This window comes from Diceros bicornis, chromosome 8 (assembly GCF_020826845.1).
Source record: "Diceros bicornis minor isolate mBicDic1 chromosome 8, mDicBic1.mat.cur, whole genome shotgun sequence".
NCBI lineage: Eukaryota > Metazoa > Chordata > Mammalia > Perissodactyla > Rhinocerotidae > Diceros > Diceros bicornis.
In genome coordinates, this window is record NC_080747.1 from 43,468,688 (window position 1) to 43,612,866 (window position 144,179).

General features: G+C 37.8%; 2 protein-coding genes across 5 annotated transcripts; both read left to right on the top strand.

The window, feature by feature from the left end:
• Window positions 1-26,741: 26,741 nt before the first annotated feature.
• On the top strand, window positions 26,742-42,531 carry EXOC1L (exocyst complex component 1 like). The gene is made up of 3 exons (XM_058546385.1): window positions 26,742-26,862; window positions 36,155-36,285; window positions 42,265-42,531. Exons 1-3 carry the CDS (start codon window positions 26,742-26,744, stop codon window positions 42,529-42,531), a joined length of 519 nt encoding a protein of 172 aa, XP_058402368.1.
• Window positions 42,532-61,392: 18,861 nt separating this feature from the next.
• On the top strand, window positions 61,393-116,983 carry EXOC1 (exocyst complex component 1). 4 transcript variants are annotated; one of them, XM_058547114.1, is made up of 20 exons: window positions 61,393-61,544; window positions 66,417-66,550; window positions 71,636-71,766; window positions 74,524-74,683; window positions 79,116-79,303; window positions 81,369-81,596; window positions 81,801-81,933; window positions 82,568-82,677; window positions 90,574-90,723; window positions 96,305-96,410; window positions 97,336-97,359; window positions 101,213-101,257; window positions 102,542-102,705; window positions 103,294-103,401; window positions 105,128-105,204; window positions 105,734-105,962; window positions 109,822-110,005; window positions 111,868-112,067; window positions 114,450-114,644; window positions 116,296-116,983. In XM_058547114.1, exons 2-20 carry the CDS (start codon window positions 66,427-66,429, stop codon window positions 116,446-116,448), a joined length of 2,709 nt encoding a protein of 902 aa, XP_058403097.1. In that variant the 5' UTR covers window positions 61,393-61,544; window positions 66,417-66,426; the 3' UTR covers window positions 116,449-116,983. The 4 variants fall into 4 exon arrangements, with proteins under 4 accessions (XP_058403097.1, XP_058403101.1, XP_058403100.1 ...); XM_058547118.1 differs by lacking the exons at window positions 114,450-114,644; window positions 116,296-116,983 and adding an exon at window positions 112,178-112,294; XM_058547115.1 differs by lacking the exon at window positions 97,336-97,359 and having other exon boundaries at window positions 61,394-61,544.
• The last annotated feature ends 27,196 nt before the right edge of the window (window positions 116,984-144,179 follow it).

Consider the following 144,179-nt stretch of genomic DNA (forward strand, 5'->3'; position numbering starts at 1 on the left):
CTGAATTGCCACACGCTATGGAATCTGTGCCTTGGATGCTCAAGTTATTATCAGAGTCCAGCTTTGTATCCATCTCCTTTCCCAAGAGCAGATGGCAGCCTGGTCCCAGTTACCTCAACTTCCCTCATGGTCTTATCCCACAGAAATCCGCACATGCCTGTGCTCTGGCATGCTCAACTACTCAGTGACTGAAGCTCATGATCTCTAAGGTCTTTTTCAACCTTATGTTAAATGTACACTAACAACGAAGTAGCAGAAAGAGAAATTAAGAATACCATCCCATTTACGATTGCAACAAAAAGAATAAAATACCTAGGAATAAACTTAACCAAAGAGGTGAAAGATCTGTACACCGAAAACTATAAAACATTTCTGAAAGAAATTGAAGAAGACACAAAGAAATGGAAAGATATTCCGTGCTCTTGGATTGGAAGAATTAACATAGTTAAGATGTCCATACTTCCTAAAGCCATCTATAGATTCAATGCAATCCCTATCAAAGTTCCAACAACATTTTTCACAGAAATAGAACAAAGAATCCTAAAATTTATATGGAACAACAAAAGACCCCGAATAGCTAAAGGAATCCTGAGAAAAAAGAACAAAGCTGGAGGTATCACACTCCCTGATTTCAAAATATACTACAAAGCTGTAGTAACCAAAACAGCATGGTACTGGCACAAAAACAGACACACAGATCAATGGAATAGAATCGAAAGCCCAGAAATAAACCCACACATCTATGGACAGCTAATCTTTGACAAAGGAGCCAAGAACATACAATGCGGAAAAGAAAGTCTCTTCAACAAATGGTGTTGGGAAAACTGGATAGCCATATGCAAAAAAATGAAAGTAGATCCTTACCTTACACCATACACAAAAATTAACTCCAAATGGATTAAAGACTTGAATGTAAGACCTGAAACTGTGAAACTTCTAGAAGAAAATATAGGCAGTACGCTCTTCGACATCGGTCTTAGCAACATCTTCTCAAACACCACGTCTGACTGGGCAAGAGAAACAATAGAAAAAATAAACAAATGGGACTACATCAAACTAAAAAGCTTCTGCACAGCAAAGGAAACCATCAACAAAACGAAAAGACAACCTAACAATTGGGAGAAGATATTTGCAAACCATACTTCTGATAAGGGCTTAATCTCCAAAATATATAAAGAACTCATGCATCTTACCAACAAAAAAACTACCAACCCAATTAAAAAATGGGCAAAGGACCTGAACAGACATTTCTCCAAAGAAGATATACAGATGGCCAACAGACACATGAAAAGATGTTCAAAATCATTAACTATCAGGGAAATGCAAATCAAAACTACAATGAGATATCACCTCACGCCCGTCAGAATGGCTATAATTAACACGACAGGAAACAACATGTGTTGGAGAGGATGTGGAGAGAAGGGAACTCTCATACACTGCTGGTGGGAGTGCAAACTGGTGCAGCCACTATGGAAAACAGTATGGAGATTCCTCAAAAAATCAAGGCTAGAACTACCATATGATCCAGCCATCCCACTGCTGGGTATTTATCCAAAGAACTTGAAAACACCAATTTGTAAAGGTACATGCACCCATGTGTTCATTGCAGCGTTATTCACAATAGCCAAGACTTGGAAGCAACCTAAGTGCCCATCAAGGGAAGAATGGATAAAGAAGCTGTGGTATATATACACAATGGAATACTACTCAGCCATAAGAAACGATGAAATCCAGCCATTTGTGACATCATGGATGGACACTGAGGATATAATGCAAAGTGAAATAAGTCAGAGAGAGAAGGTCAAATACCGCATGATTTCCTTCATTAAGTAGTAGATAATAACAACAATAAATAAACACATAGGGACAGAGATTGGATTGGTGGTTACCAGAGGGGAAGGGGGGAGGGAGGAGGGTGAAAGGGATAATTCGGTACATGTGTGTGATGATGGGTTGTAATTAGTATTTTGGTGGTGAACATGATGTAATCTATGCAGAAATAGAAGTACAATGATGTACACCTGAAATTTTTACAATGTTATAAACCAATGTTACTGCAATAAGCAAAAAATTAAAAAAAAAAATGCAAATGAGCGGTTGCCTGGGGCCAGGGTGGGAGGTATTACAAAGTGGCTGAGGAAACTTTTGGGAGTAATGGATATTTTCATTATTTCGATTGTGGTGATGGTTTATGGGTGTATATATATATGTATATACAAATCAACTAACTGAAATGTACACTTTCACTATGTCAATTATACCTCCATAAAGCTGTTAAAAAGAGTATTAACATGTTTCCTTCTCATAATCAGTTTCATCAATCAAGAAATCAATGATTAAATACTTATCTATCATCCACTCTGGCTATCTGCATCCCCAGTAGTCACCGAGTTTTCTTGGCCAAACAGCATCTCAGGGAAGCCATTCTATTATTTCCTTTACACACATAAAGCAGTATTTTAGCAGCATAGCTTCCATGATATATTTCATTACGTTAATCAGAAGAGAAAGTCATCTGATATATGTTTGAAACCAGTAGGTTGTCTGTCTTGCCATAGAAAGAAATATCTCTAGTGGTAAAGAATAACTCTGAAAACTTCACAACCCAGTATAGCAGAGTAGTGTTAGGTTGTGTTTCACAGAAGCAGAACCTGAGATGAAGATTCTTTTCCAAGTGATTTGAGGCTCTCAGGTGAAAACTAAGGAAGTGGGGGAGCAGGACAGGGAGAGGGAAGCAACAAGGCAAAGATGTGGGTCCACCTGCAGTCCACTCCAGCCTGATGCCACAGGGAGCTGTGGAGCATGAATGACACTGCAGCAGTGTTCCCCTTTAAGGCAGAGAGGTACACTCATATCAGCCATCCTTTAGCTACAGGCCACACCTAACAGTCTTTCTGTGTAACTGGGCATTTCCTGGCAGGGCAGCTTCCATCAGCAAGGGCAATTCTTGAGAGAAGGTGCGGCTGTGAGCTGTTGGCAGCCTATACTCATAGCAGCTGGAGAATGGGGGTGCCTACCCACCTGAAAAACTGTTTCAGTTTCCTCATCTGTAAAATGGGACTAATGATAGCAGCTACTTCATATGCTTATGAAAAATAAAAATGCATTAAAGCACTTAGAATAGTACTTTATATTAAATAGTATATGTAATTCTCTTAGAATAGTAAATGCTCAAATATTATGTTATTACTGTTGCTGTTACTGTGTCCTCAGAGGTGCCCACACCAGGTGTCACACTGCCCAAGTGTTATCCAGGTGCCAACATAGCTGGACACCCAGGAGTGAGATATTTGCCCCAACATCGCTTAAGGGCAATCTAAAGAGTCCATATCTAGGTGACTGCCTGGATAAACACACATATCAATGTTATCTCACATTTTCCCCAAGTTCAAAATCAAGCAAGGATAATCTTTTCTGTGTTTCTCCTTAAAGAGTGGGAATGGGTCATATCCCAACACTGGCTGCTTTTTACTTCTCTGGGAGACCCTCAATAGATGGAATCCTCATCTAGCTCATGACAGGAAAACCTTAATAAAAAATAAAACCCCTCTCTCACCTATGCTGTGTGACCCCCAATCATGAAACCCGAGTCTTCCTCAAGCAACAGAGTTCCCACAAATTTACACCCCACACTTGGAGCGACACTTAAAATCAAAGTCCCAGGGACCAATTCTGCAATTCTTGCATTCTCCAGAGGCAAATATACAAAATTTAGACTCTTCCTCCAGTTCTGTCTCCTAGTTTTGGAAACCAAATGGACATCTCTTACTCACAGCTGACTAAAGAAGGCGGGATGGGTCAATGGCGACTAGACACGGCTCCCAGGAAAAGGAAGGCAGAGATTTTCCTCCCCAAAGAATGCCAGCAAATTCGAGGAGGCGGCGGGCTTTGCTGCAAAGGCAGGTTCACGTTCGGTCCTGCGAAGGAGCTCCGGGGCCCGGCTGGTTTTCGGAACCTGCACCCCAAGAGTAGCCCGCGTGGGGAAGGCGGGCTGGCCGCTGCGAGGGGCACCTGGGCGGCCGTTACCTTTTCCTGCACAGGGTCAGTCCGCAGACGTGCGCCAGGATGCCGACAGCTCGGTGCCTGGGTACCCGCCGTCCCCAGGGACGCGGCGGGCGGTGCTACCTCTCGGGAGATGGGTGGAGGGAGGGCGGGGTCCCGGGATGACACCCCTCTGGCCCCGCCTCTGGGTTTCCTCCGCTCTGGGTTCCTCAAAACGGGAGCCCTCCCACAACTCCCCGCAGTGAGCCCAGGATGGGGAGGGGGGCGCAAGCCTGGCGCTGCAGCTGGAACGGAAAATGCGTGCGTGGAGGTGGGGGATTTGAACTTCTATTTTTATATTGAAACTAATCAGGATAAGCTGTGGAGGTAGATGTAACGTTTACATTCGTTCTTAAAATAATACATCACTCTAAAATAAATTGAGCAGGGATGCGGAACCTTCAGGTTGGCGACCGGCATGCAGGCGCCCTTGGCTGCAAGTCTGAGAAGCGCTGTTATGTACTCGGAGGCTTCTTTCTAGAGACGAGTTCCTGCCCCTCGACCGCGCCGCGCGCCCTGGGTCTGGATCTAGGACACGCCCTCGGCGTGGATTTCCCCCTCCTCGAGCCCAGGTGGGAAGGCGCCCGCAGACCCCCAACCCGAGTCAAACTCATTTATCAAGAAAGCGCGTGACTTGCATCCGAGATCTCACGGAGAAAACTGAAAGGACGGGGGATAAAAGCCATAAGCAGAAGTTGAAGGAACTGGGCAGTGAAAGCTGACGTCTGTACTTCGGTTATTAGGCTAGAAGGTACTGATGCCTCAAAGGGCCTTGGAAGTTCTTTTACTACGCTGATTTGTAAGATGTTGCCATTTTGGTGGGGCAACATAACAACTAGCCCTGTTTGCTTTAAATTTTCTGTGAAACGAACTTAAATACATTTTAGTTGTTTTTGAGTATTTACAATGTCATCAACACGCCCATAAGAAACTGGTCCTCTGCAGTTTTGACAGGTTCGTTCCATTGGAAGGTCTCAAAATGCAATTATGCCAGAAACATATAGCATCTCGATGGCAGTATGCACAGTTGGGAGAAAATACAAATGTAGAAGGAGGTTGCCTTTTTATGTTCTCTTGGAGAGAAAAGAGGAACAAGTTTAAAGGTTTATGAAGAGTTACATTGTCTTCTGGAAGACGCTCAAATGTGAAGGGCCCTAAGAGAGAAACAATGAATTGGAAAAACCTATGGTTTCTCCTCCTGTGTGTTTCCCCTGTGCTTCTCCTTTACCACTCACACAAAACACTTGTGGTTACCAAATGTATGGAGGTTTTCCTCATACCAAACAATTCTCTGCAACACCAGCTGGGTGTCCTACAATTTAACTCAATTCTGACACTATATCTGGAGATACTGTCAGATCCCACAGGTTGAGTGCTCAGTCCCACAAGACTGCTCCCACCCTACCTCACTTGCCAATTGAAGTAGTAGGTCCCCAGGTTACCTACAACTTCTGTCTGATTTGGCTACAAATTAGAGGTTCCCACCACCTCCTTCCCCTTGGATTCGATTATTTGCTAGAACAGCTCACAGAACTCAGGGAAAAACTTAGTTACACTTACCAGTTTATTAGAGGATATGATAAAGGATAGAGATGAACAGCCAGATGAAGAGATAAACAGGACGAGGTCTGGAAGGCTGCTGACCACAGAGCTGGGGTGTGTCATCCTCCCAGTGCTTGGATGTGTTCACCCAGCTGGAAGCTCTCTGAACCCCGTGCTATTGGGATTTTTATAGAGGCTTCCTCACGTGGGCATGATCAATTATTAACTCCATTTCCAACCCCTTTCCCCTCTCTGGAAAAGTGGAGAGCAGGCCTGAAAATTCAAAGCTTCTAATCATGGCTTGGTCTTTCCGGTGACCAGCCCTCATCCAGGAGCCCATGCAGAGTCGCCTCAAGAGAACAAAAGATGCTTCTAGTGCTCTTATTTCTTAGGAATTTATAAGGGTTTTAGCAGCCCTGTGTCAGCAACCAGGGGCAGAGACCAATACATATATTTTCTATTATCTCACACACAGACTATAACCTATACCATATATGATGCATCTGATACACTATTACATTGCCTTTATTAAGGAATGTCTACAGTGTTTTATTATTTCCAATAGTGAAGAATTAAATGTTTAATTTGCAAGTTTTATGTTGTCTCAAATCAGTCGCTGAACATGTTAGAAACAACATGTTTTATCAGGCAGGATTATTTGAATAAATTTTTTCACCTACTTTTTTTTTGCTCTGGATAAAACTGTAAGTTATTCTCTTCTTTTGCCATAACAGTAGTATAGACTGTTTAGAATGTACAATGTTGTTAAATGTATATGAAATACATAGCTCTTAAAGGTGCTTTATATTTTATTAAATTTCAACATGAAATTTGATCATTAGAAAGTGTGAAAATTGTGGTTATGCAAATGACAGATATTTTGCAAACACTAAGTTCTACTAATGTTTAACGGTAACAATTTCTTTTACACACTATGACCTTTTTTAATTGGTTTCCATTTTAATATTCTACAAGCCAATATCTTATATACATATATGCTATTGGCACCGTTAACGTGAAGTTAATCCACATAATTGTTTTCCTAAACCAACTGCAGAGAAGTTTCGTTCCATCTAAAAATAAACGTTAAGACCCGGTGATGTATTTAAGAGACAATACAAGTCCTCCCCACAAAACTGTATTATTTTTCCACTTTCTGTTATATTAAAAGGACATGAAGATTGAAGTTGCCGGTTTCCTTGCATGTAATAGTATGCAGTGTCCAAGGACACAGTAGTGACTTTGTATTTTAGAAGGGACTTCCTGAAGCCCAGTTTCCTCAGCTGTAACATGAGAGCCTTGAATTATCTAAACTTTTTTCCAGCTCTATAATTTTATTATTTTTAATATTGTATATTCTACAGAATGCCCAGAACAACAGTAACATTTTCTAAAGATCATAAATATTAGAGGAAGAAATCAATAAGCAAATATATTACATTGGGCAACATTTTCTTTATCATGCAGCCACACTCATTTTGAAAAGAGGTACTGTGTAATTCCACTACTCCTTAGGTTTTGTACATTTTTAGTAATTATCAGTACCTAGAAAAATTGCAGATCTGACAATATTAATACATATTTTTAAAATCTCATGTTGGTATTTCCTTTTTATAAGGAAACTCATCTAAAACAGTGAATCTATGAAAGCCACTGTTGCTTGTATAATTCAATTTAATTTTTTTAAAAAGTCATGTACACAGTCAAGATTTTTTTTAACTAAGGAAGGATACAGGGATGAGTACAAGGATACCCAAATCTCTTAAGATTTAAGCTGATTCTGAATCTGATATAGATAAAGCTCTTGAACATAAGGTCTATCCAGTTAGTTCTAAACATAGACTTTCTTGTGCAAAATCAGCTCTAATTAATCCAATCGCTCTTCTAGATACTGTAATAGACTTTTTTCTGAGGCTGTTCCCTGTCTCAGTGAATAGCCCCACCTTGTCCACTTGTACAAGACAGAGATCTGAGAATCATTCTTGACTCCTCCCCTATTCCAGCCCATCTCAAATCCATTCTCGGTGCAGCGACCAAAATGATCTTTATAAAATGCAAAATTTTATATGTATCACTCCCTTGCTAAAAACTCTTAAATGATTCCCCATTGGCCTGAGGATAAATTCCTAACTCCCTCATTAGATTTTAAAGGCTCTTTCTAGTTGGCTTCCCCGCCTACTTTCTTCTTTAGCCTCACCTCTTTTTACCCTCCCCACCTCTCCATCTCCTGCCACACCTCCTTTCCAGTGGCACTTGTTAAATTACTCTGATTTCCCCTAAGTATGGGAAGGTCTCTGATCACTCAGCCTGAAATACTCTTTGGCCCTCTCTTCGCTGGCTACCCCTACTGTTCCATCAAGTCTCTGATTAGATGATTTCCTCCAAGGGCTTCCGAGATGCCCCTCCCGCAGGTTCTCATAACACTACTCTGGAACCCCACCACAGCCCATACCACACAGTATTGTAATTGCCCATTTCCCTCTATTTCACCATGAGACTGAGCTATTAACTATGCCCAAAAGAAAGCTGCCTGTGGAAAGAGCCTGAGCTTTTAAGTCAGAGAGACCTGAGTTCCAAACCCAGTTCCTGCATTTATAAGTGGTGTGCACTTCAGCAAGATTCTTAACCTGTCTAGGTCTCAGTTTCCTATCTGTAAAGAAAGAGGATCATTATAAAGATTAATGAGACAATGCACGGAAAGCATTTGCACATAGCCAGGCACTTAGTAGATGCTCAGTAAATAATAGTTACAAAGGGTAACAGTTCTGCCCCCAAATCTCCTGCCTAGACTAGACTCCTCTGAAGAGAGCGGATATCTTCTTATCACCACCAAGAAGAGAGAGATGAAGAAGAAAACTATGATTTTCCTGATCTCAAAAAGATCCTCATTAGCTGTATATACTTAAGGAGGTTATTTGACTGGGCTTTCGTGCCTCAGTTTCTTTATTTGAACATGCCACATGTAATTCATATAATCATAGGACAGGCATGAAAGTATTTTGAAAAAATCAAGCATTTTGAAATCATACATTCCTTTGCTTATTATTTGTTGAAAGAAATGTGATTTTAAACATTAAAATATTGAAACTAATTGAGGGCTAAGAGCCCACAAATAACATAAAAGAGCAAAGCCTCACTTTTAGCCATGCCCCTTAACATTTTCCTCTCTCCATCCTCTTTACCAGAAAGACAAGCTGTAAAACAAGTTGTAAGGAATTTCACCACACTTTCTTCCCCCATCTGCTAAGACAGTAGTGTAACTAAGCAAGTGAGCAGCTGGTATAAGAAGTCCCAGTAGTCAGGAAAATCTATATCCTGTACAACACAGCCTTGGATAATTGAGATTAGGTTTTTTACAATTAGTATCCATCTTAGACTCATAGACTATTAGGACTAGAAAATACATTAGCATTCTGGAGAAAAAGAGAAGATTGAGCACATATATATCTAATTTCATTCCCTCCAAATTCTACAAAAATGATGGTAAAAAGATTGTTTTAAAACACACAAGATAAAAAAGAATGAGAGAGGAAGCATTGCAACAAAATAGTGTAAGCTGGAAAACAGTGAATGAGTGGAATTGATTCACCTGACTTAGACCTAAATCCTAAACCTGCAGAGTTGGGAAGCTAAGAAGCAATCCAGTTCCACTATAGAATTCCAAAAAGCTTTGGAATTGGCTGTACCAGTTGCCTCTAAAAGTAGGGGCAAAAGTAGGACTATTAAAGGATTGAGTTAATGTCTGTTTACAAAGCAGTTAGATCCTCAGATTACTCTCACACTCCGTGCAGCAAATCAAATGTTTCTCCATCGCCCCATCCAAACGCTGGAAGTTTACTCCCTGGAGATAGAAAACAGTTTCTGGACTAGGAGACATTAGGCGCAGTTGAGGGCAGGGATATTGTACTGAACCCAGAGGTATTAACAGAATATTTACATACCAAATGTTAAGAAGACCCTCCACCCTTCCCAAGCTCTTTTCTTGTTGAGTTCCAGAATGAAGCAAGCCAGGACTATATCTTTCAAGCCCTGGAAATTGGAAAATACTTCTCTAGGGAACATGAGTAATCCAAATTAATATATGTAAAGAACTCACAAAATTTCCCTGCCAAATCACCCTTCAGTGAATCCCATAGTCCACAAGCCTAGAGCTTCCAATCAGCTCAGAGCTCTTAAATATGAGCACATGGACAAGGGTCACCAGATATCTGAAGAAAAACCTGTAGCATAAAAGAGACTAAACAAAGGAATAGGGAAAAAAAGGCAACTTGGAGACACAGAGACCATGGAGGCAAAATAATGCCTTAGGTAACTATAATTAATGTGCTCAGACAGATAAGAAAAGTTATTTTATCCATAAAAAAAGAAGCAGACACTATCTGACTTCAACACTTATTATAAACAACAGTAATCAAGACAGTGTGGTATTGGCGAAAGAATAAACAAATGGATCAATGGAACAGAATAAAGAGCCCGGAAGTAGACCCCATCAATAATAGTGAACTGATCTTTGACAAAGGAGTAAAGACAATACAGTGGAGCAGAGATAGTCTCTCCAACAAATGGTGCTGGAACAACTGGACACTCACATGCAAAAAAATGAATCTAGACACAGACCTTACACTCTTCACAAAAATTCACTCAAAATAAATCATAGGCCTAAATGTAAAACACAAAACTTTAAAACTCCTAGAAGATAACATAGGAGAAAACCTAGACGACCTTGGGTATGGTGATGTCTTTTTAGATACAACACCAAAGACACAATCCATGATAGAAAGAATTGATAAGCTGAATTTCATTAAAATTAAAACTTCTGCTCTGTGCAGGATAATATGAAGAGAATGAGAAGACAAGCCACATACTGGGAGAAAATATTTGCAAAAGATACATCTGATAAAGGACTGTTATCCAAAATATACAAAAACTCGTAAAACTCAACAATAAGAAAACAAACAATTCAATTAAAAAATGGGTCCCCATGTACACTGCTGGTAGGAATGGAAAATGGTGGAGCCACTATGAAAAACAGAGGGGCAGGTCCTCAAAAAATTAAACATAGAGTTACTATATAGTCCAGCAATTCCTCTTCCAGGTATGTACCCAAAAGAATTGAAAGCAGGGACTCAAACGGAGATTTGTACATCCAAGCTCATAGCAGCTTTATTCACAATAGCCAAAAGGTGGAAGCAACCCAAATGTTCATTGACAGATGAATGGACAAATAAAATGTGGTATATACATACAATGGAATATTGTTCAGCCATAAAAAGGAAGGGAATTCTGACACATGCTATAATGTGGATGAATCTTGAGGACACTATGCTAAGTGAAATAAGCTAGACACAAAAAGACAAATACTGTATGATTCTGCTTATATGAAATACCTAAAGCAGTCAAATACATACAGATAGAAAGCAGAGTAGAGGTTACCAAGGCCTGGGGGTAGGAGGTAGAAGAGAGTTATTGTTTAATGGGTACAGAGTTAGAGTTTAGGATGATGAAAAAATTCTGGAGATGGATAGTGGTGCACAACAATGTGAATGTACTTAATTCCACTTAAGTGTACACTTAAAATGGTTAAAATGGTAAATCTTATGTATATTTTACCACAATTTTAAAAACTAGCAATTTAAGCATGTAATGTAGAAATACAAGGCAAATACTAAAAGGAACACCTCTAAGAGTTGGAAGTGTTTTCCTCTGAGGCTGGGAAAATGGTGGGGGAAGGGATGCTGTTTTTCAAACAAGCTTTGTAAAATGATTTATCACTTTAAATAATGTGTATGTAAAATTTTGATAATACTATAAACAATCCTAATAAATTTGAAATAATTTTGTTTAAGTCCTTCAATTTTTTAGATAACCAAATCATGGAGAAGGTAGAACCCTTGGCCAAGTAACAGATTAAGGAGTGTTCTGAACCAACATATTCTAAATCAAATTTCAGCTTCTTGTCACCACAACACATTGCACCCTATAATAGCATCTTCCTGAACATCCTTAAACATCCTGCCTTAAGCCTTCTTAAATTACTTTTCTTCATGTTTTATTAAATGCCTAATAATACTACAAATTTTTCCAGTTTGCCTAGCATCACTTGTTAAAAATGAACTCTTTTCTAATCCAAACACACTTTTGAAGTAACACACTTTTCCTAATTTTCTTCTGTCTTCATAATTCTAAGTGAACGGAATTTTTGAGTCCTGCATTCAATGTTGCTCCCCAAATGGTTGGAGAGTCCTTGCTATTGATGAAAAAGACATTGTCCTTTATCTCCTGTGTAGAATATTTGTACTGAATTTAAAAACCTAACCGTGGTAACCTTTATGGCAACAGAAAGCATTTCCATTTCAATTCAACTCAAGTCAACAGTTTAATATTTATTTTAATGTTAATTTTTCCATTAGAAATATGATAACATTATGAAGAGCCGTTAGACTAAGCAATGATATATAATTTACCACGCTTCAGACTTTAGAATAAAACCCTTTGTGGAAGCTTCTTCCAACCAATACTCCATTAGTTATCAGTTGAACATATACTAATAGACATCTATAAAATAATTTTTTAAAGAACTGTAAGGACCTGTCGTAAGCCTATCCTCCAACACTGACAAAGTGCCTTTTCCCAGAATAATGTGCTTGATAAGTCATCAGTCTTAGAATGCTAAGTAAGATTTATTATGCTTTTAAGGTATCACTCCTTGTCACAACAGTGTAGATTACTGTGTAATGTTTCTAATCTTATGTGACTGTCTCAACCAGCTGGTGTGCTTCCCAAGGGCAAGGTAGCACAGGACTATATACATAATAAATGCTGCTTAAGCATTTGTAATAATTAAGTAATGAATCAGAGGATGGAATCATGCAATGCTAAAGCTGAAATGAGTCCTAGGTCTAACTACCTCTTTTTACAATTAAGGAAATACTAATGAGCATTTGAGTGTACGCTTATGTAGACATTTCACTTGCATGTGCTCACAGCAGCCCCACTAGACAGGTGCTGTTATTACCCCATATTACATGTAAAGAAAAAGAATCAAGGAGATCAGGCGACATGCTCAAGGTCACACAGCTGGTCAGTGCTATAATGCTGGGACTCCAGCCAAGGTGATTGGAGTCCACTGCTTGTGCTTTTCTGAAGCCCAGAGATAGATGTTACATGTGATCATACAGCTGGCCGCTGACAGAGTCAGGCCTAGAATTCAGATTGGCTGACTTCCCAGTACCATAGCTCATTGTCAGACCCGCTAGTCTGACAATGAGTTTCGGGGGCCGGCCCGGTGGCGTAGTGGTTAAGATTGCACGCTCTGTTTCAGCAGTCCAGGTTTCTTGGGTTTGGATCCTGGGCACGGACCTACTCACCGCTCATCAAGCCATGCTGTGGCGGCGTCCCACATACAAAATACAGGAAGATGGGCACAGATGTTACCTCAGGGCCAGTTTTCTTCACCAAAAACAAAATGAGTTTCTTTCTAATAATGCTCTTGACCATAATTTCTCATTTTTATATAGTGAAATTTGAAAAGACTGTACGTGTAAATTACTCCTGCAAAATTGTCTCTCTGAAACATATATCTTAGAACTGAAAAAAGTCAGCTTCAATTCTCTCTCATTTCTTCAATAAGGCAACAGAAGCTCAGAGAGAGAAACTAATCCAAGACCACGCTACAACTAAGGGAAGATAGGGAACCAGGGCCGTGTCTCCTGCCTCCTGAGGCAAGGCTGCCCCCACACACACACACACTCTAGTTTCGTGTGTTGACAGAGGCCTCTGTCTCCCATGCTCTATAAATCCATATTCCAGACATGTCCTTCTGGAAGTTTCCATTTCTTCAATTACTTTCATTTGTATTTACAAATATTTCCAATCTCTGATTTACTCCTTACCCATTACTATCTATATCAGATCCAATTTATGTGCCTCCTCACATTAGCTCTTTGCCATTTGCCACTCGCTCAGTGGAAAACACCAGCCACTGCCACTGGTGGATCTCCTCCTAACACTGCTAAAGTTCTCCTCCTTCCGAGAGGGAAGACTAGAGCCTGGCATGACCTCCATCATGCCCTGCATGGCAGCAGCCATGGCAGCTCCAACACCAAGTCCAGTCTTACAGACCCACAGAGGTTCTGTGCTGTGAAGCATGGGATATGGATTTCCCATCAGCTGTCCAAAGGGGTCAAATAACACACGATAAAGGGGGAAAACTTTGCCCAGTGAGAGTCCTAAGGCAGGAAGGGGCTAACAAATAAATTCATTTCATTTTGTTCCCCGCAATTAACTGCTTCAACACACAGGAGTTTCTTATAGCCTGTCTGGAGACATCCTGTGTGACCAAAGCAACAGCTGTGTTTTCTTTTGAAGCTGTAGCCAGTAGAGTAATGTTCCATCTCTCTCTCTGCCTCCCACTCCTTTCCCTTTACTCTTACCATCCTGGGATTGCACTTCCCAATAAAACATTCCCATGAAGTCTTTGTCTCGGGCTCTGTTTTCTACCCAACTCATATCATAAAAGCTTACATTTTGGAGAAATATAACTCTTACAAATTAAAAATATCCTTTCACAAACTCAGCTGGCAGTTATTGTGGATTTTTTCTGAGATCTCCTGAGTTCTGGCAATCGGGAGAAGGGACATACAGGAGGAGGCACAGAACAGGTAGAAGGTACCTGTAATGCTCATCATTGGCCTGCACTTTTCTCTCCAGTTTAAAAAGCAGTTTGACATCTCTGCTATCAGCAGATATTTGGTGTTTATTAACGAACCTAGAATCTAGAAGACAACGTCTTCAAGTGAGATGAGGAGGTGAGTGTATATTCTTCTAGGATATCTAAAATATCTAGGCAATCACTTCTAGTGTGGAATCTTTGGATTGTCATTAAGTTCAATGATTAGGGCCAGAAACTCCCTCCCCTTTGAAAGCTAGATGTTAGCTGCTGCCTCTGATCCTAGAGGAGGGAGGAGGTTTAATTTATGGGAAGAAAGCACCTGGCAGCCCTCAGAACTCAGAAACACCACCCCAGCTATATTAATCATGGTTTTTATTTTCTATATTTTATGATGCTTTGACATTGTGGGGGCCTTTCAGAACCCGGAGGGACTGCCCCTCCCAGGGTTAGCTAATTTCCAGAGATAGCAAACAACTTGCCCAGGAGCATGGCTTTATATGCAAACCAACCACTGCAGAGCCTGTACACCAACCACTTCCTTTATCAAACTCTCATGCACCAAACCAATATTCCCCATTTCCTAACTCACTCCAGGGCCAGGTACTAGATAGCTAGGGACCACTCCTATAGCCCAGAGACTGCAGAAATTATTCAAACTATGTAATCCCTAATTGTTTAATGTGCCCTTCCTTGCCTTTCCTAAAGAGATCGCAATAAAGGCTTATGCCCATGCTTTTTCCTCCTCCTTCTGCCTCCTAACCCACCCTGGTGCTTCCCCATGTGGCCCTGCTTAGAATGCTTGGCCTCCCGTTTCCAGAGATCTGTGAGTATAAACTTCTTCCTTCATGAAAATCATTTCTGTGTCTGTGTGTTTTACCATACCTGATTAAAAACAATCCCAGTTACATTTCTCAAGACACCAGCTGAACAGCATCCCTCCTCAGAGACCTGACTCTCAGCTCCATGGGGCCTCTCCTCTAAGTTTCTATGTTTTAACAATTTCAAGCTCTTTCTTTTATTTCCCCAGTCCTAGGGTGCAGTGGTTTCTTCCTGCAGTTGCTACATCCATGACATAGAATGCTGCTTTTACCTTTTAAGTTAAAGATTCTTTATACCTAGTCAACAATTCTTCATATTAAATTTTCTCTGTCAAAATAACTGTTGTATTTTCTGCCTCTTGACTAGACTCTGATAAACACACAATTTTATGGTTAATCCTGGCACTTGGGTTTGCATCAGAGCTTTATCAATAGCTCATGAGATATTGCCAAGGTAGGGGGGAGGTGTGTGTGGAATAAACCCAGCCAGTAAAAATTCTGGGAAATCAGCGAGATTCAGATCAACTTACAATGTGTCATTCTCAAGAAAATAATGCTAAATTCCTCATATCTGCCAATTCCTCATTTTATACAGCAATGATATTTTAAATGTTCACCTTTTATTAAATCAATACTGGAGACATATCCAAGAATTTGTTGTCAATAAAGGTCATGATACATTTCTAATCTTATGAAAATCGAGAGGGTTTCAAAAATATATATCTTTGTCAGTTTGGGGCCATTCTAACAAAATACCATAAACTGGGTGGCATATCAACAACATTTATTGCTCACAGTTCTACATGCTAGAAGCCCGAGATCAGGGTGCCAGCATGGTCAGGTTCTGGTGAGAGCCCTCTTCCAGGTTGTAGATGGCTGACTTCTCTTTATATCCTCTCATGGAGGAAAGTGAGTGAACTAGCTCTCTAGCTTCTTCTTATAAGGGCACTAATCCCATCATGAGGGCTCTACCCTCATGATCTAATTACCTCCCAAAGCCCCCACCTCCTAATACCATCACATTGGGGGTTAGGACTTAACATAAAAATTTGGGGGGGACATGAACATTCAGTCCACAGCAACATGTATAATAGAGAACAAGATCTTGCCCTGAGAGACTTCTCAATGACATCCTTATCTTCCTAGCATTTAAGAATCACTCAGTTATGCCAGCTATTATTGTGATGATGGGTAGCGGGAAATACTCTGGAGTAGGTGGCAAAGTACCTGGGTTCTAATCCAGCTATACCACTTCATACTAACTTGGTGACTTTGGGAAAAGCATTAACTTCTCTGAGCCTCAATTTCTTTCTTCCTTCCTTCCTTCCTTCCTTCTTTCTTTCTTTCTTTCTTTCTTTTTTGAAGAAGATTGGCCCTGTGCTAACATCTGTTGCCAATCTTCCTCTTTTTCTTTTTTCTCCCCAAAAGCCCAGTACATAGTTGTATATCAAAGTTGTAGAGTTTTAGCTCTTCTACACAGCACACTGCCTCAGCATGGCCTGATGAGTGGTGAGTAGGTCCACGCCCAGGATCCGAACCGGCAAACCCTGGGCCGCCAAAGTGGAACGCGTGAACTTAACTGGTCCACCACTGGGCGGGCCCCCTCTGAGCCTCAATTTCTTTATCTGTCAAATGGGATTATTAATCCTACTTATTGCACCTACCTTACAAGCTTACTCAATTCACTAAATATTTATAGATTGTCTGCAGGGAAGACCTTGTGGAAGGCATTCCAGGATATACAAAGAAAAGTTAAACATCGTTCCTGTGCTCAAGGAGTTTATAATCCAGTATTTTTCTATGTATTCAACAAACAGTTATGGAACATTTCCTACCAGGCATTGTGCTAGAAGCTAACAATACAGGGATGTCTAAAATACAATTCTTCCCTTCAAGAGGCTTACAATCTGGTAGAGAGATAAAACAAGGGCCCAGATAACTAGAACAAGAGATTGAGTGTGCAATTAAAGGTTGAAACAAATCAATGTGGCAGTTAAAGACATAGAAGGTCTACACCTGGTTGAGAGGGTCAGGAGAGGGTTTGGATCTGGTGCCATTTAAACCGACCGTGAACAAAAACCTGAAAGAAGCAAGGATGAAGGGAGTGACCAGAAAAGTGAGTGCAGTTAGCTGTCATAAGAGCCTGAAGTGGAGTGGAGCTGGTAGAAATCAGAAAGAAGGAATGAATAAAGTGATATTAGGTGAACAGTGATTGGAAATCCATGGGGAACAATTATGATAGTAACTGAGAGGTAGTGATAAGGATACAATGGTGAATAAGGCAGGCTTTAGATTAGTCGAGACTAGAAGAAAATTTCAAAGTTTCTCTAATATGGTCTCTCTTTTAAAATACAGCATAGAAATAGAAAATTGGAGGTTCAGTAAGGCCAACAGATCAGGAGACAACCGCCATTGAAAAGATGGTTTGTTATATCCACAGATCCCAAGAGGAGGGGAAATGCCACACCACAGGGGGCCACATGGAGAAGTGCGGGGGGGGGGGGGGGGGGGGGTGGCGTCTGGCGGGAGGCAGAAGGAGAGGCGGAAATCATGGGCAAGAGTCGTTATTGTGGTTTCCACCAGAAGGAACTGGAAAGGCAGGGTAAGCAGGTTTAGGATTGGCTAGTTCAATTAATTTCAGCGGGCTCTGGGGCTTAGGGGCTGTCCCTAAATGTTGGGTCCTTGGCCCTGGGGTGATTATGGACAGGTGGCCCAGAGTATGAGAGTCAGATAAGGAAGGTGATGGGGGTCTGACCCCTCCAGGGTCAGCAAGGCCCCAGGGGTCAAAGCATCAGAATACAGAAAATAAAGCACATAGTTAATACAATCTCCTTAAAAGTAGGAGAGTTTATTTAGTTTTGTATCCCTAGCACCTGCCACAATATTTTGTATATATGGAGAGACTCAGGGCCGGCCCCGTGGCTTAGCGGTTAAGTGTGTGCGCTCCGCTGCTGGCAGCCCAGGTTCGGATCCCGGGCGTGCACCGACACACCGCTTCTCCGGCCGTGCTGAGGCCGTGTCCCACATACAGCAACTAGAAGGATGTGCAGCTATGACATACAGCTATCTACTGGGGCTTTGGGGGCAAAAAATAAAAATAAATAAAATTATTAAAAAAAAATATGGAGAGACTCAATAAATGTTGAAGATCAGGTTAACATACCCCCCATTTGACTCTTTAACTTTGTTGGAGTTGGACAACTCTAACGCATCCTTGTGCATCAGCTTGGTGGTCACTCACTTAGGGAGGCCCTCTTCTGATTCCTCAGACTAAGTTAGGAACCCCTGGTGGACAATGCAATGCCTTGCCCCAATCACCCTTCAGTGAAGGAAGGCTGACAGCAGACAGCCTTAGGAGGTTGCCTTCGGGAGATTTGAATAAAAGTTAAATAAATAAGTGATCGTTTTAAAATTAAAGACACTATTAAAACCAAAAATGAATAGTGAATGAGTTGTTACTTCTTTTGTGGCAAAGCTCCTTTATATCATAATTAGCATTCTTTCAATTTCAAGAGACAGAAATCCAACTCAAACTTGCTTAAGAAAAAAATAGGGAATTTATTGGTAATATGACTGGAAAACTGTCTTCAGACATGGTTGGATCTAAGGGGTCGAATGATGTCATCAGAATTCTCTCCATCTTCATTTGTCTCTCACATCTATTTATCTCTATGCATGATCTCATTTTTTTTTTACCTGAAAATAGCTTCTCTGTGTTTGGGACAAGCCTCAAGCAGCTCCAGCTTATCTTATATTTACAGTTCTTGATCCAGTAAGGAGAGAGAAACCATCTTTTTTTTCCAGAATCTCTATGTAGAATTTCAGAGACCTTTATAACAGTATGGAGACAGAAACCACCCTGATTATTTGAACAGGGAACAAAACAGCAGGTACTGTCTTTAGACTAAAGATGAGTGAACAATAAAAGACTAAGGACTAAAGGAGCCCTCTCCCTATCAAGGATTCAATTCAGGCCTCTTTGAAGGGGGTATGGCTAACACAGGAATCAGAAGCCTGCTGCTGGTAAAGAAACTTGCCATAGGGCACTGGCCAGGGCCAGTCCATAGAAGCAGCTTGCCATCATGGTAGGGTATAGACAGGTTGCAACTGGTCTGTAGAAGCAGTCAACTGTTGCCAGAAGGTATGGATGGCTGCTGATAGGGAGAGTGTGGCCTGAGGGTAGAGTAGAACTCTCCTGCGCATCTGTGAGGCTCCCAACCTAAATAATAACAAAAATGGAGGACCAGAAGCTGGAAGGGAAGTATCTTCCTGCTCCTACTGCCCTGGAGGGCCACTCTATAGCTCTCTATTGATGAAGTTTAACATTCTACTAGCAGGTAAAGGAAAAATTTTACAGGGCCCAACTTCAAGATCACAAAGCAATGCAAAGAAGGGTGGATTTGGAGCTGAGAGACAATAGGTTAGGCACCATCCTGCCTGGATTATATGCACAGCCCTGAACCAATCACTGTGACCAGGGGAAGGAGGACTCATTAACTAAGACCAGGCCAGGGTCACGTGCTCATGCCTGTGGTGTGGTCAAGCAAATGGCAGGGGCAGCAGCCCCACCCCTACACATAGAAGGGCTTCTCCACAGAAAAGATGGATTCTTCTACCACAAGAAAGGAAAGAGTGGGCCGGCCCCAGCAACCTAGTGGTTAAGTTCGGCACACTCTGCTTTGGCAGCACAGTTTCAGTTCCCAGGCACAAACCTATACCACTTGTCTGTCAGTGGCCACGCTGTGGCAGTGGCTCACATACAAAAAGAGGAAAATGGCAACAGATGTTAGCTCAGGGCGAATCTTCCTCAGCAAAAAAAAAAAAAAAAGAAAAGAAAGAAAGAAAGTAAAGAGTATCAGACAAAGAAAAACAATGGATACCTTTTGTATGTTGTATATCAACCTTAAAACATCTGGTTCCATTTGGGGTTGTTAGTACAGGAAAGGGAAAATTAAAGCTTTTCTTTGTACTGCATTTTCCTTCATTTAAGAGATGTTTATTAAGCCACTACTATGAAAGGAGCTCATCCTTACTAGTCCTGAACTCCTGGCAACTTTGTGGACACAAGCAGAATTGAAAGGTCTAAAAATAAAAACACAGTTGGAAAAAAGGTTGAGACATGACAATGGTACCTTTACTTACAGATTAAAGTGTCCTAAGAAATATGTCTACAACTTTGTAGCAAAGTTTTTAAATACTACTCGGGGTCAAATTGGAACAAGGCAGTATGGCCTGGTGGTTCAGAGCACAAATTGTAGAGCAAGACCGCCTGCATTCAAATCCAGCTCCACTACAATGTGACATTGGGGGAATAACTGGTAACTTGTGCCAGAGTTTACTTCTATGTAAAATTTGCATAACAATAATACCTACCTTGCAGGATTGTCAGGAAGGTTAAATAAGCCAACATCTGTAAAGCTCTTAGAACAGCTCCTGGCACGTAGTAAGCACTATATGACTATTAGTGCTTATTATGAATTGGCTATTATCAGTTGGATATCAAGTAATGTGACTTTCTCTCCATTAACTAATTTGAAATCCTCCTATCTCCAAAATAAGAAAAAAACTTGTTTGAAAACATCTAACTGCTATATATATTTAGCACCCACAAAAGAGACCATTCTATAGAAATAATTTTATTTTCACTATATTTTGACATCGAAGTAGCTTCTTTACGAACCCAAATCATGTATTCCATGGAACCAAATAAAACAAACAAAAACTTGTTCTTGATGTTATTCTATAGCATACCAAAGAAAATACAAATCTTTTCTTCATCATCTTTCTTTAAATGTTGGTAAAATTGTATAAAAAGACAAAATATTCCCCGAAAATGGATTTGTGTATATATTTTGCCAAAAGAATATTTTTCCATAGAGTACTTTTAGAATTTATTCTTTTTCACTTTTAAAAGGAAACTGCCTCTGTATGTCTAATGTTTTAAAATGACACTAGAACATTCTGAGCAAGAAATGCACTTCATCTCTGGCTGAGTCAGAGAAACCCTTTCTTAATGAGGACTCTGGCACTGACTGTGAACCACTGAAGCCATCCAGTTGTGACACATTCTGCAATATTAGTGATAAACTGAAGTCTGGGAGATCCAGTATCTCAGCAAGTCCTCATCGGCGAATGTTAGAACATCAGGGGAGAGCAGGCACAAAAAGAAGGAACTGCATTTCTTTTCCTTTCTGGGAAAGGACTTGCACAACGGTCAGACTTATGGGACGATATGGAGTATCCACAACCAGAAGAAAAATGGAAACAAGAGGAAAACACCTCACAAAGTACATGCATTTGGAATTTATCATAAATCACCAAAGTGGGCGTGCACACACACATATACACACACTGTCTTAGTCCGTTTGGGCTGCTATAGCAGAATACCATCAACTGGATGGCTTAAACAACATTTATTTCTCATAGTTCTGGAGGCTGGGAAGTCCAAGATCAAGGCACCAGCAGATTCGGTGTCTGGTGAGGACCTGCTTCCTGGTTCTTTCCCCTGTGTCCCCCTCACGGAAGGGGCAAGGGAGTTCTCTAGGGTTTCTTTTATAAGGACACTAATCCTATTTGTGAGCTCTCCACTCTCATAACGTAATCACCTCTCAAAGGCCTCGCCTCCTAATACCATTACATTGGGGGTTAGGGTTTAAACACAAACTTGGGGGGACATAGACATTCAGTCCATTGCACACACTCACACGCATATACACACACACAAAATGTTCCTAAACTAGAATTACCAAGGAAGTACTTCGATTAAAGCACAAGTATTTCTTGGATTAAGTAAAATATGATATGATACAGTAATAGAATTTTGTGTGTGTAAAAAAGATTAAATATTTTGATACCAGCATTGTCCTGATTCCTACAGATAAAAGTTTAAGAAATACAACATAGAACTGGCATTTTTCAATCAGGTATATAATTACACATAAAAAAGTATCAAGTTCAGAATTCTATTAATGAAGAAGATTTAGTCACAGCAACACGTTATTACTAAAGACATTATTACCAAAGGTAAAAGAAATATATATGAGACAGAAATGCACTCTATTCTTTGTCGAGTTGAAGGAGGGCTACCATGTTTCCACAGAATACTCTGTTTCCTCACAGGGAAAATGGGGACAATCAGGTATCTCCCTCTTAGCTTTGTTGGAAGATTAAATTAAACAACGTATATTTCAAAAGCCAACACAGAGAGCCTGCCATTGATTAGTGCTGGTAAATAGTATTTTCCCTCCTTTCCTGGAGGCCACTCCAGGACTTAGTGATGTGAGGGCATACCCAACCACAGCCTTTTGCTTAAGGAAAAGGGCTTTGGGATGTGGGTCTGAAAGAAGACACAGAGTTGGGGCCCAGTCTCTATTTGCAGTGTCTGCCATTACCTCCTCATGAGCCTACAGAGTGGCCCTGAGAAGAGCAGAACTTTGGTTCAACAAACTCTCAACCAGGACAGCTCTGTAACTACAGAAGACCAATTAACTGCCTTAGCTCTGAGCTCTGTGTAAACCTAAAATTCTTATAATTTGTGAATGTGCAAAGGGGAGAACTTTATTATTATTTTCACAAATTATTATCCTGTTACTTATGGGCAGGTAGGACACTTCCAGATTACTTAAGCAGATAAAAATAATCCCGTGGCTGCAAAAGAATGCAAAATTTTTAAAGACTAGGTTGGGAAGTGATTAAAGCAAGATTCCAAAACTGAAAATTAGAAGAAAAATAGTTCCTCAGTCTCTGAAAAAAAAATCAGTAAGAATAAAATATATTTGGACTATTTATAGACTTAGAAATTATAGTTCACTCCTCTAGTTGTGGGTCTTTTAGAATCCAGGCTCTAGTTCCTCAGTGAACACAAAGGTTAACTAATCTATGAGTTTTATATGCAAGGAGGTCTTTTCTTCTGAGTAGTTTGCCTCACTGTATACCAGTTGGGCTATATCTACACAGGTACAAGCTTCATTACTTGACCCGGGATGGTGGACTAGCCGGGCCTTATTAGTGAAACAGTAGATGTTAAAAATTCTTTCCCTGTAGGAAAAACATTTGGGGGATGTTGAAGTTTTAAAAATAACTGTTTCCAGAAAAATGCCATTTTTTTGATGATTTCCTCATCATCTCCATTGACAATTCTATAGCATTTCAGAAAATAAATCTACAGACTAGAATAATCTTTGGCTATGAGGAAACAATGTTTTAATAGCTCTATTAAATATCATAATGAATGTTTTTTGAATCTATTTGTTATTTTTCCATAACCTCTTCTGTTAATGTTGGTTTCCAAAGGTTTAGTACTGTATTCCTCTTAATGAACAAACAAAGAAATTAGAGTCTGTAAAGATTTTTCTTACTTCCACTTTTAATGAATTGTCATTTGCACTTCTTTAAGGTTGAATCCTTTGATCCTTTATAACTTAAATAATGTTTTGATAGATTATTCTTATAGTACTAGTTTAGAACCTTAAGGAAGACATTTATTAGCATTTTAACATGACTTTTCCCCATGACTGTCAATCAAATTGATACTATAAAAATATTCAAACCAATTGGCAACTCATTTCTGAACACACTTAGCAAACATTTCATTTTGGAACCAAGAGGTCGCTATGGTAGTTACTGAGCCTCTAATTTCAATGTTACTTAAGACCATACTGGAAGACATGGCCACTCTTTTCTTAAGTACTTCCAGAGAAAGTCGTAGAATTTCCTCCAGAAGTGCATTTGAGACTCTCACAACTGAAGACCGTGCATTCATGGCAACAAAAGCAAATGGATATTGATACAGGATAAATGATTAGTAAGAATAAGAACTGTCCACTCCGGCTGGAAGGATATATAACTGCACAATCAGCTACACACAAAAATAATTTGTCATTACAAGATTCTTTGATTCACTTATTTTTTTTTTCTTTTTTGTGAGGAAGATCAGTCCTGAGCTAACATCCAATGCCAATCCTCCTCTTTTTGCCAAGGACGATTGGCCCTGGGCTAACATCCGTGCCCGTTTTCCTTTACTTTATATGGGACGCTGCCACAGCATGACTTGACAAACGGTGCGTCAGTGCGCGCCTGGGATCCGAACCTGCGAACCCAGGGCCACCACAGCTGAGTGCACACACTTAACCGCTATGCCACCCGGCCAGCCCCATGATTCACTTATTCTTTTAGTAAATATGTATGAATAAACTGAGTGAATAAATGAGTGCAAGAATGCCTAGGATGTGCTAGCTACTGCACACCATCTATCCTGGACGTATGGCAAGTAGGAAAAACATGGTTCCTGCCCTCATGATAGCTACAGTCTAGCAGAGGAGAAAAACATAATACAAAGAATCACATAAATAAATATCTAATTAAATTTCAATTATAATATTGTTGGTGAGTTGCTCTGATTGTCATAGTGGTTTTTTTTTTCTCCATGTGAAAACTAAAAAGTCCAGGAAATAATTTTTCACGTGTAAAAGCTGGAAATAGTTTCTTCTCTGAAAACCTACCTCCTGTGACATGAGCCCATTTACTCATTCTCTAGGGGGAAGCAGGAAGTACTTGTGTCATATTGACCCCACCTTTTACCTTTCACATCCAATTAGGTACCACAGCTTATTGATTTTATTATCCAAATATATCTTATTTCATCCTCTCTCCTCTATTTCCATATCCAAAAGCATAGTCCTAGATCTCTGGTCCTCTTACCCAAATTATTTTAATAGACTCCTGGAATCACACCAGAATAGCAGAATATTAAAGTAGGAAAAGAAACTGAAGATCATTCTTCAAATAAGGAAACTGAGGCTTAGAAAGGCAAATGTCTCACCCAGGACCCCACAATTCAGCCTAGCCATTTATTTTTCTGTAGAGCAGCCATGGAAGACACTATGGTTGCCTGCTTACAGTCCTTCCCATCCCCTTCTTCCTTGTTAGAAAATCCCCTTCCCATGATAGGAACCAAAAATGACCAACACTTGCTTTCCTAGGGATGGCCGAGTGACACAGTTATGGCCACCGAGATGTAAAGGGAAGTCTGGTGGCTGGTTTCTGAGAAAGAGTTTGCTTGCAACAAAAAGAGAACTCAAGAAGAGCTACCACCACTGCCCTCCTCTTTCTTTCTGTCTTTGAAACTGAACAACAGCAGCCTGAGGACAGAAAGCCAACATCTGAGGATGGAGGATCAGAAGAATGGAAAGCACTTGGGGCCCTCATCTGTAAGTCCCGAGCTAACTCTGGGACCACCTGCTTGCAGACTCTCATAACGAGAGATTGATTAAAGTCTTTCCTACTTACAACTTTATGTCATGTATTCTGTTACTTGCTGAGTGCCCCCCGAATGGACCCTGCTTTATTTGTTTCTTTATTTTCCATCTACTCCACTAAGCTCCACAAGAGCAAGGAATTGGCTTATTTTCTCCATTTCCCATATTCCCAGTTCCTAGAATACAGTCTGGCACAGAGTCAGCCCTTGAAAAATATTTGTTGAATGAATGAATGCCCCCAAATTTTCATTGGCTCTCTACTTTTACAAAATAAAGTCCACAGAATTAATCTGGCATTCAAGGCCCTTCATGATCTGGCCCCAATCCATCTTTCCAGCTTTATCTTTTACCTTCACACATGCTACAACTTAGGAAAACTGGACTATTTCCTGTCCTCTGAAACGCTCTCTGCTTTACTGAGGCAAGGCTTCAGCTCACAATGTTCCTTCCGCAGTATATGCTCCTCCTCCTCCACCTCCATACTTTTCTCTCATTCTTCAAGCCCCAGATCTTCTCCCATAGCACTTGCTCTGATACTTTCCAGTATAAATATCTTTTCTGTGTTCCCTTCTCTTTTGCGCTATTTATCACTTTTAAACATTTATGATAATTATTTGGTGTGCTCATCTCTCTTAGATTATAAGCTCCTTGAGGATAGGAAATTCACCTTCCCAAGAAACAAATATAATGCTTTGCCCCAGTAGGTACATAGTAAACTTTTCTTTGTGATGAAGAAATAAATAATACTAAAGTGAGCCCGTTTTAAAAATAATTTGGACCCAGGAATTCCTGCTGACTCTCATGGAAGCAAAGGTCTGAATGAATTGCAGGAGAGGAAAGAAAGGAGGGAAAGAGACTTGTCGGAAGTGTCAGGAGCAAGCACTGATGCTTTTTCTCCTGCCGATGACAGCAAAGTTCTTAATGGAAGATGATCCCAATCAATAGAGCCAGACAGCTGATTTATATAATGGAATCAAGCTGAAGTAGTGGTCTTCCTCCGCAGAGCGATGTGAAAGGGGAAAAGGCTACCAGACTAGAATAACCAGGGGACTCCACAAGTCTATCTGCTGATATTCATAAATATGTTCCCCATCATCAAACCACAGGAGAGCTCCAGAGAGCAGCATCCTTGAGCTTGGATGCTGAAGACTGGCGGTGGGGCTAGTGCTGCTGCTGTATTTTGGCTGCTGCTGCCGCTGCTGCCACTGGGTAGATACCGCAGTGAGGGGTCTGACCGCGCTGAGTGCTCTCTGGTGCCTGGGTCTGCCTAGGAATGAGAAGTTAAGAGAGTGAGGGCTGGGAGGAGGGTAGAACTCACCAAGCAGCTGCAAACCAGGACAAGAAATCTAGGGAGCACACGGAAAGCAAGGGTGAGCTTGAGCCCAGATATCAGGCCAAGTGGAACTGGAGGAAATGTCATCATTGGTAAAGGAGGACTTGGAGAAGAAACTGTTTAAGCCACTCTCACAGAATCTGTACGAGTTTATTGAAATAGAGTTCTCGGTCCAGGACAGGTATTACCTCTGTGTGTCAGGTAATCTGTTCTTTCTGTTATCATTTCAAAATGTAAATAACGCCGAGATGCTTGAGTGATAGAGGGACATTTTCTTGTCTTTATTTTCCTATACAATACCAGCCCGTGTATCCTCCTGCAACAGAGCTTAACTATGCTAAGTTTAAGAATTTGGCTTCTACAGATTTTTTTTTTAAGTGCTAAAATGGAGGACAGAGAAAAATATTATCTAAGAATATTTCGGTTAATTGTTCAGAAGTGAAACTGGGTACGTACTTTTCCTGGTTTGATTATTTTGTCTCCAATCTTTTATTTAATGCACTTGCATGGCATCTGATTTTATTGTGTAAAAGCTCATTTTAAAAAATTCAACAGAGAGCTCTCTGTATATTTTTAAATACATTGGAGAATTGAGTTATACGGCTCTATTTCCAGCCAGTCTCCCTTTTCACGCTAGGGAACAAAAAAGACCTTAGATTTTCTTCCCAGGGCTTATTTAGACTTCCTGGTAGTTTATTTTGAAAAGAGAAATGATCTTTTAAAAATTCTCTTATAGGAAGTATGTTCACAGAAACAAAACTTTAATGGCAAAAATTAGTTCATGAAGATGGAACTTTAAGGATAAGGGGATGCTCTTTAAACTATTGAACTAAAATAAAGATTTTCTCTCATGTTTTTAAAATTCACGAAAATTGTCTAAAGGTATGCATAGGCTTTTGCATCAGTTATGATTTGCCTAACTTGTAGTTTTTGTGCTGAATTTAGACAGAAATGCTTGTGCCATTATTGAATTTAATATACAGCATTCCCTTTTCCCAATCTATGCCTGCTAATACTTTGGAGGAAAGAGCTTAGAAACTCTAAATATTCATTGTGGACTTTCCTTTTAAGGCACACACCTCAGCATTTTCAAAAAACAACTTGTAATTCCCTTCCTGATAATTGGCTTAGAAGGACTTTCTAAAGTTGTCAAGAGGGAGTTCTATAAGGAAAGTAGAACATCTTTAAAGAAAGTGCTAAGAAATCTTTAAACTTCTATAATTCCTAAGTATAGGAATATCTACTTAATAATAAGAATACTAATATTTAATACTTTACCTAGCATATTTTGCTATGTAAATACAAAATGTGGGGACTTGGCATATCAGCAAGGCAAGAAACTTAATTGGCCTAGGAAAAAAAAAAGAAATCAAATTATGGAAAAAGGTTAAATGAAATAATTTTAGAAACTGTATTATATTCTAACCATCAAATCACTATATCTTAAAGTATTTTGACAATATATTAGAAAAAATGCTTATTTCAACATTAACATTTAATAATTTTGTACCTATTGTGAGGGCCGGCCCCATGGTGTAGCGGTTAAGTGCACGTACTCCACTGCTGGCAGCCCGGGTTCGGATCCTGGGCGCACACCAATGCACCGCTTGTTAAGCCATGCTGTGGCAGCGTCCCATATAAAGTACAGGAAGATGGGCAGGGATGTTAGCCCAGGGCCAATCTTCCTCAAGCAAAAAAAAAAGGAGGAGGGTTGGCATGGGATGTTAGCTCAGGGCTAGTCCTCCTCACAAAAAAAAAATAATAATAATTTTATACCTAATGTGATCCTACTCTATAAAACTAATTACTCATCATGTAACATTAGTATTCAAGTAATTTTAAAGAAAAACTTATCAACCACAAAATAATCACAGTAATGTATGTATCTAATTTACCAAATACATCTTAATGCCTCCCTCCCACTATATAATTAACTAAACTTGTTCTATCTGGCATGAAAAAAAAAGTCTCATAGAACTAAATTTTTGGAAATGGATATGATTTTTCTTCCGGTATCCTCAAATACCGATAAAAACACTGCGGGCTGGGGCCACCTGTTGTCTTTTTTCATAAATGACATGAACCCTTTTAACTAGGATTCATTGTTGACACGGGCAAAGTCAATTTCTTTAAGGTTCAATTTTCTTATCTGAAAAATGACCAAGTAAAGTAGGTGATCATTTTCAACAGTAAAATTCAATGATTCTATCATGTAAGAAGCAAGGAAAAAATAAGTTTCTCTCCAAGATAAGGAAGAGAAGGTAATATTGTGATATTCCAGATAAAAAAAGTTAACATTATAAGTCATATTAGTTCACTAATTTTTCACAACTCTCCTCTATATCACATCCATCGATTTGAGAGCACTTTCCCCAAATGTAACGCTTCTTTATGACCATTTTAAATACATGTAGATAGAACAGTAATTTAAAATAAAGTCAATGTGATGCTTGATGGTCCTAAATCTTTGACCATGTTTTACTCAGAAAATTTCCATTGATTGATTTGAATCAAACAGGTCATATCACAGTTGTGGAGGCAGGTAACTCCAGATTTTGCATGCTGGCCACCTTCAACTAGTAGAGAGACACATAGTTATGATTTCCTCTTTATATCCTACAATCCAGTAGTTCTAAATTTGTGAGAATCTCAGGTCTAGAATAATCAAATTCCGTCATGCATTTTTCACATTAAAGAAGATATGTTTAAATAAGTTAAACTTTCTCTTTATCTGATCAGAGTCTCTTTTGCAGGAGTCTCACAACCAGATGGTTGTGGTTTACTGTTATCTTGATGATTTACCTGGTTGATGTCAAAAATCAGATGTCATAAACACCATCTCCCTCTCTGTAGTTTGCTAGCATTTACACTGGGGATTTCCTGGCACCTCAGTCTCCTCGCACCCCAGAGTTTGCATGGTCATTTCTCCTAGGAATTAGCTTCCCCAGTCTAGAACATCATTATCAGTGGCAGTTAAAAGCAGCCTCTTCTTCTGAAGGAGGGAGGAGCTCGATTATGTGCGGGCACCAGAAAGGGATAAGTCACTTGTGCAATGATGAGAGTGCAAATGAATTAAAGAAATTCTGAAGGACTTGAAATAACATGTGAAGCATTAGCCAAAATTGAATGGGAAGTAGCAGGGCATGGTGGAACAGACTTTTGGAATGCTTGGAATCAGACAGACGGGTATGAAACCTGGCTCTGCTCTGCCTACCTGCCAGCTGTGAAATTTGGGGCAAGACAATTAACCTCTCTGGCCTCAGTATTGACACCTCTGAAATGGAAATAATAACACCTACATCTGCACATAGTGCTGTCCTGTTAAATCCTAACAAGGCAAAAACCAAACAGGATAAATTATATTCCAAATAAAATAAAAGGTAGGGTTATATTTTTAAAATATATTTACCGTGAAAACATGCCAAAATATATATGTATAAATAGAAAATATTGTAAATAAATATTTGTAATAAAAATAAAATATACAGTAAACATATATAAGTATGTATAATATATATATATATTTTGTGTGTGTGTATGTGAGGAAGATCAGCCCTGAGCTAACATCCATGCTAATCCTCCTCTTTTTGCTGAGGAAGACCGGCTCTGAGCTAACATCTATTGCCAATCCTCCTCCTTTTTTTTCCCCAAAGCCCCAGTAGATAGTTGTATGTCATAATTGCACATCCTTCTAGTTGCTGTATGTGGGACACGGCCTCAGCATGGCCGGACAAGCAGTGCGTCGGTGCGCACCCGGGATCCGAACCTGGGCCGCCAGTAGCGGAGTGCGCGCACTTAACCACTAAGCCACCGGCCAGCCCCAGTATGTATAACATATAATGAAGAATTTATACATTATATATTTTATCAATAAAAATTGTATACATTTTCAGATACAGATTATTTTTAAATATTCTCAGATATTTAGAAAAACATTTTCCATTTGTAGATATTAATTTGAAAATAAACGGCATTTGCTAGAATTACAAAAATAATATACATAAATTCTCCATGCATATTACACTTTGATGCTGGAATGGAACTTATTCTCTGTGAACCAGAGAATCGAAGTTTGTCAGATCATTTACAATAAGAATGTGAACAATGAGAGTGTTAAATAAGAGTAGGTTAACAAGAAAAAGAAACTAAATACCAGTGACTGGATGGCCTTTTAAACAACAAACATTTATTTCTCATAAGCAGTTCTGGAGGCTGAGAAGTCCAAGATCATAGCATGGCAGATTGGTGTCTGGTGAGGACCTACTTCCTCATAGACAGCCGTCTTCTCCCTGTAACCTGGCGCGGCAGGAGGGGCAAGGGATCTCTCTGGGGTCTTTTCTTTTCTTTTTTTTTTCTGGGGTCTTTTCGTGAGAGCACTAATCCCATTCACAAGGACTCTGCCCTCATGACATAATCACCTCCCAAAGGCCCCTCCTCCTAATACCATCATCTTGGGGGTTAGGATTTCAGCATATGAATTTTTGGGGGACACAAGCATTCAATCTGTAGTACCCAGTATAGGGTACCCAAAATTTGACTTTATAAAAATATTTCTAGAAAAGTATTATTTGAAAATTACTTTTTTGATGAAATCAATAATAGTCTTAACAACTCCAAGACATCGATACATTGTAACATTTTCGCTGCGGCTTCTTATCTTTGCTATCTCACGGTAATTTTTTCCTATCATTTAATCTCAATGACGAAAACAATTGTATAACACTAGGACCGTAAAGTAACAGTCGTTTATTTATTTAAAGCATTTCTGTGCAGCTTACTGGTGAGTTACTGTTTTTCCTATATTCTGCCAAATTGTATTGGTTCAATTGGCCAATCTTCTTTCCATTTAGCCTCATGAATAATAGTGACTGTTTTACCATGGTAATAGAGGCAGTTCTTAATGACAATGTTTATTTTGAAATTAAAAATGAAAATAAATGGTTGGCATGAAGTTAAGATTGTAATTCTGAAAATGCTAACTAAAATATTAAAACCGGAGCAGGTTCATTCTGAAATTCCCTGGGTCTATAGATATTACTAAATAAAAATTACATAATGGAACCTCTGATGTTACTGAAACCAACTCTCTAACATTTTGACTCTATAAACACATTTCTGTTTTAAGACAATGTGATAAGTTTCCACTTTCACTGCATTAATGTGGATATGGCCATTTAATTTTAGCTGGCAGCAGAGCTCAAGCATGGAAATCAGGGATTGGGCCCACTCCAGCCTGAGTAGACTTCTTTGGCTCTTGGCTAAAGACAGTTCTTGGAGCCTCCTTGGCTCCAGAGGAGGCTATTTCACCGAATTAAGGAGGCTGTACTGTCTCTGTGCTACATCATTGTATCAAAAAGTTAACTTTTAAAGCATGCTTTTTAATTTTCTTAGTTTGGTGTTAGTGGGACAGGGACCATTAATACAAGAAAACTTGATAACTGGTAGATCCTACCTTCTAACCATCTCTTTCTCCGTCCACCCCCAGCCCCCTAACCCCAACCAATCGTTTATGGAACTGCTCAAGCAAACTTTCTAAAAATTAAAGCTCAACCTGTCTATTCACTTAAAATCCATCAGTGACAACTCTCCCTCCCAACCCCCTTCCTCCACATAGCTTTCAGGATAACATCTGAACTCCTTAGCCTAGCATTCTAGACCCTTTTTAGCTCCTGCCTAACCTGCTTCCTATCTCACACTTCATTTCAACAGTTCCAGATATTTGTAATGACTCAGAAGTGTCAAGTATTTCATGGTTTTGTACACATGCTGTTCCAGCACTCCCTTTACTACCTTCTTCATTCTGCTAACTACCACTGCCCTGTACAACTCCTTCAGGAAGCTCTTTCCGACGCCTGGTCAGATGAAGATGTTCCCCAGTCCATGTTCCTGTTTACCCTGTCCTGCCTCATTCACTGGGCTATGATCATATGTTTTCTTTCTGAAGCCCCCTCTACCTGTAATCTCAGTGAGAGAAGGAATGGTGTCTTATGGGAATTCATTTTTTCAATGCCTAGCACAGGGCTTTATGCAAAAGGGGCACTCAAATATTTATCAAATTAATGAAATGAACCAGTGGGCCTACAGTGAATTAGCTGGTTATCATAACATGTAAATGAGGCAGTGGAATTTGGTTCAAATTACATCTTTCTACAGTACCCAGTTATTTCCATATCTCTCCATCCCCATCCTCTCCCACCCCCTAAGTAGCTAGTGAGACAGCTAACCAGAAGAAGAACATTGTCCTCTAGGGTACAGTCTTTGTCTGGACCAACACGACTGATTCCTAGTGGAAAGAACTGCCTCCAAGATCTTGTCCTTAGTAAGTATGACAGAATCAACTATGCTTCCACTTCAGCACACCAGCCTAATGGCTTCTCATCTAATCCCTTTCTCTTCCCAAAGGTAACATCTAGACCAGTGGAGATGGACATTTTTTAGGGTTGTGTACGTGGTCAGAAAGCCACCAACTTTTGCACACAATTTCAGGAGGCTCATAGACTCTGAGCCAGTTTATTGACCCCAGGTTAAGATCTTCTGCTCTAGTTCCTCCCCAGAACACACCCCTCAATCACTCCCTCTGTCCCCAAAATATGCAGTCTCTCCTCTTCCAAACTCTTGGAATATGTGGTCTAAATCACAGCCTTTAGTCTCTCTTGCTATTTCTTTTTTTAATCCTACCTGACCCAGGAACTGGCAGAGTATGCACTCAGTATTAGTTAGTGCATGAAGGAGTCCTCTACAAGCTATCTTCTGCCTTCATCATTCTAGAGAAGCTGCCCTCAGGAAAGAAATCAATGATCTTCCCCAAGTCAGATTCAGTGCCAGGACTGAACTCTGCTTTACCCAACAAAATGACTTCATGGGATTGTCTCCAAATCTTTGAAATTGTCTGTCTTCTTGATTTCTATAGCATTGCACTGTTGAACCTGTCTCTTTTCTGATGGCCCCTTCTCCGACCTCTCTGCTGGCACCTCTTTCTTCTCCACTCTGTCTCATCTCACTCCTCTTCTCTTTTCCCTATAAACCTAATCTTAGAACTGTATCCACACAGAAAAATCCCAAGTCCATATCTCCATTCCTAAACTATAACAGTCCATCTCCTTCTCTTCTGAGACAGCTTGTGGACACCTCATCTGTTGCCAAAAACTAAACTCATTATTCCACCCACCCAGCTCACCCCCCATACTTTCCTATTTTGGTTTCTATCCAGTGTTATTTCCATCCAGTGTTGTCAATGCCGCATTTGAAATCTTACTTAGATTTTCCACTTCTGTTTCCACTGCCCACATCCTATGCCTAGGTTACAGCAGCCTCTTAAACAAAATGAAGTACTTTAACAATTACTATAAACCAGGCACTATCTAAGTCATTTATATAGTTTATCTACTTTAATCTTTACACCCTATGATTTTGTTTCACTCTGATGTCCACTTTACAACATGAGAAAACTGAGGTTTAATCTCTCTAGATATTACATAATTTACTCAGACCACACTATAAGAGGTAGTCATGATTTGAATCCAGATTGTCTAATGCCAGAGCCCACTAAGCTGCACTGCCTCTTCCAGGGTCCTCCAGTTCCTCTTTCTTTTCTTCTTCAATGTATCCTGTGCATCACTGCTTCCAGAAAAATACTTCTTTAATAGGGTGCCATTTTATTAGACTCCTGTCCAAGGAGGGAGGAGACTTAATGAATATATATTTCTATATGAGCTTTCACTGAACACCTGACACAGTGCCCTGTTCTTAGATTTGTCAACCTGCTCAGACTCCCTTCTCTAGGGGACTGAACTCAGCTCCATCATCAACGTTTAAGCTTAACTGGTCGCCTTAATTTTGGCATCACCTGCACCTTCAGAGGATAATTACTCCCTTCACCAGCTCCAATTCTGTAGCCTTCACTGTCCAGGCCAGCCTCCCATCCCTCCCACCAGGAGGGGGATCCAAACATCACAAGTCCACAGCGGTGTCTGTCACTTTTCAAATCCAGAGTCTTTGAAAACATTTCACCACCTTCTCAACCTAGTTAATCCTATTGCCCACCATATCCTAACACCAACGAATCCATACAGTGTACTTTCTTTCATTCTACCTGGTGCAGTTCAGCTTCTATTGTCCATTCATTTCCTCATGCTGTCCTGCATCTAGAAATGCCTTCAGTATCATACTTGCCTTTCCAAACTGACTAATTTCAAAGCCCCATCTCAAATTCTATTTCTTCATAATTCCTTTCTTAGCTTCCAATCCTCTCTCTTCTCAGAACTCCTGTTAAACCTATAGTCTGCTCCACATTGCTTATTATTCAGTATGATTGTATTGTAATATATTGCTTATATCTTCTGGACTAGGAGGGCATGCCAAAGTGGTACTTTCCAGAACGAAAAGAGAGTCTTCCCCAAAGACAAATTCCAGTCTCACTCTTAGAAATCAGAACTAGCTTACAACACTCTAAGGGACATCACCCATCTTGAAGAAAGTTTAAGACATTCACTTGCCACCTGCCACCTCTTTATAATATACGTATATTCCTTTGTAATACATATTTTATGTGACTCGTGTGTTAGCCTATCTCCTCAACAAAACCATAAGTTTCTAGAGGGCAGGGACCATGTCTCATATTTGTACCCTGTGGCATCTATAATAGTTCTATCAGGCAAATAGTGAATATTCAGTAAATATTTCCTTATTAATTCATTGAAAATTTTCAATCCAGGAGCTCTAACATCAAATGTTGATTCTTTGGATGTGTTCATATGAGACCAAAGACAATGATTTTTAAGGCCAGGAAATTGTTTCCCTCATTTTGTTCACATAAAATAAGCAATGATTTTCCCACACCATTCAAGATATAGCACTAAAACTTTTTGTCTCAGAGGCACATTTTGAATACTAGAATTTTGCAGACACACTAGAAAGGATTAAAAATCTCAAACAATACCAAAAAGGTCAACAGTAGCTGCGATGAAAGCCCTTCTATGTCACACATCCCACAGCGACTTTAAAAGAAAGCGTACACAGTAGTATTTGCATGGTCACTCTTCAACACTGTGTTGCTGTGTGAGCAGAACTGTTTACTTTCCTGACCTCACTTTCTTATATTGTCATAAATTAAAATTCCAACTTGTTCTGGTAAACACTTTGGCACTGACTGCTTGCTAACGCTAAGCCTCTTATTTCCTGCCCCAAGTTGAACCCCATTCTCCACCACAAAGCTCGTAGCTGAAAGCACATAGCTTGATGTTCTATCTGACAGACATTACTGTAGCAATATGTAACCACAACTGTAGCAAAAATAAAGTTAACACATTGAGTAAATTTGGAGGCATCCTCATGAAGATTCAGATAGATCAGGGCTCATAATTGGGGTGCACATATAATGTAGGTTCAAGCTCATTATATGAAAAGGAGATACATAAATACTGAAAAGTATGACAATGAATAATTTATTATCTTCTAAGAGTTTATGTAAACTAAGTGTTTTTCTGTCTTACAGTGACCAAAAATGAAGAAGTAAAAATAATTATGGTGAAACACTACAGAATAGGTTTAGATGAAAAATATGAAGTAACAAAAAAGTGGTCTTTGAACGATCTGCAGATGATTGATGGAAAAGAAGCAGATACCGTAAGTGTTATGTTTTGTAAGGGAGATGTGGGATCAATATGCTGGAGATCTTTATGTTCAATATCCTACTTTGTATATTCTTGGCATGAACTGTGTTAAGATGATATATTGTTCTTAAGTGGTACGGTTTAATCTATCTGGATGATCTACTGGTTTCTTTGTTCTGTTTTTATGAGTTTAGATTTGAATTTTGTCTATTAAATTTAAAAGCATCTTTCCCAAGGGCTTCTTAACAGGTTAAACACAATCTCCCAGTCAATCCTGAAACTTTAAATAGATGATGCTTCCGCCACCATTCTCTCCCCACCCCAATTTCTTCTGTAAGTTTTGGGGATTCCTTCTCTTATCATCTTCAAATGTTACTCTCAGTTAGCCACCTGATCCTCCAGAAGGATCAATAATTCTTGGAAATCCTACAACCTTGGAGTTGAAAGGGGGGAAAGTGTGTATACTCCAATCTCTCCACTTGACCACTTGACAAGTGGTTTTCCCAGTCTCTCCTTGAATTCTTCTACTGATGGAGAACTCATTACTGCATGAGGAAGTTCATTCCATTTCTGTATTGCCATACTTTATTTTTAAATTTCCTGCTTATGTTTAACCAAAATCTGCTTCACTATAACATCCACCCATCAGCCCTGGTTTTGCCATTTGGAGCAACCCAGAACAAATCCAATCCTCCTTTTACATAGCAGCCTTTCCAATATTTGAAGACGATTATAATATTCCTTCAAGTTTTCTCTCTTCTGGGTTAAATACAGTACTTTAGAATTAGTGTGACTAGTTTGTATTTCCTTTGATATGGATTCCTTCTTTCTATTAAACACTTAACTGAAACTTCAGCTCTTTTGTGCATGAATTGCCATTGAACATGATCTGCCATACCCTCCACTTACACAGAATAAAATCTAAATAAAGGCCCTTGGTGATCTGGCTCCTTTATCTCTGGTCATTCTCCCTTAAATTTTATACATCCACAGTGCTTAACTACTGACTCTTTAGGCTTAGAATGCCCAACCACCTTCATCTCTCACCCCATTCCCAGATTCCCCATGAGGTAAAGTCCTACTCATGTCTCCTTACCCCCAAACCCCACATTGCATTGTGGATGTAAATGTGTTGTAGCCATAATCCTAAAAACTGCCACTATTGGCTTACTCTGTCTCCCCTCTGGATGGAAAGTTCCTAAAAAACTAGGGCTATGACTTTTCATCTTTTATCATAGCCTTCTGCCCGATAGATACTAGGCCCTTGGTAAATATTTGTGTTATTGTTGGATGAATTAGATTTTAAGCTCATTTATTCTTAATCCTACTAAATGCTGTAGTCAGAGTTTGGCCTATTGTTTCCATCTACCAAATCTTCTAATATTTTGATTTTTTAATATTCACTGTAGTATGATGCAGATTTAATGAGCACAACATTTAGAACTTCATTCAAGTCAATAATAAACATGATGAAATAGGCAGGGCTAAGTTCATACCTCTAGGTAATTGATAGGTTATCATTACTACGTCCAGTATTACTGCCACCTGCTACTATCTCACACGTGGTAAACTTACCAGGTAGCAGGAGCCACACAAAGTTCTTTCTTTTTTTTTTTTTTTAAAAGATTTTATTTATTTATTTTTCCCCCCAAAGCCCCAGTAGATAGTTGTATGTCATAGTTGCACATCCTTCAAGTTGCTGTATGTGGGACGCGGCCTCAGCATGGCCGGAGAAGCGGTGCATCAATGCGCGCCTGGGATCTGAACCCAGTCCGCCAGTAGCACAGTGCACGCACTTAACTGCTAAGCCACGGGGCCGGCCCTCAAAGTTCTTTCTATATATATAATTTCACACAATCATCACAAAACCCCATGAATTAAATTCTATTATTACTCTTGATTTATAGATGAAGAAAATGAGACTTAAAGAGATCAATTGGCTTGCCCAAGGTCACATAGCTATTTTGTGGTTGAGCTAGACTTTACCCAGAAATCTATTAATTTACCTTCTTTGGACTGGTTGTTTAACATTTATACAAATTCATATATTCATTCATTTATTGGGAATTTATGGTATACCAGGCCCTGCTAGGCTCTGAGGATACAGTGGAGAATTAAATAGACATAAGCACTTAATTCTGCCTTAATTAATTATCTAGTGTTAATACCTAAATTTTGCCCTTAAGGTATTTACTAAAATTAACATATGCTATCTGCTATTATCTTGACTTATCATCTAGGAATCCTATTTTAAAAATCTGGGATGTCTGGCATGACTTCTTGGTGAAAGTGTTACTGCACAAAAATGGGGTTCTTCTGCCTGATGCACATAAAAAGCCAATTATTGTGGCAATAGCTTTTGAGAAAATGGGGTTCTCCTGCCCAGTACACACAAAAAGCCAATTATTATGGCATCAGCTTTTAAGAAAAGAAAAGGCTTTATTGCGAGATTGATCTGCGAGGAGACAGGAGGCATAAGCTCTCAGATCTGTCTCCCCAATTCAGGATTTGGGGCAAAATTTAAGAGGTTAGGGAGGACGCAGAAACACTGGCAGGGGAGATTTTGATTTGGATTGGCTTTAAGTGTTTATGATAAGGTTTTAAACATTTATGGTAAGGTGTGGAAGGGGTTTTAATGCCAGATTTTCCTAGACAATGGACCCCTTGCTTCTGATAAGAGTCCATCTTTCAAGTTCTGGTCATGTCCCGGTCCTTTGGTTTCGTGCCGGGGAGAATCTTTCATTCCAGGGTCACTTCAGGTCAAGATTTTGTCCTCTGTGCATGCTCTGGCTATGTGACTTTGCAAATTTTATTGGCTTGTTGATAAGATGGAGTCAGTTTGAACTGGCCCTAGAGGGCCATGGTTACAGAAGCATGCTGGATTTCATTGCTTTCTTTCCTAAGTGCTCATATAGCATTTTTCTGACAATAAATTTTACCTGAATGTTCAACACTTAGGAAATAGTTAAATATATTATTGCATATCAATATGCTGGAATGTTACACAGCCATTAAAAAATCACGTTTCCAAAAGAATACCTCAGAACACAATTGTTTACCATTTAGTAAGTTTTTTAAATGTCAGCCAAATATAAAACCTTTCTATAATATTATCTCAAATTTGCATATTTGGTCTATCCTATTATTGAAATCTGAACCTTAAATTGTAATACAAAAAAATACATTTAGGTATATGTATGTGTGTATGTATATATGAAACAAATCAGTACTTTAACAATAATTATCTCTGTGTGATAGGATTGCTAATTGTTTAATTATTATTTCCTTCTTTATACTTTTATATACTTAGTAAAATTTCTATACTACATCAAATTTTATCAGAAATCAATATCAAGTTCACTAATCTGTAGTTTCATGAATTAATCATCCTCATCTCTTTTTCTTTTTGCCCACTTTTCTTATTTTTTTCTCAAGTTCTCAAATACTACTGATGTCGTAATTATTTTCTACAAGTTTGGTCAGTGCCTGGGGATGTATTCATCAAGGCTGTCAATTTAGATTCATTGGAAGCAGCTAGCTGTGCTCTATTTTCTCCTCACCTTTCTGGCCTTTAATTTCATTCCATCATTGACTCTTCCCTTTCCCATATGAAGATCATTATCTTTGATAGTGAACTAGATACAAAAGAGAAGTCAAGTATTTCTATTTTTCTCATCACTTTAAGACCTGAAATATTAAATGGCCAGAAGAAAAACTATAATATCCAAAGAGTAATTCTTTTAAAAATTCTTTTCTATGGTTGAAGTAAAAATATCCCAGTTGTTCTGGGAATTTCTACTTCTTCTCTCTCTTGGAATTAATCCTCAGGAGTCAGCATTTATTATATTTTTCTCAATAGCAATGATACAGTTTTAAATAGAGCAATGTCGAGCCAGAAAGTTGTCAACTTTAAAATGGAATGGAATTGAAATTGAAGTCAATTTATAAAGTAAAAATCAAAATGACTGGGTATCTGGAGACTGACGTGGTGCAACAGGAGAGAGGATGATGTAGCGAAAAATGGGGTTGGGCTGATGGAGATCTTGGTTCTTACTCTGGCTCTGCCAATACCTACCTGTGTGACCTGGGCTTCACCTCTCTGGAAAGTATTATCCCAGCTATAAACAAGAGATTGCTGAATGACCTGTGAGATCCCTTTTTAGTTCTAGGATTCTTTTGAAAGAAAGAAAGAGAGAACGAAGAGGAGAGGAAGGAAGGAAGAAAAGGAAGGAAGGAAGAAAGGGAAGGAGGGAGGGAGGAACTTGTAGTCTATGTACATGCATGCACAGGCTTCAATTATTAGGCTAAAGGAAAAAATTAATCCTCTCCAAGTATCTCAAAAGCATAGAGGATGTTTTCTACATGAGAAGGAGCAAATGTTTCAGTGAGGAAACTATATAAGGAGCATGATTAGTATCTGGTGATGGAATGGGTGTGATTTCCTTTTATTGAGATTCTCTGCAGAAGTGTCTTTCAAGCTGCAATTACAACAGCTAGGAAAAAATTTGCGAGGTGTGACTAGGGGAACACTGCACTTAAAATCTCATCACCCTTGTACATTCTTTTTCAAAAGCATTATTTTGTTTTTAAAAATTTTAATGGTATAAAGCAAGGTGGTATTAACACCAGTACCACAATCCTTGGGGGCAGATTTGGGAAAGGGAATTATCATTTATTAAGCTCCATACTAGGCAATTTATGTGATTAATCTCATGTAAACTTCATAGCAACCCTATCTAAAATGAGGAGAAAAGTGAGGGTGAGATCAGATAAGTATTTTGCCCATGGTTACATCGGGGATTCAAAATAGTTGCCAATTTCAAAACTCACGTTCTTTTTCCTGCCTCTGCTAGAATTTTCCTAATAAAAAAAGAAATTGAATCAAGCCATGCTGTGGTGGCATCCCACATACAAAATAGAGGAAGATGGGCTCAGGGCCAATCTTTCTCACCAAAAAGAAAAAAGAAAAAAAAGAAATTGCAAATACATAAGTTGTTTGTATATAATGTTTACATACTACATGATAATGAATTATTAATACTCTTGTTTGGTTGGTCTTGCTCTGCCTCCTTGTCATTTAGAGTGATGTTTACCTCCACTTCTCTTTTTATAGGACTACTTCAGATAAGTTTCACACACATTTGTTGAGAACTTAGTAGTTGCTGTAGATAAGCACTAGGAACACAAAGATAAATAATTCAAAACCTCTGCCCTCAAGGAGAGTTAGGAGTTAGGCAGAGAATGAATGTTAAAGCATTTTGTAAACTGAAAAGCACTTTATAAATGCAAGGCATTTTTGTTACTGCCATTAGTAACAGTAGCAATTATTATTATTTTTACATGTAGGACCTAGATCAGGTTTGATGTCCACTTTTTCTTGAAACATCTCCACTAGGAGTATAGCAAGAGCCTAGAGCAATCCAAAAAGAGGCAGTCTTTAGTAACTTTCTGTTTCAGTCAAATGATTTAATGATCCTTGCTGTTAACTTTGAAGATCATTCCTTGCTATTAACTTCAAAGTCAGCAAGTATTTCCCCCTTCTACCGTTGGAATAGCACAAGGGACCAACCTTCTAGTAGAGAAAAGAAGAAAGCTTTTCTTCCCTCCAGAGGTCTGTAAGTGGGTTTATTCTCTTCTTCCATCCCTACCCATCCTCTCAAATTTGCTACCCTGGGAAGACTTGGTAACTGCACATTCTGAGACATGTTTTGTTTTATAATTAGAAAATCACAGATGCTTCAAAAATAATCTTTCTTGTTGTTCTTTTTAGAAGCAATATGTTTGGAGCAGGTAGCTTTGGAAAGCTCATTTGTAGATTTTAGAAATATATTTGAGACAGGTAGCTTTGGAAAGCTCATTTGTAGATTTTAGAAATATATTTGAGACTGATACTTTATAATCAATAAGCATATGCAAGAGAATATGAGAGAATCCGGGAAATCTAGCTACTTTCCTGGCTACAAACAAAATCATGTCTCTCTTTCTCTTCTAGGACAATCCATTTTTTGATCTGCACTTCAAGAAAGTGTACAGTTTGGAAGCATATAGTTGTGCTTCTAAATACGCCTTTGCTCGAACTGTAAATAAGCTGAATCATGCATATCTTAAGAAGGACTTACAGATTGTGAATTTTGATTCTACTTACATTAATGATGATTCCATTTGGTCCTCCAACAACAAGGATTGCTTGGTTCTTATGAGAATATGCTTTTATGCTTTCAATCTAGTGTGCTTGTCCCTGTGTCCCCTGCCACTCTGAAGAGGTATAGTGTGTTCCTTCATCAGTGTTCCATGAAAATGGTTCTCTAAGCAAATATTGATAGTCCTGACTTTGTTTTTTCCCTCCATCAGTGACTATTATTTACATGAAAATAAAGTGATGCTTTGTGAATTGCAGTGAAATGTGTTTGAATGCAACCATTCAACATTTGGGACTTTTGCCTATGTTTCTTGGTAACTTTGTAAAGAGTTGGATGGTTTTTCCTAAATTAGTATTCTACTAAAGAATATCAAGAAGTGTCTTGGAAGGCCTAAATAAATGGAAAGACATCCCATGTTCATGGATAGGAAGACTTAATATTGTCAAGATGTCAATCTACTCAAAGCAATCTGCAGATTCAACACAATCCCTATCAAAATTCCAATGGCTTTTTTTTGCAGAGTTGGAAAAGTCAATCCTCAAATTCATATGGAATTGCAAGGGGCCCTGAAGAGCCAACAATCTTGAAAAAGAAGTGCAAAGTTGGAGGACTCATACCTCCTGATTTCAAAACTTACTACAACACTACAGTAATCAAAACAGTGCTGTACTGGCATAAGGATAGACATATAGACCAATGGAATAGAATTGAGAATTCAGAAATAAACCCATACATCTATGGTCAACTGATTTTTGACAAGGGTTCCACGTTCATTCAAAGGAGAAAGAATAATCTCTTCAACAAATGGTGCTGAGACAACTGGATATCCACATGCAAAAAAATGAAATTGGACCCCTATCTTATACCCTATACAAAAATCAACTTAAAGTGGATTAAAGACTTGAATGTAAGACCTGAAACCATAAAACAAACTCTGAGAAGAAGACATAAGGGTAAATCTTCAGGACCTTGGATTTGGCAATGCATTCTATGACATCAAAAGCATGAGCAACAAAAGAAAATTTCATCAAAATTACTTTTGCATCAAAGGACATTACCAAGAAAGTGAAAAACAAACCTACAGAATGCGAGAAAATACTCGCAAATCATATATCTGATAAAGGTTTAATACCCAGAATATATGAAGAACTCCTACAACCCAGTAACAAAAAGACAAACAGCCCAGTTAAAAAACGGACAAAGAACTTGAATAGACATTTCTCCAAAGAAGATATACAATAAGCACAAGAAGAGATACTCAACATCTTTAGTCACTAGGGAAATGCAAATCAAAACCACAATGAGATAACACTTCACACCTACTAGAATGGCTATTTAAAAGAAAAAAATAAAAACCAGAAAATAACAAGAGTTGGCAAAGATGTGGAGAAATTGGAACCCTCATATATTGTTTGTGGGAATGTAAAATGGTACAGCCACTGTGGAAAACAGTTTGGTGTTTCCTCAAAAAGCTAAACACAGAGGCCGGCCCGGTGGCACAAGCAGTTAAGTGTGCACACTCCGCTGTGGCGGCCCAGGGTTCACCGGTTCGGGTCCTGGGCACACACCAACGCACTGCTTGTCAAGCCATGCTGTGGTGGTGTCCCATATAAAATAGGGGATGATGGGCATGGATGTTAGCCCAGGGCCATTCTTCATCAGCAAAAAGAGGAGGATTGGCAGATGTTAGCTCAGGGCTGATCTTCCTCACAAAAAAAAAAAAAATTAAAAAAAAAAAAAGCTAAACACAGAATTACCAAATGACCCAGCAATTCCACTCCTAGGTATATACCCAGAGGAATTGAAAACAGGGACTTGAATAGATGTTTGTACACCAGTGTTTATTGCAGCATTACTCAAAATAGCCAAAAGATGAAAACAAGCCAAGTGTCCATTAACAAATGGATAAACAAAATGTGGTATATCCATACTGTGGAATATTATTTTGCCATAAAAACAATGAAGTTCTGATACATGCTACAACATGAGTGAACATTGAAAATATGCTAAGTGAAATAAGCTACACACTAAAGGACAAATATTCCTTCTTGTGATTCCACTTACATGAAATATATAGAATAGGCAAATTTAGAGACAGAAAGTAAATTAGAGGTTACCAGGGGCTGGGCAGAAGGAGGAGTGGGGAGTTACTGCTAAATAGTTACAGAGTTTCTGTTTGGGATAATGAAAAAGTTTTGGAAATAGATGGTGATGATGGTTGCATAACATTGTGAATGTAATTAATGCTGCTAAACTGTACACTTAAAAAATGGCTAAAAAGGCAAATTTAATGTTATATATATTTTACCATAATTTTTAAAAATAGTAATGTAATATGCTAAAAATCATTGAATTGTACACTTTAAATGGGTGAAGTGTATTGCATGTGAATTATATCCCAATAAAGCTGTTAAAAAGAAGAAAAGGACTACCTTAAGTCTACTAGAAGAAAACATGGGTGAATTATTTTTTACAAAGTGAGAGTGGAGAAAATTCTTAGCTATGACTCAAATCCAGAAACAATAAAGAAAAACAATGAATAATTTAACTACACAAATATAAGAAGCCTTGGGCCAGCCCCAATGGCCTAGTGGTTAAGTTTGGCACACTCTGCTTCAGCGGCCTGGGTTCGGCTCCCAGGCACGGACCTACATCACTCGTCTGTCAGTGGCCATGCTGTGGCGGTGGCCCACGTACAAAAAGAGGATGATTGGCAGTGGCTGTTAGCTCAGGGTGAATCTTCCTCAGCAAAAAAAAGAAAAGAATAAGACTTTGCATGGAAAAAAACTATAAATAATCAAATGACAAACGAAAAAAAAATTGCAACTTATATAACAATATACTAATATCTTTCATGTATAAAGTGCTCCTAAAATTGAAGGGTTAAAAAGATCAACAACACAATTTGCTGAAAAATTAGCAAAAGATATGAACAGACATTTCAAAGAAAAAGAATTGCAAATGACACTAAAACTATGAAAAGATGCTCACCCTGCCCATAATAAGAGGAATTTAAATTAAATCTACTGTGTGATCCTGTTTCTCACCTATCAAATTGGCAAAAATCCAAAACTTTGGCCATGTTCCATTGGAAATGGGAAAACAGTTCCTCTCATTCATTGCTGTTGGAATGCAAAAGAGTACAAATCCCATAGGAGAGGAATTTGACAATATCTTGCAAAACTACATATACATTTACTCTTTGACCCAGCAATTTAACTTTATTTCTAGGACTCTATCCCAAAGATACTTTAACAAAGATACATAATGACACATGCACAAGGCATGTGACATTGTTTATAAGAGAAAAATATTTCAACTAGCCCAAATATCCATCACAAGAGGACGAATTGAATAAACTATGACATACACCCAGTACAGTACCATGCAGCAGTACAAAGTGGAAAATGGAGAAGGCTTCAGGTGTGCTCTGATTGGAGGCTGTTGGAATGGGGAAGCTGTAGGTGGGCTAACTAGAAGCAGGCATCCTAGGTGACTGGTTAAAGGTACATATTTGGCTTTCTCCAGTTGGTCCTAAGTTGGAAGTGGGGGCCAATATTAGGGAAGCTGTCAGTTATTAATCAAGTGCTGGCCGTTCGGGGCCCATTGCTATAGGGGTTATTATTTGGCTTTCTAGACTGGTTACTAAAGATAGTAGTTTGACTTCCTGGACTGTTTATTGCACATACTAGGTTGGTTTCCTCGGCTGGTTGCTGCAGGCTGTGGGTCAGAGTTCTATTTTTAAAATAGTCTGGCCATTGTCCACTTGTATATTCAGAAATATCTTGATTATGGTGATAGTTCCATGACTATAGACACTTGTCCAAATCAATCAAACCTGAAACAATATTCAAAAGTTTAACTGTCAGTGGTAATATGAGTAGTGTTATTTTGACACTATTATAGGATATATATATATATATCTTATTGATATATAAGATATATAAAAAAGATATATATATCTTATTTTAAGATAAAGCATCTGTTATCATGTTAATGTCATTAGGAACCAAGATCTTAAGCTTAAGAGAGAGAATATACAAGCATAAAATCAAAGAAGTTGAAACTCTGTACCGGTAAATTTAATTAGAAATATTAATATAAACTCCTCTTTTAAAAAATAAGCATGCATATTTTCTAGGTTTGTCCACTGAGACCTTGAAGCAAAGACATCATGAGCAATGAGCATCTTAGCACGAGAGGTGGTCTATAAATACCACTTCCCACTGAAAAGAATGAAGACTGCTTAGAGAAATTACTGATTCTAGGTCTGGGGCAGAAAATGTGCAAGACGAACATGGGACATCTTGATATACCTGAAAGAAAAGAAGTCATCAAAGTCAACTGGGGACAGTCAAAGGACACAGGAGCCAACTTGAAGTAGCTTCCTCTGGCTTAAGATGGGACAATTTGAGCATAACAAAGAAAATGACTATAACAGAATGAAACACAACAAATATATACAAGTCTGTGAGTTTCATAATACTAAAAAAAAAATCTCATTTGTCATCAGTGGAACATCTGAAAATTGATAAATAAAGGAAAGATTCAAGCATGTATCTTGCCTTTCCCATAGGAACTGTATTTCAGGTAATAGATGATAAGGGGAAGTTTTAAAGAATTCCAAATAATAAATGCAGTAGGAATGATAGAACCAGAAATTTACCATTTTGCAATCTCTAATGAAAGAATGGATTTAGGCAACAATTATCAATGAATGCTAAAACCATTAGGTGGAAGATTATGGGGAACTCTATGATGGAGGGATGAGGCTGACACCACCTAAACCTAATGAGCAATCTTAGTATCACTAAAAGTGAGTCAGCCAGCTTTAAATGCTCATGAGGTGACGTAGTAAGAAGTACACAGCACCACCATTGAAGGAATCTTACCTAAAAAATGAACCTGAATCTAATCAGTCTTCTAGGTCTAGCTACTGAGTTTTAGAAAATATGGGGAATGAAGTACTAAGCTAAATGACACCCAGATACATGATGTGAAATTCTACAGCACCAATGACTCAGTTTCTCTAACAAATCAATAAAAAGGGGGGGCAACATTGCTTATTATTATTTCATAAGATAAAATAGACTTAAGAAGTATAACATCCAAGTACAACATGTGGACCTGGTTTGGACCCTAATTTGAATATATCAAGTATAAAAAGACAGGTTTGAAAGAGGCAGGGAAATTTGAATTTGGAAGGCATTAGATATTAAGGAATGATTGTTAATTTTAAGTGTGATAAGGATGCAGTGGATATGTTTTATAAAAGTCCTTACAAATTAGATAAGATAGATAGATACTGGGATATTTACTGGTGATATGGCATGAAGTGGGGATTTATTTTCAAATACTCCAGAGAGAAAAAATGGAGAACAATTAAAAATAGGATTGGAGTAGGGGGGTGGGCACAAGGGGTGAAGGGGCACATTTATATGGTGACTGACAAATAATAATGTACAACTGGAATCTCACAATGCTATAAACTATTATGACATCAATAAAATTTTTTTTTAATCAAAGCAGCAAGTAAAAAAAAATAGGATTGGTGTAATCCAGTTATTGAAACTGGATGATGAATTCATGGGAGTTATCATACTGATCTCTCTACTTTTGTAGACATTTAAAATTTTTCATAATAAAACCTTTTAAAATACATCTGTCATTCTGAAACAAAGGTTGAAGATCATTTTGAAATACTATTCTCCTATAAAAGAAGTCATAGTTCCTTGAGAAGGGCTGGGGTAGGGAAAATACTAGATGAGTCCAGAACATCTTGTGGTGCCAGAGGATAAGAAAGTGCCCAGAAGGAAAAAAAAAAAAAAAAAAAAGGATGAAGGCAAAGAGACACAGGAGACAACTTGAAATAGCTCCCAATGGCCAGCCCCAGAACAATTTGACCAACAAAACAAATAATGGAAGTATTGGAGCATAACCCAAAGAATAAAGTAAGTATCTACGAGTCCATACTGATAGAAATGAATGCATGAGGAGAGAAGGAACAACTCTTCATTACGGTATAATTCCAAATAATAAAAGTAGAAGGAATGAGGGAAACTAATAAACATAGAAAAAATGAGGGAACTAGAAAAATCAACATTGAAACACCACAATAGTAATTGCTGCAGGCAAGATCAACAAATGAATGCTAAAATTAGTGAGTGAAAGTTTAAGGAGAACTAGGATATTTTTATAACCTCAAAGTGTCTCCCCTAAAATATTTGTTGACTAAAAAGGGAAAAAAGTAGGAACTTTACAGTAGCACACATCTGATAGACACCCCCTTAACCAGGGGATCAAGGTTAACATCACCAGTAGGAATAGAACATATCAATGTTGTGTGTCCCCTGATATGACGCACTGAGAAAGGCACATCACCTCTAGTATTCTTCCCGCAAATCCATAAGCTCAGTATAACCACAAGAAGACATCAGACAAATACAAATTGAGAGACATTCTACAAGTTACCACTCTTCAAAAGCGTCAAGGTCGTGAAAGATGAGGAAAGACTGAGTGTATTAGTCTGCTAGGGCTGCCATAATCAAGTATCACAGACTGTGTGGCTTAAACAATAGAAATTGATTGTCTCACAATTCTGGAGGCTAGAAGTCCAAGATCAAGGTGTCGGCAGGATTGGTTTCTTCTGAAAGCTGTGAGGGAAGGATCTGTTCCAGGCATCTCTCCTTGACTTGTAGATGGCCATCTTCTCCTGGTGTCTTTATATCGTCTTCTCTTTGCACATGTCTGTGTTCAAATTTCCTCTCTTTATGAGGACAACAGTCATATTAGAGCCCACCCTAATGACCTCATTTTAACTTGATTACCTCTATAAAGACCCTATCTCCAGATAATGTCACCTTCTGAGGTACTGGGAGTTAGGACTTCAACATATGAATTGCTGGGGGAGGAGGAGCACAAATTCAACCCATAACAGTGAGGAACAGATTGGAGGAGGCTTAAGGGGACATGACAAAGAAATGTAATGTGGTATCCTGGATCGGATCCTGGAACAGAAAAAGAATATTCATGGAAAAACCGGCGAAATCTGAATAAGATCTATAATTTAGTTAGTGATACTATACTAAGGTTGATCTCTTAGTTTTGATAATTGTACTACGGTTACTCGAGATGTAAGCCTTGGGGGAAGCTGGGCGAGAAGTGTGTGGGAGCTCTCTATATTATCTGTGCAATTGCTCTGTAAGGTTAAATTTTTTTCAAAATAATTTTTTTAAAGACCTATTTGATTTCTATGAAGTAGCTAAAAGATGAAGAAGGCCATCATATACAGACAGCATCAAAACAAGGAAAAATGAGTTAGTTGCATCTCACTCCCTGAAACCAAGTCACCTCGTTTTCTACTTACGCTGAAAATTGAAATTCCGTCTAGTTTAGTACAAGTGAAAACATCTTTTTATCAAAGCAAGCAGTTCAAATGATGATATGCTAGAAAAATCTCATATATCCTATGCCAAGTCTTGCATTGCCCTCTCCAACTAATAAAAACCTACCCATATAGCTCATGTGTTTGCTTCTCAGGTAAAGAGCTCAGATTGTGGTTAACAAAAGTGACCACTTCCTAAATTGGAATGATGTCTTTATAGAGAGAATAAAGATGGTATCTTACTCACCTTTGGGTTATACACAAGAGGCACTCAAGATATGTGTATTTATTTTCTTGACATGTAATCCTTATAAAGGAAATCTGACTTTTTAGGTACTTACTGAAAACTTGATCACATTAGCAATATTTTATGATTTTTCTCTCTCCCCTTTGCCTCCACTGTGTTCTTGTTTTCCCACTTTTTAAGTGAATCCTGTGAATCCTTCTGCAAGCCAAAATGTCTGCACTGCTCAATATTCTTTCCTTATAAGTGTTTTCTTTTACTCCTCTTTTACCTTAGCCACTGCAAGCAGTTTGAAACTCCTAGGGCAGAGTTGCCAAGACTGGGAGTCACCTATACAGACATTCAGATTGCACACCAACAAGAGCACCACATCTAAAGAAGAATCATTCCTATCATAGACATAAATTAATTTAGATGACAATGTACAGGTGAAATCTATGATTTCCAGTTACCCGGCTGAGTTCTAGAGCAGTAGAGGAGAGCTTCCTCCTTCATAAACCCTCCTCGGTACTCATGGAGAGGACCTATGAACATTCTCACTAGCACACACTCCAGCAATTGTCCACTCTCCCTCTTGACTACATTCTGAGCATCTCTTTGTATCAGCTGGCTATTTTCACAATAATGCCATATAACAAACAACCATAAGTCTGAGTGGCTTAAAAACAACAAGTATTTAGCTCTTGCTCACGCATTGTTAGGTTTACTGGAATACGGCAGATCTAGGCTGGGCTTGGCTGGACTGGGCGGGACTGGGCTCCAAGCTTAAAGTTGAGTTCAGGTTTGTGCCATATGTCTCTTCCTCCTTGGACCAACAACTACCCCAAATTTTTTCTTCTTTTGGTCAAAGGCAGGAACAAAAAGGGCAAGTCTAATTGTGCAAGAACATTTCAAACTTCCGCTCACATCATGTCCACTAGCAACCCATTGGTCAAGTCACTAGGCCAAGTCCAAAGTCAAAGGGCAGGGCCGGCCCCGTGGCTTGGCGGTTGGGTGCGTGCACTCCGCTGCTGGCGGCCTGGGTTCGGATCCCGGGTGCGCACCGACGCGCCGCTTCTCTGGCCATGCTGGGGCCGCGTCCCACATACAGCAACTAGAGGGATGTGCAACTGTGACATACAACTATCTACTGGGGCTTTGGGGGAAAAATAAATAAATAAAATTATCAAAAAAAAAAAGTCAAAGGGCAGAGAAGGATACTCAACACACTGTGAGGTCATCAAGGATGTGAATGTATAATAGGAATACAAGGCAATAATAAAGAACAAAACTCAATCTAACAAACTCCTTATTTTGCCTCTCCTGCTCATCTGCTACTCTCAGAAGCCTGAGCCCTCCTAACTTTGTCTCCTTTGGGAAGACGGCTAGTAGTACAGAATGCATTCTGCCTGCCTGGGCTCTGGAAATCTCTTTTGCGGGGGAATTAGTCAGGTTGTGCAACAATATACCACCTAAAATTTTATTTTTTTACTTTAAATTTTTTTTTCCCCCAAAGCACCAGTAGAGAGTTGTATGTCATAGTTGCACATCCTACTAGTTGCTGTATGTGGGACACGGCCTCAGCATGGCCAGAGAAGCGGTGCGACGCACCCGGGATCCGAACCCGGGCTGCCAGCAGCGGAGCACGCACACTTAACCCCTAAGCCACGGGGCCGGCCCTATTTTTTTACTTTAAAAAAATTAAAAGGTGTGCTTCATTCAAATTCATACCAAGGTATTGCACGGGCAAGGAAGTGGTAGCCCCACAGGATGGGTATGTCCAATGGTCATCAGTTTTCATTCCAAGGTCCTTGAAGCCATGGCAAAAGCTGTTCATCTTTGGGTTCCTCGTGGCACATGGTACAATGCCTGCCCCAATAGATTTTTTATAAATATAAAAGTGAGACTTTATTTGAAAGATCAGATTTATTTTTTGTAACAAGGAGATCTAAATTTTAAAGGCATTTCTTTGATTGATAGTTGCCATACTTCCCATTTGCAAATGATACACATTGTTTTTTATACTTAAGCAAGTAGCAAATAAGTCTATGATCCTGCAAGTCCATTGACTTGTTACCCTTGAAGGCTGGCTGTGGGAGAAGCTTGAAAACTTTCAGTTCTTGCGTAAGTGGAGCCAAGTCCTGATAAAAGAGAACTGATGAACATTTTGGCCACTTGTTCCCACAATCTCTGAGAGTAGCTTGTTCACGTGGTAAGAGCAGCCATTTTTCCCTTCTTGGGGAAGTTTGAGCCAGAAAATTATGAATTAACATGATTATTTCCCAGATACTATAGGGGTGCTTAAAGAGACAAATTTGTTTAATCTTATGTAATATTTTAAAATCATCTAATTCTTTACCCAAAAATCCTCTTAAAAGAAAACATCGCTAAGTACAACGGTGGTTGCCAGGGGGTGGGGGAGGGAGGAATGGGGAGTTATTGTTTAATAGGTACAGAGTTTCAGAAGAGTTTTAGAGATGGATGGTGATGGTTGCACAACAATATGGATACACTTAATACTGAACTGTACAGTTAAAAATAGATAAGATGGGGGCCAGCCTGGTGGCGTAGTGGTTAAGTTCACGTGCTCCACTTCGGCGGCCCAGTGTTCATGGGTTTGAATCCCAGGCGCGGACCTACACATTGCACATCAAGCCATGCTGTGGCAGCATCCCATATACAAAATAGGGGAAGATTACCACAGATGTTAGCTCAGGGACAATCTTCCTCAGGCAAAAAGAAGAGGACTGTCAACAGATGGTAGCTCAGGGACAATCATCCTCAAAAAAAAAAAAGTTAAGACGGTAAATTGTATGTTACGTGTATTTTACCACAATAAAAAAAATTTGGAAAAAAAAGAAAAGACCATGGAAAATGTTAAGAAAATAAAAAATTCCCTATGCTTTCAAAATTTTTCCCATCCTTAAACAAATAACCACACAATATAAAATCCATAAGCTATCCTGAAAATTAACATGGATGAGAATATTAAGCTAAGTAAAAATACTTGTAATTCTCCCCAAAGCAGATAATGACAACCCCATTTATGTTTAATTGTCAAGAAAACATAAAGTAAATTTTGTAAACATCCATAGCTTTCAGAAGCAAATCTTTTATTTCAACCATGCCTATGGAAATTTGTTCAGGTAAACTAACTTTTTATTGATGGCTAGTTCTAACATCTTGTTTTTGTACATTGTTCTAACATAACCATTTCAGTCTGGACAACTTACTGCAGACCACTTTTACTGAATGTCTCCTAATAACTGTGCTTTTCTATTTCATGGTTTGACTATCTCCTTTTTTGCTCACTCTCTACTTTAAATATTTTGCCTGAACGACTAAAGATTCTGTGGAAAAATAGGTAACAAGCTTATTACAACAAGTATCAGATTTTATACACAATTCTAAAGAAACAACAGTCTTGGGGACTCATCCCATGCTTCTCCTAGGAAGCCCTTGATCCTCAAGGGCCTTCGTTAATGGTGAAAATTAATTATCTACCCTCCCTTTCACTAAGTGATGATAGCAACACCAACAGCCTTATCTTTGTACAGTTTAAGTGCTACTTACCAGAAAGTTACTTAATGACCGTTGTTTAAACACTTATCACTCAGTAAATGTGAGAATACATCTTCCCACTGAATTTTATCCACACAATGATAAACAATTCAACAACTCTTTGGGATAAAGGGGGGATATAAGTTTGAAACAGAGTATTCAGCATTAAATATGATTTTCAGCAAAAATGAATATGATCAAGCCTGTGTATTCATTTACATTTATCTTGATTTGCCTACACTGCTAGGGTGCAGGTCTAGGCTTGCCAGGGGCATTGCTCCCGAATTCCCCAAGTGCAGAGAGGAGAAAATCCTATGTCTGGTGCTTGTATTAACAAAGTCATGCTGAGAATTATTAACATCTACTTCAAGCCAAAATATGTTTATTTTTGTCCATGGTGACCAATTCCCAGAGGAGATTCAGCATTAGATAAGAGATGATCTCTGCACTTCTGAGAGAATCTCTTCAAACATGTATAGGGAGCTTAGCGCTGTGCCTTTTATTGTAATATCACCCCACAATATGTACACTGAGTCAGGCAGCTCTGTAAAAAAAGCTCTACGATGCAATGTGATTCTGCAAGCCAACCTTTGCCTTCCTTGTATTTGTATGTCTTGTTGTATTACTTTTCTATGTTGTTCAAATGTGTATCTATTATCTAGTTAATATTTATTTTTAATATTTAATTAATAGTGATGCAGGTAATCACCATCCTCATTTAGTGGCTCCCTGGCTTCCTTCTACAAAGCTGCAAAGAAATGGAAAGTATTATGTGGGGATATTTACATCTGTTTCTAATAAAACCTAAAACAAACACCAATTGCTTTATGCGCATAACTGTAGAAGCTCTTCTCTCATCCTGTCACTGTTAAAGCCATTTATAAAGAAAGAATCTGGAAAGTGGAGCACTGTGATGCTCACTGTTCCAAAAAAAATTGTTTGGTGTTCTTTGTGTTGATATTAATGGTCTGACCTCTCTGAAAAATTGTTCTTCCCTCTTTAGACAGGAATGTGCATAATCGAGTTATAAGAAAACAAATAGAAAAGAGAAAAATCAAAGTGACTGACATAATAAAAGTCCCCAAAATTAGGAATAAGGAAAAAATGAAATTATATAAACCCATATGATTTCTTCAAACATATGAGGACCCCTTGGCCTCATACTCAAAATCAATCAGACTTAAATGAAGGGACAGTTTGGACTGCAGTAATATGTTAATACATGATATATGTTAATATATGTAGCCTCTGTCTCTGAAAGATAAGCAGGATCTCAGGGCTTGGATGACTATATGTTTTTCAAGAACATAAATCTACCCAATTTAATCTTCTAAACCAACCTGCATGTAATAACAGCTACCATTTATTGAGTGCTTATTACATGCCAAGCAATGTGCCAACTGCTTTACAGGAAATATCTTAGAAAATTGCACGAGTCCCAAAAGATGTGGATTATTATTTTGAATTTACAGATGAGGAAACTGAGGCTCAGAAGTGTTAAGTAATCTGCCCTGTGGTTAGTGAACCAGTAAAGATCTGATCTGAACTCAGGCCTGCATGATCCCAGTGACCATGTACTTTCCAGTATTTTATGTTGCTTCCCAAGTCTATTTTATTAAGAGGACTATACTAAAACAAAAGGATAGTCATTGAAATACTACTATGTGTCCTTGGGCTAAATAATTAATCTGTGCCTCCATTTTCTAGCCTTTAAAATGAGGATAATAACGATTCCTACCTTATGGATTGTTGTGAGGACTAAATTAATTAATATATGTAAAACACTTAGAGCAGTATATAAGAATATAATCAGCACATTGGTATGAGTTCTAGGAACTGGGGATACATTAGTGAACAAAATAGATAAAAGTCCTTGCCCTCATGAAGCTTCATTCTAGAGAAAGGGAAAGAGCAAGTAAACAAACGAACAAAGAACATATATACCAGGGTGTGATGTCATAGTATGTTAGGATATAATAAGAACCATGAAGAAAAACAAAGCAAAAGAGAAAGATAAAGAATGCTATGTTGGGGCACTATTTTAAATAGGGCTATGATGGAAGGCCTCATTGAGGTAACATTTGAACAAAGATTTGAAAGGATGCAGTGTAAGCCATGCAGATATTTAATGGAAAATCATTCCAACAGAGGGAAAAGCAAGTGTCAATGTCTAGTTTGCCTGGACTTTTCAAGGAACAACAAGGAGGTCTAAGGAACTGGAGTAGAGTGATCAAGGAGGGTAGTAGAAAGTGAAGTCCTGGTGGGCGGGGAAAGAGGCAGATTGTGTAGGGTCTGGTAGGTTATTGTAAGATTGTAAGATTATTGGCTTTTACTCTGAAGCTACTGGATGGTTCTGAGCAAAGGGTAACATGACTTGACTCATGTTTTAAAAAGGATCCCTCTGGCAGCTGTGTTAAGAATAGACTGTAGGGAGATAAGGGTAGAAAAACAAAGAGTATAGGAGGCTATTAGGGACGATTTGAACTGCAGTAATTCAGGGGAGACATGATATTGGCAATAATCAAGGAAAGAGTAGCAATGGAGATGGTGAAAAGTGGTCAGATTCTGGATATACTCTGAAGGTAGAACCAATAAGTTTTCTTGAAAGGGACGTGGAATGTGAGAGAAAGAGAGGAGTCGAAGACTGGCCTGAGTAGCTGAAAAGACAGAGATACCATTAACTCAAATAGAAAAAACAGAGAGAAGTAGTGTTTAGAAATCTTTCGTGCATCATTTTAAATCCTTCCAGCCTCACCTCTTATTCTAAGTGCTGCACAGTAACTAATTCTGTGCAGGCATCAATCAGCTTCTCTCAAGAGCAACAGAACAGCACCATACCTCTCTTGCTCCCTGCCTATGGCATGATACCTGCAGAAACCAGCCCTCCACTCACATGTGCAACTAGAAGCATGTGGTGCAACTTGACCAATGGTAGACAGAGCCAATGGATAAATGCTTTCCTCTTTCTTCTTCTTCACTCCAGGGGAGAATTCTGAGACACAGTTCATAAGGTTTCTCAGAAGGTACCACAGGATCAACCAACCCTAGTAGGAAAATGATGGAACCTTGAGATTAGAACGGGGACATTTGTGTGGACATGCTTTAGAATTTTAAACCCCCAGATTTTTTGCCATTCTCTGTGCCAACAGTCTCCTTCCTCTTGATAAAGGAAAGCAGCCTCTTCTTGTCTGGAAATGCTGCACAAAAAAAAAATATGTGGGCAAGTGCCTCCTGATATGACCTTACTTTCCTCAATAACCACCCCCATTACCCTCATGGCTTCAAGCCCGTAACCAGAGTCAGATCACGGCACAACCCATGCAGGGGATTGTAATCCCTACTCTAAAGAGAACTATACCAAGATTCCTCAATCTCAGCACTAGTGACATTTTGGGCTGGATAATTCTTTGATGTGGAGGGCTGTCCTCTGTATTGTAGGTTATTTAGCAGCATCCCTGGCATCTACCCACTAGACACTAGTAGAACCCTCCCAGTATTGACAACCAAAAATGTCTCCAGACATTACCCAATGTCCCTTGGGGGTCAAAATCACCCTCCAGTTGAAAACCACTAAACTATAGACTAACTCAAAAGGAATTGCAAAACTGGCTATTATGTACCAATAGACACCAGTGGAATATGTGTGAGAGTGAATATTTAGAGTATCAGACAGAGGAATCGGGTTATAAGGCTGGAAGAGAAAACTTAAGAGATAGTGCCATTTACCTGTGATCTGGATTTAATGTTTTGGCAAGGACACCTGGAGTCAGTCCTAACACATAGCCTTGGTACCTCCTGAAAGCTTGAGTATGATGATGGCCGGTGCTAAATGAGATTGTTAGAACAACTTTGAATAAGTATTGAGAAAGGAATCAGAAGACTCAGGGAAGCAGGAATGTCAGAATGAATTTATTATGTGAGACTAAAGAACCACCACTAGAATATGTTTCCCAGAAGTAAAGATGTTGTAATGAACTTATTGTGAAACTAAAGTACTCATTACTTGCATACGTTGCCCAGAAGGGCTGTGACGCAAGTTGCCTAATGCTTAGGCCATTTGTTCTAGCAGATCTAATGGTGCTGGAGGGATCTGTGATGGATAAGAGCGCTGCGTGAAATTTCTGGAAGGCCCCCAGTATGAGAGTTGCAGCACAGATTCCCAAGAGTTCTCCAAGGCCATGCCTTCTGAGGCAGAGAACTATTCTCCACTGGGGAAACTAGAGCTATCTATCATGAGCTGGATATTACCAGATCCACCAAGTCATAAGTGCATGGGTGCGGCAGCAGCAACCTACTGAAGTACGGAAACGGTATAGGATTGAGGCTGAGCAGGTCCAGAAGACACAAATAAATTACATGAATGGATAACTCAGACTCCCATGGCACTTCTATAGCACTGATATTTCTTTCTCAACTCACTCCCATGGCCTCTTAGAGTTCCCCACGAATACCTAACACAGAATAAAAAAATTGAGCCTGGTTCACAGATGGGTTGGCACATGATGCTGGTGGGTAGGCAAAATTGGACTGCTGCTGCACTATAGCCCATTTAGGGATGGCTTTAAAGAACAAAGTTGAAGGGGAACCTTCCCAGTTGGCAGAATTTGGAGCAGTATTCTTCATTGTTTGCTTTGTATATAAAGAGAAGTGACCTGAAGTAAAAATATTTACAGATTCCTAGGTTTGTCTTTCTTGCCTGAAGGGACTCTGCCAACATCCACAATCACTGGAATTATACCATTCCTGATTAACATTACCTCAACCAAGCAATACATTTTACAGTCAAAAAAAAAAAGTGACAACATACACATGACCCTGGAATCCACTGATATTGTCATATCCCTCATCACTCAGAAGCAGCCAGCATTATAAAAATGGTGGAATGACTTGTTACTGGCTCAGCTAATGTGCCTGCCTGAGATTGGAGTGTTGTCCTACAGGATGTGGTAAGTGCTCGAAACCAACCAATAGAGAGCACCCCCAACAGCTAAAGACGTGACTCCAGAAACCCAGGAGCAGGATTGGCCTATTTTAACATCACTCTCAGTGACCCACTTACAGAGTTTGTGTTTCCTGCCTCTCAAATTTAGGCTTTGCTAGATTACTATAATTAGTTCCCCAAGGGTTGGGTGGAGGATGCTACCCCTAGAATACACAGGATGGAATGCACTGAGCTGGAAACTCTCTCACTATCACTTGGTCTCTTTGGGCTTTTCATGGCAGTAGACCAGCTGGCAAAGAAAAGAGTTACTATATTGGTGGGAGTAATCAACTGCGATTAGCAAAAGAGTCTGGGATTGCTACTACACAATAGCAGTAGGGAGGAATAAATCTGGAATCCAAGGAATTCACTGGGGTTTATCTTGGTATTTCTGTACCCAGGGATAAGTTGCACAGGCAATCATGGCCTAACCAGAGCAAGGAAAATGAAAGCTGAAGGTCTGGGTTACCTCATCAGGGAAACAACCTAGATCAGTTGATGTGCTAGCCAACAGTGAAGGGACATTAGAATGGGTAGTAGAGGAGGGAGTTAATGAATACAAGTAAGGTCTTGGCTTCAGTGTAGCAGTAGGTACTGAAGCTTATTCCACTAACTCTCTTATATTAAGTCCTTGCAGAGATTGTGAGTGGCCATCATCTTGAAGGGGCCTCTGTAAAGGACTAGACTTAACAGGGCACAAGCAGATACGAATGGTACAAGGAGTGGACTGAAATGGACACCTTCTGTGTCTTTCTGTGTATTTTCTGTCACTACTTCAAATCCTTTCATCTTCTTATTCCAACCACTGCTGCAGCAACATGTTCTGAACAGAGGTTGATGAGTTTTGGGCAAGTACACCATGACAGCACCTCTCCTCTTACTTCCTGCCTCAGGACTTCTGTGATGGGGGAGTCAGCTTGGCATTCACAATGCTGCAATTTGGAAGTGTGGAGTAGTCAATGCCCAGGAGCATTAACCTTTGATCAAAGGTGGACAGGAGCTGACAGAGGACAGAGCTTTCAGTGGACTGTTTTGAGACTCTTTCATGAAGTTTGGTCCCAAGGGATCAAGAAAACATTCAAACATGATGATGCCAACTCGATAACACAGCCTTATATTGTCTCTCCCTCTTCCTTGTGTTATTTCCCCTCCCCCTTCTCTCACTCTTGCTCTCTGGGATCAAAGCCCTAAATAAACTACTGCACATAACTCTTTGTTTCAGCCTCTACTTTTGGGGGAATCCACAAGGGGAGAGGAGAGAGGAGAATTTAATTTTTGGACACACAAGTTTGAGCTGCCCAACAGACATCCAAGTGGAAGTATTGAGGAGGCAATGGATACACAAATCTGGAGTTCAGGGAAGAAGTCCAGGCTCCTGAAATGCAATTCACTTCTCAACTTTGAAGAGGACAGTAAATACACACGTAAAAAGAAAGATATAGGACAAAATAGCACATGCAATTGTCATATAAAAAGTGTCCATAGTAAGTGTTCTGAGACTGAGTGGGAAGGACCTAAGGAGTCTTTGTAAAGATAGGATTAGATACAGATCCTGCTCTTAGAAGGGAAGTCATTCAATGAAACTGAAAAGCATTCCAAGTAGCATTGACTAGAGCATATTGATCTCAGTAGCAAACAAGTCCCTACTATTTCTGCTGATTTTTCCACCAAATTGTATCTTGATACATTGAAAGATACTTTGCACAGCTCATTTGTCCCTTTCTCAGTGAATCCATCCCTGACAAAGTGAGTTACTCCCTCTTTTGCATTCCCGTGGTACTTAGTCTCTTTTTTTCTACCTTTGTTGTTGGGTTTACCTCACTAGACTGTAATTTATCCATCTTCTATTTAATTCTGTCTCCCCAATGAGAGTGTGCCCCCTTCTGAGTGTATCTCAGCACCTAACACAGTGCCTGGCATAGAGGTGGCGCTGTTTGTCAAATAAATGAACGCATGCATGAATGGATCCCTGCAGAACCCTTGCAAAGGACTGCGTTGAGCAGGAGCAAAGAAATCGCTCCTTTGAATTCTCAGCACTTATCTGACCGGTACCTCTTGGTCACTTATTTTGTCTTATTTTATACATATTTGTATGCATATCTTGTTTAGCCCTACCATACTGTGAACATCTGCAGGGTAGGATTCCTGTCTGAATCACCTCTGCACCTCGATCAAAGTGCCTGGCATAAAACAGGTGCCAAGAACATGGAATAAATGAATCACTTGCCTTGCAACCAGCAACACTGGCATCATCTGTGCTTCTCAAACTTAAATGTGCATAGGTGTCATCTTGTTAAGATGCAGATGCCAATTCAGTAGATCTGAAGTAAGCGGGAGAGGCTGCATTTTCTAAAGAAAAGCCAGATGATGCACAAACAGCTGGTCCGCGGACCACACTTTTGAATATCAGGGTCACTACATCAGTGGTTCTCGACGGTAGATGCATAGTAGAATCTTCTCAGAAGATACTAAAAGTACTGATGTCTGGGTCCCGTGCCCCAGAGATTCTGATTTAACTCATTTAAACTCTCCATGCAATAAGTAGCAAGGATCTAGAGTTAACAGAGCTTTACACATGCAAAAAAGAAAATACTTCATCGGATCTCTTCTTATATGACTTGCTGAAAATATCTGAATAAATAACTCTTTTAGAGAAAGTAATACGCAGCACCAAATCCCCAGGTCCCTAGTCACTCTCAGAGCGACAGAGGCCCCGCCCCTGCCTTCCTTGCCACGCCCCTCCGGCGGGAGCTTGCCCCGCCTTGCCACGCCCACCGCCGCATCTCCTTCCTCCTCTACGGGGTCGACTTCCGGCGTGGAGGCTTGTCACGTGCCCGGATATGGGAAGTGGTGGCGGAACGGCTGCGTCCTCTCCACCGCTCAATTGAGGGGAACATCTTTGTCACGGTGGTTGCCCCAGCCGCATCCAGTCTCCGTCTGGGAGGACGCGCCTCGGCACAGCCGGGCTCGGTCCGGTCTTGCGGTAAGCCTTGGGCCGCGGCTGCGCAGTGGTCCCGGCGTTGGCGGACAGACGAGCGGACTGGCGGGCGCCAGAGTCTAAGGCGGACCCTTAGTCCCACTGCTGGCTCGGCGCCCGGGGTCGGATACCGCTGGCTCCGCCGTCAGGCCCCCTTTCTCTTCCCTGCCTGTCTGGGTAAGGCGCAGAGTCCAGTCGGAGCATCCCCCAACCCCTTGCTGTCCTGGGGTCTGGGAGGGCAATCTTTACACATCCCTTTCCGGTTCCGCCCAGAGGAACCAGATTTCATTTGTAAAAAAACCGACCCTGATCGTTTGCTCTTTGGCGTGGACCAGGAGAGGAGGGCGTGACAGTGCCTTCCCCTTCATTGTCCAAATCAACATTTTCGTCTAAATCTCTTAAGTGCATTTCCCTGGTTCCGTGCACAGTTTTCTGGATGACAGTGCTCCACGCGCATTGATGTCTCGATAGCATACAGGGCCCAACCCGCACGGACACTGACACTGACAAGTTATTTGTCACGCAGTGGAATGATCCAAATGAATTTAAAGAAACAAGAACCAACACAGTATTGTGGCTGACTGCCCTTGGAACGTGGTCAGACATGGTTCTTAAACCTGGAAAATAGTTTTAGAGGACCTCTAGTGATTTATTCACTGACTTACAAAAAGGTACTGTACAGGCTGGAGAATTAATCACTCGATCCGTGGAATGTAAATGCCATTGGAGGCGTGGATCTTCCTGTCTTCGTGAATATGTCTGTCATGTTCACCCCTGTAACCTAGAATAGTGTCTGGTGCTTAGGAGGCATCAATATTTGCTGAGTGAATGAGAGTCACATAGTGCGTTTCATTATGCCTAACTCCTTTATGAGGTATGCCCCGTCCTTTCTTGTTTTACCCCTTACCATACAGTCAGTGGTTGCTTTTGATCAAAGAGGGGCTGTGTGGTAGATGCTGGCTACTATTGGTCATTCATTTGACCAGTTTTTACTAGTCAGTTCAGGTTACCTCAAGAGGTATTTGTTGAGTACCTGCTAAAAAAGAACAAAACACTATGCTAGAGCATCTCTTTCCCTCACTTCTCTTTCAGGAAAGTTCTTGAGATCCAGGAGCTTATGATCTCATGAACCAATTAGTGCTTGTTTAGTAAATACAATACGTGCTGTAGCAATTGAGAGGAGAGATCAATTTGGATTAAGATCTGTATTGAATCAACTTCATATAAACCAAGCCATGTAATTAGGATAGATGCTATTCCCTGCATGGAAAAGCACCTAAGCAAAGGTTTAAAGACCGAATGAACAGAGGGCTTGGAGTGGAAGGTTTGTATTTGGGAAGATTAGGAAAATGTTGAGCAAGGGCATGTTGTCGTGAAAGCTGTGTTTTAATGTTATTATTTGCTTTTGGGTTGTGGAAGTTTGCAAAGAGCTAACCAGATACAGTAGTGTTAAATAGATATAGTTGATGTGAACCTGGGTTAGTGTGTTGACAGTGGGATCAGAAAGGAAAGATAAATTATGTGTAGCTGAGGGGAAATCAACAATGTGGTAGCAAATTGCATGTTGACAATGGAGGAGGAGAATCACATATGACAGATTTTGAACCTGGACGTTTGCTTACAGATGTGAGAGTTGGGAAGGGGGAACCTTAGGGAAGCTATAATTGTCATGTTATTTGGTGCTGTCATTTTGGCTAATTTTTTAAATGCCTGTTATATCTTTGGCAAGTTCTAAGTATACAAAGATGAATAAGCCATAGTCCTTGCCTACAGAAGCTACTTTTAATGGGGGAGAGAATACAACTAGCTACAAAATATGGTTTGTAAGTGGTATGTTAGCAGAGCAGAGAGGAAATGTTAGAGAAGTAGAAAAGGAATTCTTTGTGTGTGTGTGACTGCTTCACAGAAGAGAGATGTTTTAGCAGGATCTTGCAGGATGAGTTGGAGTTTTCCCAGGAAGAAAAGAATTCCAGGAAAAAGAAATTGCATGAACAAAAGCCCAGAGATAGAAAAGTAAACTAGCCAGTATCCAGTGTGACTTGGGGGTAGGATGGAGTAGAGCTTTTAACAAAGTGTGTAAGCCCTAGGACATAGTAAGAGATTAGTAACATGGACATTTGGTAATAGGAAGAATGGAGGTTAAGATGGGTGAAAATGTAGAGAGATGGAAAAGAAAGCCATTGGGGAAAATTCTACTTCATGGCTTCTATATTCTCTGCAGGGTAGATGGTGAAGTCATTTGCAGCGAGGGAGGAAGCTGGCACTAAAGTTGGGGTCTGAAGGAGAAAAATAAGGATTTGCAACAAGACTGATGGAGAGTAGGAAGAAAAATTATCAAAGGAAGTGTTAAAGAATTGCTGAGCACCATTGAAAGTCTAGCTTTGACTGGATTTAGATATTTGTAATGAATGCAATGAACGTGGATATGTGGCCTTCTTAAGTGGCATATGGTAGCCCAAGAGAAGTGGAGGAAAAAATACAGTTTATGGAGATTGATAAACAAGGTGCACTGGTCTACAAACAGTATAAGATAATTGAAGGGGAGAGTGGGGGTGTAGGGAAGTGAATACTGACTGTAGGCTAGGTTGGAAAAGAAATTAAGCTTGGAGAGGCCAGATAGACTAAGAAAACAGGAAGGAGGAGATGGTTAGAAGACTAGAGGCTGAGATGAGATAAAAGAGGGATGGAAGTGGGAAGATGTGATTTTTGTGAGAAAAGCAATTTTGTGAGTTGGAGCAGAGATAGAAGTTTCACAGATTGAGTAAAATATAGGAGATACCTAGTTTACAGAAGTGTCATTGTGTTATAAAGATTCTTTCTAAGTCATTTATTTAAAACTCATAATTTCTTCATTTTCCCATGGAAACAGTGTTAGAGGTAGAAGTTAATTTCCTAAGCAAGCTCATATGTATGAAGTACTACACATTTGCATTGGAAAATATTAATATATATACACACAAATATATACATATATTCAAAGGTAAAATTGAAAAGAGATTTTTAAAAATATTTAACTTAAGTTGATATTTGAAAAAAAAATGTTGAATTAGATGAGAAAGAGGAGATAAGTGGAAACCTATTTTTTTATAACAGCTTTATTGGGATATAATTCATATACCATAAAATTCATTCTTTTCAAGTGTGTAATTCAGTGGTTTTTAGTATATTCACAAGGTTATACAGCCATCACTACTATCTAATTGAAGGACATTTTCATCACCCCAGAAAGAAACACCGTATGCCTTAGTAGACACTATCCATTCCTCCTTGCCCCCAGCCCCTGGCAACCAGTAATCATTCTGTCGCTATGGATTTGTCTACTCTGGACATTTCATATAAATGGAATCATAAAATATGTGGTCCTTTGTAACTGACTGCTTTCACTTCTTTCAGTTTCTTTGCTTGAAAAATACTTTCAAGATCCATCAATGTTGTAACGTATGTCAGTTCTTCATTCCCTTTTTATGGCCAAATAATATTCCACTGTATAGCTATACTACATTTTGTTGTATCACTTCATCGCTTATGAACATTTGAGTTTTTTCACTGCTGCTGTGAACATTCATGTACAAGTTTTTGTGTGGGTATGTGTTTTCCGTTCTCTTGAGTATATACCTAGGAGTGGAATTGCTGGGTCAGATGGTACTTCCATATTTAACTTTTTGAGAAACTGCCAAACTGTTTCCAAAGTGACTGCACCGTTTTACAATCACCAATGCTTGTCTTTTTAATTTTAGCCGACCTAGTGGGTGTAAAGTGGTAGATGTCTCATTTTGATTTGCATTTCCGTAATGGTTTATGATGTTGAGCGTCTTTTCATGTGCTTATTGGCCATTTGTATATCTTCTTCGGAGGAATGTCCATATCCTTTGCTCAGTTTTTAATTAGGTTGTCTTTTTATTTTGTCTTGAGTTGTAAGAGTTGTTTATATAGGAAATTTATATATAAAGGTTGAGCATGGAAAGTATTACTTTTTTATTTTATAAAGAACTCTTTCAAATCAATAAGTTGAAGAGGCTAAAAGACCAACAGAAAATTTACAAAATACATATTTGAATATTCAACATAACTAGCATTCAAAAAATAGAAACTTACAGAAGAGGACATTTTACCCGCGTATAAATAAACTCAAATAGGTGAAGGAATAGCTTAAAGATTTTGTGTGGAATTGGTGAAGGTGCAGGGATAAGATACCCTTAAAGAATGCTGGTGGGATGGCACGTTGACACAGTATTTCTGGGAAGGACAGTTGGAAAATGCAAATCAAAAGCTTTGAAATTCAACAGTATTGTTTGACCTAGCATCTCCTTTCTTAGGAAATTATTGCAAAGAAAATATCAGACAACTCTACGGGGGTATAGATGCAAAATTTTGTGACTTATAGACAGTAGAAGAAAGTAGGCCTTTTTCAAGAGAGGATGTTACAGAGAAAATGCACTGGAGAAAAAATGTTGTCAACAAGTTAAGGAAACTTAATTGACTTCCTTAATTAAGGAAGCTTAATTACTGATAGATATTAATAAATTTTCTTCCAAACACTCAAAAACCACTGAATAAAAAGGAATAATTGTTATGATCACAAAAAAAAAGAAAAATTGAGCATGGATTTTTACTTTCTTTCTTAAATCTTTTTTTTGGGGGGATTATAATATTTGGTGAGCACTTCCAAAGACTTCGGAGTTTGATAACACTGGTTCTCTAATTTCTTGTCCAAACATACAGCTTTTTATTTTCATGATGTAGGTGTATTAATGTATTAAATCATCCTTCCTGTGCTTATTAGCCATAAATAAGATCATTTTTAAATCATAAATGGAACAATGTAAGATAGAATGATTTTGAGAATGAGCTTAATATCTATACTCTGAATTTTTTCAGCTGAGTAAAGATGACAGCAATCAAGCATGCGTTACAGAGAGACATTTTTACACCAAATGACGAACGCCTGCTGAGTATTGTCAATGTCTGCAAAGCAGGGAAAAAGAAAAAGAACTGTTTTTTGTGTGCCACAGGTGGGTATTTAGTAAGAAAAAGTTTTTTTTGGCATTCTGTCATTTCCTAGGGAATATTTCCTCCTTGTTTTAAATATTCTCATTGTCTCTATAATTGGAAAAACTGTTGGGCCAACAAATTCATTTTTTTAAATTGTTTTTAATTAAATATTGAGTAGATACATAAATATATGGTGTGAAGACTAACCCATACAGTGAACACCATATACCCACCACCCAGTAGAACAATATTTCCATTACCTTTGAAGTCTCCTGTGTGCCCTTCCCTGATTCCATTCCCTGCCCTCCCTCAATTAGAGATAACCAGCATCCTGAATTTTGGTTTACTATTTCCTTGCTTTTCTTTATCATTTTACCATATATGTTTATAATCTCAACTAATATATTGTTTAGTTTTGCATTTCTTTGAACTTTACATAAATTAAATCATAATGCATGTGTTTGTGACTTTTTGCACTCAACATTATGTTCCTGTTCCTGAGTTTTATCTCTGTTCTTTCACATAGCTATAATTCTTTCATTTTCACTGCTATGTAGTATCCTACTCTATGAGAGTACCACAGTTTACTCACCCATCCTACTAGTGATGAACATTAGGTTTGTTTCCAGTTTTGCTATTCAGACAGCACTTCTGTGAACGTGTTTGTCTCCTGGTGTACCCAGGCAAGAATTTTCTAGGGTAGATACCTAAATGTGGAATTGCTGGGTCATAGGCATGTGAATGCTCAACACGACTCTATTACCAAATGATTTTCTAGAGTAATTGGACTAGTTTTCATTCCCACAAGCCATATGTGTTTTGAGTTCTCCACATCCTAGTCAAAACTTGGTTTTGACGGACTTGTAATTGTTTCCCATCTGGTGGGTGTGAAATAGTAGCTCACTGTGGTTTCAAATTTTAATTTTTCTAATTAATAATGAAATTGAGCATCTTTTTATGAATTTATTGGCCATTTAGTTTTCTTGTCTAAGAAAGGTGCTCGTCGAAGCCTTTTGCTCATTTTTCTGTTGTGTTGGTTGTCCTTTTACTGATTTGTACAAGTTCTTTATATAATCTGGAGACTAATCCTGTGTTGGTTAGATGCATCCTGGTTTGTGGCTTGTGTATTCACCTTTTATGATGTCTTTTAATGCAATTTATAATTTTAATGAAATCAAATTAATTAGTCTGATCCTTTATGGCTTCCCCTTTTTTGTCTTGTTTAAGATATCCTTCCCTACCCTGGAGTAATTAAAGTATTCTCCTTTATTATCTTCTAAAAGTTTTATAATTTTGCCTTTCACATTTTAGTCTTTAATTTACCTGTGTAGTAATGAATGTGAGTGTGTGTGTTTTGGGGTTCTCTCTTATATCTGGTTTTTATCCCGTCTTGTTTAGGTTCTTTATTCTTTCACCTAAATTTTAGAATCAACTTGTCAAGTTCCAGATTTTCTTGGGCTTTTGATTGGAATTGTTTTGAATCTGTAGTTGAGTTTGGAGAGAACTTACATTTTCATAATATTGAGACATCTTGTCCATGGACATGGTGCAGTTCTCCATTTGTCTAGGTCTTCTCTGCTGCCTTTCAATAAGTTTTATAGTTTTAAAGGCTTTGAATAAGTTGTATAGTTTTAAAGATTTTGCACATATGTTGTATTTATTCCTAGGTATTTATTTATTCCTAGATTTTTTGATACTATCATAAATAATAACTTTTATTAGCATTAATATATTTTAAAGACTTTTTTTAGAGCAGTTTTAGGTTTACAACAAAATTGAGAAGGAGGTACAGAGATTTCCCACATATATACCCCACATATGTGTAGCCTCCCCCTTTATCAACACTCCTCCAGACAATGGTACATTTGTTACCCAAGAATGAACTTACATTGACACATCATAATCACCCAAAGTCCATAGTTTACTTGAGGGCTCACTCTTGGTGTTATACATTCTGTGAGTTTACACAAATGTGTAATGACATATAGCACTTCTGTGAACGTGTTTGTCTCCTGGTATACACAGGCAAGAATTTTCTAGGGTAGATACCTAAATGTGGAATTGCATATGTATATGCAATGTGTAATATCATACAGAGTATTTTCACTGCCCGAAAGATCGTCTGTGTTCTGCCTATTCATCTCTTCCTCCCTGCCCCCAACCCTTGGCAATCACTGATCTTTTTACTGTCTCCATAGTTTGCCTTTTCCAGGATGTCATAGAGTTGGAATCATACAGTATGTAGCTTCTCAGATTGGCCTCTTTCACTTAGTAATATGCATTTAAGTTTCTTCCGTGTCTTTTCATGGCTTGATACCTCATTGCTTTTTAGCATTGAATAATATTACATTGTCTGGATGTACCACAGTTTATTTATCCATTCACCTACTGAAGGACACCTTGATTGTCAATTTGACAATTATGAATAAAGCTGCTATAAACACCCATGTGCAGATTTTTGCGTGGACATAAGTTTTCAACTCCTTTGGGTAAATACCAAGGAGCACAATTGCTGGATCATATGGTAAGAGTATGTTTAGTTTCGTAAGAAACTGCCAATCTATCGTCCAAAGTGGTGGCACCATTTTGCATTCCCACTAGCAGTGTATGAGTTCCTGTTACTGCCCATCCTCACCAGCATTTGGTGTTGTCGGTGTTCTAGAATTTGGCCATTCTAATAGGTGTGTAGTGGTATCTCATTGTTGTTTTAATTTGCATTTCCTTGATGACATATGTTGAGCATCCCTTCATATGTTTATTTTCTATCTATATATCTTCTTTAGTGAGATGTCTGTTGATGTTTATGGCCCATTTTTTAATCAGGTTTTTTGTTTTCTTATTGTTGAGTCTAAGTTCTTTGTATATTTTGGATAACAAAATTTTATCAGATGTGCCTTTGGCAAATATGTTCTCCACGTCTGTGGCTTGTCTTCTAATTCTCTTCATATTGCCTTTTACAGAGCGGAAGCTTTTAATTTTAACAAACATTAATACATTTTTTAAATAGTTTATTGTTAGAATCTAGAAGTACAGTTGGTTTTTTATGTGGATGTCTATATCTATCCATCTTGCTAAACTTTCTTATTCTAATAATTTGTGGACTCTTTGTAAGTAGTGATATTGTCTTCCTTTCTTTGTAGTCTTTATATATTTTTTATCTATTTTTGTTGCTTTAGTCTGCTAATTAGGACCATCAATACAGTCTTGATCTCAGAGAAAATGGCTTCACCTCTTAGTGTGATATTTGCTGTAGTTTTTTTGTAGCTATACTTTACAATGCTAATGAAGTTCTCTTCTATTCCTGGCTTCTTACACTTTTTTTACTTTCTTTTTTTTTATTGTGACTGGATGTTGAATTTTATCAAATGCTTTCAAATCAGTGAGATTATCATATAGTATTTGTTAGTTTGGTGAATTATTGTACTTGGTTTTTCAAATGGTAAATCGACTTCTTGGAATAACCTAACTCAATCATGATGTACCATATGCCGTCGATTAAAGCATGTATTATTATTTTATGTACCACTAAAAAGAATAGCATGATATTGCATTGATTGATAAGACTTATCCTGATTTCAGAGATTTTTGAATATGAAAGAAAATGTACATCTCAGAATTGATGAAATGAAGTATTATCTTTTGCGTACACCCTAGGATTAAGTTTAAGATTTTTTTATCCATATTCATTAGTTACATGGTCCTGTAATTTTCTTTTTCGCACTATCTTTGACTGCCCTTATAACCAAAATTATAAAGTAAGTTGGGGAGCGTTCCCTTGTTTTCTCTACACTGGAATAGTTATGTATGTTTGGAATTATTCATTCACTGGAAAGCTTGGCAAAAGATACCAGTAAAACTGGGGGCCGGGCCCAGTGGCGTAGCAGTTAAGTTCAAGCACTCCGCTTTGGCAGCACAGGGTTCACAGGTTTGGATCCCGGGTGCGGACCAACACACCGCTTATCAAGCTGTGCTGTGATGGTGTCCCATATAAAGTAGAGGAAGATGGGCACTGATGTTAGCCCAGAGCCAATCTTCCTTAACAAAAAAGAGGAGGATTGGCAACAGATGTTAGTTCAGGACTAATCTTCCTCAAAAAAAAAGATACCAGTAAAACTGTATTGAACTAGTTTTTTGGGGGGAGATTTTTATTTACTGATACAATTTCTTTAATGGTTATAGAACTTTCCATATTTTCTATTTTTGAGTCGGTTTTGGTAAGTTACATTTTTTTAGAGATTCAACCACTTCATTTAAGTTTTCAAATGTATTTGTATTCACTCCAATCCACCCTCTATTCTGCTGCCAGAGTAATTTTTAGAAACTGGAAATTAGAGTATGTCATTTCCCTAATTAAAACCCTGTAATTTTAGATAAAAGCCGTTTATGATCTGAACTTCCTTCCTTTTTAGTAATTTCATTTCCATCCACTTTATTACATGTACAATCCATATTGAACTGCTTATTGCTATTCTCTGAAATGGTATTATACTCTTTCATGCCCCTTTGTTTTTACATATGTCAGTCATGCTTTAGAGCTCTTTATCTACCTCATACTATTCCTTTAAAACTGGTCTGAAGCTTTACTTCTCAGGGAGTCTGCCTCTGACCCTCTGGTGTGATTTAGATGCCCCCTTTAGTATTCTGTGCATTCCTCAGTCATAGCATGTGTTATGAAATACTACTCCTGGGCCGGCCCCGTGGCTTAGCGGTTAGCTGCACGCGCTTCGCTACTGGCGGCCCTTGTTCGGATTCCGGGCGCACACTGACGCACCGCTTCTCCGGCCACGCTGAGGCCGAGTCCCACATACAGCAACTAGAAGGATGTGCAACTATGACATACAACTATCTACTGGGACTTTGGGGAAAAAAAAGGAGGAGGATTGGCAATGGATGTTAGCTCAGAGCAGGTCTTCCTCAGCAAAAAGAGGAGGATTAGCACGGATGTTAGCTCAGGGCTGATCTCCCTCACAAAAAAAAAAAAAAAAAAAAGACATACTACTCCTGTTTTAGTGTCATGTACAGGTACCTGACAGCTGTATTTGCGATGAATGAAGAATGAGTGAGTGAGTAATATTTCTAATGAAAGTATGTGTTTTACTCAACAGTGACAACTGAACGCCCTGTGCAAGTGAAGGTCGTCAAAGTCAAGAAATCTGATAAAGGAGATTTCTACAAAAGGCAGATTGCTTGGACCCTTCGAGACCTTGCTGTGGTAGATGCCAAGGATGCTATTAAAGTAAGTTTTTCTTAGTTCTTTGACCTGTGTTCAGAAACTGTGTTTCATTTTATAACAGTGTTATGTCTTCTAAGATGATCTAAACTTGCTGTTTTGTGACCCACTAGTGCACCAACTAACCAAGAATTAGTCTAAAGTATATTATGAAACCTTTCATTCTCCCACTCTGCAATCTCAGGCTACTAAAAATAAGTACGTATATATGTTTGTTTCATTGTTTTTGCTTTTTTTGAAATAGTTATGTTCATGCACAAGCTACGTAAACTAGAGCAAAATAACCTTGACTCTATAATTTCTGTATTTAGGTTATGTGTACTTAGTATAAAATCCATAGATTAGTACAGATTTTAAAGTTGTGTTGTGTGAGTGGTTTTAAAAAATCTTTATTGTTTTGGTAAGACCTAGTTCAAAATCATTATAATATAACCAAAGTGAGTCCTTAGTTAGTCCTCATCAATTAATGTAGAATCCGCAAGCTGACCTTTTGAGGCCGTGGTTTGATGTTTGTGGTTCAAGTAAAGGAAGTGATAGTGAGTTACATACCTTATTTTAAGGAATTTCAAGACTAAGATTAAAGAATGTAAATATTACATCTTTCACTTAAGCCACTCAAACTCCAAGAAAGTTGAGTAATGTGATAATCATGTTGAAGGACCACCTTTTTTTCCAGGCAATTCAAGGCTTTTCACAGCAATACCGTTTTTTCAAAGAAATCAAGTAGAGCTCCTCTGGTTAAATTAGATGCTTCCTCCTCCTCATCCTCTCTAGCCCTGCCCCTGGTCTTCGTCTGCAGCCCAGAGGCCCCTTCAGGGCTCTGGGGAATGCTCTGCCCCACATCCACTTGTACTGTTGATGGGGCTGGTAGCAAGGCTTGCATTAATGTAATTGCACTGCTCTTTGAGTTAGCTCTGCAAGTCTCATACATTTGTTTACAAGGCACAAAGAAGTAAAAACTACATTTGTAGAGCAGTCTGATAAAATAAAACTCTGGTTTTACCCTTACCCTGGCACAAACCTCTGAGAAACTAAAAGCTGAGCAAAATGACAGGCAATTGAGTCAGGTGCAAAATATTTTTTAAATGAAGAAAAACAACTTTAGGAGAGCCCTGCATATCTGTAGAATTCAGATTTTTTCCAAATGTAGAGCGTGCCTTTTCTTTAAGTATTTTAGGCAAACTGGGCCTTTGCTTTATCCCTAAGGAGCACCCAAAACACTTTAATAAATTATTTAATAAATTATTTCTGTTACCATGGGGAAAGATCAAGAGTAGAGACTTTTTTGCTGGGTTTCTGTTTAAGAGAAAATACTTCGAGGGCTTTTTAGAAATGCATCTTTATTAAAAAGCCTTTTTCCCTTCAATAGTTTTGCACTTCATAACCCCATTGACTTGCATAATTCGCTTACATTGCTGAATGCTTATTTGAATGCGTTCTCACAGCTGAGGCCTCGTTGCTGACTCGCTTAATGGATTTTTTTTTCATTTTATGTAGGCACCTCGGTGTGTGTACACTATATATGGATATAAAACATAAAATTTTTATACATAGCCTAACGTTAGCCATTTAGTATCACACATTGATTTGTGTGAGTGTTGCCACTGGAGCACTCAGCTGCTTTTATGGCATTATGGGAAATAGTCCCAGGGAAGAGATCATTTCCCATCAAGTTTCATATTAGTTGCCAATATTCTTGGATTTTTTAATAAGTAATAAAGCAATTACCTTTTCATTGTAAACGTAGATTTTTAATCTTTTGATACTTCAATTCTTATTGCTTATTGAGCTATAAAATTAAACTAATTGGTAGTTCCATGCTGCTGTAATATGATTGTACCACAGGTCAAGTCCTGATCCCTAAATTATCCCAAGTCCTCACAGTAAAAGTCTGGTATAACTTCCCTTGCCTTTAACATCTTCATTTACATTTTGTTTTCCCTAAATAACACTTTAAATTAATTGACTACATTATTAGCCTTCTGTAGAACATTAAGAACATTGGAGCCTGTTTTTTAATTCCTTGGATGTGAAGAAAAGTATACATCTGTATGTTTTCACTTTTTATATAGTAGTCAAGTAGTTCTACATCCAAGGGAGAAATATTAGCCTGGCGTGAAATTATTGCTGTAATATGGCTTTAGAGACCTGGAGAGAGGATGGGGAAATTTGCTCATGTCAGTTGAGCTTTTTCATGTGAAAGAACTTTAAGACCTACAAGCATTTTTGACTTTGGAGACACCTTTAATCATTCTGTATTTTCAGAATTGAAAGCAGTTAGGAGTCCCTGCTTTTCACCTCATTTGTTCTTGAAAACCACACCAGGATGTAGACTGTATTTTTTCTCATACTTTATAATTGGAAGAAAAGGTATAACTCAAAACCCCCTAGGCAATTTAAAAAGAAAAATTAGATCCACATCAAAGCTAGAGACCACTGTCATCTTACAGGCTAGGAAGCTGAGACACAAAGCCATTAAGTAGACTTCCCATACCTCCACTCCTAGACCTAAGGGGCGTAGGAAGGAAATTACCAAAACGTTACTACTGTGTTGTTTTTTATTCAGTTTCTTTTGAGAGGTAAAGTTTTTGCTATAAATTGAATTCTCTGAACCATTCTCTGCAAGTTACTTAGCAGATTTTTAATGGTGATCTTTTTTCAAGAATTGTTTTAACTTCTTTTTGTTTTCTTCAAATATAGATTTTACAATAATGAAAAAGGTATATGATCAAAAATAATATCTTTTGTATATTTTTATTTCAGGAAAATCCTGAATTTGATTTACATTTTGAAAAAATATATAAATGGGTTGCTAGCAGCACTGCTGAAAAGAATGCATTTATTTCATGCATTTGGAAATTGAATCAGCGATATCTCCGGAAGAAAATTGACTTTGTCAATGTTAGCTCACAGCTTTTGGAAGGTAAAGTTAAATAAAAATGTATATGTAAAATCAAGTGTATCTATAAGTGAATATATAATTTGACATTATTCAAAGTAGTTAGAATACCAAATTACCTTATATTGTAAAGGAATTTAAAAATAATTTTTCTTATTGCAGAAGTGATGCTTGTTCGTTGTAGAAAATTGATACATTAAATTAAATAAAAATCACGTATAAACTTAATCCTCAGAAATAACTACTGTTAACATTTTATTAGCCATTCTGCTAGTCTTTTTTCTATGCATATTTAAATACTTTTTTTAAATAAATAAATTTACATTCTGTTTCCTAATGTACTTTTTCATATAATGTATCATGAATATTTTCCATATTATTAAGTACTTAGCCCAACATTATTTTTAATGGCACCATTGTATTCCATTGTGTGGATATACTATAATTTATTTAACTAATCATTTATTGTTAATTTTCCAGTCTTTGCTTATTTTAAACAACTCTGAGATGACTATCCTTGTAACTATATTTTTGTGCCGAGTGTAGGTATAGTGGTTAAGAACACAACTCAGGAGTCAGACTGCCTGGGTTTAGATCCTGGCTTTGTCACTTACTAGCTATGTGACCTTGGGTTATTTCTATGTTTCAGTTTTCCTTATCTCAGAAATAGAGATAATAGTATCCACCCTGTAGGACTGTTGTGAGGATTAAATTACTTAATATATGAACATGATGAGAACAATGCCAGATATATAGTAAATATTCAATAAATATTAGCTATTATATTATCAGGATAAAGTCCTTAGACGTGAAATTAAATAGGATGTTTTTGATCAGTGTGTCTTCAGGAATGTTACCATGGATTATTTTGGGTTATAAGACAAAAAGTCTACTGTTATTTATTAAAAACATACGATAAGGTTTTATTCTTTTAAAATTTCTTTCATAAAGACAAACATTTTAAGAAAATGGTTCTGTATGCCTTGCGGATGCAATTTGTGTTGTATTCTTTATTTCAAAGAAAGCAGTTGGAAAAACAGCTAGTATGCGGGTGAGCAGAGTTGTTGCTCCTCTTTGTTAAGAAAAAAACGTAGATTTGTCCTGAATTACATATTAGAAAGAAAACTTAGATTTCTCCTAAGTTGTATATTAGCATTTAAAAATAGAAACTTCTATTCCATCAGGTTGAAACATCTGAAATTGGCAACATTCAACCATTTTGACTTATAAAAACGTCAGCAGTTTCGGATGCTTCAAATTATTCATTTACTTAGTCACCTGCCTCTGTCTTTTCTCTATTTTATTTTACTTATTCATTTTCTGTTTGGCTGTGGATCTTTCCTTAAATGTAGTATTATTTCTCAGCACTTGTTAATTAGTGAGCCTGTGACTGGTTTCAGCTTTGCTGCTGGGAACTGGCAGAGGCAAGTAGCATCTGTCAGGCCCCGTGCTCCTCTCAGCAGTGAGCCTGGCCTTGCGTAGGAGCCCTCAGGGTTGCCATCTCACCACCGTTAGACCCCAGCATCTTGGCGATTGAACATGTTGAGGGAATGACCTTTAATAAACTAATGGTAATTTTTCATGCCTTGAATAGTGGTTTAATTTGTTTTGAGTGGCTTTTATTTTTTTACCATTTCAGAGATGAACATTCTGATGAGTGAATGCTGTTCTGTTTTCAAGTATTATATACATCCAGATTTTATTGCCTCAGATGTATTTTAAATGAATATATTTCATGAAGTCAACAATATGGGAAAATACGTACCCTACCTGGATCTACCTCATTGAGAAATATTACCAAAATCAATGAGAGGCATATTGCTGTTTTTTAGAGTGAAGTGTCTAGCTTTTGAAAAAAAAAGTCATTTAGTTTTTCAGGACCTAAAACAAAAGTGTAGACATTTTCATGTTTATAAACATTAACCCTAATTGAGATTGATTTTAAGAATACTGAGAAGATCCTTAAGAATCTCATTTTATAAATCGCTTTCTATAAATCAATAACTGTTACTTTGGTTTAGTGGAATTCAGAGAATAGCTTTATTAATGTCTACAAACTTATTTTAATGTTTTAATGGACTTTGAAATCATAGCCATTAATTCCCATTAAAAAAAAATAAATGTCTCTAAATTTGGGTGATGTTAGAAAACAAATAAGAAATTGTCATCATCTACTTTTAAGAGATAAATAATCATCCAAGTAAGTAAGACTGTTCATTGTGAGTGCTAGCCATGGCAACTTTAGTAGTTTTTATTGGTGACAGTTGAATGCTTGTGCTAATAATTGGGGCTTCTCAGCAGAAGATTTTTAAGGTTCTTAAAAGAGGACTTTGTTAGCAGTTGAAGTAGAGTGAAGTTTTTGGCCTTTTCTTTTTCATTCTTGTAACCAGATTAAAAACAATCTTTGACTTGAATCCTTAAAAGTCAGCTTGAACTGATATCTCGTGTGTTTTTTAAAATTGTTTCAATCTCATCCTTTCTAACAGTGTTTTATGACTAATCCATCATGAGGGAGTGTCTGGGTAAAGCTTTTGGGCCTTGAGTGAAAATAACTAGACTAAATGCATGAGTCACAACTGACCTAAAAATAATCCCCAGGAAGTGATCTGTTTCCCAGTTTTCTCCTCCAAGGACTAGTCAGTGCTGCTTCTTAAAAGACGAAGAGAAAACAAAAAGATGGATTTATTTTTAGTCACTGTCAGAAGAAGAATAAGAAAAATGAACTCTGGAAACTGAGCCTCCATGGATCTTTCCACTTTGTAGTTGATTTTGACATTGTCTTTTAAACCTTAATGTAGCATGAAGTTCAAATGAAATATGGGTAGTATTTAAAAATTTTAAACCTGTTTACTTTTCTACCCAGCTAATATTCTTTGCTTACTTTCCTCTGCTTTTTTCATACCTTTTTACTCTCCAGAACTGCCTAAAGTTACAGAAGGTGCGTAACACCTTTTCTTATTCTATTCCATATATTTTTATTACTTGCCATTGTTATGTACTGTTGGTTGCATATTTTATGAAATTGTGTATAGGGATAAGTTTATTACTACACAATCCATATAGTAATAAAGTTAATAATAGTCTTCATTATTGACTTCCAAAGGACTGTTTCATGGGAGAGAAAATACTTCTGAAGCAGTTATGATCATTTAGAATATTTGTTTATTTTAAATATCTGCTTGTGTAAGGAGCTGTACAGAATGATTTGGGCAGTCCCTGCCCCCTAGTGGCTAATAAGCTGTCACACATGACAGTTGAACATTTCCACAATGAACTAAAATGGACTCATTCAAAGGATAAGGAGCTAGGTGATTCTTCTCTAAAGAACTTACATGTGTATGTTGTAATCTGTAATTACCTGTACCAAAAGTTTTAGTCCCCTCATTTTTTTTCTGGGACTTTTTCTAAATCTGCCTAATCATGCTTAAGAGTAAATCATTTGTTACTTTGAAGTAGCTGTTTTTTTCCTAGGACAAATTAACATATGTCAGGTCATGCTGAAGGTAAATATTCATTTTCATACACAATAATGAATATTTAAAGCATCCAGAGTTGGTGATTTAAATCGTGTCCCATTAAGTTTATGAAAATCAGTAACTTTATTTAGAGGTTTATTTAAGGAGTAAAAATTATTTTTTTTACCCTCCTAACCTCAAGCTTTATATAAAATCCCACATGCTAAGTGTATTCTCTCGAAAAGTTGAACTGAAACATTTATCCAGAAAGCACCTCATATTTGACCTCTTGGTCTTTTGTTATGAAGCATGAAGACCATTGAAATATTTGGAATTTCAAACAGCCATTTTGTTGTTGCTCTTCTTACTGTAGGGTTACTGAGAAAGCTTTTATGGCTGATCTTTAGAAATTTTTGTCAATGCATGTGAAATTGTTTTAAACAAACAGAAAATTCAGTTAATATTTTCAGTGCCCAAAATATATTGTGAATTATAGATGCATTTTTCATTTCAATTAAAAGTTATTTGGAAAAAAAAATAGCAAAGACAAAAAGAACAGAAGTAACAGAAGAAAAATGTTACCTGGGGAAGAAAAGGAAAGCAAATTGTTTTTCTGTGTCCTGAATTCATAATCATTGTTTTGTTAGAGCAACAACCACCTCAGGTAGGAAAAAAAGGTTAGGCTTGTTTCTACGTGTCTTGTTTCTGTTTTTGTATTTGTTTTTTAGTTTAGTTATGTTTTGGGAAATTGTGTAAAGCCTGTTTAACACTTACAAGTCAGTGAATTACGCTGCATGCTTTTTATGTGTTATAATAAACATATTAACATATGCAATTCTTTATTAAAATAGAGGGTTTTTTTCATACATTTTGAATCATTCTTTCCTATTTTTCAGCCACTAAATGTGACCTGTGCTTATAACTGACCTTGCCTGTAAGTACCATGTTACTGTCCTTCCTACTTTTTTACTACTTTATTTTTAATTTTTACCCTCTTTAAGAATCTGTTCCAAGTGGAGAAAATCAGAGTGTGACAGGAGGTGATGAAGAAGTGGTAGATGAATACCAAGAGTTAAATGCACGAGAAGAGCAAGATATTGAAATAATGATGGAAGGCTGTGAATATGCTATCTCTAACGCTGAGGCCTTTGCAGAAAGGTTGTCCAGAGAGCTGCAGGTGCTAGATGGGGTAAGACTCTCTTGTAATCTATGAATGAGTGATATGTAGTAGATTGAGAAGACTGTAATGTTCAAATTTTACTGACTCAGCACTTCAGCCTTTATAGTGTGATTATTGCTGTATGTCTGTATAAGCACGTTGCCAGATACCATCAGTCTTTCACTGTTCTTGTTCAAAAGACAGAACCATTCCCATTAGTCAGACCAATGAAGGCAGAGGTTCTGGATTTTGGGAGGTTCTTGATATGAAGTGATGGAAATAAAAATAGCCAACCAGAAACCGACTTGGGGGTTGTTTCCCCCCAGCCTCTGAAACACCTCAGAATAATTCAATGCAAAAGAATAACATTTTTGTGGTTTGAAAAAAAATAGGTATGAATTCGAAATAAAGAAATTGGGTTGAAATAAGTGAGTCATTTGCCCAAAGGAAGTAGACTAAGTGTGGTAAAAACAGGAGAGCCAGGGGAAAAGATGTTTTACTCCTCTGCTAAAATGTTTTGAAATAGATCTTTTTAATTTGTATGCACAGTTTCTGAGTCTGTAATCTAAATGCACATCTTTAAAAAGTAAAGAATTAAAAGAAATAACTAAAAGTAACCCCACTTATATGAGAAAACTCTAACACAAGGATATTTGGGGTTTTTTGTTTTGTTTAGACAACATAAACATTTAAGAAAAACTCTCAGAGAATAAGGAATATTTTAAAAACTTAAAGAGTTTTGGGGGCCGGCCCCGTGGCTTAGCGGTTGAGTGCACGTGCTCCACTACTGGCGGCCCGGGTTCGGATCCCGGCTGCACACTGACGCACCGCTTCTCCGGCCATGCTGAGGCCACGTCCCACATACAGCAACTAGAAGGATGTGCAACGATGACATACAACTATCTACTGGGGCTTTGGGGGAAAAAAATAAATAAATAAATAACCTAAAAAAAAAAAAAGAATTTTGGTGTTTTGTATATGACAATTATAGAAGTTATGAGATTGAACTCAGGCCCAGGGATTACATGAATAGTCCGAGCTTACAAGTTTGGAAAACTTACTGGAAGCAAAGCTTAGAAGAGACTTCAAGATGTTAAAGTGGAAATTGTCCTGGACAAGTTCAAGCCCCAGGTCTGCTACTTAAGAGATGTATTCAGTGGATCTGAGCCCTGCTGACTCTTACAGTTGGGCTGCACATACAGTTGTGTTATTATGAATAGTATATAAAATAATACGTGTGAAATGACAGTGTCAACTGTACAATGATATTCTTTTCATTCTTTGTCCAAGTTTTTTCCTCATACCATGTTACCTGCCTTCTTAATGTGGCTTAGTGGTTTATGTTTTCTAATTAATATTGCATATATGTTCAAGTCATCATATGTTTTTGCAGTTTAATTTTGGATTTGGCAGCTTCCATATTTCAGGGAATTCAGAATCACTGGTCAGAATTACTTAGAAAACAGTGACACGGGGATGGTGGTTTATTACTGCTTTGCCTGGAAAACAACGTAGTTGCAAAAGAAAGGAAGGAAAGAAGACAATAGAAGGAGCTACCTTATGGTCATATGCTCTTCCACGTCCAATCAATAAAATTGCACTGTGGTTGTAAATGGGTTCCATATATCCTTCGAAGATGGGTATACCACTGCTGCCCTCTTGACCAAGGTATTAAATAGGTGATTATGCTTCTGTGTAGCATTTTACAAAAATGTTAAGAAGTATAAAAAATTCCCATAGCCGGTAGAATTGGAAGAAATGTTAGAGATGACATAGTCTGATGTCCCTCAATTTACAGAAATGAGAATTACCATCACTGATGATGCATTATGGGGCAGAACCCTATTTTTTGCAGTCTGTGGAAATATAAAATACTGAGGATGGTCCCTAACCTTGATACAGAGGCAAGTGTACCGTCTTGAAATACTGTGTAAAAAGTGGAACATAAACGTAAAGTGATAAACTAAAGTAAATGTGTCGATGTATATCAGTCTTTGTTACTCTGCTGTCAGAGAGATTTAGCAGTATTTCATCTTTATACTTCTTTTACACATTTAAATAATATGAAGTGTTACTTTTGTTTTTAACTTTGTAGGCCAACATCCAGTCAATCATGGCCTCTGAAAAGCAAGTGAACATCCTGATGAAGTTGCTGGATGAGGCTCTAAAGGAGGTGGATCAGATTGAATTGAAACTGAGCAGTTATGAGGAAATGCTCCAAAGTGTAAAAGAACAAATGGATCAGATCTCTGAAAGCAACCACCTAATTCATCTTAGTAACACCAATAATGTAAAACTCCTGTCCGAGATAGAGTTCCTTGTGGTAAGTATGATTATGAATTACCAACGACAAAAAACAAAAAAATATAATAATAATATATAAAACCCATTTATAAACATTTTCTAATTTCCTTGTGAGCGTAAGATTTAAAATAATTCCAAAGACCTAGTGATAGGATTGACTAGGATCTTACCTATAAATTTCCCACAGCTACATGTGCAAATGGTTTATTTACATATATTCCAGAACCACATGGACTTGGCCAAAGGTCATATAAAGGCTCTTCAGGAAGGAGATCTTGCTTCTTCCAGAGGCATTGAAGCCTGCACCAATGCCGCAGACGCCCTTCTGCAGTGCATGAATGTAGCTCTTCGACCAGGTATGTTCACTGGAAATGATAACATCTGACCAAGAAGCGGACACTAAGCCTGTAACTTGGGATAAAGCTTTTAACAAGAAATACATGGGACAAGTGGTTTAGAGTTATATCATTAGCTACTCAAACAAATTTCACTTATTTCCAAACGTGTTTGTAGTCGCGCTAAGAACTTTTTCATTTCAGTTCCTTCTGATTGGCCATCAATGGCTCTATTAATACCATGGTTTTTCTTTAGTACTATCCACAGAATCTAACACGAAAGTAGATGCTTTGGTTAGACCAGAGGGCATAAGGTTTTGCTAGGCCAGTAGTTCCAAAATGAGTTTGCATCAGAATCACCTAGGGGACTTGTTAAAACACGTGTTGCCCACCCCTAGATTCAGTAGGTCTGGGCTGAGGTCCTAGAATCCACATTTCTAATAGTTCCCAGAGGATGCTGAGGCAGGACCACACCTTGAGAACCACTGTGCTGTACTGTTCTTTTCTCTTGCTTACCTTTCTTTTCTAAGGCAAACAAGCCAGTAAAACTTGGGGTTCTTCAAAACTGAAATATGGATACTGTTATAAATGTATTCATTAAAATCAGGGAAATCTTTTTACCCATTAAATCAGTCAAGAAATGTTCTGATTTCAGGCCATGACATGCTTCTGGCAGTCAAAGAGCAGCAGCAGCATTTCAGTGAATTGCGAGAGCAGTTTGCCCGGAGACTGGCCAATCACCTCAACAATGTTTTTGTTCAACAGGTAATTTTATTTCATTATCAACACTAGCATGTTCCTGTAGCTTTTTTAATATATTACCTTAAACTTAAATTCCCACAAAAAATTTTAGTGTGTTTAATTGGGATCACAGTATACTCCTTCATACATTTATTTGATTTTAAGATTTTTAAATATGTACATGTTTGCTCATAGATGTATTTTGGGCCTCAGCTGCCTCCTCAGGTAGACAGTCTAGTTCCTTCCAGCTAAAACTCTCTGATTCTAGAAATCAAATAAATAACTATGCTTACTTATTGCATATACCATTTAGATGTTCTTATTTATAAAAAATAAGTCTAAACTTGTTAGATGTTTACTATTTGGCCTGTTTTATTTTTCAGTATTTTGAGTTGAGAACCAGGACTTGATTCAGTGTTTTAAATGTCTCACTGGCTCTGTGTACTTATATATGTGAGAAAAATGACTATAGTTCACTTGTAAATTCCAGTTGATTTAATCTTAAATAAGCCCTTTGTCTACATTTTTATATGGAAAAGGATGTTATAATTAAGGTTGTGGCAATAGTATGAATAATATTAAGAGTACTTTAGAGGGATTTGAGTAGAAGGCATTTTAATATCTGGGGTAATAAATTAGGTTTCTTATGTTTTTTATCTCTTTTATTTTATTAGGATTATTGGGCAAAAAAATTGAGGGAAATTTTGTTTGTCAAGAAATGCTGTCTGAAACATTGGATTCTTATTTTGTTTTCACTTTGCGGAAATTTAAAACAATTGTATTTACTGTATTTTATTTCCAATTAGTTTACTCAGGCCCTCCTTCAACTCTATAACAGGTCCTACTTTCTTTCGGTGCCTGTGAGTACATCAAATTTGGCTCAAGCTTCTCTGATTCTTTTTTTTTTTTTCTATAAAGTTTACTAAACTTAACAGCAGCAGAATCTTTGTAGATTATAACTTACTGATTTAAGCTACCTGTTAACCATATTTGTAGCAGTTTTTTAATGTCCCATAGCGAAAAATTTATTTTGGCCAAGAAGGCATTTAATCTCGTTCTGCTTGCCTTTCTTCCCATCATTCTTTCCCTCACTCACTCACTCCTTCATTTATTTAGAAGTCATTTACCAGGCGATTGAGATGCATTCCAGACATGTACTTGGGATAGACGAGAGGCTGATCTTGCCCTCCAGTAGCTCACAGCCGAGGGAAGGGAGATAGACACATATACTCAGGAAGGGTAAATGTTAACAGTAGCAATACAACAGGAGCATAAAGGAAAACCACCTAACTAAGCATGTGAGGGGGAAACTGGGGAAGACTCGTAACATTTCACTTGACTTGGAAAGTGCCAAGAAAAAAAAAATCGTAGAAGTCACATAGGAAATACTAATTCACGTTTTTCTTACAGTATTATTTCAATAATATCTATTTCTACACAGTTCTTTACTTTTTAAAAATGACACTGTTGGCAGTGATGTTATCCACATTTGTAGATGGTATTGAAAATACCAATCAGTAAACAGTAGTCCTTTCTGCACCCTTAATTGTTTGTTGTAACATGCAGTTATTTGTGATTTTGCTTCTTTGCCTTGTAAACTAATGCTTTGTTTAAAACGAATGCTTTCTAGTTCTGAAAATCTAATATGTATTGTTACATGTGAGTGATGCATGTTTAAAAACCAGAATATCACAACAACCTGGGATGTGCTGAAGAAGGTGGCCGAGGGTATCCACCATCTATGGATTTTCTGTGCATTGAATTCAGTGCATCAGGTCACCTAGCAAAAAACTGGAAAACATGGATATTTCTATTCCTGGTTGTGGGACAAAATAGCTGGGAATCATGTTATGGTACATCTCTTTGTCAATCACCAACTTTTCATTGTGTACCAATTATGTACTCACTGCCATCCATATGTAAGAAGAAGAAATGGCTCCCACCCTCAGGATTCTTATAAGGAGGCTTTAAGACTAATATACTTGAAGCTCTAAAGCAAAATATAGTAAATTGCTACTTGTATAACTAGCTAAAGAGGTTTAATCAAAAGTGAATTTATTGAGGGGGCGGCCTGGTGGCATAGCGGTTAAGTGCTCGAGCTCTGCTTACTCGGCCCGGGGTTCGCAGGTTCGGATCCCGGGCGCGCACCAACGCACCACTTATCAAGCCATGCTGTGGCAGCATCCCATATAAAGTAGAGGAAGATGGGCACAGGTGTCAGCCCAGGGCCAATCTTCCTCAGCAAAAAGAGAAGGATTGGCATCGGATGTTAGCTCAGGTTAATCTTCCTCACACACACACAAAAAAAGTGAGTTTACTGAGGATTTAAGCAGTCAGATATTGCATCATGGATGAGATAAGACTTGAACAGAGTCTGTGCAATGCAATTTATAGCAAATGTATAGATATTATAACATTTAAAACTGTGGTACAGAAGAATCAGGTGGAAATAATCTGTTGATCACAGCATAACTAATTTAAGAGCATTGATTCCCAGTCTTTTTAAAATTCATACATCAGTAAAATTAAAAGAAATAAGATTTGGAGACTGACCAAGTCACCAATTTTTAAATTTTTTTTTAAATGACATTTTTTCACTAAAAGAAAAGGAAGAACATAATTTCAGACTTTTCAAATTAATTCATTTACCTTTATGAGAAACTCACTCATCATTTTATTTTTTTTCTTATTGCTATAGGCCAGCAAAAACATCTTTGCTTTTGGGAATCACTGATCCAGAGCATGCTGTGTATGACACAACTTGCATATTAATACTTCTAGATAGCTATATTTTAATGAAACTTGAAATGCATTTTTATTTAACATTCACTTCTTACCGTAATATAATATGTGAATAATGTTTTTAACAATTGAATACATTCTTTTGGCTCTTTCAGATCTTCTTACACACTCAGCTTCCATTGAAATTATAGACTCTTACCCATAATTTTTATTTACTAGGGATTCATGTATCTAGAAAGATATTCAGCTAGGAGAATCAGGCCAGTTACACTAATTAGGATTCTGATATTGAAAGCAGGCAGTCTGATTAAGGCTAATGAAATTGAAGAAATACTAGCATAAAAAATATGTCCTTTAAAAAATTCTTTTGGTTGTTTTTTGAAAGATTTGTCTTGAAAAGATAACTGTTCTGTGCCCTTTTTCCCCCCTTTGGTTCTATAGAGACCTCATGATTCTGTACTCTGCCTTCAGCAACATGATGAGACTGATTGTACACTGAACTATATGAATAAGTTTGGAAAGTTTTCTTTCAATGTATATTTATAGAAACATCATATAGTAAAATAAAACTTGTATAATAGACCACCAATATTTGATTCATTTCACAAAAATTGTTTCCTTAAGCACATTTCACAATTTTCTAAACATAGGTTGATATCTGTGGTTAAAAGCTGAGAAAGAATTATGATTATTTGACATCAGTTTTCGTGATGTTTGGTGGAACTTTGCTCAGATTTTCTTTTTTCTTTAAGAAAAAAAAAATAAACATGCCGCAACATAGAAAGAAAGAGTTCCCAAATCCAGAGAATGTATTCAGTGTTTGACATGAATGTATCATTTCTGTTAGAAAGTCGGTATAACGAAGTGGTTAAGAGTACAGATGCTGGAGCCAAACTTCCTGGATTCAAAATCTGCTACCTCCTAGTTAGATGACCTTGGGCAAGTTAATTAACGTCTTTGTGCCACCTTAGTTGCCTTATCTAAATAAAGGGGTAATAAAAATATTTACCTCATAGGGTTGTTATGAACGTTAATTATTATATGTTCAACATTGTAGAACAGTGCTTGGCTATAGTAAAGTATTCAATATTAGCAAATTTTATTACAACTTCTAGTATTATACACTAATGAAAACTTATAATTCACTAAGTTTTTAGAAAATATATTTGTCTTAGATTAATTTGGACAAAACCTAATATATTATTTTTAAATTATGTTAATAATAGAGTTTTGCTATTTTTTTAAATGAGGAGAAAAATACTTTGCAAGGTTATTGTGAAGATTAGAATTTATATATATAAAGTACCTAGCATGGTAGTGGGCATTCAATAAATTGTGTTATCATTACTAATTTATTATTATTTATACTAGGAAACTTTAAACAATGTCTTAATTTAAAAATATATATATAGGCACCAGCCTGGTGGCGTAGCAGTTAAGTTCGTGTGCTCCGCTTTGGCGGCCCAGGGGTGGTAGGTTCGGATCCCGTGTGCGGACCTTTGCACCGCTCATTAAGCCATGCTGTGGCAGGCGTCCCACATAAAATAGAGGAAGGTGGGCACAGATGTTAGCTCAGGGCCAATCTTCCTCAGCAAAAAGAGGAGGATTGGCCACAGATGTTAGCTCATGACTGGTCTTCCTCACCAAAAGAAAAAAAAAAAAATATATATATATATATATAAATATATATATATATGAAGAATAAAATTCTTTGCACGTTAGAGTTCTAAATGTGATAGTTATCTATATTATTGAGTTAAAAAATTTAAATATTAAAGTTTTCGGGGCCGGCCCTGTGGCTTAGCGGTTAAATGCGCACGCTCTGCTACTGGCGGCCTGGCTTCAGATCCCATGGGCACACCAATGCACTGCTTCTCTGGCCATGCTGAGGCCGTGTCCCACATACAGCAACTAGTAGGGTGTGCAACTATGACATACAACTATCTACTGGGGCTTTGGGGGACAAAAAAGGAGGAGGATTGGCAATAGATGTTAGGTCAGAGCCGGTCTTCCTCAGCAAAAAAAGAGGAGGATTAGCATGGATGTTAGCTCAGGGCTGATCTTCCTCATAAATAAATAAATAAATAAATATTAAAAAAATAAATATTAAAGTTTTCTATTTTCTATAATTATTTTGGAACCATTTTCTCTAAAATTAAATCTTTTTGTTAACACTAGTAACATTTACTCTGTCTTAATAGTAATGGTTTGAAAATAATGTTCTTCATGTTAGAAGTGAAGTTTTCAGGTGATGATGATCTTAAGTTGCTGTTTGCAAAAGAAAGCTTTGAATAATAATATGTGTGAAAGCTTTGTAAACTGTAAAATCCTCTACAGATGTTAATAGTTAATTCTTCGATTTTAGAAGGTTTTTAATTGAAGAGCTTTCGTGACACTAAATTAAATAAAATACCTTAACATGTAATGGCCTGAGTAAACAGTGGTAGAAAAACATAAACAATAATTTTGAGTTTTGAATCACTGAGAAAAATTAATGAGGAAGATTGTTTGGATAATGAAAAGATATCCAACATCATTATTAATAAAGACAGAATATTTGAAAAACATTCATAAGCTATAATAAGTTTGTCAAATATTCTTCCCCTTTAATCATTGTAAGTAATTAAGAAACACAATTTGGAGACATTAGTAGACCTAAGACTATAATATCTATCTCTGATTGGTATCTAATACCTGCGATTTAATGGAATCCCATCATCCTTCTGATGTGACAGAAGACATTTCTATAATGTAATGTTTGTATTGACTTTTGGCAGCTATAATAAGATAGAGTATAGTCCAGTGGTAATACCTCTGTGTTTTATTTAATATTATTAATTTTGTTCATATTTATTGTTAGTCTTGACTTCACAGAAAAGATGTAGGTGCCCAGGCATTCCAAATATAGAGAATAGTTCCATTTTTCAACACTGTAGCTCTCAGTCCTCGATGATTCCCTTGGGAGATGTGATTGTTTTATATTCAATCAGCCATCTAAAGGAGAACATTCACACAGGTGCTCCCTTATCCAAAACTTTTGGAGTCAGCTATATTTTTAGAATTTTTCAGATTTTATAAAAGTAATACAGTGCATATACTGTATATTATGTAACCACTCCAGCAGGGTCTGGAGCAGGGCACTGTAACCAAGCACACGGTGTTTCTACAGCAAAATATATGAAGAGTCACTCTAAACACTGTAAACAGCCTCATGTCAGTTTAGGTCAAGTTTTGCCATCAAGATAGTTTGGGCACCAAACTTAAACCGAGATTTCAGAGCTTTTTGGATTTTAGAATTGCAGAAAGGGATTGTGGACCTATATACATAATATACCTTGTATATAACGTCTACAATAGTTGTGAATTTCTGTTGGCCTCTGATTCTTGTTATTTTGAGTTGGTCAGTCTAGTTTTCTAACACTTTTCTGCTGTTTGGTCCAATTTCCCAAGTTAAGTAGATACCAGTAAGATTAATCTTAAAAGTATATTGTTCTACGCAGTTTTATACGTAATTCTACATAATGCGTTCTTATTTTTCTTTTTTTTCCCATTTTAAATTGGGGATGTAGTTTTACAAGAAGAAAATTTTCCAATAGACTGATTTGAAAACTTTAATGAAGAAGGGACTCAGATAGTAATGGTTTTAGTTCTTGGTGTGTCTTATGCTTCCATCTTTCTTACTCTATAAGTACTTCTCAATTACTAGAGAACTCTTTATCCCTAGGCCAGGAATTTTTCTTTCTGAATACTTCGTATTTAAAAGAAATTGTTTAAAAAAATCCATAACCACTAAATTCTTATTTTGTATATATAGTAAAACATATAAATTAGATAGGAGAAAGAAAATATCTTTTAAATTACAAGAGTTTAAATTCTTTAAATTTGAGATGTTTATAAGCTAATGTGTATCAACTAATGTAAAATACATTTAATTAGCTTTAGGTAACTTTACCAGGAAATGAGTTAACCAACCCCAAAACTCCAGTAGTCTGTGTCATTTTAATAGAGTTTTCACAAAATGCTAACCAATAACTTCTAACTATCTGGGCAAATCACATTGAATCAGAATGACTTCAAATGAATCTTTTTTTGCCCTTCCTTATTCTTGGGAACTTACGTCTTCAAGGGGAGTCTACTCCTGTAATCTTCCAACTCTCCATCTCTTAAACTCTGGCTTTCCATGTCTGGAGTTCCATGACAAGTATTGACCAAATAACAGAGGAGGAGAGCTAGATTGTTTCAAAAAAAGGCCTGGGAAGATTTTTATTGTTTTTGGTTTTGTTTTGTTTTGTTAGATACCAGTAACTAGTAGGCAGTTGCAATTTTTGAGTCTGGTTAAAATGATTTTGTTTGACCTGTTTTTAAAAGAAAACGGAAGTGAGACTCACATGACTAAAGTTCCAATTCTAGCTTTCCTTGTGTGTGACTTGAGCAAATAAATCACTTATCCCTTTGAGTTTCAGTTTCTTCTCAAAAATAAAGTTATTGGATCAGATGATCTACCAGGTCCATATTTTCAAACAAAAAGTCAAGATACATCATCTCTTTAAGGCTGTTTGATAACTTATTAATTTATATATACAAAAATCTTGTCAAGGTTTAGGAAATGAAATCGTATAGTTATTTAGTTAACAAATTAGTGGGAAAATTAAAATTACATTATTATTAAGGGTTATCCTGGAAGGTCCAGGATATAGTCATCTATAGTCCTTCCTAGTTCTAAAATTCTATATTCTATATATTTATATTTGTTGTTTTAAAAATTATAAACTCGAATGAAAATACCATAGATATAGACAATTTGTTTTGAATGACTTCCCTATTGGTGTATTTCTTAATACAGTTTGTATCATAAAGTTTATTTGCTTAGTAAATGGTAATGATATGGTATGGGAGAGACAAACTTGATTAAAACCTTCATTTTCAACTCCTTTAGAAGATGAAATGAGTAGTTGATTTATAAGAGTGCCATTCTGGCTGTTTATGATTATTTTATCATGGTGGTGTTCAGTTGATACACACAGGATGATAAAAGAAGACAAGTAAGTAATCAGTTTTTATTTTTCTATTTTCTCTTGGTTTTGCTTGGCCACATTTGGTCATTGTTTAGAATTTTCAATTACAACAATGTTTCTTTATTCTGTCAGTGATATTTATTTACTTATTTACTCACTCTAGGGTCACGATCAGAGTTCAACTCTTGCTCAGCACTCCGTTGAACTGACTTTACCCAATCATCATCCATTTCATAGAGACTTGCTCCGATATGCCAAGCTGATGGAGTGGCTAAAGAGTACAGATTATGGAAAATATGAGGGACTAACAAAGGTATGGCTTGAACAGTTACTCACTGAGTATAGAGCATAATCTTTTAGAATCAAGAGGTCAGGTATTCAGTTCCCCAAGTGACATTTTAAATACTGTAGTACATTCTTAGCAAAGCAGAAAATAATTGAATTTCTGAGTGCTCATTAACCTGGGGGAACATTTATTTTATTTACTTGGATAAAGAAGAGCTAAATTTCATACTTCAGTATAACATAGTATTAGGCCATACTACAGCCTGAAGCATCATTCAATTTGGTTAAATGCTATAATTATTTCCCGAGTTTCTTTATGTGCAATATAGAAACTAGAGAGTATGAAGATGTGAATGAGGCATTTGCCCCCTAAGAATTTATAAGCTGTTCTGTTAAGCAAGTGCGAAGTGCCTCTTTATTAAGCATGCATTCCACTATTCCAGGCACATGGGCCCTAACAAATAAGCATATACTTCTAAAGAGCTTTGAGTCTGACTGTGAAGAACAGTTATATTTAAAACAATCAGCAAAAAATTAAGTGCTAAACTGGAAATGAGTTTAAATATTTGGCAGTTTAGAGAAGGGAAATCTGTGTCTTGAAGCCATTGGGGGAAAACTTCATGGAAGATATTGGACTTGAATTGAGTTTTAACTAATGAGTGGGATTAGATAAGCCAGAAATAAGAGGAAGAGCTCCTCACCAGGGGTGAGGACGTGCACGTCTGCAAGACGTGCAGACAAAGATGGGAAAATATGCCCTTTTCCCAGGACAGCAAGGAGGCAGGTGACTGAAGCAGAAATTGCATATTCTGGAGAGGTGAGAAATAACGTTAAAAAAGATGAGCCGTGAGACGCAACCACATTCCTCACACATGGGAAGAGACTAGATGGGGGAAATTAATTAAGAACCTAATGTAATAATTCAGATGATATGAAATCTTGAACCAGGAAGATAGTGGTAGGAATAAAGAATATAACCCAAAAAAGAGACTCCAAAGACAGAAGGGATAGGATGATACCAAACCTGCTTGGCTTTTAGATTAGAAGAACAGTGGTATATACCACTGACTAAATATCAGCAACTGGGGAAGATAAGAGTCATTCATTCACATATTCATTCAGAAAATGAATTGAGCACCTATTTTGTGCCAATGCTGTTGTAAGCACTAGAGATACAGCACTGAAAGAAACAAGCAAGAACTTACCTTCTCAGAGTGGATATTCTGGTGGAGAAAGACTGACCAAAAAGTCAGTTATATGTTAGAAAGTGCTGTTGAGGGCTCTGGAGAAAACAAAGCAGGGAATGCCAGGACTCGGGGAAGGTTACAGTTTCAAATAGGACGGTTAGAGACGGCGTTATGAGAAGGTGACGTTTGAGCACAGATTTTCGAAATAAGCAGGGGTGAGCAGTGGGAGTGTCTAGGGGAAAGCTTTCCAGGCACAGTGCAAGTGCCCCAAGGCAAGAGCATGCCTGGTGTGCTGGAGGAGCAGTGAGGAGGTGAGTGCACTTGGAGCACAGAGAGCCAGGGACGGGACCTTAGAAGGGCAGGGGGGAGAGGTCAGGTGAGGTGGGGCAGGCAGATCTGGAAGGAACTATGTACCATTGTGAGGATTTGGCTTTACTGTGAGAGAGAAGGGGGAAAGGGATGTTGGTGGGCTTTGAGCAGTGGAATGACATGACCTGACTTTGATTTAATAAATAGTCATTGTAGCAAGAAACCATGGGTACAGTACTTTTCTGGCATTTATGTTGTGACCTTTAGTACTGGAATTGACCTTGTCACTTAGGGAACTAAAGAATTGTTACCTAACTCAAATATATAAATAGCTATATTTATACATTACATATAAGAGTAGTTGACTTAAAATTCTGAAATATCCTGAGAAATATTTAAAATCTTTTATAAGTTGTCATGAATTTGGAGTTTAAAAATAAAAAATCCAAGTAATGCATAAACTATTTTAATAATTAGTAATAGTTTAATTATGTGGACAATATGACTTAAAAGATGTTCTTGAATTGGAAAGAGTGATATGTTTTGTCTCTGTGGAGTGAGGATATTGGAATTGTTAATGTAAAGTCTTTTCCTCTCCACCCATGTGCTTGTGACCAAAGGTTTCCTAACAGAGAATCTAGATAGCAAAATCATCTTATTTTTGCTAGTTTTGCCAGCATAAATTTTTCCTGGTTTTATTCAGAAAGCGCTGTTCTCTTTCAGAGTGTTTTATAAATGAGGATTATTCTCTGTTAGGGAATTAATGTGTATACATGAACCCATTTTATATTTATACTTAACTGAAATAATTGTTACAACTCCTATCCAGTATCTTAGGCTCATGCTTCATGAGAAGGCAGAGGGTTAGGTAGAAATTTACGAGAAGTGTGATGGTAAGAAAAAGGCGGGTTACACCTTTCTATCAATGTATTGATATCAACGTATTTGGCAGTAGGACATTGTTATATATCAGTCTTCATGTATTTTCTCTTCAAAGTGCCCATTTAAAGTAAAATCTAACTCCTCTACTTCTAAACTAAGATCATAGGAAAGAGGACATAAACTGTGGTAAAATAAGTAACACTTTTAATTATAATTTTTTAAATGCTTTTCAAAAGGAATGTATATATCCTGAGGTGTTTATGTATATCTTATCTGGCTAGCTATTTTAGATAAGATTATTTTTATTCCTCAGAATTAGTCTTTTAAGTGTTATGCAACTCTACTGTTGTGTTATATTTTGTTTTGTTTTGTTTTCATTCAACAGAATTCTGATTTGGAGATATCTTAAGGAAAAATATTTACATTACTGGAATTCTTTGCCTTTTGAAGTTTTAGGAGGATTAATATTTTGAATAATTAAACATTATTATATCTCCTTAAGAGTTTTGTGCCAACAAGTGCTTTGTCCCGTAGTGAATATTCAAATAAGTAAAGTAATCAATAAGCTTTTTGCCTAATTGTGTTCTCAGTGAGTATGATTGCCCTATCTTTCTATATAATGCAGTATTCATGAATGTAATTTAAAGTGAAGAAACAAGACTATAGCCAACCTAGCGATGATTTATGGAATCATTCTCTGTTCACAGTATACTTTTGATTGACACTATTAATGAGCTTTTTAAAATGAAGTTGACTTATTTCCCAGGAATATTACTTGATCCTGTGGTTTAAACTTTTGACCAACTATGTATTTTTTATCTCATAATCTAATTTGGTTGCCGAAGTGTTGTCAAAAGCAGAAATTTTATTAAAAAGGAAGAAGGAAGAAGGAAACAGACAAACCAGTATTTCTTTACCAAGAAATAATAATTAAATCCAGATGCTGTGTGCACTTGATTGGGTGTACACATCTCACACTTTTTGGGCAGGAACAGGAAAAGCCTGTTTCAAATCCTTTAGGTGTAAGAAATACTAGGCCCTGCCCCAGCTCCTCTTATGACCAAATCTAAGGAAAGCCCTGGTTTTTGGTATACATAAGTAGAGCCTATGGAAAATAGAGGTGCCTTGGTCACACAGTGAGTTCAACTGCCCAGATTCCGTCCTCTCCAGAACTGCGACCCCTCTCTGTGGCTCTGGGTTATTCACGTAGGGCAGTTAATATTAGAGATGGTCCATCAGTGCTTGAGTAGGAAATGAGCTTTCCTCTCCTAATAACCTTCTGAGGTTGAAAATCAGTCTTGATTATTCAGATATTTTCTCTCAACCTCAGATCTACATTTGTGAAATTACCGTTTTTGTTGTAAAGAAAAAGTAAAACATAGAGGTCTCCGTAAGACTCTATAGTCAGCACAAAATAAAGTTGAAGACTGCCTGAGATAATATTTAAACTTATGATAGTTAAATTTCAAATTAGGTACCGTATACAAGGTGCTAAGAGGGATACATATTCACAGTGAGAGACATCTTTCAGAATTTGGTAAATGAGTGAACTGATAGTCACACCTGCCTGTGGCCTTTAAGGCCCACCAGTGAGTTCTATTGAATACGTGGGGCAAAAAGTATCCAGTCATTTGAGTTGCGTTGGAAAAGGGGGTGATTTTCAATAGTCTGCTCAAGTCACTGTTTTCTAGATACCAAAATAGCTGTTTTGAAACTGTTTAAATTGCTTGGGTAGTAATGTGCACTTAAACAATCTGGGTATTGGAATGCAGTCTCTAATATTGTGTGATTTGAGTAGAAACCACTGATGAAGATTTTACAAATTGTGTGAAGCTAATTTCCCATTTGTCAATCATTTACTGATTTGCAGTGATCAATATTTTTATGAGAATTTTAACGTGAAAAAATGAGACATTGAAAAAGTAAGACAACCCTATAAAATGGGAATTAATTTTAGGGTATATTTTAATTTATATTTGCTTTTAAAGTTATGCAAAGATCACAGGAAAGAATTGCCCGTTTGACTAACTTTTCTTGTAGAGACTATGTGGGAAATGTATATGGCCTACAAATTGAAAAAATTAAGATCCGTATTGTGTTTCATCCAATACTATTTTATAAGGATATATCTATAATATATCTAAGAAAATCAGTGGTGAACTGTTAATCAGTATACAAATATTTATATAATATATACCTTTCAAAAGATGTACCTGATATTTAAAGCAAGGTAAACCTGTTCTAAAACTGGATATATTAATTTGAAATAATAAAGGAAGTTGAAACTTAGATGCCATGATAAATTTAAAAGAATAGTTAGGTATAATTTTTCTGCTGTGGATTTATTTAAATTTAGTCAAACTCTGTGTATGGCATTTAACTTAGGACTTGGAAAAATATATGGTCTCCCATTGTTGAAGAATCCTTCCTGAGGGTGTAATATATTTTTATGTAATGATAAGCAGATATGATGAAGAAATGAGTTTGTATGCTAGACAATAGATGTTTTCATTTGAGCTAGAATAAATCAAATGTTTCTTAAAAATAAATTATGTAATTATGAAAACTAAGACTTACTAATTAAATTCTTATTGAAAATGATCTATTTGGGAGTAATACCCCAAGGCTGACAGGGTACAGTGAAACTGAATGGACTCCGTTGCCCTTGACACTATCTGTTGGTATAATCATTTTTAAAGCAACATGGCACTATGGAGGAAGAGTTATAAAGATTCCCATACTCTTTGGCCCTGTAATTCCATCCTTAGGAAGTTATTCCAAGGAAGCAATTCGTTAGACATGAAAAGCTTGTTGTAACATTGTCTATCATAGCAAAACATTGAAACCACTTATGTTAGGGGATTGGTTTGCTAAATTGTGGTACATCAATAAAGTGTAATGCTGTGCAGTCATTGCAGTGAGACTGGAAAACATGATTGCTCTGACTCACATATCCTATACAGTATGATTGCAGCTATATTTAAACTATGTGAAAGGTAATATGTAAAAATGAAAATATAAATGTGATTGTGTTCAACTTCATATTTTTGTAAATTGTTAATGTTATGATGCCTGTTCAATTTTTTTTAAAGACAGGAAATAGCCTCTGAAATGCATCAGAATTTTAGACCACAAAATTTAAAACAAGCACGAAGGATTTGGGGGGATTGAAAAATGGAAATTGCTATATTTGTTTTATTAATAAGAAGTACGTGTTACTTTTATTTTAAGAATTACATGGATTATTTATCACGACTGTATGAGAGAGAAATTAAAGATTTCTTTGAAGTTGCAAAGATCAAGATGACTGGCACAACTAAAGAAAGCAAGAAATTTGGTAAGCTTAGGCACTCAGTTCATTGTTTTCTATTCTGTTAAAAATGGTTTTATTTATGACAAATAATTCTAAGACTTTTAAGCCAGGTGGAAGAAGATACAGTAGAATTAATAAAAGAGTAAGTCTAATGCGTTGGTTTGATGTAGAGGTATTTCATAGAATGAATATTTATATCTGTAAATATATTTTTTACTAATTAAAATTCTGCAGTATGTGAATCTGACAACAATTGTGTATTCATGCTACAATTAAAAGTATATATTCATAGGAAAAGCACTTGGCCAGAAGATGAAGTGCAGTTTGGTAGACAAAGTATTAGACTGAGACACATGTTGCGAGTTCAGCTTCTGACGTCCTAAAAGACCTTGTATAACACTTGGGGGCAAGTCACTGATCTCTGACGTCATTGCTCTCCACAGGGAAATGAAAGAGATTCCTGACTTCTTACTTCTCACTGGCTATTTTGAGTCAAAAAGAAAGCTTATAAGTATTTTCTCCCCTGCCAAGGGGCTATAAAAATGTCACCAAAATTTCTCTTGTGATTATACCTTATTTTTCCAAAGAGATATTTTTGAGGCGTGTTATTTTTTGTTGCTTCTAAAGATATTAAATGGACAAAGACATGATCTTAAAGGATAACCAGTGAAAGTATCAAGTTGCAAGGAAGGTGATTTGCTGAGGCCACATTCCGCTCTTGCATGTACCCATCTCTGGAGTTCCTTTTGGATGGAGTTCTGTGCCTATTCGACTCAAAAACCTGGCCTTAAATGGCTACAATGTGTACTCCTCAGTGTGTCTGCATAGCTCCCCTTTAGAATAATGAGTTTAGCATTTGCTTGTTGAAAGGAGCCTATGCCCTAAGCAACTTCGGTAATCAGGAAACAGGATTGAAATTGATAGCACATCTTTCCATTCTTTTCTTTAGGACAGAGAAGACTGTCTTTAGTAGGTAATTATTTTGTAATTCACTGGTTTGTTTTTTTTTAATACAACACTAATATATTGATTATACTAGTCCAGAGTTTTGAAATGGTTTGAATCTGTGTGCAAATATGTTATACTTAGGTAAAGATACTGAGAAGAATCTTGGGACAATAGGCTTTTGGAAACAGAAATGCTAACTCATCCTAAAGGTTAATTGTTCTTAAACAGCAGTGTGTTTATATCCTTGTTAATGTTTCACTGTGGATATGTTATGCTTTTTTTTTTAGTAAACAGCATATTATTAATGCAGTTACATGTTTAATGTTTTCATTTAGTATATTTGTCACCACTTGTGAGTGAACCATTTTATTTTGAGAGAACTCTTCTACAGTATATGAAAATTGGAGGTAAAAGGGAAACATTTCTAAAAATATCTCCTCAGGAGGTCATTAATCCCAGTATCAAAATAGTTTATCAAGCCTAAGATTCACATTGAGATAAATGACATAAAAATATAATTTAAATCAAGTACAATAGTATCTTAATGGTATCACTGCATTAACCTGAAAACTAAGTTTTTTCTTTTCTTACCCCTTGAGAAATTCTTAAATTATCTTGTTAAAAAATTCTGAAATTAACATAAGTTTAGAAGGCACTTTGATGGTTTTAAAACAATGTTAAAATTACATCTCTTCTATGTATCTATTAAATAATTAAGGAATAGGAGAGTAATTTGTGACAGCCGATGGCACCAGAAAATTAGTTTATGTTGATATCATCAGCTACAAGAGGAGAAAAACTGAAAAACAGAATTCAGAGGATAAAAACGATTTGGTTCATCTTTGAAGATCTAACTTGTTAGTCAGCATTTAGAAATAAATTTCAAGTTAAATACAAATGACTTAAGTTCTAAATAAGATCAAATGTAAATTCTTTAAAAGATATCTTTTCAATGATTCAGATTATGTTTAAGTCAATTTTTAATAGTAATTATAATTAAAATAGAAACCTGAAATTTGGGGAAGATAAATTTTCAATGAATCAAAATTAAGTAATTATAAATAAAATTTAAATTTGTTTTGTTTTTTACTTGCTCTGAAAATGCTGAGTCATAGATGCTAATGAGAATAGAAAGTCAGATTGAACATATTTTACAAAAGGAAAATGTATAGTCAATATAGTCATAGAGATTCAGGAGAATACTCTCTTTCTGAACCACTATTGACTCAAGTCTTTAACATCTACTTAGTTCAAATAAATCAAAGTAATGTTAAAATGCCAGTAAAGTATCTTTTCTTTGTGATAAGGTCTTTATGTAGGTCATTGCCTTTTTTGATTAGTAAGTTTACTTTGATATCCTCAGAGGTGTGGAATTTTCTCCCCAAGATTGATATTTTGGTGGTCCCCCCCCCCCCCCCGCCATTTGTATTTTGCAAATGCACTCAATGAAATGGCAGGCAAAGGAAATTTAGTAATTATTTTTTAAATTACCAGTTTTTCTTTCTACAGCTAAGATAACACACACATATGTTATTTTAGTTTGTTAACATATGCATTTACATAATTACTACCTCCTTTGTATTTAATATTCCAAGATCTTAAAAATGGTATTATTTTTTTATTCTGTTTCTCCACCTAACTAAGAAATCTTGTTGATTGCAGAGGGAGTCTTGAATACAAGACTGAATTCAGTGCTGGCTGGAAGATTCATTCAATAAATATTAATTATCTCTTATATAATAAGCACTGCTAAGTACTGAGAATGCAGCAATGAGCAAAGACTCTACCCTCATGAAGTTTATAGTCTAGTGGAGATTATTTAAAGATATTTAAAAGTTTACCTAAATATTGTTGCTTGTTGCTGATAAATAATATAGACTTTTTATGAGCCCCAAATTATAATTAATAGGCACTACTAGTAACTATGTATTCTTTATTGGCTACAAAAATAAGAAAAGTACACTCATGTGCCGCATAACGATGTTTTGGTCAAAGACAGATGGCATATACAAGGTGGTCCCATAAGATGAGTACCATAGAGCCTAGGTGTGTGATAGGCTGTACCATCTAGGTTTGTGTAAGTACTGTAGGGGAGGAAGAAATTTTCCTCTCCCTTCTAGCTTCTTCTGGCTGGTCTAAGAATTAGATTGACATGAGACAGATTGACAGGAGAAAAACAAACAAAAGTTTAATAATATGTATACATGGGAGAAACCCAGGAAAACCGAGTAATTCACCAAAATGGCTGAAGCCCTCACGTTGAATACCATCCTCAGCTAAAGAAAAAAGAGGATGTTGGGGGTGGGGAGAGTCAGGGACTTCAGTGGGGAGGAAGGCAGTTCACAGGTAGGTGAAAAGAATCAAATGTTTGGAAAACAAGTGTTTGGCCACACAGAAACAGAAGACCACAGAGGGGAGCCCAACAAACAGGCTTTTCTAGGTTCCTCCCTGTCTCCCACCTAGTTCATGTTATGCTGGGGTGATAGCTCACTTCCTGAGACAAGTTTATTTATCTGAATTCTTTTAGGCAGTTAAGGGGGAGATAAGAAAAACTTTGAGTCTTTTGTTTCTTAAAAATAATCAGTCTAAAATAATCCTCATGTTAAAGAGATACATTTTGGGGTGGCACGTTTTGTTCCCCTTCAGTACACTCTATGTTCACACAACAATGAAAGGAAGCATTGGAAGCATTTAAGGACACATTTCTCAGAACATATCCCTGTTGTTAAGTGATGCCTGACTGTATGTGAAGTATTAGGCGTTGCTCTGGAACTGGTGAACTTAGTATAGCGACACCTGAAGGCCCCCAGAAGGTACTGTTCAGACAGGTCAGCTAGTAGCTCCAGCGAGATCCCTGCTTGCCACTTTGGTATCCAGCCTTATTGTTTCATTTGCCCTTGAGCTTCAGGTAGCCCAGGCTGGGAAGATACACATGTCGCTGATGTGATAAGTTAGTAGCTTATACCTGGGCTTTTGCCTTGAAGTTTGGCAGGATAGTGAGAGTTGACACATTATTCTCGGTTTTTAAAACATGTCTAGGTTATAGTTTATATTCTTTAATTTTCTATTTCATTCTATAATTTCTTTCTTTGCCTTTCATCTTCTAATTTGAGTTAGAATGTTTCACAAGATAATCTCTACAACTGATCTAATAAATATTATATAGAGTGAAGTTTTAGAAACCCTAAAGTAGCTCAAATTCCGGTATTAAACCTGTTCCCTCAGCTTTACCCTTCCATCCACCCATCTGCTGATGAGTATTTTGATATATACCTTTCATTCTGGGTGTTCACAAAGCCAGTTACTAAGTAGTTGAGCTTGATCTTTTGAAATGGTTTTAAAGCCCCGCTCATATAATTTTTTTTTATCAGAAGTAGTATAAAATTATTTAGTACAGTGGAGATACCTTTCAGGAACTTTCAGGGAATATGATATTGTTGATGCATTTAATGTCTAAATCTACAACTTTATTCTAATACATTTCCACTGTTTTAAATTATTTACTTGAACTATATTTTCTTCAAAACCCAAACTTGAAAATATAGTCTTTTAAATTTAAGTATATCCAGCTTCATAAACTTAAAAGAAAATCATTTAAAAGGTGGGGGTGGGGGAATTTACAAATATAGATATTTTTACCTGAATATTTGAATAAAAACAATACATTAAAAGTCTAGTAAAGGTTCTTCTCTCATATAATTTTTCAAACAGTAGCTGACCAACTAAACATATGTTGCATCTCTCGTTACTTGATGCTCATGGTTCTTTGCATGTGTCTTTTAAACTAGAGCTTTAACTTCCTCTTGTGCATGGTTTGTGCAAATTGCAGTTTATTAACTTGTCTTTGTCTTTGATGCTTGCAACCTAATCCATCACAGCTACACTGCCTCGAAAAGAAAGTGCTGTCAAACAGGAAACAGAGAGTGAGTATGCTTAGTGTATTAGTGGGTATTCTCAATGCATGTTCGTTTACTGTCCAGAAAAAAGTTATTTGTCTTGAAAAAAGTTACACGAAAAATATTGATTGCTCTGAGTTGCCAGGTATTGGTGAAGGAAAACCAACATGATGGTAGTGGTATGTCTACATTCAAGAAATATATATCGTTAAAAATATATAGTGGGTAGTCAGAAATTTGTGAAAAGACTTAACCATTATACTTCTGTTTTCAGGCTGAGTTAAGAAACTATAAAAACTCTTATAGATATGATCAGATTTTGCATAATGAAACCAAAGTTTGTCTTTAATTGTCCTTATTATTTCTTTATTTGTCCCTTCTGACTATCAGCAAATAATACAGGTTAACTGAGAAATATTCAAGAAGAATAAAAAAAGGTTTTATTTATTGTTTATATTTAATTCTGAATAAAAATGTCACATTTTCTTGTAAAAATGGAATCCTGTAATTCCTTGATGTACATAGGATATTGTCCAGCTATATTGTTCTCATTTTTCCTCACAGCTATGATGGATACCTATGTTTGTACCTAAACACAGATGTCCTGTGTTAATATAGTTAATGATGTATGTATTATATTTTACTTGTATTTTAAATATAACAAGTTTTCAGGGTTGTTTTTTTCTCTTCATTTTGTTTAGTTTTTTAAAAACTAGTTAATCAGTTCATTTACTGTAAAAGCAGAGTTTCTGGGTTCAGGAGTGTAGTAAGTTGAATTGTATGTAATTCACTTTTTTTGTAGAGCAAGAAGGATCAAGTATTAGCAGTTTCGTATGGTTCAACTTAATATGTTGATTTACTGTGGAGGCGAGTAATATTGGGATATTTTTCTTCAGTTTTATTCAGAAATATAGCAAAGTCAGATAAGCTTGTACACTAGGGGATCAGTGACCTTCATCCGTGTTTATGTCTTTTGAATGGGAAAGAAATCCTCATCTACTTTAGTCTAGAGATGTCATCAGGCAACTTTATCTTTATGGTGAGACCGGGCAGGGCATAGATTATGTGATCTTTAAGATCCCTTTCAGTTCTATTCTGTGGATCTGCATAATTTCACTACTCTTTACAGTGTGCTCGGGAATAGAACACAAATGTAATGAAAGAGAAGGACACTCTACAACCATCCCATGTGGTGGCTTTGTGTACTAATGTAAGCCCTGGAAGACCAAGGCAGTGGAAGATAGCCCTAATTTATGCTATGGATCTTTTCTTCATGAAGGTCGCAACTTTCAAAGTTTTATTATTTCTTAGGTCTTCATGGAAGTTCTGGGAAATTAACTGGCTCTACCTCTAGTCTAAATAAACTCAGTGTTCAGAGTTCAGGGAATCGCAGATCCCAGTCATCTTCCTTGTTGGATATGGGAAACATGTCTGCCTCTGATCTTGACGTTGCCGACAGAACCAAATTTGATAAGGTACAATAAAATAACAAGTACTTCTTAAACATTAATATTAGTTTTCTAACAGCAGTTTGTTATTGCTTTAAGTATGTTCAAAGATTTGGGCTCCGTTGGCTCTCTTAATTAACCATATCTTACTTTCCAATTCTGAATCTGAAAAATACTAGTCAAATGGCAACTAAAATGTAAATTATCAATTAAATGATATAACAGCTTTATTAAAATTTGTTATAAATCATAAAATGCTCACATCTTAAATCTAAGTTCTTTGAGCAACTGTAGAGTAAAGAGGAAATAATAGGTTTTATGAAGCTACACTCTTCTCGGCAATGCATTAAATAAGTTTAAGAAGTTCATCTCTGTCTTCCTCTTTTCAGATTTCAAGTGAATAATTGTTGTGAGTTTTAGGTATATTCTGGCCCTGTTAAGCTTTGACAGTACTGCATTGTCCTGTCATTCTTGGAAGAGTTTGTTTTTGGGATTTCTATTGAGATTATAGCTAAAGCATGTTTGGTCCCTGGAGAAAAGTGAATTAAATGCGAAATGTTATTTTAAGCATTTGGTGCAGTTCTTTCGATATAGGATCATTTTGGTTTTCTTCAGATCTTTGAACAGGTGCTAAGTGAACTGGAACCCCTGTGTCTGGCAGAACAGGACTTCATAAGTAAATTTTTCAAGCTACAGCAACATCAAAGTATGCCTGGAAGTATGGTATGGCTCACATTTATCTGTTCACTAGTTATTTATGATCTGTAGCATAATTAGCCTAATTAATATGTTGTCACAATTTCAATATCCAGAACAGAAAAAAAAAAAGAATTTATAATGTAAGGATTTTTAAAATAATTTTTGTCATACCACAAGATAATAAAGACAGTGATAGAGTTTCGGCATCTAATTTAATATTCCAGACTGTCTTAGGCCTGAACATTCTCTAAATTAGTGAAGGGGAAAAATGTCTGAATTTACTTTGCAAAAAACATTATTTGGATAGCAATTTTAGCATTTTAGTAGTAATCAAGAAAAAATATGATTAAAAAAATGTTTGAGTATATATACCACGGTCTAGCAAAAAGAAAAAAGAAAGAAAGAAATGACAAGACCTCAAATCTGAATCTTTCTTATGACTTTGGTGGTAACTATGAGACCTTAAACCAATTTTTTTTTTTTTGGTAGGGAAGATTGGCCCTGAGCTAACATCTGTTGCCAATCCTCCTCTTTTTGCTTGAGGAAGATTGTCCCTGAGCTAGCAGCCAGGCCAATCTTCCTCTACTTTGTATGTGAGACACCACCACAGCATGGTTTGACAAGCAGTGTGTAGGTCCACACCAGAGATCTTAACCAGCAAACCCTGAGCCACCAAAGTGGAGTGCGCAAACTTAACCACTACACCACCCCTGGCCGGCCGCTAAACCAAATATTTAATCTCTGGTTTTTCTCATCTGTACAATGGGTGGCATAAATGTAAGGCAATAAAATGAGAGATTTGCTAGAATCTTTTGAAGAACTTGAAAGCACAGTACAAATAGAGTAATTTTTAAATTAAGGTCGTCTTAAAAAAGAGAACCAACATATAAAAAGCAGTCATAAAATGAATGAGAAATTAATTTTTGTTTCAAGTGGTTAGGGATTTGTTGTAGATAGTGATGGTAGTAAATTTGCTTACTTGTTAGCTTCTGTAAGAATTTTTGATAGCATTTTTTAAAACACCAATTTTGTTTTGTTTTGTTTTGTTTTGTTTTTGGTGTGGAAGATCAGCCCTGAGCTAACATCCATGCCAATCCTCCTTTTTTGCTGAGGAAGACCGGCCCTGAGCTGACATCTATTGCCAATCCTCCTCCTTTTTTTCCCCAAAGCCCCAGTAGATAGTTGTATGTCATAGTTGCACATCCTGCTAGTTGCTGTAGGTGGGACGCGGCCTCGGCATGGCATGGCCGGACAAGCGATGCATCGGTACGTGCCCGGGATCTGAACCCGGCCGCCAGCAGCGGAGCGCACACACTTAACCGCTAAGCCATGGGGCCGGCCCCTAAATGCCAGTTTTGTTAGAATGAATGGTGAGATTTCTTAAATTTTTAAAATTCTCTCTTGAAAGTTGTTGCTAGATGTTTTCTGTTTTTTGTTGAGCTACCTCCCATTCCCACACCTCCTCTGAGCCTCCTGTAGCCTCTCTGTCCCCACTTTCCCCTCATGTGCACAAACGCAAATTCTCGCCCCACAATAATCCTCAGATAGAATCTAAGAACAAAGCATTTCATGAACATTCTTAAACAGCATACTAAATTATATAAATTTATCAGTAATACTACCTTTAAAAATCATTATTTTTCATAATGTATTCTCTCCTAGGAATTTTAAGACTGAGCAGGCTTTTGCTATATAAACTAGTCAAATTGTTGGTCTTTTATTATGTAAAGTACCTGAATAATTTTTGCAGACTGAAGCAGAGGACCTAGATGGAGGAATGTTATCACGGCAACATAATTCTGGCGCACCACTGCCTATTTCGTCTGAGTATGTGTTTGTTACTATCTATTGTTTATTTTGGAAAAAAATAAACTTTAAATTGAGCAAAGAGGAGTGCTGCTCGATGAGGAGTCCAGATGACTCTCAGTAGGCTGACGGCACCCAGAGCACTGACGTGTGCACCCAGTGTCTTGTCAAGCATCTCACTGAATTAAAATTGGTCCTGTTGTATGGCTTTTCGGCCCTTTTTGGCTCTAGTAATCTCAAAAAATGCAGTCAGTTTTAATGTTCGCTGGTCAGAAGCAGCATTTGAATTGCAGTGTATTTCTCAGAAATCAGAAAGCATGTTTCAGAACCCAGCTTTGTAAATGACATTAAGTTATTTTGAGTGATAAAACAACTTCAAAAAATATTTTTATGTTGGAAAGTCCTGTAGAATAATTTGTTCATTATATTTGGACGTTTTTAATTGGAATATCAAATTTTAGTCATTTTGTATATATTCGGTGGATTAAAGTTAAAGAGGAATACACCTGAAGCTTGTAATAACTTTCTGTATTTTGTGTTTTCTGAACAGGAAAGATATGATCCGCCAAATGATGATTAAAATATTTCGCTGCATTGAGCCAGAACTGAACAATCTCATTGCTTTAGGAGACAAAATTGATAGCTTTAACTCCCTTTACATGCTAGTCAAGATGAGTCATCATGTGTGGACTGCGCAAAATGTGGACCCTGCTTCTTTTCTAAGTACTACATTGGGAAATGTTTTGGTGACTATCAAAAGGAACTTTGACAAATGCATTGTAAGTTTTTTTTAAAAAAATAACTTAGAATTCTAATCATTGCAAAAAATAGGTAAATGTATTTAAATCAGGAGATTTCCAGCTTTTACTGTTCACATCCCCCAAAGCCTTGAAGCAGGGTGTTGGCTGCAATTTATATGAACAGAGTTATTTGGGTAGTACTGTGCCAGCTAGTTTCCCTTTTACACTGTGGATCTTGACAAGTTCTGGAGTAGGTAGCATAGAGGCAGCAGCTGTTTGAGAGACCCACTAGGTAACTGAAATCTCAGTTGACTGATTAGTGACTAGAGAGTTAATGAAACAATTGAAACTATCACTGGGATTTTTTATTTATTTATTTATTTATTTATTTTTGTGAGGAAGATCAGCCCTGAGCTAACATCCATGCTAATCCTCCTCTTTTTGCTGAGGAAGAGCGGCTCTGAGCTAACATCTGTTGCCAATCCTCCTCCTTTTTTTTCCCCCAAAGCCCCAGTAGACAGTTGTATGTCATAGTTGCGTATCCTTCTAGTTGCTGTATGTGGGACGCGGCCTCAGCATGGCGGGAGAAGCGGTGCATCGGTGAACGCCCGGGATCCAAACCCAGGCCGCCAGTAGCGGAGTGCGTGCACTTAACCGCTAAGCCACGGGGCCGGCCCTATCACTTGGATTTATTATTGTTGTTCTTTTAATATATTCTAATAAGAAAATTAAGATTGTTTTAATTAATCTTATTTTAGTAATAAGATTATTTTAATTGATTGCTTAAATTATTTATGTAGTTTATTTAATTGGTTTAGTAGGTTTAATTAATAATCCTATTGCTTTATTTTAAGAATAAATTATTCTTATAATAACTTCCAGCAATCATCATTTTCCTCCTTCTAATAGGAAAAAAAATCATGAACAACTTTATTTTTGTCTCCTAGGTTTTAGAAGCTTGTAGGTATGAATTGGGCTGGGCCAGGTTCTAAAAAAAAAAAGTTTTATTAATGTATTTAGTATGTAGAAGTAGATATGTATCATTTGAATATTTCTACCATGTAACCTCTAAGTTATATTCAGCTCTTGGATATCCATAGAATAATGAGAGATAAAAATATTAAGGGCAATTATAATCCATATCATTTTTTATACTTTTGAAAAATAATATTTATTGAGTTTTTGAAAGTATAAAAGCAATCTGTGTCCACTGTAGAAACTTAAATGTCACCTCAATAGGCTTGTTAATCCTCCTTCCCTACCAAATGATTTCGCTTGGTATTTGAAATACTAGGATATTTGACCATTTAAGGCTTATCCTCTTCCCTCCTCCACCTTTTCCAGAGGTGATGGTAAACCTGGAAGGTCTGATTGTAAGCTGATAGCCTAAAAGAAAGAGAAGAGATACCGAAGGCTGAGAGGAGTCCCATGTGACATAGCTGGAACAGTAAATCGTGAGGACACTATACATTTCCAGATTATGAGGCTTTGTTGCTTTTTGTCAGTAAAATATCACTTTAGATAATAACTCTCAACCTAGTAGAACGTAATAGTTGAAAGCATAGGATGTCGTGTCAGGTAGATGTAGACGTGGGTTCAAATGAAGAGCTTAGCACCTTGCCTGGCACAGAATAAGAGCTTACTAACTGATAACTCGTGATGGTGGTGGTGGTGGTGGTGATGGTAGTAGTAGTAGTAATTTACAATAGTTTATTAAAGAATGTTCGTGTTATTCTCAAGACAGGGCAGTGGAGAAACGAAGTAAAATTAGCCTAGACAAAGGTATAAACTCATATTTTCTTCTGAATTGAATGTATTCCTAAAGGATCTACCTTTTGTCACTCAAAGGAAGGAGAGTTCCCTCTGCTGCCTGTCCTTTCCCTCTGCCTCTTATTTTAACTCAAGTCTTTCCGCAGTATCTGGTAGATTGTGTGTGCTCAGTAAGTGTTACATGTTTTGGTATTTGGGACAAGATCAGGACCCAGGGTATACTTTCAAAAGGTAATGAATGGGTCTGTGTGTATCAAACCAAAAGCGTAAATGTCATGGCTGCAGAAAATGGAACAGATTGCACCTGAGTTTGGCTGTTTCATCTGATGTGGCCAAGCCCAAAATATCTGGTGTTGTTCAAAGAACAGGGCTAAGAAAGCTGGCCTAGCTTGAACTAGAGCTGAAATTAGCAAATAACTGACACCTCGAGTACTACCAAGCTGGGCTTTGTGATCCAATACATTTCTTAACTGTGTTTAGTTTGCTTTTCAGGATTCCTCACACTATGGTGATACAGATTTGCTTTCGTAAACCTTAGAGAATGATGTGATTTGGTCAAAGTGCTGTGGACAAAGGACAGACAAATAATAGAGTGATATGTGGTTAGCATCAAAGTCATAGTCTTAAACACTGAGTGACCTCCATGTCCTTCTGGTGATGGCAATATGATCAGGCAATCAGCTGGAAATAATGTATACCTTTAGCTTGAGAGAAATTGTATTTTTGTGAGATTTAGTTCATTGATGGCTCTTTTCTTAAATGAGTACACTGTTTCTACCCTGCCAGTTACAAAGCTAGAGAAGACAACTACCATTTAGAACATTTCCTATTAATATTCAAGTATTTTTGGGCTATAGTTGTATCCTGTGCATTTAAAATGCCACAAAGAACAAAAATCTTCATGCAGCTTAATAACAATAGACCAGCATTCATAAATAAGCACTTACTATGCCCCAGGCACTGACCGATATAAGCAATTTGCACACATTATCTCATCTAACCCTCACAACCTCCTCCCCGCTACATAAGGTAGCTGCTCCAAGAGGTTATGTTACTTTCCCCAGGTCAACAGGTAACAAGGGATGGAGTTGGTATTAATACCCAGACACATCTGGTTCCAGCACCTGCAATCTTACACTACCCTCTCTACTGCATCCAATTTTACTCCTCAGAGTTATCAATACTGATGAAGTGGAATAGTGGTAAAGACAATATGGATTGGTTGACAGCACTTACAGGGCTTTCTTATACTAGTGCCTGCAGCCTGGAAATAATTACTTTTTTAATCCACATGTTACACGGTTTTCAAGTTATACCTCCAAAATCTCAACACAATGAAATTTTAGGTAGAAGTTGAAAATGATCCAGCAGTATTTGGCAGTATAATTCTTACTGTGAATAGGTCTGGATCCTCTGAGAAGTACAAAGAACCATAATTGAATCCATGGATTTTTTTGAACCCAGATGTCTGGATTCTGTCTATATGAAATATCCCTTTTGTACGTTGTCACCCTCAAAGACAAGCACTTTGCTGAACTAATTTAGAATAAGTAACTAATAGATAGATGAAAAACTATATAATGCAAATCTATAGTAGAAATGCCTATTCTCCCTCTGTGTTCTCACACCCAAAAAATACAGAACTCGTCTATCCAAACAGAAATTTTAAGCTGATGAGAATTGGAAATGGCTGTGGTTCTCAAACTTGGCTATATGGCCACCAACAAGAAGTAACCTCGAGAGATCCTGTGTGTGCTGTGATACTTGCTCTGCCCCAAAATGGGCAATCACTTTACACTTATCTTTCATAAATGATAGAAATGTTTGTTGGTTATTTTTGCTTTGAACAAAGACTTGAGGTTCACAAGCCTTGATTGCTTCTTGTTTTAAATAATTTGGATTTTTTTCCTTGACTTCATTTTCTTAAATAAAATATGTGTACTTTTTATTCTATAGAAATAGTTTTTCTTAGTTATCTCTATTATATTACTGTTTAATTAGTAAGCATCCAAAATGTTCAAGGTGCTAAATTATATCCTACCTCTATGATATATACAGTTGGTTATAATTATATGTTATTTCTAAAGTTGCTTGGCTATTTCTCTCCCTTGCTTTCTGCCAACTTTAGAGTAACCAAATAAGGCAAATGGAAGAAGTAAAGATCTCAAAGAAGAGTAAAGTAGGAATTCTTCCATTTGTTGCTGAATTTGAAGAATTTGCTGGACTTGCAGAATCAATCTTTAAAAATGCTGAGCGTCGTGGAGATCTAGATAAAGCATATACTAAACTTATCAGAGGAGTGTTTGTTAATGGTACGCTTTTGTTACGTTCTAAAGAATTTTTTGGTTGGTTGTTTTCATTATTTCTCATAACTCGGAAGTTGGGGAACAGATATGTTCATTATTTTCCATATTCTATAGTCTTTTTTAAGTTTTATGAAATTAAAGATTTCTTGAATTTGAAACACAGACAGTACATAAAGCCCATTCATGTGCATTAGGAACCACTTATATTTTAGGGTTCATATGGCCTTAGCACTATGTAAAATTGGAATTCATTTTTTTAACACACAAAAAAATGACCTGCTGATTACATTTGCATTTTAACAGAAGTCTTCTGGAGATGATAGGCAATAATGTCTGTGTAACCATAAGCAAATCAGTTCACTTCTTTAGGCCTCAGTTTTCATATCTGTTACTTGAGGTAGATTAATGCTAAAATACTATGATTCACTGTCTTCCTGTGTCAAATTCCACAATTAAGTTCCAGAAATAATGTGGACATGTCATTTAACTGGAAATAAATTATCTGATTGCACATATTCAGGAATTTTAAAGCTAAAAAAATTGATGGAAAGTTAGAATCATCTCACCAATTACATATAATATATTTTCAGTGGAGGCAAGTCTAGGAGAAAGGTAGGTAAATTACATGATTGAATGTATGGCTGATATTTCTTTTAAAATTCAAAGTAGCTTTGCTTCATCTGATTGTAAAGTAATATGTGCTCGTTACGCAACCCCAAAAATCAGAAACAGATTTTGAAAATCAAGAAAAAAATAAAGATAATTTGTGATCTCATCATGCAGAGATAACATTTCATTTTTATCCTTCCAAACTTTTCCATATCTCTCTCCCTCATATATATGTGCATATTGTGTGTGTGTCCGTGCATGCGTACGTAAAATTTAATATAAAAATTTTTATCTTACTTTGCATACTCTTGGAACCTGTTAGACTCTATAATCCTAGTGCCTTTCCTTGTCCATTAATATTGATAACCATAATCACTTTTAATGATTGCATAGTATTCCATGTATCATTATTTACTTAGCAAATCTCCTATTAATAGGCTTTAGTTTGTTTCCAGTTTCTTGCATGCATACATTTTTGTATACTTTTCCAATAATTTCCTTAGGGTAAATTACTAGAAATGGAATTAGTGGATCAAAAGGTTTGAATATATCTCAAAGCTTTTGCCACCATGCAGAAAGGTTGTACCAGTTTAGTGCTATGAGCAGTTGGTGAAAGTTTCCATCACATCTGTACCAATGCTGAATATTACTAGATATTATTAATCTTTTTATTCTTCATCAAGCTAATAGGCTATAAATTGATTTTGTTTATGGTGTTTTTTTACCATCCAAGAGCTTTCAAATTTTATGTCCAATTTATTCATCTTTCCCTTTATGTCTTCTGAGTTTTGGGCCGTTCCTAGAAAGGTCACACCATCACAGAATTATTTTTTTTAATTAGCTTTGTTTTCTTTAATACATATGATTACATTCATTTATTTGCTTTTTACATGTTAAGTAATTGAGCAATTTAAAATTTGTTTGGCTGAAAGATGTGAAATAAGAATCCAAATTTAGTGTATTCATAAGGACCAGCTGGTTGTCCTAACACATTTTGAATAATTCATTTTCACGCTGATTTGAAAAGCCACCTTTGTTATATACTAAGTTGCCAAATATGCGTGGGACTGTTTTAGAATGATTTTTTTCTTAGGTTTAGGTGGATGTGAAGACTCTTTAATACAGTATATTTTATTAAGTCCAGAAATATGCTTGCTTCTTAAACTTACAAATGAAAAATATCCATCGTGTAAATATTTTTATAGCAAATATGGTCATACTCATATCAGGATATTATATTTTTTTTCTTTTGATTTCAGTGGAGAAAGTAGCAAACGAAAGCCAGAAGACCCCCAGGGATGTAGTTATGATGGAAAACTTTCACCATATTTTTGCAACACTTTCTCGTTTGAAAATCTCATGTCTAGAAGCTGAAAAAAAAGAAGCCAAACAAAAATACACAGATCACCTTCAGTCTTATGTCATTTACTCTTTAGGGCAACCTCTTGAAAAACTAAACGTAAGTATATTTGCATTCAGTATTTTTTTCCTGGTTTTGAACCTGTGTTCATGTGCTTAACATTCAACACAACAGACATTTATCTTAAATTTGCTCATGTATTGATGCAGGAGGATAAGGACAGAGGGATTCATTTATTGAATGTGCCAGTGTGCCAAGATGCTGCTAGATGCTCTGTATGCATTATTTCTTTTAATTCTTATAAACAATGATGTGGGGTAAGATAGTATTATCCCCATTTTACAAATGAAGAAACTGAAAGTAAATAAACTTGCTTGAAGGTAGCTTGTAAGTAGTAAAGCTGGGGGATGAAACCTAGATGAAGCTTTCCCATTATATCAGACTCTCATTTCTTACTTCATAAATGGCCAGCCTTTATCCCTAGTTCAGATGAAGATTTCAAAAACTTTATCAAGATAAAAGGAAAACCAAACATTTTGTTCCTTGCCTTTTCCTTTCCCTTTCTTTCCTGACTTGAGTCATTCCTCAGAGCAAGTCTGATAATTAAAATTAAGAAATGATGGTTTTAGAGAACTTCGCAACATAGTGGAAGCTTAAATGGGACCCTTTTAACTTTGTCCACAATGTGATTAGTCATCGTTTATAAGTTTTAACTTGAAATTAGATTCAAATAAAAAATACGTATCTGTTGTCAACAATTCAAAGAAATACATAAAGATGTTTAATCAAATATGGAACCGATTCCTTATAAAACGGAAGAACAGATACTCCTGTAGGGTAAAGGGTCTGTCTCAGACCTGAAGCCTCCGTGATACTTCACTGCAGCATCAGAGGCATTCCCTTCAAAATCAGATTTAAAGCAGAAATATTACTAGATCCTTTATTACTTAACATTGTTCTAGAAGCTCTAGCCAGTGCAGTAAGACCAGAAACATAAATAAGAGATGTGGAAAGGGGAGTCAAGATTATAACTACCTGTACATGATATGTTGAAATTATTGGTAATTCTGTCTTTCTGATGAAGTGGCAGGATTCAAAATAAATATATCAAAAAACAGGGCTGGCCCCGTGGCTTAGCAGTTAAGTGCGCACGCTCCGCTGCTGGCGGCCCGGGTTTGGATCTCGGGTGCGCACTGACGTACCGCCTCTCCGGCCATGCTGAGGCTGCGTCCCACATACAACAACTAGAAAGGATGTGCAGCTATGACATACAACTATCTACTGGGGCTTTGGGGGGAAAAAATAAATAAATAAAATCTGTAAAAAAAAAAAGAAAATTTATTTCCCATATGTCAGCAATAACCAGTTAAAAGCTTATGTAGAAACAAAATTTTAAAAACACCAGGAATACACTTAACAAAAAATTATCAAAAAATAATAATTTAATGAAGAATAAACAATAATTGCTAAGAAAATTTTAGAGAAAAATAATGTGAGGGGATTTGACTTGTCACTGTTAAATCATATCGTATAGTGCTCAAATAAAAAGGCATACCGGTCAATAAAACTACATATTAAAAAAGCAAAGATACTTAAAAGACAACCTGAGAAGAATATTTATAACAATACAACAAAGTCAATATGTTTAATATAAAAGATATTTTTTAAATCAATAAGAAAAGCTCTAAGATCCCAACGTATAAATGGGCCAGGGTCCTGAATACACTAGTAAACGTGTGAAAGCAGGTTAACTTCATTTATAGCCAAAGAACTAAAACAACAAATAAACCTTTTTCACTCATCAAAATGGCAGTGATTTTTTTTAAATTGCAGTAATGCTAATGACAGTATGGTAAGGTAGCAGTCTCATATAGTGTTGATAGAGATGCAAATTGAAGTTTTTCTGGGAAGCAATTTGTGTATATGAAGAATCTTCAGAATACTTAAAATTATACTTCTCAACTAAGGAATTACAGTCCTAGAAATTTATGCTAGAAAGTAGTCAGTAATGTGTGTAAATACTTATGTACCAAAGATATTTCTAGCAAATGTATTTATAATAGGTTTTTGTAAAAATCTGAGTAAATTTTGCCAACTCTGAAAAAAAGTGAAAAATATTAAATATCCAATACTGGAGGAACGAATAAATAAATTATGGTTCAGCTATTGGATGGAATATTATGCAGCCCTTAAAATTTATACTTAGGAAAAACATATAGAATATTAAATGGAAAATACAACAAACAGAATTATAATCTTATTTATGTACTCACACATCAGAAGAGTGGAAGGAAATCTAAAATGTTAACGGGCTGTCTGAGTGGTGTGGTAATAGGTGATTGTTATTTTATCCTTTATACTTTTACACACTGTCTGGTTTTAACACGGTCAATATATATACTATTTTATAATCAGATTTTTAAAAGTTTAAGTGGTAATACAAGCAGTTCTTAGCCATTGTTTCTTTTCATTTCCTTGAAGCATTTCTTTGACGGCGTTGAAGCTCGTGTAGCACAGGGTATAAGAGAGGAAGAAGTAAGCTATCAACTTGCATTTAACAAACAAGAACTTCGTAAAGTTATTAAAGAGTATCCTGGAAAGGAAGTGAAAAAAGGTTTAGATAACCTCTACAAGAAGGTTGATAAGCATTTGTGCGAAGAGGAGAACTTACTCCAGGTATGCTTAATTCTTGTAAGCATCAGCTTGGACATCCTTACATATGTGGCTTTTCTCCAAAGTATTCCTCCAGAAATGCTACAGATTTTCTAATTTTAGTGCAAGAGGAAAGTTCCATAAAGTACAGACCAGATTGATGAATTGTGAGGAACAAAGGAAACTATTTACATATTTATATGGCTATTCCTGTTTATTTTATACTTCTGTTATTGTTTTGAGGCATTAAGTTGTTTTTCTTTTGTTTAGGGATGGGTTTTTGGGGTTTTTTTTGGTTTTTTTAAATTTGAGGGGAGGAAGGAAATGGAATATAGTATAGCACAGTGGAGTGATTCTGAGTATGGGGGTTGGAGTTAGAAATGGGTTCATAATCTGGCTCCATGTTAAGCTGCATGATTTTGGGCAAGTTACTTACCCTCTCTGAGCCTCAATTTCCTTACTTGAAAAGGGGAAATAATACCTCTCTTGTATAGTGGGCACTACTATTATTGTCATTGCCATCTTATAGATGAGAAAATCAAAACTTAGAGAGGTGGAGTGATGTGACCAAGATCCCATAGCTAATGGATGGTAGAGCCAGATTTAAACCCCATATTGAGCCATTATTCTTTAATAAACCATACCGAAAGGCCCAGAGATGAGTGAGAGTTAGTCTGACTTCAACATCATAGAAGCCTACATGAGGGATATTGCATTTGTGTTAGCCTAAGTCAGATAGTAATATAACAGATAAAGTGGCAGGAGTGGCTTCCAGGTGGAAGAAATACCATAAGCTAAAAGATGAAAAGTAAAAAGTATAATGCTGCTTAGTAAATAGTTTTAGATTGACAGGAATTTAGGATTTATGAGATTTAGGATTTACAAGGGAAAATCCTGGACGAATACATTCCCTCAGCTGTCAGATAGGGATGGTGATCACAGTATCCACCCTCACCAGGTTGTCATGAGACTTAAATAGGATAATATGTACATTAAGCACTTCATACTGTGCTGATATAGAGCGAGCGTCAATAAATGTAACCTATTGATATTAGCTCATATATCAAATGTGTATCAGATTCTGTCTTGATATTCGTCTATGTATTAGTTTCCACTGCTAGATTATAAATTCCTTGGATTGCTGATAATTGGTCTGACTCATCTTAGTGTCCTCCATGGCATCAAGCAATTTTTTGCATCATCAATTTTAGGTAAAGATATTTTTAGACTTTCATCTGAAATGAAATTTAAGCATTAATTGTTGCATTTCATTTAATCATTAGTCTTTGTTCCATACATAATTGTGCATATCCATATATGTGTTGGATATTGGAGGAGATTTAATAAGAGCTAAAATAGAATGAGTGCTTAGTGTATCAAACACTGTTCTAGGCAGTTAACATACATTCACGCATTTAATCCTCACAAGAAACTTATAGGAAGGAATTATTATTATTACCCCAGTTTACAGATAAGGAACTTGAGGCACAGAGCAGTGATGTAACATACTTGAGGTCACAAGTCTTGTGAGTAGAAGGAGCTAGGAGTCTGATTCCAGAATGTATGTTCTTAACTATGACATTGTGCTAAATTCTTAGAATATGTCTTGACATTATTTCTATGTACTTGAGTATGTATTGTTTCCATTCGTGGTTTATTTTCGTTTTTATAATAGGTGGTGTGGCACTCCATGCAGGATGAGTTTATCCGTCAGTACAAGCACTTTGAAGGTTTGATAGCTCGCTGTTACCCTGGGTCTGGTGTTACAATGGAATTCACTATTCAGGACATTCTGGATTATTGCTCCAGCATCGCACAGTCCCACTAAACCTTATGAAATGAGAAAAGTTAAATGAAGAAAGCGCTCTGAGTACATTATTCAAAAATATCAAGCACCTGTTTTGAAAACCCAGACTTGAAATTTCATGTATTATTAAATGTCAGGTAAATGGGTAATATCATATTGTAAGTATTCAAGAGCAAAAGTACTAACCTGTGTAGCAGTTTTATTTGCCTAATAGGTTGAGTACTAACATAAAGCATTTATCTCATCATAAAATGCCTTTAGCCTTTTTCTATGACTGAAGAGGAAATTTTCCTTGATTCCTTAGCTTCTTGTATTTGAGAATGGTTATTCTATGTGTAATGCATTGAGAGTTCTTCAGCTTTCACTAATTCAGTATTGTTTACAAATCATGTAACTACTAAAATATTGTACAGAATTTTTTCCTTCTAACTAATGTGTATATGGATAAGGGATCTTGTGATGATCAGTTGTAAACTTGGATTTTGAGGATTATGTGACTCTGTGTAGTTATGATTCTGAAATAAAGAAATTTTCAAAAAGTTGAAATTTGATAATATTCTTAGATCTGTTATATGCTGTCTTTTATATAAAAGCAAGTTCTTATAAAATCGGTGTACAAAAATTAATTGCTTGTTCCTTTACCACAGAACATTTAAAAGTGTAATAAGAGGGCTGGCCCCATGGCTTAGCGGTTAAGTGCTCGCACTCCGCTACTGGCGGCCGTGATTCGGATCCGGGGCGCGCACCGACGCGTTGCTTCTCTGGCCATGCTGAGGCCGTGTCCCACATACAGCAACTAGACGGATGTGCAACTATGACATACAACTATCTGCTGGGGCTTTGGGGAGAAAAAGGAGGAGGATTGGCAATAGATGTTAGCTCAGGGCCTTTTGCTTCCTCAGCAAAAAGAGGAGGATTAGCATGCAAGTTAGCTCAGGGCTGATCTTCCTCACCAAAGAAAAAAAAAAGTGTAATAAGAAAAATAAAACCATTTATAATACGCATCAAAAAAATTTAGTATTTGGGACTAAATCTAACAAAATGTGCTATGGAATGCATTGTGTCCCTCCCGAAAATTCATATGTGGAAGCTGTTAACTGTCCCCCCCATGTGACTATATCAAAGATAGGGTCTTTAAGGAGGTAATTAAGGTTAAATGATGTCATAAAGGTGGAGTCCTAATCCAGTAGATCCAAGAAGAGACACCAGAGCTCTCTCTCTGCCATGTGTGGACACAGCAAGGAGGTGGCTGTCTGCAAGCCAGGAATAGAGCTCTCACCAGAACCCAACCATGCTGGCACCTGATCTCGGACTTCCAGTCTCCAAAACTGAGACAATAAATTTCTGTTGTTTAAGCCACCCAACCTATGGTATTTTGTTATGGCAACCTAAGCTGATTGATACAAGATATATAAGACCTTTATGGAGAAAATTATAAAACTATTGAAAGATATTAAAGAAGGCCTAAATAGTTGGAGGAATGTTTCATGTTTCTACATAAGAACACATAACATAGTAGAAATGAAAGTTATTCCCAAATTTAAAAGTGCAGAGTTCTGGTTTCCAGTCCAGCACATAAGAAGTTTGGAAGTAGTCTCTCCATCCTAACAAGTAAAAAACTGAACAAACTGAAAAACCAACTCTTAGATCTCTAAGAGAAGTGAGGTCACAGGACAAATCACTACCAGAATTGCAGAGACTGACAGGAGAATATGGAGATTCACAATTTATGGGAGCAGAAACCCACAAGCTGAAACCTTCACAGGAACCAGTGCTGAGGTGGGGAAAACTGAACTGTAATTGATGAATTCCTGGAGACTGAGAGTGGATAAGTCAGAAATAAAATTTCCAGGGAGGCCCAGTCATGGAAGATAAAACTTTTGTGAATTTTACTCCTAGAGATCTACCAGGTTCTCACAGTGTATATCAGAGAAAAATCCACTTATGCTTCTTGCAGGGGGAGGGGAAGAGGAATCATTTTGAAATTTGCCAGCATATTGTATTCCTAACAAGGTCTGCCCTTAGGAGAAATTGAACCAGAGCCTAACTGATCTGGGAGATGGGAAATACCCAACTCAGGCTGGCTCTAGCCTTCCACATGGAGAAAGGGGAAAAACCCAACCTCAGCCCACTCCAGTCATCCTTTCCCACCTAAAGAGAGAGGGGAGACTGAAAAGCACAGGTGAAGTTCACAGTCCAGAGGTACAGGCTCACTAAAAGACTGAGACCTAATGATAGGACTACAGAATGTTTCCTCTCCACCTACACCTTACCACCACATTATTAAAGACCTATTTACAACAATTCCTTTTACCCAGTGCATCATGTACAGCTATCAAAAAATTACAAGGCATACTAAAAGGTAAAAAAACAGTTTGAAGTACAAAGTAAGCAGAAGAAGAAGACTCAGATATGGCACGGATGTTGGAATTACCAGACCAGGAATTTAAAACAACTGTGATATGCTAAACATGGTAATGGATAAAGTAGACAGCATGCAAGAACAGATGGGCAATGTAAGCAGAGAGATGGAAATTACAAAAAGAATCGAAAGTGCTACAGATAAAAAAAACACTAACAGAAATGAAGACTGCCTTTAATGGGCTGACTAGTAGACTGGACACAGCTGAGGAAAGAATCGCTGAGGTTAAGGATATCTCAATAGAAACCTCCAAAACCAAAAAGAAAAGAGAACAAAGACTGAAAAAAGAACAGGGTATCCAAGGACTGTGGGACAACTATAAAAGATGTAACATGCACATAATGGGAATACCAAAAGGAGAAGAAAGAAAGAAAGGAACAAAAATATTTGAAACAAGAATGACTAGTAATTACCCCCAGATTAACGTCTGACACCAAACCACAGATCCAGGAAGCTCAGAGAACAACAAGCACGATGAATGCCAGAAAAACTACACCTCGGCATATCATTTTCAAACTACAGAAAAACATAAAGCTAAGAAAAAAATCCTAAAAGAAGCTGGAGGGAAAAAATATGCCTTACCTATAGAAGAACAAAGATAAGAATCACATTCTACTACTCTTCAGAAGCCATGCGAGGCAGAAGAGAGTGCAGTGAAATGTTTAAAGTGTGAGAGAGAAAAAACACCAACCTAGAATTCTGCACCCTGCAAAATTATCCTTCAAACATGAAGTAGAGATAGACTTTCTGAGGTGAATAAAAATTGAGAGAATTCATTGCCAGTAGACCTGCCTTGCAAGAAATGTTAACAGAACTTTAGAGAGAAGGAAAATGACATAATCAGAAATTCAGATCTACATAACGGAAGAGCCTCAGAGAAGGGATAAGTGAAGATAAAAACTTTTATTTTTCTTATTCTTAAGTGATCTAACAGATAAAAATTTATTCAAAATAACATATCAACAATATATTCAATTATTTGTGCATATATATATATGCTTATATATAAGTGAAATGAATAATACCAATGATATAAGGGATGAGAGAGAGGAATTAGGATTCTTTTGTTATCATAAGGTACTCTTACTATCCATGAAATGGTATAGGGTTATTGGAAAGAAGACTTGGATTAGTCTTAAATGTATATTTCAAACTATAGGCCAACCACTTAAAAAAGTTTAAAAAGAAGTGTAATTGATATGCTAAGAAAGTGGAGAAAATGGAATCATATAAAATGCTCAGTTAAAACCACAAAAGACAAAAAGAATGGAAGACAAAACTAGGAACAAAGAACAAGGGCAACAAATTGAAAACAGTAACAAATATGGTAGATACTAATCCAACTATATAAAAAATTCTTTTGAATGTCAATGGTCTAAATGCACCAATTGAAACAGATTGTCAGAGTGAATCAAAAAACAAGACCCAAATATATGTTGTCTACAAGAAACCCATTTTAAATATAAAGACATATAGAGTAAAAGTAAGTACATGGAGAGATGCCATGCTAACACTAATCAAAAGAAAGCAGGAGTTATATTAATTTCAGACAGAGCAAATGCAGAGTAAAGAAAGTTATCAACGATAAAGAAGGGCATTACATAATGATAAAGAGGTCAATTATCCAGTGAGACATAAAATCCTTAACGGGTTTATGCCTAACGGAACATTGATATAAATCAGGTAAAAATTGATATTGCTGCAAGAAGAAATAGATGAATCCACTATTATAGCTGAAGTCTTCAACACACCTCTATCAGAAATGGACAGATCCAGCAGGCAGAAAATCAATAAGGGCATAATTGAACTCAACACCACCATCAATCAGCTGGATATAAGGGACATCTATAGGCCACTTCATCCAACAATAGCAGAATATTCATTGTTCTCAAGGTCATATGGAATATTCACCAAGATAGATAACTTCTGTACCATAAAACACACCTAAAGAAGGAATAGAACTTATATAATGTCTGCACTCAGACCACAAAGGAATTAAACTAGAAATCACTAACAGAAAGCAGGAAAATCCCAAAATACTTGGAGATTAAAGATTCAGTGCAATTCCAGTCAAAGTCACAACTGTTTTGGTTTGGTTTCTGTGGGACCTGACAAGCAGTTTCTAAAATTTACATGGAGAAGCAAAAGGCTAATAGCTAAGACACTCCTAAGTGAGCTAGAAGGAGTTTCCTCATCAAGAATTATAATTAAAGCAGCATTGTAGTGGTGCAAAGATAAATAAATAGACCAGTTAAATAAAACTGAGAGCCCAGACACAGACCCACACAAATGTAGATCCTTGCTTTATTACAGATGTGGCCTGGCAAATCAGTGGGGAAAAGATAGACTTGGAATAAATGGTGCTGGGACAGGTTATCCATAAGAGAAAAGTAAAAATTGAAGAGGCCGGCGTGGTGATGTAGTGGTTAAGTTCGCGCACTCATCTTCAGTGGCCCAGGGTTTGTGGGTTCAGATCCCAGGTGCGGACCTACACACTGCTCATCAAGCCATGCTGTGCCAGTGTCCCACATCTATAGCTTTGAAAGCTCCTCAGTGATTCTCACATTCAGTGAGGACTGAGAATCACTGCCATAGAGACTCGGGTACTTATGCATTAGCACAAAGTCTTAACAAATACCCTATCAGTACTGTTTGTAATAGCAAAAAACTGCCAACAACCCAATGTCTATCAACAGTAGAATGGATAAATTAAGGTATATTCATTCAATGGAATACCAATACAGTAGTGAAAATGAGTGAATTTTAGCTACACACAACAGTGTAGATAAATGCCAGGAAAATAAAATGTCAACTGAAAACATAAATCACAGAAGAATATATACCATATGCTCTATTAATATAAAAGTTAAAAAACCAAACAATATATTGTTCAGGGTTACAAATGTGACAAAACTGAAGAAAAGCAAGGGAATGATCCCAAATTTCTGGATAGTGATTAGGGGACAGGAAGCAAAGGGTATGGTACCTGGCAGGGACACACAGGATTTTAAAGTCATATTGTAATGTACTTTTACTTGAACTGGGCAGTTGGGTACGTGGATTCATTGTACCGTGATACTTTATACCTTACACGTACCTTATAAATCTTATTTTATATCAGTTCAACATTTAATTTAAAAACTTAAAATCAAATTCATATATGTGTGTATGTAGGTAAATGTGTGTATATATATCTTTATTGATATATAATAAAACTTTGACATTTACAGATGACAGTCTGGGTCCAAAGAAGTTCCAGTGACTTGATTCAAGGTCCAAGCCAGGTATTAACAGATGTTCCACAAAACACTAAACTCCATCTCAAAGTGCTGGCCTTTTTCTCGACTGATAGCACGAATGATACAGATACAAATATATATCACATCTAAGGACCAAACACTGTCTAGTATCTCCATTAATAGGCGAAGGTTAATTTTAACTGAGGGTGTATGGCTCTTATTTAAAGAAAAGGCAATGGAGGACTCCCATCAGCTGTAGTTTTCTAGACCTGGAAGATCTGTACTATTGTTTGCTAGAAGGGATAGGGAAAGAGGAACATAGAACTTTTAAACAAACTATTGAAAATGATAACTTAGAAAATATCTATAAATGAAAAAGTACTGGGACAACAAAAATGGCTACACCAAGAAGGTTAAATATGTAATATTAGAGTGGTGTCAAAGAAGTAAGATTATTAATTCTCAGAACTATCTGCTTTGGGATCCTCTACATCTGTGTTTCTCAAACTTTAATGTACTCAAATTAGAAGTTAATGTGAAAGGCAAAGAAACAAATTATAGAATGAAACAGAAAATTAAAGAATATAAACTATAACCTAGAAATGTTTTAAAAACAGAGAAGAATGTGTCAACTGTCCCTATCCCTGCCAAACTTCAAGGCAAAAGCCCACGTATAAGCTACTAACTTACCACATCAGCAACACATGTATCGTCCCAGCCTGGGCTACGTGAAGCTCAAGGGCATAGGAAGCAATAAGGCTGGACATCAAAGTGGCAAGCAGGGATCATGCTGGAGCTACTGCCTTCTGCTGGCCTTAAGTTCACCAGCTCCAGAGCAACGCCTAATACTTATATACAGTCAAGCGTCACTTAACAACAGGGATACGTTCTGAGAAATGTGTCCTTAAATGCTTCCTTCCATTGTTGTGCAAACATCATAGAGCGTACTGAAGGGGAACAAAATGTGCCACCCCAAAATGTGTCTCTTTAACATGAGGATTATTTTAGGTTGATTATTGTTGAGAAATAAAAGACTCCAAGTTCTTCTTTTTCCCTTCCCCTTTACTGCCTAAAATAATTCAGATAAATAAACTCGTCTCAGGAAGGGATCTATCACCTTAGCATAACATGAACTAGGTGGGAGACAGGGAGGAACCTAGACAAGCCTGTTTGTTGGGCTCCCCTCTGTGTTCTTCTGTCTCTGAGTGGCCAGCAAACACTTGTTTTCCAAACATTTGATCCTTTTCACCTACCTGTGAACTGCCGCCTTCCCTCCTTGTGAAGTCCTTGACTCTCCCCACCCACAACAACTTCTTTTGTCTTTAGCTGAGGATGGTATTTAAGGTGAGGGCTTCAGTCATTTTGGGGAGTTACTCTGTTTTCCTGGGTTTCTCCCATGTATATATGTTATTAAACTTTTGTTTGTTTTTCTCCTGTTAATCTGTCTCATGTCACTCTAATTCTTAGACCAGCCAGGAGAAGCTAGAAGGGAGAGGAAAGTTTCTTCCTCCCCTACAGTACTTACACAAACCTAGAGGGTACAGCCTACTACATACCTAGGCTCTATGGTACTAATCTTATGGGACCACTGTCATATATACCATCTGTTGTTGACTAAAACATCATTATGCAACACATGACTATACATATGAAACAACCAGGAATCTTGTTGAAATGTAGGTTCTGATTCAGCAGGTTTTATGTGGTCCAAGATTCTGCATTTCTGACAAGATCCCAAGTAATATCAATGCTACTGATCTACAGCCCACAGTTTGCGATGCAAAGCTTTACAGTGTAGAGTTACATCAGTCATACCTCTGAACAAATCAGGATAATTCATTTTTTTCTCCTTTGGGAGACAGCTGGCATTTATGCTTGTGGTTTAAAGAGTTCTCGGTTGTTATGTTTGGCTGCCCTGTGATATAATGCTCACGTATCTAAATTCCTGAGTGAGTGTAGTACTAAGTGCATTTAGGAGTAATTTGTATTTTCAAAAGGCAGTGGGGTAGATGGAAAGGGGGAGAGGAACATACGAAAAAAGATGAGGAAAGAAGGTACTAAGAGGCCATGGAGAATATAGCAAGCAAGACAAAGCAACATCAATCTATGAGCAATTGCTTGCCCAACAATCTTGAGAAAACAGCTTCTCTGAGATCAGCATCTCACTCAATTTCCCTTGGCTATGCAAGATGGTGGGTCTTTCTAGAAGTTAAATACCTTGCCTAGTTAGCTAGAGGAGAAGGTAATGGAGAAGAAATTTAAAAATTGAAGGAATGTGCTCTAATCTAAACTTTATTCTTGTCTCCATTTAATTTTAAACAGTTAGCCTTTCCTGATCTCCTTTAATTTAAATTACATTGCCCTGTAATTCTCTCGTAAGACCTATTCTTTTCTTCATTACACTTACTGAAATATATTTATAATTTGAAATATATTTGTCTTTTTACTTCCTCGCTGTCTTGTCTCCCCAACTTAGACTACAGGCTTTGTGAGTAGGATCAAGACTGCTTTGTTTACCAGTATCTACCTAGCACATGTAAGTACTTAATAAGTCTTGAGTTTAAAAAGTAAAAAGTGAATAAGTAAAACCTGAAATGTTAATTCATGGAAGGAGGAATCTGTTGCTCATATTTCTTTACTATTCCAGTCAATGTCTAGAGCGTGACCATATTCTCGAATGTAAGTTCCGTTAAGGCAAAGGCTCTGCCTGCTTTGTTCACTGCTTGAGCCCAGTGCCTAATATGCTGCCTTGCTTTCAGAGCTCAGTAACTAGATGTTGAAGACTAATACTCACTCTAGGTGCTGAGTGAAGGAATTGTTATAAGGCAATTACCCATAAAGATAAAGATATACTCTGCTCCCAGCTTTTACTTCATACACCTACAGGGTCTTTTTTTTTTTTTGTGAGGAAGATCAGCCCTGAGCTAACGTTCATGCTAATCCTCCTCTTTTTGCTGAGGAAGATCCGCTCTGAGCTAACATCTATTGCCAATCCTCCTCCTTTTTCTCCCCAAAGCCCCAGTAGATAGTTGTGTGTCATAGTTGCACATCCTTCTAGTTGCTGTATGTGGGATGTGGCCTCAGCATGGCCCGAGAAGTGGTGCGTCGGAGCGCCCGGAATCTGAACCCAGGCCGCCAGTAGCGGAGCGCGCGCACTTAACCGCTAAGCCACGGGGCCGGCCCCACCTATAGGGTCTTGCACATGTAGTACTATAAATTCAACAAACGCTTGATGAATTGAATTAAATTCATGGAGGACCTAAATGAATGATGTCTTCTGTAGAATTCAGATATGCTCTCTTTGGGAGAAGGGTTTTCTAGATCTGCTTCTGTAAGTTCCTCTAGAAGACACTGTGGACCCTGGGGTCTGCCTACTCTTCCTTGCTAGCAGAGCTCTACTTCTTACATAATAGGAACATGCTAGACAAAGGTGAAAAGTCAAGATTGGCATAAACCATTGGATCTCAATCTGCTGTATATTAAAATCACTGGGGATAGATAAAAAAAATAGTGATATCTGCACCCCACCCCAGCCAAATAAATAAGAATCTCTGAAGGTGGGGCCTAGGTTCTTCACAAACCTCCCAGGTGATTATAATGGGCAGCATGGTTGCGATGCTCTAAGCCAGCCCTAAGGATCCAGTTCTCCTTTGCCCATATTTGGTGTAGGGGTATGCATCCGTCTGACCCAGTCTGGTCAGTGAGATGTAAGAGAAAATCCACTGAGGAGTCCTAGAAAAGATTTCCACCCCGATAAAGGAGGAAATTAATAAGATATAAAGGATCTTTTGCCTCTATGTCTTCTTCCTTCTTGGTATGTTGTGATATGAGGAGATAAGCAGAGCTGTGGCAGCTGTGATCGTGAAGGTGGGAGGATTATATTGAAGAATCAAAGAAAAATGTAAATCATAGAAGGATATGTATGCATTCATAGCAATTATGTAAAAACAAGATATATATAAATAGTAGAGTAGGTGCAATTACATGAAATTTTAGAGTATTAGGTTTAATTTCTTTCATGGTTATCTACTTGTTACTATTAATCATCAGAGGTTTATATTTAACTTTCATGGCACAATCATGATCTTTTTGTGTTTTGTAGATGATTTAAATAATAATATGTGCAAAAAGGTCTAAGAGTTCTTTGGAAGAAATTTTACATTGTTTCATTAGCATTTAACATATCTTGCATCTGCTATACTTTAAAAGAGGCTTTTATCTTTGGATGGTTTTTCTGGACCAACAGCTCCTATTAGTTTATCCCTTGGGCTTTGCCAAGCTGTAACTAAGCCAGTATCGATTCTCTGCCACTACTTTGAGGTCAGCATTGACCAGTCAATATTATAGCACTTAGGGAAAGACAACTTTCTAAAAGTATTTCTAAGTAGTGGAATAATACATTTAATCTAAAGCACCATACGCTTTCAGAAGAAAGTTTGTAGGCCTTAAAATTTAATTTGAAAAAAAAAAATCTTAAAGTGGTTTGTATTAAAATTTACTTAGTATAACTTTACTCAGGATTTTTAAGCCAAGTTTAAATTAACTATAGCTATAAATGTACTATGTCTAACTTGTGCTCATAAAAATTCATTTCCATATTTGTTTATTCAGGAAGAGTAATCTGCTGTAAGATCGATCAAACCATAAAATTTATCACAATGAACAGTTCTCTAAACAGAAGAGAGGAGAGACAGTTAATGAGTGTATAATAGTCTGAATACTTTGACTTTTACTGATGAAGCCTGAAGTAATGTGCCTCTTCCTGAGGCATCACCCTAAGAATCGTGATTTCTGTTTGTTCTCAGGGTCCCTTGTCTTTTAAACAATTTCCTGTCTCTTAGCCTTGTCTTTGGACCACAGTTTCTTTTTTCTGCCTGAAAAATTACATTGCTGTTCATCAGGAGGCACAAAATTTATCAAAATACTCTAGAAATGAACTGTTTCTCATTCTATATCACAGTAGACTCATTCTGGATCCTGGTAGGACTATCGATCACAGTCCCCATGCTCTACAAGGGTTAGGCAGATGACTATACTAGCCAGACCAATCAGACTCTCTGCCTCTGCCAGGAATCTGCATCTTGAGCAGAGTGACACTGCTCAGAATGAAGGCACTTGGAATAAATCATTGCAGTTGTCATACCAAACAAGACCATTCATAAACGTCTTCTACAAGATCCCCAGAGTTGTCCTGGTTTCTATGCCTCCCAAGGTCAAGGAGTTCTGTTTTCCTTTGATTCTGTGAATCACTCAACATTCCTCCCATTTTGAGGTCAGGGACTGGTAGGGAGCACTTAAGTTAGCTGAAGTTAGCTTCTGTACCTTGCAACCAAAGATCCCCAATTGATGCGGCCAAAATGTGTATATACACAAAATCAAATAAACTATGTAAGACAATAAATGATAGGTGCCAAGTGAATGATACAGACAGTTAATGTTGTAACAGCTCACGGGAACTAGAAATATCTATGGTCTGACAAAGTCAAAGAAGACTTTCTAAAGGAAATCACATTTTATTCATCCATTCATAAGTTGATAGACATTTGACTGTTTTCACCTTTTGATTATTGTGAATAATGCTGCTCTAAACATTTGTGTACACGTTTTTGTATGGACATATGTTTTTATTTCTCTTGGATTAGGAATAGAATTGTTGGGTCATAATGGTAACACTATGTTTAACTTTTTGAGGAATTGCTGAACTGTTTTCCAAAGTGACTGCACTGTTCTACATTCCCGCCAGCAATGTGAGGATTCCAATTTCTCCACATCCTTGTCAACACTTGTTATTATCTGTCTTTTGGATTATAGCCATCCTAGTGAGCATGAAGTAGGATCTCAGATGGTTTATCCACATGGATATTTATCCATTCCCGATGGGTAATGGTGTTGAGCATCTTTTGAGGTGCTCATTGGCCATTTGCATACTTTCTTTAGAGAAATGTCTATTCAAATCCTTTGCCCATTTCTAAATTGGGTTATTTATCTTGTTATTACTGAGTTGTAAGAGTTCTTTACATATCCCGGATATAATTCCCTTATCAGATATATGATTTGCAAAAATTTTCTCCCATTCTGCGGGTTGTCTTTTCACTTTGTTGATGATATTGTTTGTAGCACAAAAGATTTTCATTTTGATGAAGTCCAATTCATCTACTTTTTCTTTTGTCACTTGTACTTTTGGTGTTGTGTCTAAGAAACCATTGTCTAACAAGCAAGTGTTTTTTATAGTTCAGGAAAATTGAGAGCGATATAACAATGGGGAAAAGGTCATCTGATAAATGTGTGGGAGATTGTAAGCCCCTAGCAAAATATTTCCAGAATTCAACATGTTTGGAGGCAGAGGGAGAGAGAAGAGGGAGTCTACCGTGCCCAGATCATGCAAGGATTGTACACAGAGGAGGGGTGGAGATTTGAGAGTCGTTACCATGGGGACAGAAGCTCAGTGTACTGAGTAAGAAGAGAAGAGCTCTGAGGCTGGAACCCCGGGGAGCACCAACATTTAATCAGATTAGAGAAGAAAAGGAGCTCAAAACAGAGGTTGACCAGGATGACCAAACAGGCAGGAGAAGGTCAGGAGGTGTTGTGTCACAAGGACCAAGAGAAGAACAGGTTGCAGAAAGAAAGGTGTGATCGGCGGTGTCCAATAGGGCAGTGTCCAATGGTGCTGAAATAAGACAAGAACTGAAAGAGTCCACTGAATTGGGCATTTGTTTGGTCGTTGCTGACCTTCATCAAGGCATTTCAGCGCTTCAGTAGCAGAGAGGAGGCCTGATTGTGGCAGAATTGAGTACAAATAGGAAATAAAGGAAACATTTATGGTATAGAAGGACTATTCTTTCCAGAAGCTTGATTATGAAGAAAAGAAGGATAGTGACCCAGATGGAGACCCAAGACCAAAGCCAGGACTTTATTAAGATGGCCTTGAACCTGTGTGTCTATCCAAGTTCAATGCAGGAAATAAAAAACATTCCAGGTATTTCAAAAAGAATGGAATTTAACACATGAAATTAAGTGCTTACAAAATTAATACAAGTGCCGAAAGGCCGTAAGTCAGAGGGCCACAACTGAACTTTCGGCTTCAAGATCACGTCACTGCAGCTGCAACCCAGCTTCCACCACTGCCACCACCACAGCTGCCACCACCATAGCTTCCTTACTCCACCTGTGAGATAGTGATAGGGAAGAGGACAGGTACTGTTTAGATGACTATGGACGTGGATGCAGGAAGTGGAGGTTTGCTCCTTCAAGTAGCAACCCAAATATATCCTGGTTAGAAACAGAGCCCTTGTTTCTATATGGCTAGTAGTTTGTAATCAACCTTGAGCACTATGTGCAAAGCACTACGGTCAGAATGTGTTATCCAGTTTAATTCTCATGCCAAGTCCACTTAGCGGGGTTAAACAGTTGTCCCAAGGTCACGTTGCTAAGAAGCGATGGAGCTATAATTCCAACCCTGGCCTATCTGATTTCATGCGTGCTTTTAGGGCACTGCTTGTACCTATCTCTGTTTCACCAGGACAGAGATGTTTGCTACCTGCTCATTTTGGACAAAGCAGAGACGAAGGGCTGATATTTTCAACAGGCCTTCTAAGAAATTGGTTTAGAATTCTCCAAAAGGACCTGGGGAAGAGCCCCAATCACCAATCCTGGAAACCAGACATAAGCTGGATCCTGTTTCTTTAATCGTAGGCCAATAATCTATTCACTAGACTGATATGTCTCTTCTCCATTTTAATCAGACTGCCAAAGTTACGTCTTTTTTAATGTAAAAAGAATCATATTACTATCTTTTAAAACACTGACAGATCCAATGGATCAATCATCAGTGCATTCCATTTTACTCTAGCACATTAGACAGCAGAGGCTGTATTGGCTACTTTGTAACACATCAAAAATAAAATAAGCCATGAAAGCCTTGGACATTACTGCTATGGTATCAGATATTCACATAAAAACATGCAAGCCTTGATGAAATGCCTTGTCATCATTCAATCTCCTCATTTGATTACTCAGTATAAGGTATCTGAAACACAACAGGATGCATTTAAAAAAAACTGTAAATAAAGCTTCATAATTTAACCTCCATCCTACTTTAATCAGATGTAATCCTATCAAGAAAGCTCAAAAAATAACTAAGTAGCACCTTACCGAGTTTACATAACAGTAAATTTTTTCTCAAAGATGTTTCATTTACTCTATATTATTTGGTCATTCATTATTCAAGGATTTATTCATTCATCAAACATTTATTGATGGCCTATGGGGCTACGGAGATAAGCTCAGAAAGCTCATGGTGTAATGGGGAGAGACAGACAAGTAAAAAGATCCAACCAAAATGCTTACAGTCGTTGTCTTCAGGGAAAAAAGTAAAATGAGTAGCCAGGACAGGGAAAAGGTTAGAAGTTAAACGAGGACTTTCACTCTGTAATCTTGATATTTTTGTATTGTTTGAATTCCTCTACAAGCATACACTAGTTGATAATTTTGAAATATGGTAAAATGTCAATGTTAATAAAGTTAATATCTTAGAAATTATTAACAGGATTTTTCTCTTTTGCTTTTTCTAGCACATGTTTTTCCTAGTTGGCCCAAGACACCAACCAATCTCAGAAGGAGATTAAAAGTATTTGTTACAGAATGAGAACATTGATTGCTTACTGGGTGCCAGGCACTGTTCCAAGCAATTTATATGTAATGCAAAGAGAAAGATAGAATTAATATTCAGCTTCTGACCTTCAAAATAAGACTGTGCAGCCAAACAATAGCCTCAAAAACCAGGCTATTGTATTGAAAAGGGGATTTTCTAAATTCTGTTATTCACTTTCACCCCCTCCATTCATTAGAAACCAAGCCTGGACAACTTGGCTCAGAGAGTTGTCTCCTGCGTAGAGAAGACACCCCACAGAGGGGTCTAACTGCTCTGTGGTAGAAGGAAGGTGTGTTACAGAGGAAATGGGGAGGGAAGCCGTTCCCCTTCAGACCCAGGACAGTGGAAGGAGAGAGCAAGAGAGGAGCAGAGCAGTCAGACACGTGTCCTGAGTGTGTAGTAGATGAGTGGGGGAGATACCAAGAGCAGAAGGGAATTCTCCCCTACTCCCCACTTGAGACTCTAAGAAGAGACTTCATTGCAGGCTGCCTCATATCAACCCCTGTGGGGCCAGCATGGCGAGGCGGAGCGAGATCGTGAGGTTTGACTTTAGAGTCACCTATGCTTTCCACATGGCGCCCTTGTGACTGAGAACATTTTGGGAATCTGGCTGGGGATCCATAGTGCCAGAGGGGTAGGTGAGGGACTGCAAGACGGGCCAGGATGAAATGGGAGTCACAGCCAGAAGTCAGAGGAGTATGTAGTGTTAGGAGTAGCCCAGGAGAGGCAGAGTGAGTCAGAGAGGGCCATCAGAGAGAGAGAGAGAGAGAGATACGTGCATCACACCACACAGGTTTCAGCTGCAATGCCAGCAACGCTGAGAGCAACCAGGTGGACAAGGTTAGAGGAGGTTCCCAAGGACCACAGTCTGTCCCTTGGCCACACGGTCAGGCAACCCCACACCTCCCCACATGCGTACACCCAGTTAACATCTTGGAGCTGAAAGGGTGAGAAATCTAACAGACTGAGCTTTTATTTTCCTAGACAGACTAACATCACCTTTTAAAGGGAATGTTTAAATTATTGGATCAGATTAAGTTTAAACCAGGAAAGATTTAAATGTTAATTGCTTTTACTCCTTACCAGCAGATGGGGATGGAGGAGGAAGGGTGAATTAGTGAACAAAGGGACTCTAATTTCTCCATACTTCCGATAAATAGTGAGTCAAATTCACAATCCTGCTAAATAAATTTAAAAATCAATTGCAATACAGAGTATTAAATGCTAGGAAAAGAAGCATCGGGTGCTATAGGAGCTCTATGCAGCAAAAGTCATTACTGTATTGGATCAGACCCATACAGCATCCAGCCCAGGATTTGGTTTTCCCAGTGAAACCTGCAAACAGTTGCTGAGAGGTAGAGTGAAGGACTATGGCTGATTTTGACTTTGCATTTTGTCAACTGGAAAATTAATGGTATCCCTTCTCATAATATCCCATGACATACTTGGCAACCATTGATTTCTCCAACTCTTCTTGAACGTCTTTATACGTCTGCACCATCTCGTAGAGGCATTAAGTCTCTGCAGAGGACATTCCTGAGATTTCTGTTTCTTATCATCCAGTTGTGGTGAGCTGGCAAGAGTGGGGTGAGGCAGGTTCCGTCTGTATCAGAATCCTCCTCTTCAGATGGTCCCCCCTCCTGTGAGGAAAAAAAAGAAGTCAAAGTGTCTTTGTGTTCAAGGCTTAGACAGCAAGTATGGTTTGCTCAGAATGGCTCAAAACACAAATTTTATTTCCTCATATCCAGTTCTTCCTCTTGCCCCTGAATGATGACCCAAGCAGAATCCATGACTTTTTTGGTCTTTCTGAAGTAAAATAAGTCCTTGGTCAGTAATTAAATTGTCTAGTTCCCTGTTGTAGGGGAGGAAGATAAATACTCTACCCTCTCTAGGTCCTTCTGGCTGGCCTAAGAATTAAATTGACGGGAGACAGAACAACAGGAGAAAATCAAACAAAGCTTTATAACAAGTATACATGGGAGAAACCCAGGAAAACTGAGCAACTCAGCCAGAATGGCCAAGGTTGTCATCTTAAACAGCATCTTCAGCTAAAGACAAAAGAGGGTGTTGGGGGTAGTGGTTTGGAACTTCAAAGGGGAGGAAGGCAATTCACATGGGAATGGAAAAGCAAATGTTTGGTGAACAGAACTTTGATAAGAATGGCCTTAGCAAGGACCCTTACAATCTACCTGTACCCAGAGTTATCTATGGTGATGGCCTATCCTGGGGACAGGCCTTCTATCCTAAATTCTTTTAGGCAGTTAGGGGGAAGGTCAAAGTTTCTTTCAGTCTTTTGTTCTATCAAGACAAAGAGACATGTTTTGAAGTGGCCAATTTTGATCCCCCACACTGTCATAACCAAAACTTTAAACATGGCTTAATGGTCAATCTCTCACCCTTCTCTAGCTTGGCCTGCTGCAGGCAGAGAAGAAAAGGGATGTGGTCACTTGCTTTCCTCTTTTCCCATTCCCTCTTCAGTTCCTCTTCTACCCAAATTGCTAATGGAGTGAGAGGAGGGATGGGGCAGGGAAGTTCTTACTTGACCAGTGTTGCTGAACCAGCGTCTGCTCTCTGACCCTGCCAGGTATTTAAACCTGACTCTTTGTTTTTTGTTGTGGGTCCTTTGGAAGCCCTCCTCCCTTCCCTCAGGGTCTCTCACCTGCAACTCATTTGCCAAGAGTCAACGCATCTCTATTCCCAGTGGTCCCTTACTCCTCCCTCTACCCCTGGAACTGACACTATCTCCAGCTTCTCTCAGCAGAAGACTCCTTGTCTTTCCTGGAGACCTTCCTAGACAAGATCCTTTTCTGTTGTTCTAGGGGTGGGCATGGAACTCAGTTCTGGCCAATAAAGGGAACTCGACTAGGGGATTCTGGGAGACATTTTTTTCCCTGAAGAGAAAGAAACCTATGAGGCAAAACCTTTTTTTATTGTCACACGATAACTGTCTCTTGCCCTTGTTTTTTTTGGTTTGGGGGCTGTTGCATGCAGACCTGTTTCTTAGAGCTGTGACAGCCATCTTGTGACCATGGGGCAAAAGGTCTGGGGATAAAAGCCACCCACTGAGGAGGGGGAGTAGAAGGATGAAAAGTGGTCAGGTCCTTGAGGGCGCCATTGAACCACAAACCAGACTAAGACCTGCTGACCAGGACTGCCAGGTATTTGTCAAGTGAGACCACGATGTGCTTTTATTACCTAACCAATTATTAGTCAGGCGTTCTGATACTTGCAGCCAAATGCATGTTGACTGCTACTCAGGCTGACTCCCTGGAACCTGTGATAAGTAAGAGAGAGAGAGAGACAGTCTGGACCTAGGAAAAAGATTTGGATCAAGCTCAAGTCAGCAAGCGAGTATTTCCATGTTTCTGCACAGTTAGGACTTTCTGATCAAGTTTTACCAGATCCTGGGTTAAAGAACAAGCTTTGGAAGTTAAATTATGACTATGACTTAAGATAGTGAGAGAACTCTGGAGAGATTCACCTCCCTGCAGGTGTGTGTTTACATTTCAAAAGAGGGCAAAACCTGCACCAAGGAGCCATCCCAGGAGTTGTAAACTAGGAGAGGCTTCTCTTGTCTTCCCGCTGGAGACATTTATTTATATCCCAGAAGGTAAAAACCCAGGACCTTTCCCTTCTCTTCCCAGAGAAAATGAGTGTACCCTAGGCAGCAAAGGTTTCTCACCCTTTCTCAGGAGGGGAAGGAGGAGGGCTGTCTCTCTCACATATAAACTTTCAGATTCTTAATTTGTGAGGGGCTTCCTCTCCTGCAGTACAGAACCCTGTATATATAGGGTGACATCTGGCTCTCATCTTACCACCCTAGGAGTTTGGGCAAGGGAACTGATGTTATTGATATAAGTAATAACAACTTTGATCGCTGCTCCAGAAACATCATATTTGCATTCAGGATAATATAAATATTAAAAACTTATCACCTATAGAAAGAGGCTTGTGTATGGTCCTTCGCTGGAGAATATGTGACTCAGTTGCTAAAAAGGCTAATATGATGCTAGACTGTGTTGATTTACATTGAATGTGCTGTGCAGACATATCAAGGGAGATAAACACCTCCCAGTCCTCGGCCCTAAGGATGTCCTCAGCCCTAATCTGATGTAATCATTTCTGGGTATAAATTTCAATAAGAAAACTGAGAAACTAGAGTGGTTCTATTCTAGAGGAGGTCTCCAGATAAGTGATGGGCTTGGAGACCATGCTGTGTGAGCAAATGTTGAAGGATCTGAGGTATTTCTGAGAGGTCATCACACATATGAGAGAAAAGATTCACTTTCTTTTGATTGCTCAGAACAAATTGCTCAAACTCAAGGAGAGGCAGATTTTAGCTTCATGTAAAGAAGAATTTTTCTAACAAAGATTTCAGCAATGCAATGAGCTGCTTTAAAAAGTAGTGAGTTCTTGTCATTGGAAATAGGTGGCAGCTGGAATGGCCATCTGTTGGAGAGGTTGCGCAGGAAATCTGTGTTTTATGGGGGGTGGAGGGTGTTGGTCTAATTGACCTTTTAGGACTCTGGCAACTCTGTGTCTCCACAACGTTTAACTCATCATTTGAGTATTCTCTCTTTTGCCCATTGTTCTATAGAGTTCCCTTCCTTGGCAGTCTGTCAAATTCAGAGTTGTTTTAACTTCCAGAGTTGAAGTCAAGGCTCTATCATTTACTTTGTGACTTCTAGTAGGTTATTTAATCCCATCTGTAAAACGGGGATGCCAATATTTTCTACTTCATAGGGTTATTATGGTGATTAAATGAAATAGTACCTGTAAAGCATGCACAGCAGCACTTAAAACAGAACCTAACAAGCCCTCAATACACAATGGCTATTATTAGTAGCTTTGCCTATTGTCTGTCTCCACCTTTCACTTGGCTACCTACTCATCCTTCACAATCTCTGTTAGTTCTAATTTACATGCCTCTTATTTTCAGTGAGTTTGATTCTCTTTTCATATGGTAAAGAGCCATTTGATGAATTACATTTTCATGTTTTTTCCTATTTTAAAATAATTTTCCTAATATATTCTATTATTTGTTAGTCATTTTACTGTCAATTTATAGGAGGTTTTTATATATTAGGTCTATGATAATAGTTGTAAATATTTTGCCTAGCTTATCCTTTGTCTTTTGACCATAGAACTTTTGACATGAAGAGGTTTTTTTAAAAAATATATTAGGGGGCCGGCCCGGTGGCATAATGGTTAAGTTCGCGTGCTCCGCTTCTACAGCCTGGGGTTCGCAGGTTCGATCCTGGGCATGGACCTACACATTGCTCATCCAACCATGCTGTGGCAGCATCCCACATACAAAACAGAGGAAGATTGGAACAGATGTTAGCTCAGAGACAATCTTCCTCACCAAAATATATATATATATATATACATATTAGTGTTTACCAATCTTTTCATTCATGCATAGCCCCCACTCTTATCTCTATTCTTACTGACTCCAAAAGATGATTAAAAAGGGTAATTCCTTGCACTAGCCTTATGAAATGAAAATTTCTGATGTCTTTGTAGACACGCAAAATAAACTGCTCATCAAGTATCATAAATATGCTTCAGTAATACGCTTTTAGAAGGGACCCGTTCTTGAGAATAATTTTCCGGTGCTTCTGCTGCTAAAGAATAGCTTCTCATAACATCTGATCATTTACACAGTTCAAGTGTTTTTCATAGCCAAGTTACTGCAGAGGCTCCACTGCAAGGCTCCAGACAGACTGGAACTATCATAACCATTAGCCTTATCTGCCAGTAATAATCAGGTTGCCAGCCAAACCATACACCTGTGGCAGTGGGGAAATTGAGTGCCTGTTGCTTAAATAAAAGGACCTGAATTAGCTGGCAGTAATATTGATATTAAAAAAGGAACCTCAATTTATCTCTGTTGAGTTTCTCCTAAACATTATCTTGCATACAACCAGCTTTTTCCTGGTGAGTTACTTTTACTCATAACACTTTTGATACCAGAAGAGAGATTTTTCTTCCTCCTGACACCAAATATATGGTGTCTTTTCCAAAACCACTTCTCCAACTCTCTGGACACCAACTGGTCCAGAATTCAATTCAGTTCTGACACTAACTACCTGGAGTTACTGCAGACCCCACAGGTTAAGGGCTCAGTCCCATAAGACTGCCCGTACTTCAGATGCCAGTCACAACTCCTGGGCCCCCCATACTTCTGACCAACCAGCTATAATTGGGGGTCCCCATGACCCTTTCTCAGGTTAGATGATTTACTAGAACAGCTCACAGAACTCAGGAAGGCACTCTACTTACTATCACCAGTTTATTATAAAGTATACAACTCAGGAACAGCCAAAGGGAAGAGGTGCATAGGGCAAGGAAGGGGGACGGGATATGGAGCTTCCATGCCCTCTCCCCATGTGCCACCCTCCTAGAACCCTAACATGTTCACCAACCTCGAAGCTCTCCAGATCTCACTGTTTAGGGTTTTTATGGAGGTTCCATTATATAGGTACAATTGATTAAATCACTGGACATTGGTGATTAACTCAGTCTCTAACCCCTCTCCCCCTCTGGAGGTTGGGGGGTGGGGCTGAAAGTTCCAAGCTTCTAATCAAGGCTTGATCTTTCTGGTGACCACCCCCCATCCTGCCTCACTTCTTGAGTCACTTCACGAGAACAGAAAATGCTCTTAACACCCTTATCACTCAAGAAGTTGCAAGGACTTTAGGAGCTCTGTTCCAGGACAGGGAAAAAGACCAAACATCTTATTATGCCACACCTGGACATTTTTGTAATATGACTTCAAGCCCCTTATATCACAGACCAAACTTCCATCTGCCCCTTGTCCCTTTCCTGCCCCAGCACACCCTAAGAGGGCTTCCTGATTATACCATCTAGGGGTCTGCACAGCAGCACCTTCTTCAGTCTCTGAAGCTCAAAGCCTTGACATTCACCGGGATTCCTTCCTCTCCTTCACTTAGAGAGGCTGGTCCCTCACTACGTCCTGCCCATTTTTCCTTTGTAATATTTCTCACATTTCCCTCAGAGCTTTACCTCATCATTAAAACAATTTTCTAACTCTTATCCTAGGTAACATTGTTTTCTGCACCATTCTGCATTCCATCCTTCTACTACTCAGATTAATTTTCCCTAAACTAATTTCATCATGTAATTTTCCAGTTTAAAATGTTCAATAACACTCCATTACATATTGGATAAAATTCGAGCTCTGAAATCGAACATTTGGTGAGCCCCTTAGCAATCTGATGGTCACTTTTCATTTCCAGTCTTTTCATCATCTGTGACACTGGGCTCATCCCTGTCCCCGTCAGATTGCTGCCTTTGTTATTACTGAAGCAATCATGCTTCCCCATCAATATCTTTCTCATCATATCTCCTCTCCTCCTCTTCTCCCCTCCCCAAATCTCTCTCTCCCTCTTCTTTACACCTCCAAGTTCTGGTTGTTTCAAGGTTCAACTCCAGGTCCCATCTGCTCCATGAAGCTTTGAGTGGTTGTTCTTGTCCTCAGAAGATTCTTCTTCTTTTATGAATTCCTGTGACATTTATTCTGTGCCATCAACTGGTACTTAAACACATAGGTATTAGTTTGCTAGGACTTCTGTAACTAAGTACCACAAATTGGGTGGCTCAAACAACAGAAATTCATTGTCACACAGTTTTGGAGACTAGAAATCTGAGATCAATATGTTGGCAGCGTTGGTTCCCTCTGAGGGCTGTGAAGGAAAACCTGTTCCATGCTGCTCTCCTAATTTCTGATGGCTTGTTAGCAGTATTTGGCATTCCTTGTAGACGGTGTTTTCTCTGTGTCTTTGCATCATCTTTCCTCTGTATGTGTGTCTTTCTCTTCACATGGCATTCTTTTTATAAGAACATTGCGATATTGGATTAGGGGCACATTCTACTCCAGTATGACTTCATCTAAACTAATTACAGCTGCAAAAACCCTCTTTCCAAATAAGGTCACATTCTGAGGTGTTAGGAGTTAGGACTTCAACATATGACTTTGGAGGAGGACACAATTCAACCTATAACAATATATAATAGAGTTCCATCACAAAGGGTTTACTTACATAAAGTCAATAAAATGCTCTCAGCCAAAAAACAAAGAAATAAGAAAAAAGGAAAAACATAATCTGAATAACTTGGGCAGTCAAAATTTCCTTGTGCCTCTTGAAAAGTCAGCATCTAGTCACTCGGAATGTGATCTAGTGTTTAAAACTATGTATTTGATAAAATATTTGATAAATATATTTGCCTTATAGGCCAGCTTTATAATCTCACTTCCAATAAGATGCTATCTCATATTTTGCTGTGCTGCTCTATGTCACCATACAGCAATGGCAGAATAATGCTTTTACACTTCATTGATTTCTTTTACTTTTACCTGGACAGCCTCCTCATCCCTCTCCCACCCCAGCCACAACTAAATAAATAAGCAAAGATGGAAAATTCTTGGCTTTTAAGTGAAATGAAAAGGGAAGGAGGGAGGGAGGGAGGAAGGAAGGAAGGAAGGAAGGAAGGAAGGAAGGAAGGAAGGAAGGAAAGAATGAAGGAAGGAAAGAGAGAGAGAGAAAGAAAGAAAAAAATGAAATGAAAACCTTTATGCAAGTGTAAGGCTCTGCAGGATGTATGACACAGTCTTTTGTCTTCCTGCTCACCCAGACTAAATAAAAATGTCAAAAACTAGGGGAGGGAGTGTGTGGGTTGAATGGTAGCCCTCCAGGAGATATATCCGCATCCTAATCCTCAGAACCAGCAAATGTTACCTTATTTGGAAAAAGGATTTCCGCAGATGTGATTAAGAGAAGGACCTTGAATTGAAGAGATAATCTGGATTGTCTGGGTGGGCCCTAAATCCAATGACAAGTGTCCTTATAAGTGATACATAGGGGAGATCTGACAGATACAGAGGAGAAGGCAATGTGGAGATGGAAGCAGAGATTGGAGTGATGTGGTCATAAGCCAAGCCAGCCAATGGATGCCAACAGCCACCAGAGGCTCAAGAAGCAAGGAAGGACTCTCCCCTAGAACCTCTAGAGGGAGTGCAGCCCTAATGACACCTTGATTTTGGACTTTTGGCCTCTAGAATTGAGAGGACACATTTCTGTTGTGTTAAGCCCCCCAGTTTGTGATAATTTATGCTGAACTTAATAGAATCAGCATCAAAGTCCAGAGCATAGGAAATTCCTGTCTTCCACACCCCACGTGCTGAGCAAGGAAGTGCCAAGGAGCCTCTGGGAGACAGGTCATCTCTGCATTTATATCACCTGCGTCTAGGAGCTTTCTCAGCTGTCTTTCTCATTACTGTCTTGAGAGGACCACATATTGATAGCAGCCAGCAAATAGCTTGATGATGTCCAGCATGAATAATGCCTGTCTGTACCCAGAGAGTTTGCTCAGCCTGCAACTGATCCATCTACTGGGGGCACCTGCAGAAGTAGTGCAGGTGAGGGAGGCAAAGCATCCATCCCTGGCTAAGGTGAAACTACATGGACCCAGCTCAAGATCTCCTACAGAGCAAGACAGTGGGAAACACTCCACCAAAAACAACTCTGCTGGGCTGGCCCGTGGCTTAGCGGTTAAGTGCGTGCGCTCCGCTACTGGCAGCCTGGGGTTCAGATCCCGGGTGTGCACCAACGCACCGCTTCTCCAGCCATGCTGAGGCTGCGTCCCACATACGGCAACTAGAAGGATGTGCAACTATGACATACAACTATCTACCGGGGCTTTAAGGGAAAAAAAAGGAGGAAGATTGGCAATAGATGTTAACTCAGAGCCGCTCTTCCTCAGCAAAAAAAAGAGGAGGATTAGCACGGATGTTAGCTCAGGGCTGATCTTCCTCACAAAAAAAAAAAAACAACTCTGCTGCTCTCAGCCCCACCAAGGTACCACCAGTTTCTTTGCCTTTGGGGTTTGTACGGAGTAATTAGGTTGCTACTTAGCCTAACCTTCTTAACCTAACCTTTTCCCACTGCTGGTTGGGATTCACATTTTTCAAGGCTGAGAAATCAGTTTCCAGCTGTCCGACTGCTTTCCAGCCCCAAAATGTTATTGATAGTGTCTCCTCCACCATTCTCTGTCCTAAAGCCTTTCTAAAAGTACCTTAAAAATCCCTTTACTGTCATTTTAGAAAGATGAAGGAGGAAGGGAGGCTGAAGCTAATGTGTACACTTAACCTGCCATCTTTAATTAGAATGATGCAAAGTTTTGATCTGAAGATTTGTGCCTTGATTTGATTCTGGGAAACTTCTAGCTGTCATTTCTTCAAATATTGCTTCTCTGCTGAATTAGTTTTCTATTCCTACTGTAACAAGTCACCACCAACTTAGCAGCTTCAGACAACACAAAATTTATTATCTCATAGTTCTGTAGGTCAGAAGTCCAGATGGGCTCTGCTGCTGAAGTCAAGATGTCAGCAGCCTGGGCTTTTATCTGGAGGTGAGAGAATCCAGAGGAATCCACTTCCAAAATGAGTCAGGTCCTTGGCAGGAATTCAGTTCCCTACAGCTGTAGGGCTGAGGTTTACAGCTCCTTGCTGACTGTTAGGTGGTGGCCTCTCTCAGCTCTTTAGGGACCCTGTGTTCCTTATCACACTGTGCCCTCCATCTTCAAACCAGCAGCGGTTCGTCAAGTCCTTCTCGTGCTTCTCCGCTTTTAAGAGTTTGTGCAAATGCATTGGACCCATGTGGATAATCTAGGACAATCTCTCTATTTTCAGGCCTTTAACCTTAATTACACGTGCAAAGTCCCTCTTGCCATGTAACGTAACATAATCATAGGTTCCAGGGATTAGGGTGGGGACATCTTTTGGGGAGTCTGCCTACCGTAGCTGCTATCCCCACTCAAGCCTTCTTCAAGTAGCGCAAGCTATTATCTGTATTTCTTAATTGCTTTTTAAATATATTTTATTTCCTTGTTTGCATTGGGTTCTGGGTAAATTTTCTAATTTTTTTTTATGTGTGTGAGGAAGATCGGCCCTGAGCTAACATCTGCCAATCCTCCTCTTTTTCTTTTTTTGCTGAGGAAGACTGGCCCTGGGCTAACATCCATGCCCATCTTCCTCCACTTTACATGGGATGCCACCACAGCATGGCTCGACACGCAGAGCGTCAGTGCGCGCCCAGATCCGAACCGGCGAACCCCAGGCCGCCACAGCAGAGCACGCACACTTAATCACTTGCACCACCAGGCCGGCCCCTCTAATTTTTTTTTTTTTTTTTTTTTTTACTTTTATTGATATTTTAATGGTTTCTAACATTGTGAAATTTTGGGTTGTACATTTTTGTTTGTCCATCACCCCATATATGACTCCCTTCACCCCTTGTGCCCACCCCCCACCCCCACTTCCCGGGTAACCACAGTCCAGTTTTCTCTGTCCATGTGTTGGTTTATATTCCACATATGAGTGAGATCATACAGTGTTTGTCTTTCTCTTTCTGGCTTATTTCACTTAACATAATACGCTCCAGGCCCATCCATGTTGTTGCAAATGGGACGATTTTGTCTTTTTTTATGGCTGAGTAGTATTCCATTGTATACATATACCACATTTTCTTAATCCAATCGTCAGTCGAGGGACACTTAGGTTGCTTCCACTTCTTGGCTATGGTGAATAATGCTGCAATGAACATAGGGGTGCATAAGCCTCTTTGGATTGTTGATTTCAGGTGCGTTGGATAGATTCCCAGTAGTGGGATGGCTGGATCATAGGGCATCTCTATTTTTAATTCTTTGAGGAATCTCCATACCGTTTTCCATAGAGGCTGCACCAATTTGCATTCCCACCAGCTGTGTATGAGGGTTCCTGTTTCTCCACATCCTCTCCAACATTTGTTGTTTTTTGTCTTGGTGATTATAGCCATTCTAACGGGCGTGAGGTGGTATCTTAGTGTTGTTTTGATTTGCATTTCCCTGATGATTAGTGATGTTGAGCATCTTTTCATGTGCCTGTTGGCCATCTGTATATCTTCCTTGGAGAAGTGTCTGTTCATTTCCTCTGCCCATTTTTTGATCGGGTTGTTTGTTTTTTTGTTGTTCAATTGTGTGAGTTCTTTATATATTATGGAGATCAACCCCTTGTCAGATGTATGTTTTGCAAATATTCTCTCCCAGCTGGTTGGTTGTTTGTTCATCTTGATTCTGGTTTCATTTGTCTTATAAAAGCTCTTTAGTCTGATAAAGTCCCACTTGTTTATTTTTTCTTTAGTTTCCCTAGTCTGGGTAGGCATGTCATCCGAAAAGATTCCTTTAAACCCAATGTCAAATAGTGTGTTGCCTATATTTTCTTCTATGAGTTTTATAGTTTCAGGTCTCACCTGCAGGTCTTTGATCCACTTTGAGTTAATTTTTGTGAATGGCGATAGCAGATGGTCCACTTTCATTCTTTTGCATGTGGCTGTCCAGTTTTCCCAACACCATTTATTGAAGAGACTTTCCTTTCTCCATTGCATGTCCTTAGCACCTTTGTCGAAAATTAGCTGTCCGTATATGTGTGGTTTTATTTCTGGGCTTTCAATTCTGTTCCATTGATCTGTGTGTCTGTTTTTGTACCAGTACCATGCTGTTTTGATTACTATTGCTTTGTAGTATGTTTTGAAGTCAGGCATTGTGATGCCTCCTGCTTTGTTCTTTTTCTTTAGGATTTCTTTAGCTATTCGGGGTCTTTTGTTGCCCCATATAAATTTTAGTATTCTTTTTTCTATTTCTGTGAAGAATGTCATTGGGATTCTGATTGGGATTGCATTGAATCTGTAGATTGCTTTAGGTAATATAGACATTTTAACTATGTTAATTCTTCCAATCCACGTGCATGGGATATCTTTCCATTTCTTTATGTCATCATAGATTTCCCTCAATAATGTCTTGTAGTTCTCATTGTATAGGTCCTTCACCTCCTTGGTAAGATTTATTCCTAGGTATTTTATTCTTTTTGATGCAATTGTAAATGGTATTATCTTTTTGAGCTCTCTTTCTGTTAGTTCATTATTAGCATATAGAAATGCAACTGATTTTTGTAGATTGATTTTGTACCCTGCAACTTTGCTGTAGTTGTTGATTGTTTCTAACAGTTTTCCAACAGATTCTTTAGGGTTTTCTATATATACAATCATGTCATCTGCAAATAGTGAGAGTTTCACTTCTTCGTTACCTGTTTGGATTCCTTTTATTCCTTTTTCTTGCCTAATTGCTCTGGCCAAAACCTCCAGTACTATGTTGAACAGGAGTGGTGAGAGTGGGCAGCCCTGCCTCGTTCCTGTTCTCAGAGGAATGGCTTTCAGTCTTTCCCCGTTGAGTATGATGTTAGCTGTGGGTTTGTCATATATGGCCTTTATTATGTTGAGGTACTTTCCTTCTATTCCCATTTTATTGAGAGTTTTTATCATAAATGGATGTTGTATCTTGTCAAATGCCTTCTCTGCGTCTATTGAGACGATCATGTGGTTTT

Excerpts from the sequence above, each read along its gene's own strand:
- EXOC1 (XM_058547114.1), top strand. The coding sequence starts at position 66,427 with ATGACAGCAATCAAGCATGCGTTACAGAGAGACATTTTTACACCAAAT. Across the intron at positions 79,304-81,368 it reads AGCTGCAGGTGCTAGATGGG|GCCAACATCCAGTCAATCAT; the intron begins GTAAGACTCTCT and ends TTAACTTTGTAG. Across the intron at positions 105,205-105,733 it reads CCACTGCCTATTTCGTCTGA|GAAAGATATGATCCGCCAAA; the intron begins GTATGTGTTTGT and ends TTTTCTGAACAG.
- EXOC1L (XM_058546385.1), top strand. The coding sequence starts at position 26,742 with ATGTCATCATTGGTAAAGGAGGACTTGGAGAAGAAACTGTTTAAGCCA. Across the intron at positions 26,863-36,154 it reads GTATTACCTCTGTGTGTCAG|TGACCAAAAATGAAGAAGTA; the intron begins GTAATCTGTTCT and ends TCTGTCTTACAG. Across the intron at positions 36,286-42,264 it reads ATGGAAAAGAAGCAGATACC|GACAATCCATTTTTTGATCT; the intron begins GTAAGTGTTATG and ends TTTCTCTTCTAG.